Raw genomic sequence first — 101843 nt, 5'->3', positions numbered from 1 at the left:
TGCACTTGGTCAGGATGTTTTCTGAGATGATGGAGGGGAAGAGGTGAAACACAGTGATAGTCCCTGATGGCTCATTTCAGACATGTCACTCAGTAACTGTCATATTTACCTGAAACTCTCTCCAGAAAAAGTTTTCTTACCAAGAATTTTTTCTTTCCACAGGAGACAGAAGAGATTGTGGAAGCTGCAGGGAGATTTTGTACCTGCCTTGCCAGCAGAAAGGTTTTTCCATTAATAGTTACAGCATGGAAATTTTTAAAGCTGTGTTGCCAAAAGCAAATGGTTTGAATTTAAATGTGTGGCATTGAGTTCAACTTTTTCTCCTTTCTCAGTTCATTAATTTCTTCTTATATTCCTAAGGAGCTACCAAGTATTACAGTACTTTTCACAGGAATTCAGGTAATGTGATTTTAAGCTTTATGTGGATTCTTTTTCTGCTCAATTCATTAACACTTAAAAGTTTCTGCAGTTTGAAATACAGGAGCAAGAAAGTCCTTAGTCAGGCTGACTAAACCTGGCAATACATGGCTCAAATTTAAAAAACCTGGCAAGAATGACAACCTTTCTTCATCCACCCTTGATTAGAATCATCCTATTCTGAGTTTTCTGCAAGTGCTTTCTGCCACACTGGTCTAACTGTGAAGTTTGCAAACTTCATACCATACCTAACATACCACACACTGCTGTCTATCTGTGTGATAACCATGGCTTTCTGCTGTTTTCATCCACAAAGGCTGCATCTGGGCATGCAAAAGCTCCTTTGTGGGTACAGTAAAATGTAACCTTTGGAAAAAGCTGATGGGCTGATACTGTGCAATGCAGTCTGAATTGTATTGACAGAGTTTGTTTCATTTGAACAAAAGAAAATAGTTAATTTTACAAATCATCAAGGGTTTTAAATCCTGGTGATAATCCCTTCAGACACCACCCGTAAGTGTTAAAAGAAGGAGAAAAAATAGCTAAGTGCCAGCTTAGTGACTGCATTCCAGTTAATCCATCCTTAAAGTAAGTTAATCAATCACATTAAAATTTTTTTAAAAGGAGAAAAGGATTAACTTCCTAAGGAATTAAATTGTTGCAATTCAAACTGTCCCAAACCAGAGATACAGACTCCAACTGTGAACTATGGAAACAAGAAGAAAGCTTTAATTTTGAGCATAAAAACAAGTTAATCTGTGAAGTTGCACCAAACACAGTTCTGTACTATTCAGCTTGCCATATGATCTACTACCTTGTAAAGAAAACCCGTAGCCTCTTTTAATTGATCTCCTCAGATTGGCCAGATCCAGCTAATATATTCTTCACTTCAAATAATCCTACCATTGGTGGCAGGTTTCGATAGACTAGTTAGTGTATGCAACAGCCATACACTGAGTTTGGTAAGAACCAAGTCTTGGAGATGCATAGCTGTGACCCGTTTGCCGGTTTGCCAAACCAACCAAGACAAAAATGGCAAAGTTCCATGTTTTAACCCACAAATTCACAACTCCATGACTCAGCTCTCCAGACAAACCTCAGTTGTGTCTAAATGTGGCTAGAGGAAGGCTCGCTTGGCAGTCTTTGTGAGTACCACAATTCCTGTATTTGTGACTGTCTCCATTTTTAATACTGATGTTTTCCTGTGTGGAGATTTCTTGTCATAGTCGTGATTTTTTTCTCAACATCCACAGCTAAAGCTCCTGTTTCCTGCCCCAGTCCTGATCTGCAGATGCTGCTGGTGTCCCATCATTCAGATGTTGTTTGGACAGGGCACTGCTGTTACGGTTTTACAGAGGACTGTCATGATTTATTCCTGCTTGGCATCTCAGCACCACATAGCCACTCACTGACTTCCTAGTCCTGGGGGACAGAATCAGAAAGGTAAAAACACTGGTGGGTTGATATAAAAGCAGTTTAACTAAATTAAAACAAAACAAAACCAAACAAACAAAAAAACCAACCAAACAAACAAAAACACAAGAGGGACAAAAAAACCTTGAAACCCAAGAATAACAACAAACTGATGCCCAGCCAGTTTCTGAGCCAAGGGAGCCCCTGCCAACCTCCATCCCCATGGCTTGATTGCTGAGCATGGATTTCCATGCTGTGGGAAATTCCTCTGGTCACTGGGGATCAGTTGCTCCGCTGTGTCCCCTCACAGCCTCCTGTGCACCCCCAGCTCACTGGGGCATGCTGGCAGGGCAGTGTGCAGAGGAGAGAAGACTTTGGTTCACATTTCCAGCTGCCCAAGGCCTCATTGTCCATCTCATGGCCTTTTCCCCAAAGCCATGAGCAGGCAGCTGGTGGACACAGCTTTGGCCAGCAGTGGCTGTGTCTCGGGGCTGGCTGGAACAGGCTCTGGCCAAAATGAGGATAGCTGCTGCTCACAGAAGATGCCTTCCCACTTCAAATCCTTGCCACAAAAACCCAGCCCACGACCCCGGAGAAACCCCACGGAGATGTAGACAGTTTCTTCTTCCCAAAGGGCAGATGTCCTGGAGAGGCTGTCAGGCCCTGGGACAGAGCAGCTGGCTGGGACACAGGGCAAGAGATCTTCTCTGTCTGTCCGTGCTCCTGCTCCATGGCCTTGGCAATGAGCTCAGTGGAGAGGTAACTGTTCTCCTAGTCACAAGCATGCACAGGCTCCTGGATGCCCCCCTGTCATAATTACAGAGATGTTCCATGTGAAATGATGTAGAAGGTGTAACTTGCGACACCTCTTCCCATTTTAAAACTGCAGTACTTTCTTGAGTGCACACTGTCTCTGCTGGGCAGCTATGTGGAAAAACTGCAGGAAAACGTGAGGTCTTCTGCCCCTTGGTGGCCATCACTCCAGCAGGGTCCTGTGGGAATTTTTTATCCATTCGAGAGGGCTCTGTTGGTGCTGTTATGCACGTTTTGACAATGTTTGGGGACAAAGTATTAACTAAGTTGTGCTGGCAGAAACTGAGGAAGCACATCCAGCAGATGATAGGGTTCAGGTGTCACACAAGACAAGGTCCCTGACCCTGAGATTTGAGAGCAACTCAACAAAGCAAGGGCAGCCTTACATTCCAGGGGCCATCAACATGGAGATTGCAAACGAGTCCTTCTTTGGGAAAGCCAGACAGAAAGATTGGAGGTATGAAACAAAATTGTTAAAGACCACCACATGGCTCTGAGAGACAGCTGGCACTCCTGGAGACAGCAGCAGATGCATGTCTGGTTCAGACAGGGAAGACTGAGCCTGCTGTGCTAGAGAGGCTTCATCCAGAATATCAGAGAAGTTATTCCCAAAAAACGCCCTTGACATAGTATAACAGAACATCCCACAATGTCACACACCTTGGCAAGTATTGGGATTTTGGACAGCCATAAGAAAGTCTGCCTAATTACTTTCTTTTTTTCTAAACAAGAATTTGGAAAGCCCATCTCCTCTCTTCCTGCCTCAGGACTTCACATGCTTCATTGTAGCTACTACTTCCATAGACATCCAATTAATGGATCTTCCTTATTTAAGTCTTTCTATAAGCAAGGATTAAGTATTCTCTATAATAACAAAGTTGCATTAAATTGCAGAAAGTAATAATCAAGACATAGCCTTTTTCTTGCTACTCTATGTAAAATTTTAAATAACGAAATAAACATGATCTTTGAAGATTGTTTATTTTAAATGGCATTCTGAAACTCATGGCTATATACATTTTCCAACTATGAAACTTAAGATTGCACGGTGACTGTCTTCACAAAGTAAGGCTGCTCAGTCAGTGATCTCACAGCTGATTCCATTGAAGTGGGATTACCCAACACAGGATGGCTTCTGGAAGCTTGTAATCCATGAAGACATCAACATCAAACGAGGGAGACCTTCCATACATAAAAAGCAGATCAAGGATACCCTGGGTTGCCACAGGACCTTTGCTGAATTTGAGAGCATCACCAGCAGGGAAAGGCCTGAGACAAGCCAAGGGTCACTGTGGAAAGGCCTCTACACTGCACTCACAACTTGGAGACAGGTACATACTCCAGAGGCTTTTCCATGCCAGTCTTACTCACTGTGCTTTATTCGTCCCTCAACTGGGCCAGTGACAGGAAAAAAGAACACAGAAAAAGGAAAAGAAAAACCAGCTTATGCTACTATGGTAATTTAAGAGTGATCTTTATAGACAGAATCTTTTTTGGGATAATTAACAGGCATGAACAGGATTTATGTTAATGCTGAAACATCAGTTTAGATACCAGACACAGGGGTGGGATGAAATGTTTCACCTCGCAGCCAACAGACAGAAATTCACCTCCTGGAATTACCATGGAAGACAGATGAGCTACTGCTTCCTCTCATGCTCCCCAATACTAAAGGCAAAGATATGCTTCATGAGTTTGAAGCACACACAGACAATTAAAAATACATTTTAGTAATGTTTCACATTAAAACCTTACCCATAGCACAGTACTAAAATGTGCAACAAAATGACAGGAGTATTTACAAGCATATTGTATTGTACCAAATTTACAAGACAAGAAAATTTTAAAGTGCAAAGTTGTCTCTATTCTACTATTCTATTCCAAACAGACACAGGGATCCATTTTCCTGCTCGTTGTACAAATGACTACCATTGTTACAGACACAGCACGGCTCCATGCTGAACATCCAAGTGACTAAACACCATCCCTAGGCTGACAGGCAAAACTCCTCTACCAAATCCAGTGAGAGGCAGACATTAGCATCCAAGGGCCAGGTTTAGTCCCTCAGCTGTGTGTCACATATGCTGGATGGAAAGTAACTACTGAAAACTCAGGAACATGAAACATGGAGGAAGTGTATTTAAATACATGGAGAAAGTATATTTAAATACATGAAGGAAGGTATTTAAGTGGAAATCCTACAAAAAGCTTGATGGTTTGGTTTACAGTAGATTAAAGACAATCACTGCTTTCCTTAAAGCACAAAACAGAGGGCCCAGCACTCCGTGTTTTATTCAGGTGCAGTTCTGTCCTGCTTCAGATGGGGCACAAATTTTTAAAGATTATTTACACTAACAAGATTTGCAGGCTTAGCCATGACAGCCTCTAAAACCAGAGAGAGGCCACAAAAACAGGCTATTGCAGCATGAGAATATTAAAAAGTCACCATTCAAAATACCTCACTCTTAAAAATTACTAGAGAGAGCTATAAGAGAAGGAACATTCCAGATTAACTCAAACTCCCAGTTCATTTACTCATATTCTTAAGCATATTGGACAGTTAATCTACATCTTATTTACAGTAATTCCTGCTACTACCCAAGAAAACCGGAAGAGAAAGCTGCTCATTGCCTCACAGCTCTACTTTGCAAACTAAACAGTCTCCAGCTTCTTATTTTTTGGCAAAACCATCCAATGTTTGCCACAGGATTTCAGCTACAAGTAAACAAAGTTTGTCTTGAAAAGCAGCACATGTTAAGTGAATTAATTTGTTCCATTATTCTATTTTTAAACTACTACATCATATTTACTGAAACAGCTATGGCACAAGAGGCTACACAGCTAGGCTTAAGTAATGTCATCATCTGACACAGTTCACTTGGTTATGCCCCAAACTATTTACAGTGAACTTGATTCAGACAAACAGCTCGGTTTGAGAAAGCGTGCAAAGAATTCCAAGTCCATAAAATAATCTTCCTACCAAGATGTTTAGGAATGATTTAGTCATGATTTAGTCATGATTTGTTAATTTGATTGTAAGATATTCCTCTAAAGGAACCCACCCATGGGTAAAAGCTGCATTGGAAATGAGTCCCAGGACCTACAAGTGCATTAGCAAATGAGGGTAAAACTGCACCACAGTTTGTAGCAGTGGAAGGGAAAATAAGGAGAGGAGGGAAAGCAGGATCTAGTCTGCACAGAAGGAAAACTACCTCAGTTGAGATGTGTATATATCGACAAAGAATTCTGAAAAACAACAAGTAGCTAAAAAAATTGTGATTATGAAACTGAGTTAACTATCTTGATCCTTAAAGGGGGCAGGCTGAACAAATGTTGATGACTACAGCTGGAATACAGTTATAGAATTAAAATGTATATAAGAAAACTAACTCCACACTCTACTCTGGCAAAACCTAAGCTGGTATTTTCACAATGCAAAAAGTCTAATGAGTCAGCTGATCAAGTTAGGAACAGATTTGAGTAACTCTTCATGAAATATACACCAGGTCCCCATGCATCACCAGAAGAAATGGAGCCATTTCAGGTATGTATTCTTCTTGAAACTCATTATCCTCTAGGCCCCTGCTGAACAATAACTTCTTCCAAAGAAATTCAGCTCACTTTACACTTAGTTTTATGTGCAGAACTGACAGAAAGAAAAATCATCATGGGAAGCAAGGAGGTTTGCATTTGATCAACCCATAATAGCCAGCATTAAAAGACTCTTTGCCTTTTGCATCAACAAATTTTGTAATTTGGTCCAGTATCTCAGGAAGAGTCTTGAGTTCCCTATTAACCTCCTTGGCAGCTTTTGTTCCACAGGCCTTCAAGGAGTTGCACACTTGCTCTCTAAGCTAATTGTCTCCAAGCCCCATTAAGGATTTTAGAAGCATTGAATCACAGCATGGTGTAAGGTGAACAAAGAGTACAAAGTGAGCAATGTGTTTACAGTTTACATCACGGTAAGTGCATTGGCCATCACGTTTGCTGGAAGGGTGAACATTGTCAGGCTGCTCAGTTTCCTTCTCAGGCCAAGAGAAGCGCAGCAACTGGTACCCAGGAATTGCAAGGCTCTAACTTCAACACATGCATCATATACCTTTGCATTTGCAACGAATCAGAAAGATGTTTTCGTTGTCAAGGGCGTTTTGCAGTGCTCAGCACTAAAGAATGCTGTCACATTTTCCACAGCAGGCAGAAATGGAAGCAAGTTCTACAAAATCCTTTCTTTCTCAGCCTTGACTGTGCTTGGCTTCTCACAAGTTTTCTTCAGAAAGAGCTGATTTTAGTGCAATACTGCAAAACCTGAGAAGCAGCACTGTTTATACAGGGCATAAAGGAAATCTAGAGCTTGGCTTCCCAGCTGTGCCATCAGGTCTTCAGCTCATCTTTCCTCCCTATTCTCCTGACAGCTTCTTATAGACACCACTTGGATGGAAACACAGTAACTTACTTCCAAATCCATTACCTTATCATGACAGTTTCAGGAATTACAGTGCCAGGAGATCAGAACTGTCTGCAGCCTTCGAACTTAACAAAGCTTTGAAGATTCAGAAATTCTGAATAAATGACACAGGGATGCTTTGCTTTTAAGCACTTCCATATTGCTTGCTGCATTACTTTCACATACACTTTGATACTAAAGGATTTGGATTAAAGGACAGACAAAGCTAAGGTACTTTACTACAAATTCTGATATAAACCCCCTAATCTATAGAGGAAAGAACAGAGACTAATAGTTTCAGAATATAAATTGTGCTCCTGTTATGTAGAACTTGAGGTTTCCCAAGTTCTGTGCAAGTCCTGTGAAATACCACATGACCGTTACGATTCAAACCCAGATTTTCTTCCCTCACTACAATTAGGTGAATTCAGACACAACAAAGTGCTAAGCCTGAATGACAAAAGTTGAATAAATATAACTGTTCATGCAAACTTCTGTTTGCAGAATTGGACATGATACAGCATATAAGGTAATGGAAAAACCCTCAAGCATTACATCATGATACTTCCTTTGCTATTTGTGGGTAAAACTAAACCCACAAAAAGAAACTCCCTAGAGGCACAATAGGAACATTTAAGCCCACTAATTCTATGATATCCCATTGAAACCAAAAATAAGTCAGATATAAATAACCACCTAGAAATCCACCACAATCTTAAGCAAGATAGACACATATTAACAAAAGTAAATTATATTAGCCTTGTAAATGAAAAGAGGAGAATCAAAAAATGAAGATCAGAACAAAAGCCCAGAGTCCTATGAATAGAGTTTCAAAGTGAATTCAAAGCACTTATGGCATTTAAGAAATCTGGCATCCACTGTCTTTTTGAGGCTTTATATTTGGTTCCTTCAGAGGTTTTACTTCTTCATCTGGTTTTGGTTTAGCCTGCAAACAAGAAGAAAAAAAACCCCAACTAAATACCACAAGTACAAACCACTGTGTCTGCACAGTATTTATGCACAGCTAACTTTACATGTTATAATCTAATAGCCTCCTCTCTTTTCAAGGCTGAAGATTTTGAGTAAGCCCCAAGCAAGAGGGAAATGACAATTGTTCTCTGTTTCAGCATCTTTAAATGAATCCTTTTCTAAAAAATAATCTTTCTCTAGCATGCTGTAACATTACAGGACTTGGTAAAAAATGAGCTGATTTTCCAGATGCTGGCAGCGTGGCAGAGGTTAATTGACTTGCCCCTGCCACAAGAGAAGGATGAGTTTAGGTGGTAGCCTTATGGCTGCTTCCTACACTGAGCTGGAGAATGTTATGGAAGTGCCAAACTAACTCTGTATGATACACAGAATAAAGCCAGAGGGAAAGAACAGCACATGGGATTATCTTACAGTGTCCTCCTTTGGCCTCTTGGTGAGATCAAATGCTGCAACCGTTTCAGGGGTCCAGTGTGCGCTTAAAGCTGGAAACTCAAAAGGAAGAGGCTCTACTAAGCCATAGTTTGCTTTCAGTTCCAGCTGGGGAGCCTCTGCTGGCACCTTCTGGAAATAGCTAGAACAAATACAGAAATGTATTTAAAATACAGTGCACCATCTCTGCAAGTCCTGTTTGCAATTCTAAACAAAACAATTTGGGTTTTCACAGTGGCAAGCACTGCTGCTCTCTTCCATTTCATTAAGGCACTGCCTAACATGCATTCTGCCAGCAAGGTTCACAAGAACAAAAGCAACTCCTTGCTAGTATTGTTGTTTGTTCCCTAATTGTATGGTGGGTTTTCTCCAACTTATTAACCATTATTCCCAGTGCTTTTTAGAGAAAGCATCTTTTGTCCAAAAAAACGCTTCAAAATACAAATGAGGATTTAAAGTACTTTCCAAAGACGAAGAGGACACTTCTTTTCCTAAACAGTCCTAATGTGCCATAGTGGATGACGGCAACACAGCAGCCCCCCATAAAAGCCTGGCTACAGGGCAAAGCCTGACTCAGGGTGTCCCTCCGCCCTTGGCAGGGCAGCAGGAGCTCACACACTGACACACTCTACCTCACTTCCTGTGCTGCACAGAGCTCTTCCAAAACAGTCACTGCTTTCTCTTTCCAAGTTTTGTTCTAGAGAGACAGGAACATGCTGAAATCTCCAATATGCTTTTGTTGTAAGCTCTGACAAAAGCAGAGCGGAGCATTTGTATTTGAACAAAAGCAGAGCGGAGCATTTCTATTTCTATTTGCAGTTCACTTTGATGTATTTGACCATCCTTTTCCATTTAGTCAGTTGCCCTATTATGCAGGTCTTTAAATATCATAAAAATTAAAATAACACACCTATTATGAAAGGCTAAATCGTAATAGGACGGGAGGAATAAATGAGGAAAAGAACTCTAAAGACAAACTAATCTTGATTATTTTCAACTGAAATAAAAAATTGGTATTTCCAAACCCTTTTTGGAAGGACATTAATGAACAGAAAGCCCTATTCACAATATTAACTATACTTGGACTGGTAAAGCTCCTAGCACCCTAAGCATGATCTTCACTGAAGGCAGCACTGTGTTTTGACTTCCCTGCTTGCAAAGCAGAATTGCCTACTGGTCTTCTCTTCTTCCCCCTCTGTCCTCTTTTGCCTACTAGATCTCAGGAGACAGGAAGAGAGCATTAGAGCAACACAGCAACTTCTGCAGATTTCGTCCTGTGTAGAAGGAAAAGTAACCAGGTGCCTGAGGAATGAGGGAAGAAAACTGCTCCGCCTCTCCAGATGTCAGTCCAGCCCAACTTGCTGAACCGGCACAGGACACGCAGTGGGACAGCACAGACCCACTGCAAATCTGCCAAGAGAAAATTATAGAATTGCAAATTTATCTTTAACTTACATGCCATGCCCTAAAGGAATATAACAACAGCAGAGTAAAATTTACCATCCCATCCTGAAATTAAGGCAAATGAGGTAATAACACTTCATGTAAAGTGCTGTACCAACCACAAATTACTTACATAAATCCATTCTCTCTCTGGCATTTTTCTAATGTGTTCTTAATCAAACTTCCTAATTTCCTAAAGAAAAGATGTCCAGAAGGTTTGGCAGTAGTCCCAGGCCCTTTGGTTTCTCCATATTCTTTGCACAATGCTTCAGCCTTGGTAAAAACTTTGCAAGAAAGAAAGGAAATAAAAATTATTTACATGATCCTCTTAAATCATGGTTCTCCCCTACAGTGCTTCACTCTTAGAAGACACCAGAATCCAGTCAGGCTTCTTTCTTCTTAGAAACAAAACCAAACCAGTTCAAAGACAGCCAAGATTTCCTGCATCCAACAAGTGACTAGGAACAGGAAAAGAAAAAGCTAGCTTTTTGGGTGGGAAGATGCAGGAAAGCATTCTTGTGTGTGGGGCAAAATGCAACAATAAGCCTAAGAACTGTGCCACATGGTAGGGAAGAACAGAGGGCATGAAGGTATCCACACACAGCTGATGCCCCAAACCAAATATGAATAACTGATATGGAGTGGGAGAAGAAGCACTCTTCTCTGAACAGCCGAACAGCATTTGTTTTACTCCAAGAAATCCAACTTAGTTTGCTCTTAATAATTTTCCAATTTATTTTTAAAACTAATATTAAAGTTTCCACTTTGAAGATTTGAGCATTTTTTATACATTGCAGTAAAGTTATGCAGTGCAGGCCAATGGGGTACAAATAGCTTTGAAGAGAGAAGACTGAGCAGAAGACCTTGAAATACTGCAAACTTCCCTGAATATACCTTTCAAATGAATAGAAAAGAAGTAAGTTACTGAAATCTGTTTAAAAAGAAACAAACAAGATTTAGATTTACTATGTAACCTCCAAAGCAGAAATGGCTGCACTACTCTAACATACAGACCAGAAAACAGGATGACCAGACCCTTATGGGTCTTTATACTGTATACTGCAGGCAGCTCAAAGCCAGTCTTTAAGCCAGGCTAAGAACTGAAGATGAAAATTTTCTGCAGAAATGTTATGAAAGACAGTATTTGGTAAGACCATCAAAAAAAAGTAAAAATACACTGTCTTTATTCAAAGATGTGCTGGATTTCCATCAGGTGACAGATAAAATCTTTATGGGAGAGCAAATTAACACAATACAGCAAAACAGAACAGGCATGGCAACATCAGACCCTGTACTCCAGTCTCAATCACACTTACATTTTTCTGATTCCTGCAGAGATCTGATTGCTTCCCCACATTTATCACTTGCCAGCAAAGTCTGGCCATGGTAACAGTATGCCTAATGGAAGAGGACAAAATCATTACCAACATCCCTGGGCACTTCCTACACCAATCCCCTCCTCCTGGTCCCTACAGGAGCTGCAGCTCTTTGAAGCTGCCGTTCCCTGCAAATAGTTGACAGCTGGGGACTCCAAGTCAAAGCAGCATTCACTGAGCCATTAATGCAGTTCAACATGAACACTGTGAACCAGAACCACAAACACTTAGTATGAAAGGAGCTGTCTCAGCTCTAGCCAAGAGTAACTGAGCTGCACAGAGCTGTTTGACCTGAAGCACTGCTACACAGGCCATTCCAAGCTCTCACTGCAATAGTGTGCAGCATCAAGCCCCAGCACAGAAAGAGAATGAACCCCAGGCAAGTTTACAAAGCCAAGACTGAAAACTAGAACTACCTGAACACCGAAAAACTCCATCTGCAACAAACATCACTGAATCTGGATAAAATGAGGTGTTCTGCTATCTGAGATATTTTGTCATAGTCCAAATAACTTTTCCATCCCCAAAAAGTCGATTGTGCTTGAAGGTGGTATTGTATTCCAATGAAAACTGACTTGCCTGTTATCTATTATCAGGAGCTGAGTTTAACTAGTAAACACAACAGGAGAAGGAACAGTCCCATCAACGAATGCCCACCTTCCCCCCTTTTTTTAGTGTCTGTTCTCATAGTACAAATCTATGTAAATCTACCACTGCCCAGATCACTCAAATTTAAAAAAAGGAGAAGTACCACAACTCTTACCCTCCCTCACCTCTCAAACTTGCTAATAAGGCAAGCAGATTTTAGTTACAGTTTCAGCCTAAGAGAAAGACAATTATGTAAACTGCTTAGCTTGGGCCTTTTGTACAGTATAAAAAAGATTACACGCTGTGGCAGGCTACAAGACACGGCAAATTGAGCAGCTGAGGATCTCAAGGGCACTGCAGTACTTGCTAGAAGATCCATCAGGCAAATAGGGACAGCTCTTGGAATGGTACCTTTTGGTACTTGATGCAGTTTCATTCAGGGCCTTCATAAAGATTCTCAGCTCTGAACTGTGCCTAGGATCAGACTGTGATGTAGATAACAGAGAGCACCACTATGCTCAACCTGAATGGCTTCAATTAAAGATCTGTGATCACAACAAATCCATACTGCTGCAATTTCATTTGGCTCCACAAAAACAGTTCAAATGTCACTGACACTGCACAATTCCTCTTCACAGTGTGCAAAGAAAGTCAAGGCAATACTTAGCCCCCATTCCCTATGCAGCCCTTGGCAGACAGACAACAAGCTGTGACTGCTGCCACCCAAAGTACTTACGTAGGCCATATAGAAACAGCTCTTCAAGTTTAAGTACTTCCTCCATTTACCTGCATAGGCTGGATCCAAACTAGATAGTGTTTGATCTGTGAACACATAGGTAAATAATTCTTAAGACATTTCCTAAAAGAAAAATCCCAAACACATTAAAAGACCAGAATTCTTGAACTTAGCACTAAATCCTAACTCTAAAGTATCCAGAAACAAGGGACAAAAATTCCTCCTGCAAAAGCACAGAAAAACTCTGAGAAAACCACCAAAAATATATAGCTATCACGCAGTTGTCCATAGAATTCCTGAAACTGCTGTCCACTAAGTATGGATGGCTAAGTCTCTAAGTATATTTATGAAGCATTTCAAAACTTGTTCCTAGTTTAAGTTCCAGTAGTGACTCCCATACTTCTGCACTTCTACCACTTGCCTCAGTAAGCCCAGAGATCATCTCACTCATCTGGAAGGGGGCACATCATGAACTCACTCCACTCTCCATGCTCTACATCATGACATGTGGCCCAAAGGCAGCTGGAACATACTCCACTGACATCAGGCCATTAGTCTGCTGCTAGTCTGCTTTCCTTCACTAATGTTTCCTACCATCAGCTACCATTTCCTACCATAGAACAAGATTCCCACAAAACCAAAAAGGTTTATCATAATACATGCTGATAACTGAAGCCTTAAATGTGCTAAATAGAAACTAAATACACACTCCATATCCACCAAGAACAGCATTAATATTGCAAGTTATGGATAAGTGAAGTGTATCTGCTGGCAAGAGTGCGTAAATTTAGTCATTAAGGATACAAAACAAGACACTCACCAGCTTTTTGGTAGAAGTTGGCTGTTTCATAAGCAAGAGCAGCTATTAGGCCTGGATTATGTTTCAGCTCAATAGCCCGAGCAATTGTCACTGAAAAACAGTTCCACACCATGATTTAAGTTTAATTGAAATGTCCCATCACATCAAATCAGCAGAGGCATTTAGGGTTTTAAAACCCCTGCATGAACAGCAAATAGATGTTGTGCAGTCAAGCAAACAGCAGAATAAAGATATTGTTTCTTGGATAGAATGATTCCAGTTTAATAGAAAAACTGAAGGAATGTTAGCCTTAAGAGTAGCTAATAAACAGAAGCTGCACATGTTTTAAAGTAAAAGAGCTGGGAATGTCTGTTAGGCAAGCATGGTGGTGAAAGGGTTGCATGAAAGGAAGAAATAAGAAAAAGGAGTAGTGCCACACACAAGTTCTTCCTAAGTGAAAGATATTCCATATTACAATTCTAATATCAGACTGATTTTTGGCATTTCGCAACCTGCCCCACTATGCCACAGTACTTTAGGAGAATAAAAAACCCATGGCCTTGCTGCCAAGCAGAATTCATGAGACAGCTGTGACCCACAAAGAGTCATTTCCCACAGCCAACCAATGTATATTTGAAGATACCTTCTTGAGCTTCAGCTTGACACTGTACGATGTAGGACTCTGTAAGTCGAGCTTCTAAATCTCTTCCCTTTTCCACAGGTGTAATCAATTTTGGAATGTGACTTTCCTAAATACAAAGCAAGTCTCAGAGTTAGTTTGGGCCCAAAACCAGTGCAAAACAAGTGCTTTGTGCCTAAATGGATAGGACACACTGAGTGAAGGTCCCAAGACAGCACATGATATGGGCTGACAGACAAACCACTCTTCCAGTGCCACTGGGAATGAGTTCCAGGGATTGAGGGGTACCACAACATATTAACACCCTTCTGTTTCCTGCATCATTCAGGTGCTCTCAGGTATGTGTGTATAGCAAAGGCCTCTCTAAGACAAAAAGTCAAGTATTTGGAGACACCTTGAAGAACAGACAGCAAAGAAAGCCCTTCTACCTTCAGGTGTTTAAAAATCCCAGCTGCTATCTTCAAGCTGCGGTGAACGTCTTTTGCTTCATCCTCTGTTATACTGAGAAAATAGAATGAATTGGTAAAAATATAGTTAGAAAGGGACTCTAAGTGTCATTTAGTGCAACCTCCTGGTTTGGGGCACCACATTTCGCAACAGCAGATCAGGTCAGTTATGGCTTTGTCTAGATGAACCTTAAATCCTTCAAGAATCAAGAGTTCCACTAAGTTCCCTAAGTGACCTATCCCATGGCTGTGCTACCCTCAGAATAAAAAAGTTTCTTACAGTGTCCAATCATGAAATAATCATATAGAGCTTGCTTGAAAGAAAATAAATGTAAGGTCCTGTGATGACTCTCAAGTAAAAGCCAACCTCAGTGTTAGAAGCCAAGGATTTAGAGGTCTGTAGGGTTAAATGTCAGCAGAGATGTGAAGTTAAGAATCTCAGTTTTCTACCTGGACATTTAGAGGGGGACTGATGAAGGGTTCATTCACAACTGACACTTTCTCTGTATCACAGTCATGTAGTGCTACTGTACTCAGTTTACAGAGGCAAGAAGGGATTGAAGTGCTTGTGTGTAAAGACCAACTGTCTCCTGGAACTCCTCTGCCTGAGCTGGACATTTCCTATAGCAGGCTACCCCCAGAACCTGCTAAATCTTTGGTGGAGTATTGCTACAGCAGAATTGTTAAAAGAAAACCACTTACTCTTCTTTTCCAGCAAGTCTTGATGCATATTTTGTGTACCATAGAGCTACATTAAATCCCATGGAAACCAGTTCAAACACTGCATCCTGCTGGGCACTAAAGAAAGACAGACAAAAACCCCCCAAAAACTTAACGCATTCAGTTTTGTTCTCACATCTCTCTCTGCTGATAGTTCATGTAGCAAAAGTTAACACTTCTCTCTATAAAACATTTTTCATTTACAATGTCAACAATTTCCAATTCTGAACCTCCTATTTTGCTGAACTGCTTAAGAGAGACATAATTTGTTTTAGTCATTCTCTTTAAGAACTCATAATTAGAAGCTACCACATTCAGATGCCCACCCTTCCCTTTTGACAACTTTTATTTTAAAACTGTAACTTGAGATTTGTTTAGCTTTGGGTGTGGCTGACATTTTGCTCTCTCTTTTTTTTCAGTCGCACACTTTTAGAAAGCCTTGCCCTGGAATGTCCACTTTAAAGTTGTACTGCTAAGTTAATAAGTCAGAGTCTATTACAACTCTCTCAAATGAATGTTATTGCAATTATTTATGTAACTGCAGACAAACAGCAGGATTTTTTCCTGCAAACAGCAGGAAATTTCAAAAGGTAAAAACAGAGTCTTTGGAAAGAGTGAACTTGCAATCACAAGCTCAGTTTAGCTTAGGAACTACCAAACTTTTTAAAAAGAAAGATGTGGGAGAGGGAAGAGTAATGTTGGCACAAGTACAAGTGTGCATGACCATGAGAAAATTAGAATGAAGTCCTAATCAACAAATTTTCTTCCATGGGGAATTAAAGCTTTGAGGAGGTCAAATACTTCCAGCTAAAGCTTGACAAATTTGTAGGCATGATTATACAACACAATTACCTCCAATAGCAAGAGAAAAGTGAGTAATTCAGAAGGTTACAGATCTGTATTCCTCCTTGAAACACAAGATTTGTTTGTTTGAAGCAAGAGGACATGTACTCACAGCTTCAGAGGACAAGAACAGAATCAGATCTTCAGCAACACTGGAATCTCCAAACACACAGAAGTTCCTGGTCAGGCAATAGTGCCAAATTGAGTTTTAAACTGCAGTGTGCTTTGTTACCATGCTCAACTCACCAATATCATCAAGGCTCTTCTTTATACTGCTCTAGCTAACTGCAGGTTCATTTTGTAGATCAACTAAGACCTAACGGATCCTTCTACCATTATTGTGCATTCTCACAGCTTAACATAAAGGCCACTAGGCACACTTCAGAATACCTAACACAGTACAGCAGTTACCAAAAACACAGCAACACCTTTTTAGAAACTACTTTGTGTTCAAGACTTTGCTGCATTTCTGTTTCCCTTCAGGCCTGTGCATGCGTGTAACAGAGCAGCAGAGAGCAGCATACCCTGCACCCAGAAAAGCACACGCACCTCGGGACTTGTCCTTGTAACGTGTCTGTCCACTTGAAATTCTGAATATATCTCAACTTGCACTCTTGGGAAGAGTCATCCAACGAAAGGATAAAACCTATGGAATAATAAAACAGGCAATCTCAAAGTAAGAAGCAGAAATTAGTAATGAAGGAGATGGATCAATATGAATATAGATATAGATAAAAGAATGTTTCTTGCTGAACCCCTCAAAACCCCATGTTACTTCCTGGGATTTTTATTCCTCAGTACCCTGAGAACAAAATGTGGAAAAAACTAACTGGCTACTCCAGGAAACTGCTTACCCAGCATGTTACCAACTCAATTCTGAGAATTTTCACTGCTCAAGGAAAACCTGGCAGATTTCTGCATGTCCCATATGGTGACAAGTTGGGAGTGGGACTAGCCCAGGTACAGGATGGCTGAGGGTGTTCAAGGTGAGTGAATGGCTGTCACTGCCACCATACTGCCAACCAAGAAATTCCAGGAAAGGCTGCCTAGTCAACAGGGAGAGGGAAAAGAGCTTCTATGCATGGGCTCACCTAGTCATCATCTATCTTCAGGGCTACAGGAAATTCATTCTTTATGTCCAGTAGCCCAGAAAACAGCAGTTAGTGAGATGAGGCTCATGCTATGGGATGTTCAAATCCTAGCATATGCAGGCCCAGGAAATTTTAGTGAAGCTGAAGAAGGGCCCTGGTCTGATCAGCTCTTACAGACTTTAAGAGGTCAAGAGCCTGCTATAGCAGCTACTGGGGCTATACCTGTCAGTGTGTCACATGTTTATAAAATCAGAAAATACTTGTTCCTTTCACATGCAGAAGATTTTAGTGGCCAAGCATGATATTTTCCTGAAAAAACTATCTAAATCTTGGCTGTTGCAACAGGGACTCTTATCTGACCTTTAGATGTGACATTAGTCTACACCCTCCCAGGAGCTCATTAAACCAATGTTTACTTCCCACAGACTGAAAGACCTCACTTTCCACAAATCAGCTGATTCCTGAAAACTCAGTCCTAAGAAACCTGGCTGAGCACCTGACTGCTAAGAGAGAGTTACCCAAGTATCAGCAGAAGGAAGGTTTCAAAGGAATGTGTCAGCACAGCTGAACCATCTGCTGAAAATGCAGATACCATGCTAATGAGCACCTACATATATATACACACCTAAGATAAGCAGCAGTAGAAGGTAAACTTGCAACAAGTCTATGGTCTAGTATTAGACAAACCAGCAGTTTACACTGAATACTAAATGGAACAAACTAATTAATAGACTCAATTTATACTTAGGGAGCAACTCACCACCACCTAAAAGACAAATACATGTTTTCTTCTCCAAGAGGAAGCAGAATTAGGTTAAAGGCAGGAGGGCAGGGCTGCCACCACTTAGTATTGGCAGGGTCACAAAGGATACTGAAACTTGGAGAAGGGGCCTGGTGAGCAGCCAGCACTGGTATCAAGCACAAAACCCATGAAGATACTCTCCTTTCCTGAGAAGCACAAAGCTTCCTTATGGGACATCAGCACAATTAACATTCTGAGAAGTGCCAATAAAATTGAACTGATACCTCTCTTTGATGAATTAGTAGTACTGCTAATAAATCTCCCTACCTTGCAGGAGTGAGAAGTAGAAGTCAGCTGCATTCTTCATCATTTCTGGATTACAACTTGAGTCTGTAAACAGCTCCAATAGCTGTGTTCGAGACAACCGCAAGTCACTAAATGAAAGGAGAAAAAAAAAACCCTAAGAAATCCTATTAAAAATGCACCAATACAGAAAAATCTTCCTGTCTACTCTGGATACATATGACTGGACCCACAGCAGTGGATAATCAGTACTCAATCTACTGTTCTATCACTAAATAAAATAACTGTGTATTTACCTACCAAGAGGTGGGGTGCACAGAGAGGAAAGGGAAGCAACAAGCAGGAACATTCTTTAACATTAGAATGGGATGAGGAGATGAAGAGATCAGAATAGATCTGCAAAATAGGCTGAGATCCCTTTTCATTACATTCCTATCCACAACAGAACAGTCAGGCCCTATCCACTTATGGAAATTAAGCAATCAGGAATGCACAGTCATCAGAAAGACAATGAAGTGTTTAGTCTTTTGCCTCTGCATTGCTGTAATTGGCCTTGCTGTGCACTCAGAGACTGGAGAATTCATTCTCTGTAAGCAAACGTTATGTGTTAGCAGTGTCTTACTGCCTCCCTGCCTATACATCTCTAGTCATCTTCAGCTCAAAAACTGAAGAGCAACCATTACTTTGAAGGATGTTCTCCAAAGTGTAAGAGGCAGAGTGAAGCAAGTCCCAAGTACACTTACTTGCAAATCTTTGTTGCAGCTGGAGTGGTGGCTACCCCATAAAAATTAAATGAAACGGGAGCTGTACCCTTCAGAGGGTTGCGATGGAACCAGTGGGTCATTTTCTTCCTGCAGTGTTGTTTACGCCAAATCTAAGGAGTGGAAAGGAAAGAACAGCTGCAGGAACAGGTACAACTGAGGTGCTGCCCATGTCCTGTCCTCTGCTCGCAAAAAGATATTCCAAATGTAAATAACTAATTTGAAATTAATTTCTTTTTTTTCCCATTTGAAATGCCAAGCTTCCATATGCCTCGTGCTGATTATCTATGTGCTTTGTGTGAGAATTACACTCTCTGGAAATACAAATGCTTTCTCATGCAAATATTTTAAGTTAGGCAAAAAGCTACCACCTACATTCCTCTATGTGAGCACACACATTGCTAGTAAAAAACCTCCACATTTGTTACCTCCTGCATAAAGCTGAACATATCTCTAAATTACATGAGAAATATCTCCGAATCACAGAATCAATTAGGTCGGAAAAGACCCTCAGATTACTGAGCCCAACCTTGGTGAGATCATTACCCTGTCAACTAGACCATGGCACTTCGTGACATGTCCAGCCTTTCCTTAAAGGCTTCCAGGGATGGAGGTGGCTGACTCCACCTCCCTAGGCAGCCCATTCCAATGTTTAACAACCCCTTCTGTGAAGAAATCCTTCCTAATGTAAAACCTGAACCTCCCTTGGCAGAGCCTGAGGCCCCTTCCTCTAATCCTGTCACTTGATACCTGGAAGAGGCTGATCCCCAACTTGCCACAACCTCCTTGCAGGCAGTTGTAGGGAGTGATAAGGTCACCTCTGAGACTCCTTCCTACTTTCCAGGCAAAATCTCAATTCATTGAGATCATTATACTGCGCCTGATCCATCTGCGAATAGTTCATTTGGGAGCCTTTGGTATACACGAACCTGCAACCACAAACCCTGACTAAAAACATGGATCTATTTACACACGTGTATCAGACCGGGAAGGTTGGGAGGACAGAGATAAAGCCGACTCTCTCTTTTCTTTCGCTTCAATTTCAACAGCCAAATATAACACAAGCATTGCAGTGAGTTTTACAACAGCAGTGCGGGGTGATGGAACATATTGGACACATCCTGAACGTGGGAGGTAAAATGTCACCATGAGGACAGAAAAACTGAGGAGCAAGTTGTGTACTCTCCATCTCAAAGGTTTTCCAGACCTCACGGGACAAAGTCCCGAGCTCCTGGTGTGAACTCGGAGCTGCATCTGCTCTGAGCAGGACGCTGGACCCGACGCCCCCTAGGACCTCCATCATCCCGCGGTCCTTTTGGAATCCCTTCAGTTCATCCCTATAAAAACACCCTACAGCTTTGCTGAGAAACAAACAAGCAAAACCAAAACAGAGCCAAGAAGATCTGCCAAGCACAGGTTCCCCGGCACGGCCCAGATCCCCCAGACCGAGCAGGGGGTTCGTTCATCGCGTCGGCACCTATCGCGCCACGCTTACCGCCGACACTGCTCCGGGTTTGTCCGTCAGGCCAGCGGCTGCCACGCCGTGCCCACCCCCCTGCGCGGCGCTGCTGTCCCCGCGGTGTCACGGCCCGGCCCGGAACGGCCCCTGCGAAGATCTCGCGGCCGCGGGACCCCGGCCCGGCCCCGCCGCTCCCAGCGGTGAGTCACGCGCACGCTGCCGCAGGCAGCGCCAGCCAAGAGCCGATGGCACCGCCCCATCGCGGCCGATCGCATCGACCCCGCCGCTCGCCCTCCTCCCCACCGGAGTCCCCGGGCCGCAGCCAACAACAGCCCTGGGGGTGTAGGGAGTCCCCCCGGGACAGCGGCCGCCGGCGTGGCCGGGGCCCACACTCCTCCCGCGGGAAGAGCCCTCGAACGCTACCAACACCGGCAGGAGCTGGGACGCCAGCAAACCAGCAACGGCACCAGCCCTCCCGAGGGGCGAAAGCCGCCTGCGGTGCTGCGGAGGGGCGCCGGGGCTTACCTAGGGGCGGGCCTGTGGCGGCGGCTCGGCCGGGAGCGGAGGGAGGAGCGAAGGGACGAACTGAGTGAGCCCGCCCGGGCCACGTTCCTGCGCACGTGACCGGCGCCATTACAGGTACCGGGGCGGAAGTAGCGCCCTCGCCTCGATAGCGATGGCGCGGCCGGGCGCGGCTGGCGCCGCCTCCGCGGCTGGGCGGTGCAGGCGGGAGGCGCCGCCGCGCTCGGGTGTCCCGGGGCGGCTCCGTGCCTTGCCGTGCCGTGGGCGCGGGACTGGCGGGAGCGGCTGTACGGCGCTGTAGGTACCCCTGCGCGGGGTGAGCATGGTGCCCTAGCACTGGGGCTATGTCGGAGGCGGCCCGCAGTCTCCTGCAGCGCTGGGGCGCCAGCTTCAGGAAGGGTACCGACTTCGACTCCTGGGGGCAGCTGGTGGAGGCGATCGACGAGTATCAGATGTGAGTGCGGGCTCGGCGCGGCCCCGGCGTCCCGGGCTCGGCGCCGGGGTGAGGGAGCGGCCCCAGCTGGGGCGGGGCGGGGCAGGACAGGACAGGGTGCCCCGCCGTACCCAGGCCGCGGCCCCCTCGCCCCTGGGGCCCCTCTGGCGGCTCTGGCCCTTCCCCAAGGCGCGGGGCTAGGAGCCGAGGAGTTCCCTCGGGGGGTGCCCGGCCGGGGGGCAAGGCGGGAGCCGGCCGTCCCGCTCTCTTGGGAGGTCAGCAGCGGCCGGCGTGGAGCTTAGAGCAACCTGCTTTGGTAGAAGGTGTGTCCCTGCCCATGGCAGTGGATGGAACAAGGTAATCTTTAGTGTCCCTTTTACCCCAAACCAGGTTGTGATTTTGAGAGCATGGGCTGCCGGAATGGTTTGTTGATGGAGCCCCCGATGCCCCACTGGACCGGGATGCTCCCATTCCATCATCCTGTTGCCTTGGCACCTTGCTTGTGGCAATGGAGTGACCTGGCAAATGGGCTGCCTAAGTATCAGCCTTAACAAAAAAAACTCCACACAACCCATCAGAATGAAAAGGGGTCCATTGCATGCATGTGTGTTGTGTCCCTGATGGTACCAGGGTGGGAGAGTGGGGAACCTGGCCCCAGTCAGGTTGGCTGGCACAGCCTGTGACTGCACCATCCATGACTCCTGTATAGCAGAGGAGTATTGGCTATGGGGCACTGATGATGGACTCCTTGGAAATGCACCTGGTACCTTTAGTCAGATGTTCTTCCCTACTACTCCATTTGCCACGACAATGAAAATTATTTCTTTGTGATTGCAGTATTTCAGGCCAGGCTTCTCATGGTGAATTTTCTGGAAGTTGACAAGAGGGTTCACACTTGTTTGCCAAGAGAAAGTCTGCTGAAGAGATGCTCGCTGAGGGATCTTCTAGCACTGTTCAGGACAAGTTGGGTTCTAACCACGGTTGCCAGTTCAGTTGTCATTCAGAGTAACTGGTCTGCTGGCCACGTACTGGTTGTTCAGGAGAGGCTGTAATCTCATCATTTCATTCACTCACCAGGAAGGATGAAGTGTTACTTGTCACTGCAAGTTCACTGATATGCAGTTTGCTGATGGCTTTTAGAGTAGAGCAGACTGTTACTCTACAAACCTTGGCAGAGAGATGAAAAGAAGTTCTCTTCCAGATCTGTATCTCAGCAGAAAAAAAGAATCATCAAAAGTAAAATAAGATATTTTTACTAACTGCCCTTATGTGGATGTCAATCATTTGGGTGATTATTCATGCAGGAACCCTTTGAGCTCTCAGCAGTGGCTTCCCTGTTAAATGTCCCCATCATGGAATTTGGTCTCATCTAACTTTGAATGAACTTCAAGGGGAATGCCAGATGCATTCTTTTGGATTAGGGTGGACAAATGGATTAGTGACAAATGGAAAGAGGATTGTGTTAGTGATGCTTGCAGAAATGTTAATGCTGTGATGCTGCCTGTTGTGGGTGGCATATTGCTGCTATGGTAATCTGTTTTCTTAAATCATTACAATGCTCTTTCTCTGTGTCCTGTGTATCATAGGGCAGGGCAGTAGGCAAGGAGTGTACTTTTGGGTTCGAGTATGTTTATGCTTTTTGTCTTTTCTCAGCCCCAATCTTTCTACATTTTTGAAGTGGGACAATACCACCAAGTTGTGCAGTTACCTCGTACTATTTGGCTGTGTTTTTCCTGGTAAGAGTTAAAAGCTACAGTGGCCTCAGTCAGTATGGGCATTTTTTGAGAGCTGATTTTGAGGAAGAGCAAAGAAATTGAATTCTGATTTTTGTTCCTGTAGCTTTGACAACAATTTGTTCTGCTGGATGCATCTTGGTGTGTATATTTTATAAAGCCCTCCTACATCTGGGCCAATGCCCACAGCAGCGGTGGAGGGAAGCAGAGTCTCTTTCACAGTGCAAACTTGTGAGGTTCCAAGAGGAAGCCTATTGTGATGTCCCTGGGTTTCCCCTCAACCCCTGTCCTCCCTCTCCCTCTGCTTGTAAAAAATTCTTTACAAGGAATGGCAACAATTGCCCAGAGGTTTTGCTTGTTTAATATTCTCCTTCCTCTCAGGATGGAAACTGTAACTCTTCCCATAGCTTCTCTCTAGCTTATTTTTGCTTTCTCGAGCTGTTTGCTTACTATTACTTTCCAAAACCCTTGGTATTCCTGCCTTGGTGATGACAAGGGGTGAGGTTTGTGCTCCGCCTGTGGTGCTGACGGGCACAAATGTGAGTGGATGCACCCCAGTAGCCCAGGCCAAGCCGCCCTGTGCCTGGCTTCCAGTGCTGGGAGAGTGTGTGCCATGGCTTAGGGTGTACTCACCTGAGCCCCCTGGCATCTCATTTGCCTCAGCCTCTCCCGGGAAATGTGCGTGGGATTGCACCACAGTGGATCTTCACAGGGGCTGTGGTTTGTCATTGTAAAAGAAGGCATTTGTGAGAGGAAAAAAGTCAGTGCTTGTAAAAGGGGCTGTTGGCTATAATGACCCTCTTACCTGTTCTCCTTTCATTATGCATTAGTCTTTCCTGCCTAATGTTGCACACTTTGTTTACCTTCTGGGTTTTTTTCTTAAGTATGAACTACCATAGCTACAGAAAATTTTGATTCAAAAGACAAAAACAAAGCAAAAACACAGCTGCAAAACCAACTCAAACCTCTTTGGAGTAGCAGTCTGTGAACCTTTTGGCTGACACATTTTCTGGAGCTGGTGTGTGTGTGTGTTTGGATTGTGTTCCCACTTTACAATTTTCTTTTCCCCCATCCAGATTAGCCAGGCACCTCCAGAAAGAGGCCCAGTCTCAGCACAACAACGTGGAATTCACAGAAGATCAGAAGGTGAGTACTGCTGTTTGTTCAGGCAAGGAGCTTGACTCATAGATGTTGATGTGTGTTATGTTTTTTTATCTTGCAGGCCGAAGCCTTATGAGACCTTTTTTCCTCCCTCAATGTACACAAACAGCAACAGAGCCCAGCGTGGCTAAAACGGTTGCTGTCATTAGATGTGAGGGATGCTCTGCTGTGCTGTTGAGTGTCAGGAATGCTGGCCAGTGTCTTTCATAACCTGGGTGTTTCTTTTTTTTCGGATTAATGTTTGATAACTTACTTTTTCAACATTAGCACAATTTATGTCAAATTCTGAATGGAAAACATCTTGAACTGCAGACACTGAGGGTGTGTGAGGGGGATGAAAGCTTAACATGTAACACCTGACAGGGAAGGGTCCTGGCAGAATACTCCCGAGCAGTCTCTTAGAATGTTATTTGTTTATAATCTTTCAAAATATTGAAATTGCTTTACTCCTCCCTCTCTCACCTCAGTTGAAAAGGCTGTTTCTTGTCTCAGAAACATACTACTGCAGTTCTGTGATGGGATTTAAGTGGACTCATGCACTCAAGCATTTACTGCAAAATAAAATCTTTTGAGATATGAGGCCCTACTAAAGTTCCTTGTCTTCTATAAAGGCATGCTTTTCTTAGGAATAAAAAACTAGAGATGTATATTTCCAGATTTTCATGTTAAAAAATCACTTGTTTGAGCAATGCTGTTACCTGAAAATTGACATTTGCTAGCTCAAAGTCTCACCAATGGTAATAGGATGCAAGAGCAATGGAAGCTGTGCTTAGGAATGTAAGTCCTGAAAACAGGTGCTGGCTACAGAAATTAGAGATGAACTTGATGTGTGTAAAGAAGCTCAAAGAAATGCACCTTTACATAGACTCTGAGAGAGGTTTGTAGCTGTTTCCTCTATGTGTGCCAACATGAAAAGCAAAGACCTGGTATTCCATGTTCTGCTTACCTTCTGCAAAGATGATAAAGGTCATGATTGCTTTAAACGGAGCCATAGTTTTGGAGAAGAATTTGGTCCACTTTTCCTGATTTGTAAGCCATGAGAGCCTTGTTAATGTTAGACAGCTGTTTATTCCTTGAATGCTTCTGCTCTCCCTCCCTTGCTGGTAGCTTTCTCCATCATTCTCAGCTAGAGTCATCTTTAGTGTTTCTTTAGTTTCCCCTCTGTGGAGACTTTTGAAAATGTAGTTACTTCATGAAGGTGAAGCTGTTAATCTCACTTCTGGAGATATCATCTCCTGTGAGTATGGGAACCATAACTCACAGGGCTTTGCCTCCAGATGTCCCCTGAGTCTTATGAAAAGGACCTGGAACCAGATTGTGGAAGTGAATGAGGTCAGCCATGAGGGAAGGCCTGGGGGGCTCAGGAAGTGGAGATGTTTCATGCACAAGTGCTGTCATGTCTTAAAGCAACAGTCTTCTGAAAAAAAAAAAAAAGTAATGGGTGGTGGTTTTACATCCTAGCAGAGTGATATCCGTTTCTAAAGCTGAAATCATGTATAAAAGAGGATGGCATTTTTATCACTTGCTGGTTTTTGCCGGTCATTATGTGGCTGCTGCACTGAATCTTTGAGTCTGTTTATCAAATAGCAGTGCCTGTTTCATTAGCCACATGCACAAACCAATTCCCCAACATTTTGTTGAAAGAACACTTTATCTCCTCTACCATGAGGAGTGCTAGTCACAAAAAAAAAAAGAAAATTGTAAGTAGAGTTTTGCTGTTGCTTAAAAAAAACACTTAAAACTCTGCACAGCAAAGTCTCTGATGTAAAGCTCCCTGCTGTGCTTGTCTTCCCTATTTCTGCAAGAGCTCGTCCAGTATGTCATCTAGTCAGTATGACTAATTACTGTCATCACTAATATCATTCACATGGCATGTGGCTGGAGGGCTTGGTGCATACTGGGTTTGTAAGCATTTTTATTAAATAGATGTATCTTCTTTCCCCCTGCCCTTCTAAAAATCAGCTACAAATCAGTAACTTTTGCTCAGCTGTTCTCCTGCCAGTACACCCACCAGCATGCTGAGGCTCTGTATGTTATACGAGACACTTTTTTTTTATTTTTAATTTTAATGTGGAAGACTCTGTAACCTTCAGGGTTTGCTTATCTGATGTAACTGGCCAAGGCTATGCGCAGAATTTTGTAGATTGAAAGGCCATGAAGCTGATTATGATTTCCACTTGCTTGATCTATCCTCAGTGCAGTTTTTTGTAGATTTTCAGTCAGCTGTTTTCCAAAGGACCATAAATACTGCCGAGAATTGTTGTGAGGCTGTAGTTTCTTACTTGACCTACCCTGGGGGGGGAAGGTGGGTTTCAGCAGTGATTCCTCTGTAGCAAGGGGGTGCTACTTTCTTTACAGCTGCAGGGAAAGGACAAGACTAGGTTCAAATCCTCATCCTTATCTGTCTGTATGAACTTTTACCACGTTTGGGTTTATTTCATGCATCACAGGTGGTGCTACAGTGCAGATATGGCCACACAAAAATTGATGGTGTGTTACTTACTAATGTAATCATACAATCTGTTAATCTAAGAATACTTGACAGATACCACCAGTTTCTTTCCTGGTTATCCTGTGAGCCAGTTATTATTTATCTTCTAATGCATGTATTGTTTATGGTAAGAATTCAGACTTTTAAATAGTTGCATCTCCCATTTTTGCTCCTAAAGAATCCATTTTGAAACACTATATGTTACTTGCCTTGAAAGAGCAGACTACAGATTTTGTTGTTCTTTCCTGTATTTTCAAATTGTGGTGGGTTGTCATCTTATAACTATTGCTGGACATAATTCCGTATTTTTCGTTCTCTGTCTTGACTTGGGTAATTGACAGTGCTGGACTCTTCATTAGTGATTGTGAATTTTATTGAAGCATTTCTCTGCAGATCCTGTAAACAGCAAATCATTTTGTTTTGTCTCCCTCCAACAGCTATAAAGAGGCTCTGCAACTGTTTTATCACTGAGAGGCAGCATGTATGGAATACTAAGAGATGCAGCTCCTGGTGAATTTACCTCAGTCATAACATTTTGAATACTGCTGTTCACTGTTTTACCTCCATTCTCTAAAATTCATGATTATTCATTATCAACCACTGTGTTTTGTGATAGGAATTGTTCCAGTTAGGTTTGCCTATGTCTATCAGCTTGCCTCCAGCTACAGTTACTCTCACCCAGTTCTCTGTGCAATAAATGTGACCTTTAAAGCCCTCTTCCAACAATAGTTGTTGCTTCTTGTGTAACTGTTTCTGTGCTAGGCTGATTTTTTGTCAGTGTTAGAAAATCTTGCTTTTGAAGCAACCATAACTTGCTGAAATGCAAGCGCTGTTGAACAGTCTTAGCATGATTCATTAAACTACTGGTCTTCTAACAGCCTAAACTCTGGTTAAAGCCAAGCTCTGCTCTGGCTCTGTGTTTATGCAAACATCTTTGCCTCCATTACAGTTAGCACAGTCCTTGTGCAACTCCTCTGAAGAAACCTTGACTATGAGATAACTGACTTTTCCCCGTTCTAATAATGAGTTTACAATAAACTGAATCTAAACTGTTTTAAACTAGCTAAGTTAATTATGGCTTCAGTCTTTCTAATGAGATGCAGAATGTTTTCTCTGCTGCAAAAAGGAGCATTTGCAGCAGGGATAGTTGCAGCTGAAAATGATAAGTGTTTAGCTGCATTTTTAACTTTTGGGTTGGGTGTGGTCCCTTAAAGAAATAGTTATGAATAATGCCTGCTGGGAGCTTGCCATATTTCAATAGATACCATATAAAACCTATTCTTTACTATTTAAGACTTCCAAACTCTCTTAAATTAATCTGTTTCTAGAGCCATTATTGCACTTCAGCTCCCAGGAGCCAGAGTACACACATTTTGTATTGCTCTTTGTTCTGTGAGGGGGCTGCTAGTTAGGCAAATTTCAGAACACAGAGTTATGAATCTGCAGGATAGAGAATAGTGGAGTTGTTGAATTTACTGGTGAATTGACATAGGAGATAGGGCTGAGCAGTGCTTCTGAGACCTCATTTATGGTGTGCGCTTAGCGAGATACCAGGAGGGGCAGAGCCAGGTGAAAATCTGTTTACATGTTCTGGTTCTGTGGTGGGGCATGGAGGCTGTGTGCTGTGCGCTGGTACCCTGCAAACTCATAGCCCTCTTTTCGTTGTGCAAGTGGAGGAGTTTTGATCTCACAGAGAATGACATGCTTTTTGCTCAGCAGTCAACACTCAAACTGTTGGAACAGCTGGACTTTTGCAGATGCTGGAGCTATAGTCAAACCTCAGAGATTCCCCTCCCTTCCCTAGGGAACCTGTGGACTCCTTTCTTTTACCCATTATTTCACACCTTCATCTTTAAGAATCTACCTTTGCAGATATATTTTTCCAGATGTTCACAAATGAAAAAAGGAGTTCCTTTTGTTTTACTGCAGCTGATGGCTGTTGTGTGTTCTCATTCTAGAGACTGAGAATCTACTTCTGCAGTACTACTTGATGTCTTCCCACCCAGCCTGGCAGTACATGTAAACAAATCCACAACACCCATGTATGCAGTGTGGATCTGAAAGTCTCAAAGTGAGCTCAGGACTCTATGTGCTCTTTTCTGTTTCCAAATACCTGTGTTTTTTCAAGCTGTGCTGGAGATCCAGTCATGGGTCTCTGTCGTATAGCAGAATTTATTTTGAGGAGGAGAGCGTTTGTTGACTGAACAATGTGTCCTGTGTTAATAGCATCACTCGCTGCTTTTTGGGAAGGTACTCAGAAGAACTAAAGTTTTGAAAGGCTGCCATACAATGGGCAGTAATAAAAAAATATGAAGATGAAAAGTCTGGCCTAGTGCCATGTTGTAACAATGTTAAGGGGAAATACCAGCTGGGGAGAAATGGCTTCAAAAACTTTGAGCCTGTGGTGGCAGATGAAAATCAGGTATCTGAGGCTTTTGCATGCTGCAGCTGTTGGGTCTGCCCTTGAGGTATTGATGTGTGACCTACTTAAGATTCAGCTCCTGAACTCTTTCAACTTCCAATGTGGCCTAAGGTGAACTGAAACTGCAGTCACTTAGTTTGTTGGAATTACTGGGGACACTTAGTTTGTTGGAATTAGTGGGGGCCTAGGAGCAGATTGAGAAGGATTCGTGACACCACTTTGCAGGAGAGTCAGAAAAGGTGTTGGGGGAGGCACCTTTGAAAGCATGCATAGTTTTTATCTGTTATTCCCAGCCTCTTGGAGTCCAAAAAATATAACCCTCCTTTTGGACTTCACTGACCCTGCATAGATTGTCAGGTGCCCATACTCTTGAAGTTCTTTGATGCTAGAATTGTGGTCTTGGAAATCTTTTCTTCCCCTTGCATCCAGCTTGTGGAGAAACTTTTTTATACTGCCTGATTTAAAAGGAGAGAATGAGTTACAGTTGTGTATTTCAACTGTAGTCTTCCTTCTGGGGGGAAATTTAATTTGAAAATAAGCCTCTTTTCTTTGTAGCTTCATTGTTGCTGGTTTTCTTGCCCTATAAATGTTCCATGGAGTATTTTGAATTTATATCTGGCACTTATTTTTCTGCACATCATCTGAGTTTTTCTTCTCAAAAAGGTTTTAGTCAATGAACAAACTTGTGATGGTCAGGAAAAATACACTGGGCAGTTGTGTCCTCTTCATGTCACTAATGGAAGTCTTAACTCCTCATTTCAGCTGGTAGTAATAGAAACAAATGTGACTTGCTGGAGCATCTTACTTTATGAGACATAAAAGCTTAAAACTGTCTTCAAAGCAAGACTCCTTGCAATGTGCTATTCTGAAGCCCTTCCCTCTCTTCTCTTCCAGTTTTAAATGAAAATGAGAAATTACTTCGCAGTTCTGCTTACAGATATTTTAGATTGCTGACAAGTTTGAATTCAGACATATATTCCATGATTCACTCACAGTTAAAATCTCTTAAAATCACAAAAATAGAGAGTTAGAAAAATAATCTACCTTTAGACTTCCTCTCCCAACAAAACCCACAGGAGTGGGCTGTGGTTTTTTTAGGGCTGAGATACTGGGTTGCTGTAATGTCTGATGTGGGTGGACTTGTTCTGCTGAGGTTGGGAGCTGTAGGCCTGGCTCCTAAAAGGGCAAATCAGCGCAAACCAGTCAGGTTCTCAGGAGGTAATAGGCTACTTGGCTTGGATTTTTTTTTTTTTTTATTTTATTTTTTTTTAGTTCTCTATCACCTGAGAGCAGTTGAGTTTATAAACACTTTATGATGTGGTAGGCATTACTACAGTTTCTGCAGAGTGAATGACCCCCCATCTGTGTTGTTGGGCTGTGGGAGGGGAGTTAAGTGGCAGAAGTCTTTCATCTATTGTGCTTTCAGTAAATCCAGCCTGTCTATAAAAAAAGCTTCTGATGCTCAGTGGTCTGGTACTGAACAATATACCTGAAACCTTTGCAAAAAAAAAAACCCAACTGTTTGTGTTTACATTCTTTAAAAGTGTCAATGTGGAGAAATACTATTTTCAGTACTAAATTTTTCTTTTTCCATTTCAGAAAACCATAGCTAAAATTGCAACATGCTTGGAACTGAGGAGTGCAGCTTTACAGGTATAGCTCTTTTTCCTATCTGACTTCATACTTTAGCAGTAAATTACCGTAGAGCTTTTTAAAATTTGTTTACTGTCTTCAGAAATACCCAAACTTCTGAAAATGGAGTAAAAACTTGAAATTTCCAGGCTGTCGTCATGATGGCCCAGGTGACTGCCTTAAGAAAGGCTGGAAGTGCTTATATGAGCATCTCTTGGTGCTTGTACAGGAATTTACCTCCACATTTTGTGTCTTTGGTTCTCTGCCTCATTTTCATCCTCCCGAACTGTTTCATTTCTCTTCCTAATCTGTGTGCAATGTTAAAAAGATCACCAGAATGACCCTTAGACTTATTCAGCTGCTTCACAAATCATAATAGACCACAAAGAAGAATGTGTGTGTAGAATAGAAGTTACATTTAGCAGTCATGAAAACCAGCAGTGCTCTAGGAAAATGTGGGAAAACAATAATTTGTAAATTTCTCTTTGGGCTTTTTTTCTGGACTGAAAGTAGATATCATGAGAGTGGATATCATTTTTTGTCAGCACATGCTTATCCCCAAAACAAAAAACAAGTGAGAGAAATTTCCAAAAGACCATGGATGGGGAAGGGGCAAATCAAAGGCTGAGTTAGTGGGTTACTTCTTTGCCAAGAAAGAGTGATGACAGGCAAATTTTGCATCAAGTTACTCCCAGCAGCACTACCAAGTACTACATGTTGCTGGACAGGGTGCTGCCTTCAATTGTCTGAAAGGCTGGGATACAGCATGCTGGACTCATGAGGTTGGGGCTGACTAGTCAAGGCTGTGTAGAATTTGAGGAATTATTTGGTTACCTCTACCTGTCATTCTATTTTGATCTAACGTGGGATGTTTGAAGAATGTTTCATTTGCTTGGAGTCACTGTGACTTTGAGGAGAGCCTGCATGTTCCACTATGGAATAGCTTTGTGGGTCAGGTCACATCTGGGAGCAGCAGCAGAAGCTGCAGCCATGTCATAACCTGTCATGCCAAGCTGGAGAGGTGGATGTTATGCAAGACCAGCCTTCCCTGCTGTTGATTCCCTAGCAATAAGTCGAGGATTTTGTAACCTTTTGAGAGGATACAAGAACTTCTTGCCCACTTCATTTTGGGGAGGTTATGGTTTCTTGGCAGAGGTTAAAGCAGTTGGTGAGTGTTCTCACCTTTTCCCACTCTCCTAACACTAAGGGTATAGCTGCTTTAGTGTCCTTACACAGTCTTGCAGAAGGTACCTATGCCCTCTTGGACAAAATCAAGAAAAAAAATCTCATCGGACCTTAAATGTTGTAAACAATGGGCAATCCTAAGAGATGGCAAGTGTACAATGACATAATAGGTAAGACCTGACCGTCCACTCAGAAGTGAATGTCCAGTGTAAGTCCTCTTATTTCCACTTCTTTTTATGCCTGCTCTGCCACTTGATTAGAAAAAACTAATCTTACCTAACTGTTGGTGAGCTGCCTCAGAATTAAAAATTAAGAACTTCTCTGTTGAGTTAGTAAGTCAGATAGGCTTACTGAGAACTGTACATGTATGTGCCACAGACAGAGGAGGAAACCATCATCAGAGCTGGAGAAAAGAAAGATGGGAATTCATCTTCTATTTTCAGTGAGTTCTTGGCTGAGTTTTTCAAACTCATCCTGTGTACTGTAATTTCTGCTAGTGTCACAATGTTGGACATGTGTCTTGAAATGTGAATGTTCCTGTGTACAATAAGGAAGAATTTACAACGAGTTGGTTTAAAGATATTTATCTTTCATTAGAGCTTGGAATATTGGATAGGTTTGTTCTTAATAAGTGAGAAGTAATGTAGTCTCTGCCTCACCTGTGAACCTGCCTTTTGTTGGGGAGATTTTCTGGGGGGAGGTAGCTTTGTAGTAACCTGGTGTGCTTGAACAAAGGAAGCACCTTGCATCTTATTCTGAGATGAGGAGGGTGCATCTGAAAATCTGACTCTTTCTTTGTACTGTCCTAGTCCACCCAGTCGCAGGATGAGTTTAAGCTTGAGGATCTGAAGAAGTTGGAACCAAGTAAGTGGTATCTTTGTATTTTGAGTGCCATTTATCATGACAGGGGAAAACATGACAGCAGCAGGAATACTGACTAACCAACACTGCAGTTCAACAGTGATGCTGGGTTTAGGTGCTTATTCCAAGTGTCTGTTACCACACAGAGAAAACTTGATGTGAATTAAGGAATGTAATGTGAGTAATTTAAAAGTACACTAACCCAAATGTTTCAGAAAATATATTCATCTTCATTTTCAAATAAGCAATTTGGACCTTGCTAATTTTTGCACAAAATTGTATTTTAATCTATCAGTAGTACATTGTATAATTTACCTGCACATTTCTTATTTGAACTGTATTTCACCACTTTGTGGTCTTCCTTCTTGCAGCATGACATTTATTTTTTTCTTCTGAAAATATTTAACTTGTGAAAATATTTAACTTGAAAATATTTAACTTCACCTATCACCTCCCACTGTAATGCTACCAGACCAGTGAAGGTGAGAGTCAAAGTGAGGATGTGAGTCAGTCTATGAAGGGTTTTGTGTAATGTTATTTTTTTCCAACTGATCCTGGGTCAGGTCTTGTTATGTCAATCCAGAAATAACTTCTTCACATGGGAAGTATCTATTTATCTGCTTCATTTTCCTTCCTGTAACACTGGCTGCTTTGTTCTCAGAGCATCCTTATGATTAGAGCTTACACAGCTAAGCAATATTATCCTGAATGTTAATGTTTCTGCATTTCTCAGGAAACAAGAAATGTGGAAGAACTACTTTCATGCTGATTGAAGTTGGTTTTATTTTGCTTATGACACAATTGTTACATTGAGCAATATGTTTGGGATAAATATGATGGGCAGGCAAATGTTTTCCCTTCATGAACAGGCTGAGCTTCTCTGCACAGGATCCTACAGAGGAGCTTGTTAAGAAGTGGCGCATTGAGCTAAGCTTCCTTATATCTTTACCAAAACATAGAGTCCAAATGCTTTTAAACTGTCCCTTGAAAGTGCAAAGTGATGGTGTGTTACAAAACTGCTTGGTCCTATGGGTGAAGACCATAACTGAGGAAGGGATTTAACTGTGTGTTGGAATATTCGGTCTTCCTCACACTACATGTTGCGTGTCTGGCCTCTGAATTCCGACTTGGGATTTTTCTCTGTAGATTTTGCTGCTCTCTGTTTACAAAGTATTTAAAATGTTGTAATCATTGAATGACTCTGGATTTCAGACTCCATTGTGCAAATGCCCTGTGAGTGACTGAATGATGGAAGAGTGATGGGAATCTTGTCCAAAATTTCAATTATGGTGCAACAGTTCTGTTGTTTATCTTGCCCTCCATCACAGAATTGATTTTTAGCTGTCAAAAAAACTGCTTAGCAGTGTGAAGTGCATTCAGCCCACACCTCATACAACAAGCAACTATATTAAAACTGAAGAAGAGTGTGTGGCCATTGGTTTTCAAATACACTGAGTTATTTTCCTTGGAAGAGAATGGGTGCTTCTACAACAACAATTGAACATTGATGTTCCTAATGCTGCTGTCTTACTTGGACGGTTCTGGCCTCTTTCTTTCTGAATTGTGCCTTTGTTTCGTGGTTTTTAAGTGTATCTCAAATAGAGTAAATCTTAATCAGGCCAATACCAACCATTTCATAAAATCCACTGTGAAGTGTTTTAATTCGCATGTTGTCAATTTTCTTTTGCATCCCACCAGAAAAAGCTAAAAAATCTGGCCTGGCAATATAAAGAAGTGATTCCTTTGTTAGGTCAAGCCATTCCATTAGGGTGGAACAAAACAGCTATTCATACAAAACAGCTGTTCGCACAATTTGGCTTGTTTTAATTACTTTTGTGCCTGAAGCTGTCAGAATGGTTTTGGTGTTGTTCTAACAACCAGGACCCTTAGAATTACTTTTTTATTTTCCCTTAATCTTGTGCTGTTGAGTTCTAGCTTTTCCTACTTGAGCTTCCATTTCATGCAGATTGGAAAGTGAAGCAGTTGGCTACTTCTGTTTGTTTATAGGATTTGTCACTGAATAATTTGTGCTGGAATAATGCTACAGGAGGCTCCATACATACAAATGGCTCTTTTGAGTTTGTGCTGTGTGAAGTCATTGTTAACACACTGGATTTCAAATCCATTTCTTTGTGGAAGCTTATACCAGTCTTAGAATGCACAGTACAAATGGATGGGCCGGGACATTCATTATGCCTGGATGATAATTATAAGACAAGTGGATACTGGGTTGTACTGGGGAGCGTGGTGTCTGAATTATTTTATGTTGTTTATTACAAAAAAGTATAAGTATCAGAAAAAATCACTGTCACAGAAAATCTAAATGGACAGTGGTCTTTACCAAGTTAATGTGTCCTGATCTTCTGACTTATGTTGATAATTTCCTTTGAAATATTTCAAGAAAGAGCCAGCTGCTGATAAAATCAGACTATGAGGATGGTGAAGGGCCTTGAGGGGTAGCCTTATGAGGAGTGGCTGCAGTCACTTGATCTGTTCAGGCTGGAGGAGACTGAGGGGGAGACATCACTGCTGTTACAACTTTCTCATGAGGGGCAGAGGGAGGGGCAGGCACTGATCTGTGCTCTGTGATGACAGTGACAGGACCTGAGGGAATGGCTTGGAGTTGTCAGGGGAGATTTAGGTTGGGGATCAGGAGAAGGTGCTACACCCAGAGGGTGGTTGAGCACTGGAAAAGGATCCCCAGGGAAGTGGTGACAGCACCCACCTGACAGAGTTCAAGAAGTGTTGGGACAATGCTCTCAGGCTCATGGTATGATCCTCAGGGTGTTCTGTGCAGAGCCAGGAGCTAGACTGTGATGATCCTTGAGGGTCCATTCCAGCTTAGGCGATTCTGTGATTCTAAGCAAATCAAAGTGACACTGTCCAAAGTCAGAAAAGAAAAGGCAACTTCTGTACAAGAGCCTGCAGAACACTATTTTAAAAAAGATTTCTATTGGAAACACAGCACAGATGGAGGCCATGATGCTGGGATCTACCCATTAGTTGCACTTGTGGAGAATTCTCTTGGACTTGTGTTCTCAAGCAGCAACATTACAGAGGGGAAAGGCTCTTCTTCCCAGAAGTGAATTGTGTTTTTGAAAATGAAACAGAGATCCAAAAAAGCCGAAACCAACCTTTTAAAGCTTGGATGTCTTAGACAGTATTACAAGGGAGATTCCTGTTCGTATTAACCTAATTTTTTTCCTGTGGTCTGGTATTTTTATTTGAATCAACTGAAGCTCATACTTGTGGCAGATGCAAAGAGGATTTTCCTTTTCCTCAAAGTTTTATTGCTTAGCTTTTTCTCTGTGGCTTTGAATAAGTATTTCACCCGGTTGAGTGCGGTGGACCTGTTGCTTATCCTGTTCATCTTTAAAGGAGCACTTACATTGCTGTGTTACAACTTCGCAAAATGATTTGCTATTGGTGGTGAGACAAGAATTGAAAGCTCTTTAAAAACTTGAGCCACAGCTTTGTGCAGCAAAAGGCAGGAAGTCTTGCTTCTGAGCTGAATATTCAGCACCACATTTGTTCCTGGCAGGTCAGGGGTGCTCAGCCTCTGGCAGCAGCAGCACGATTTTAGGTCCTGTAGAGCTGTTTGCCTCTTGCCTGGGCTCATGTCAGTAGAGCTCTTTGGGCCCTCTAGTGATGCCTGAAGTGAATTAGGAGGAGGGATTTTTTACTTTTAAGGGGACCTGGTTACTAAAAGCGGGGAGTCTAGCACTTATGAACCTTTGGAAAGAGGGAGGAGAGCTACTGTGACACCTGTCTCTTCTGTTTAATGTGCCTATGATCTGTAAAAGATCTCACTTCACTGAGGTTTTCCTCCTGGGAATACCCTTTCTGTTTCTGATGTAATGTATCTTTCTGAGAGCTGGGGAATTATGAGAGCAATAAAAATCCCCTTCTTTTCCTGAACCTCAGCAGCATTGGAAGATGACTGTCAGCTGATGATCAGCTGCTTTTCTGGTGGGAAGTGGCTGTGATTCTTCAGATGCATGTTGAGATCTGCATTACTGGTCCCTCAGAGCAGAAGTCTTTGGAGAGAGAGACATGGCATCAGTTTGTTCTCTCATCAAAGCTCTGACTGAAGGCACGTTAAACCTTTCTCTGTATTTATGTATTGTGACTGGCTGAGATTAGGCACTAATTAACCTCTCATGTTGTAGAACAAAAATAAAAAAAAAGTCAGTATGAGTAAAGACTGGAAAGACTTTTTGGTTTCTTTATAGTTTCCCAGAGGAATTATTTATTCTTAGAGCATTTGGATGGTGTCTGGTAAGCTAATACAGGAGCCCAGACTGGGTGATGGGAATGTGAAGGCAGTCAGGGAAGCTGTCCTGCACTGGCTGAGTTGCAGTGTGCTCAGAGGGGCCTGGCAATGGCTTCTTAAGCATAACGGGTATTTAAGTACCTCTTGATATTTGCGTAATCTGAACATTGTTTGAAAAGAGTTTTGTTTTTGAATATTCAGAAGTCTTCAGGGGAGAATTCCTCTGCTCTGAGAGTGCTTATGGTGAAGTGAAGCTCTCTGAGGAGAGTCAGGGGTTTTTCTCTCTGCTCCCCCTACCAGTGTGCGATATTCATTGTCTGGTAAGAGAGTGCTTCTCCCTGCAGGTGTCCTCTTGTAAATTTTTAGGCCCCTTAGCCATCATTAAGTACTTATTTCTTTCCCACGTCTTTGGAAGTTTCACTGGTAGTTGTGTTGGGAAATGGTAGCTAAAGTTGGGATTACTAAAATGTGAGCAAATTTCCAATATAAACAGCAAAGCCATTTTGCATAAAATTCTGAAAGTATACGTGATGTCTTTGGGGCTTGGTGCCCAGATATTGTACTTTATCTCTCCTGAATTTCACCAATCTGCCCAGACATATGAGGGCAGATGGAAGGAAAACACAAACAAACAAAGGCATCACCACCACCAAACAAAACCCCCAAAACACATGACTGAAGAAGTAGAAAATCTTACCAAAGCGTTGTGCTAGCAGCACACTTGCTCTTCCATGGTGGCTGCCCGAATGTGCACCCTCATGTGTCAGCTCTGGAGATCTCATCTGTTTGGAGCTGATGCCAGTAACACCACCACCCTGCTCTCAATAGCCACCAAAGATTGCTGCCCTCACCCCAGGGGCTGTAGCTTTTTCTCATGACGATTTTGGTTATTGCCACATTTATCTTCTCTGTCTGTCTGTGTGGGTGTGGTAGTAGTAATCTTATAGTTGCAGTTCACCTGTCTGAATGTTACAGTGATATAGGTTTGATCATAGCTGTGCTAGTGTTTAAAATATGAGAGAAGAGGGATGGTTTTTGTATGATCTGATTATTTTAAAAAAATTATTATTATTATTTGTATGTGAAGATGCTGTCAGAATGGACATAGCTGTGCAAAGTAATAGAATTAATGCTGGTTTATGAGTAGAGATTTTTATTTTTTCTCTTCTCTGTAGTCTTAAAGAATATCCTCACTTACAATAAGGAGTTCCCCTTTGATGTTCAGCCTGTCCCACTCAGGTAAGAGATAACTTCTTGCACATCACTTCATGTACAGATATGTACTTGAAAGGGAGTGCGGCCTGGGCCTGGTGTGTACCTAAAACACATTTCCGAGCCATCTGCTTGCCAGACTGCTTTGTATAAACTGGTTAATAAAAGAACTTTAAAACTCTGTTTGTCTAGGTACCACTAAAAATCAAGACCATCCTTTTGGTAAAATCAGTACTTGGTACATCCCTACATCTCTCTGAGATTTCCATTATCATGTCCTGGCTTTAGGCTCTGTGCTTTCTATTGGTCTGAACTCCTACAATCTCTGTCAAAGTCTGTAGGGTAGAGGTAGAAGTTAAGAAGTATGAAATGACATTAAAGAGTGTTGTCCATGCTCAGGTGCTGGCTTGTGAATTGCCTGCAGGTGATGAGTGAGCGTTGGTCTCATTTCTTCTTCCCTGTGTTTTACAGGAAGATTTTAGCACCTGGAGAAGAGGAACACTTGGAGTTTGAAGAGGATGACGAGGAAGGAGGAGCTGGAGCAGGGTCTCCAAACTCTTTTCCTGCTAGAGTTCCAGGTAGGGGCACTAGCCTTGCCATGCCAGCCTCTGTGGCATCTCTGAGCTCTGGCTCTAAAAAGCTTCTTTTTCCACCTGTGATTTGAAAAGTTTGGGTGGGAAGCTACAGGCTCATGTAAACAAACCCTAATGCTGTACTGGAGAACCACAAGGGTGGCCAGTGAATTTTTTTTCCAGCAAACAGTATCTTACTGTGAAACGGTTGTATGGAGAACCTGTGAGGCTGGTACCATCTACCTCAAATAATTAGCCTTAATACTGAGTCTGAGTCAGGATTATTCATCCTTCACACATAACTATGTGAAGCATTTCAAATGTGTTCAAATGTAAATTGTGGCAATGTTTCTCCTGCAAGGAGCAGCGCATGTTTCTAGAAATATGAGAAGTTGTTGCTGCTTATTTTTGCGTTGCATTGTTTGGTGAGATAGTGGCTTAGAGTGAAGCCAGGCTGTGAGAGGAGAAAGAGGGGGTTTTGATTTTCATAGCTGAAGTCCTTGTCCGTGCGAAAGTATTTTGTAGAACCGACAGATTCTAGAGAAGGTCTTCCTGAAGCTTCAGCTTTTGACAATTTAAATGTTGTGTCAGAGGTTCTTTAGTGTTCCTGGTTCCTTTAGTTCCTGGTGTAATTTCTTTGCAGAAGAAGCAAGTTTCTAGTTTCAGAGCTGGCTGGCAAACTTTGTATTTCACGAATGAGATAACAAGTACAGAATAATGGTCAAAAGAGCTGAGGTGTTGTATTACTTATGCCTGGAGAAAACAGATGATATTCAGATGCCATCCCAAGCACAGTGCTGAATATGGCCGCTGCAGGCTGACCTGATGTGGACATGCACAGTCTACAGCTATTCATGCCAAGCTCTCAAAAAGGCTATAATATATTGTGATATTGATGGCTAACATTTGCTGTCTTGATCCTTGTTATTCACCATGATAAATCCATTTATGGAGGTGCCTTCTGTCTGTCCCAAGTACAGCAGGAAGACTCAAACAAAAGCAGTTTGCAGCCCTGGGGTGAGCCTTATGAGTAAAGTGAATTTCCCTATCTGAAGCTGACAGAGTTGTGTTGCACTCCTTGCTTTGATGTGCCCTTAATCCATCCAGTACTGTCTAACTGACCATGGTCTTGTCTTCTCCATGCATGACTTCATCGTTATCACATTGCCCCATTTGTCTAACCCAGGAGCCAACAAAGGTATGAGAACCTTTTAGTATGTACAGTCATTTCTGTGCTCATGTTCATGTAGCTGTGGTCTTCTTCATCCAGCTCTTAGTGCCGATCCTCACAACACAATTTTTGGTTACAATCACACTACTGGGCACCTATCTGTTGGTCTTAGTTTGCCTTCAGTAAGGAGAAAAGGGAAGGTCATGTTGATTCAAACAGCTCTTTAGAGGTCCTGCTGTACTAATTAAGGTGTTCTGGGTTGTGGTGTAGCCAAGAGTAGGTGTAGCTGGATTTTATTTACTGGAATACACGTTTTATGGGAAATGTTACATAAAGAGTATTTGCATAGTTAGACTTCTGTGCTGTGTGGAGCTGAACTGACCAATGCTTGCTGCCTCTAACAGCAAAGGTTTCCTGCCTTTCTCCTGGTTATATATGATTTTATTCCAGTGCTGTGCTCTTTTATGAACCATTTCACTTTGTGAGCCTAGCAGGAGACTTAGCACTTTTTTCCCCTTTCTCTGAACTGGGATTTGGGAGTGGAGAGCCTGAGTGCCTGTGTCTTGGCAGCAGTGGGGTGCTGGGCTGGCTCGCTATCCCTGAAACCCACTTGGAGGAGGACATTTTTCATTTGCAGATGCTGCCATCCCCCTCTGGCAGAGATGCCCTGTGGTTGTGTCTTGTGTGGCTGCAGCTTTATCCTGAAAGGCCTCAGTGTGAGCCTGCTCAGGGGCCCAGGCCATGGTGGTTGACAAGGGGGATGGTGCCCAGCCCAGGAAAGCTGTACTGCAGAGAGGGCACTGTCACCTACTCTGGCTGCAGAGGCTCTGGCATAGGCCTGCCTGAAGCTGTGGCTCATGTGAAACAGGTTACAGTCAGCTGCTCTAGTCCACTGTTGGCTCCTGCTAGGGCAGGAAGGAAACAGTGTTCCTTGGATACTGTCTGTCCTACTGTTCTCTTGTCTCCTGGAAGTGACTTTGACCCTTCTGTCCATTGCAACTCTACAATTTCACACATTCTGGAAAGCATTCTTCAAGAACAGAATAATTTCTCTTATGCCAGAATTTTTATAACAAAAACCAGGCTGAGCCATCTTTCAGGTGATTTTTCTGTCAAGTGGATGGAGTGATGGACAGGAAAGCTGAAGGCTCCAGTTATTCCTGGCTCTTGGGGGCCATGCTGCTTTTAGGAGACAACTGACATATGATGGAGCAAAGGTTTGTGCCAAAAAGAAGACAGACTTGCTTCTTCCTTCACTTAGATTGAAATAAGAACTCTATATTCGAACATCTCTTTGGGGAAGAAACAGAAAGATTAACTAGAGCATGAGCTGCTTTGTAGAAATGAGGGCTCTCTACTAAGTTTGTTCTCTAACATTTCTCCCATTGCATGCAGAAGCCTTTTCTGTTGCTCCAAACCCTGGGCTGAGCTCTGCTGTGCTGTGTTGAGAGGTGTGGACACGGTGCTTTGGAGGCCCTGAGTCTCCTCAGGACAGGAAATACAGAAACACACAGCACCAGAGATGGAAATTCAAGTCTTGCACTTGATTCTGAGAGGGGGATTGGATGCAGGAATGGTCATGAAATCTTGCTGAAGTTGAGCCTGTAGTTCTCAGAGCAGAATGCAAGGTCCCTCTTGCAAAGCCAGTCTCTCATAAGACAAAATCTTTGTGGTTCTACAGCTCCTCAAGCAGATGAGAGGAAAAAATTGTGTCAAGAAAACACTCGTGTTGGACTTGTGAAAGGAAATTAATACATTGTTTAGATCTAAAGCCTTAGGATAACTTCTTTTTTTCATTAGAAAACCAAAACTGTATCTCAAACTTGCTTATGAGTCTTGAGTATTTTCTATCCTGGTGCTTCTTTATCCAGTAGGGAAGAGGGGCTTGAAGTGTGCCAGTTTTTGCTAAATTCAGCATGAAGTAACCTATGACAGAATATTATGACTTTTAGTGAGTTTGAACAGTCTGGACAGCTGCACTGTCTTCTTCAACACTGTGAGAATTCATTTATACTGACCACCAAGTTTTGATGGTAAATATTCTTAATGCGGAGCTGGGGACCCTTCCTTTAGCCTGAAGGGAACTTGGGGGATGCAAACACTTCCCCGCCCCATCCTTAAAGTAGAGGCCAGTAGCACTTACTTAAGAATTAATTTTCTGATTCCCTTATGTTCTGTGTGATTTGCAACAATGCCATTTTCCTCCTTAATCTCCCAGTCTAAATGTTCAGTGTGAAGCCAAGTCATGTTCAGTGGAGTTGGATTCTTGATCAAGTGTCTAAATCTCCTGCAACTGCAGATTGAATTCAGCCTCCCAAATTTAATCCTCAAAAATGCTATAAAGTGAGTTCCATGAATGGTTATTCTATGAAATAACTCTTGAAACAATGCTCCCCTCTATTTTTATGGCCATAGTTTTTTATCAGTTGATTTGACTTCAAGCAGTCCTGGATTTTTTCTGGGGGGCTATAAAATCTGTCAGAGGAGGTTGTGTGTTTGTGCACAGACATTCCCATAGTGGTGTGTACTGCTGGAATAGGAATCTTTGGAGTTTCAACCCCCTAAGAACAGCATCTTCCATGAGAGAAGATGGGACCAGTGAGACCTCTGCTGTGAGATGACACCATGGGTTAATAATATGCTTTACTCTTTCCAGGTACTTTATTGCCCAGATTGCCATCTGAACCCAGGATGACGTTACTCACCATCACCATAGAGAAAATTGGTCTGAAAGATGCTGGGCAGTGCATTGATCCTTACATCACAGTCAGTGTAAAGGGTAATGATTTCTGTTATGCCTCCTCCGTGCTGCTTTGGAGAGACTGCATTTTTTAAAAGCCCTATGGATTTTTCCGCCTGCTGGGAAAAACACTTGTTATCACTTCTGTTGTAGATGTAGGACTTCTGTTTTAATCAAGGGCAAAAAATTCTGTATTTGACAGCTACTGGGAGGTGAATATCTGCAAGATACACTTCTCTCTGTGCACTCAGGGGTGGCTTGTCCATGCTGAGAGCTGAGTGAATTTGCCCTACTTCTCCATCACAGCTTCTACAGTTGACTCCTAAGTACAGATCTGCTTGGACTGTGTGTACTCCCCACACTTATTGGTCTCTGGGCTTTCTGGAGGTGGGGAACCACAGCCCACTGACTCCATTCTTGCCCTCTCATTAAACTATTTTTGTAGTAATACAAATATAATCTTGCCAGGGCTTGAGATTTAGAGGGATGGGTGTGAAGCTGGGAAACAAAGCTTGCAAGTGAAATAAAATAAAAAATGTGTTAGCCTGGCTTGTGAAATGCTTCAGCCAAAACCTGATGGGCTGAAAGGCTCCATAAATCTGGAAGAACCTCTCTCTCTGTCAGTCCAGGATAGGCAACATGAGGATTTCTCTGTTTCAGATGGTAACATAATTGGTATCTTTTGAGGTGAAGATTTTTCATATTCACACTCTTTCTAATGGGAGTATCACTATCCCCCATTTTGCACTTAGCAGGAAGCCTCTGTAGTCAAACCTGCTTGCCCTTGCCTTGTGTTCTGCTTTACTTTGGGTTCTCTTTACAATTTTTAAATGTAGGCAGAGGATTTTTTTTTTTTGTTTATCATGTAAAAATCTGTAGCTGAGCCTCTTGTTATTTTTAGTTGTGATAATAACCTTGTATGTGTCCTCTTGAGATATGCTATTGAATACTAAATGTAGGATGAAACACTTGTTAGATGTGTGATCAGGGCTTCTTCCACAAGACATCCTCTGGCAGGAGGAAGGTTCACAGCATCAAATATCCCTTGAATACATACCAGGACTTGTAAAGCAAACATTCCTTGTTCATTGCCACTGAAGTGTTTGTCTCATTGTACATTGCTAAAACTGCTGCTGTAGTTCTCATTTCCCTTCCAGAGCTAAGGGAGACTCTCTATTGCTGGGCTTGCTTTCCCAACAAGTCTCTGTTAACATGATGCTCCCTGTTTCCAAACTCATTTACCTATAAGTGGTGGCTGCCAAGTAATGAGGTAGAAAATAGGATCAAAAAGTGAGAGTGTGGGCAGGGTATGGATGAGTCTGCTAATGGTGTCTTTTGATACTTTTATTTCCCAAGATTTTCGGTTAGGCAAAGTAACTCTGACTCAATTTTTTCACCTTTAGGAGTCTGAAGACACTTAGTAGCTGTTTTCCTTGGTTTTAAACCAAGCTGCTCTTCTGCAGGTTTGGAGTGAGGTTTGTTCCTGATGCAGCATTGGCAATCCCAGCTCATATCATGGATTAAGGGAATCACTGGTGCTCAAGGGCCTCAGCCGGAGCTCCAAGCACAACATGTGCACTCCGTACCTGTAATCTTGGCCACATCGTTAGCAACTTCCTCTGCCAGAGGGAAAGGGATCAGGAATGAGAGGAAAGACAGGACAAATATACCCCTGGAAACAGCAGAGGCTTAGTGAGAAACAATATTGGCTATGCCAGAGCAGCAAAACCAGGGGCTGGTGCTGAGAGCTAGAGTGCAACCCAGAGCCCTACAAAGCCTCTGTGGAAAACCCAAGAGGAATAGTCCTTGTGTCTAGGGACAAAGCAGGGCACACACAGGATGGGTGAGCTGTGCCAGTTGTGCCCTGCAGACACTGTGTGGAGGGCTGTCTTTGATGCGTATTCCCCTTGGCCTGGAGCTCTTCTGGAGTCCTTTGTGCACAGGAAATGGAATATTTTGCTGACAGCAGAAAGAAATGCACTCTTAAAAATAAAAAGAGGGATAACTACATTTTTTTATCTGAAATACTGCTAGAACTTTAGCTGCGTTCGTGTTGTACTCAAAAAGAAAATTAACTGATTGTGAAGGGCTATGATTGCCCCTTTTTTAGGTTTTGTGGAAACATCCAGGTGTGGATTAACTTTTTGTGGCAGGATTTGATGAGACTTTTAAGTCTCTTAAAGCTGAACCTTGAAGTCTGAGAAGCTTCTGCTATTCTCATGCTGTTTCTTTCCTGCAGATTTGAATGGGATAGATCTGACTCCTGTGCAGGATACGCCCGTGGCTTTGAGGAAGGAGGACACGTATGTCCATTTTAATGTGGACATTGAGATTCAGAAACACATTGAAAGACTAACAAAAGGTATGTGGTACCATGTCAGACAATGGAGAGAGAGGGAAGACTGACTCGGTGATCAGAATCTGATTTCATTTTGGGATACAAACGCTTATATACAATTTCAGAGACTAGTAATGTGTACTACAATGATTAGATTAAAATCACATACACAAATTTATGCATATAACAACATCTCTTGCTTGCAGAGTTTAATGGGATTTTCTTTTTCCAGTAAACCCATTTGATTTAATTTTCTTGCAGTCTAGGTCTAATTTTTAAAGTTCCTTTTGTTTTTGCTAAGGCATCCTGTTATCAAATCTCTTATGTTAACCAGGTCCAAAGTCCATCATCTTTCTTGTGTCCCCTAAGACAGATGTTTCCTTTTGACCAAAAATACTCTTTTAATGGCCTTATTAATTAATCTCTGCACACATCAAAAGGTATCATGATTAATACAATTATTATCCAAATTACCATATACATACCTATCCTAAAAAGAATATTTTAGTTAAAAACTCCAGCCACTAAAAGGCTCAGGCTTGATCTTTATAAAACGTTCCTGATGGCAGCCGCATTACTGGATTTAGAAAGGCTGCCGGAAGTGTAATTGTACCAAAAGGCTTGATTGTTATACATGGAGTGATAGGGAGAAACAGCCCAAGATTTAGACTGATTTCTTCCCATGTATTTAAAATTAACACAAAAATCCAATTTTAAAGAACGCAGCAGCTCTAATTCTTGGGGTTCCAAAGGTGTTTTAGGAAGGTATGGATTCAATTTGATATGATTTAATTTGCTTTCAAAAAAAAAAAAATTTAGTGTAAAGTTCTGGAGGAGCTATACTCCTTGCTAATTTTTTGTTTTTCAATAAGATGTGTGTTTCTTGTTATGAACATGAATGTAACATAAAAGCAAAACATAACAATAAACTTATACTAATTAAAAATAAATCAGATAATAGATACAATTAGTGGCATATGAAAAATAGAATGGTGATTTAAAGCAATGCCTTATAAATTTCTTTACTATTGTACTATTACTTAGAGTCTGTGGTAATTGGCAAGCTTTATTTTTTAAAGTGTGGACTTGGAAGATCATTCCCGGGTAAGACTTCCAAGTTCACCTTAAAAGGAGGTTTAGCTATTATAGGTCCAAATTTGGTAAGTCAGAATTACTTGAATATAATTTTGGTACAGAAAATTTTCTCTACTAGTTAAGGCCAGGACTTGGCCAGGATCCAGGCTCTTAACTGGTAGAGTCTTTTTAATATATTCTAGAAACCTCTTAGTAGTTAGAAAAAATTATTTTTCTATGTCTTATTTTTCATATGTCTTATGAATAGCTATACAACAATAAGTGAAGGTTTGTAAAGTAGCTGGCTTTCTCATTTATAGTTAGTCAATGGTACCATAGACAAAAGTAATGCTTGTTATAGTAAATTCCATGAATTCACATCATAAAATCAACAGCATAATCAGCGTCACTTAATATATCAGTAGAAATTGTCTTAAGAAATTGAGGTTATATTTTCCTAGACATATATGACATTAAAGCAAAAAAGCAGAAGAAAGCATTAAATAACTCAGAACTAATTACAGTCATAATATGGAGACTCATTCTTCAGTACTGAAGCGATAAGTGGAATAAATCGGCTCCACAACCTGATGTAGTTATGAAGTGGGTATGTATTGTCAGTGCCCAGCACAAGTGAGATAGCTCTTGTGAAAACTTGTGCCCTGGGCTCCGATCTGGGCCACATCTTTATTCACAAAGGTGTTCCATATACATTACATTGCACAAACTTTTCATGCATATTCACCTCCTGGCCCCGCCTGTCCTTGCCTCGTATGGTAATTGGATCCATGCCCTTCTTCACAGTGGTGGTTGCACAGGGGTCTTTCAGTGGTTTCTGAGGCTGAAGGCCGTGGTCTTCCTCACGGTTGAACTTTTGAACTTCTTTGGTCATGCACTGTGGTCCCTTGGTGCTTATCTGAGTATGTCTGTTGATTTTGAACAGCTTGGAGACAGAGGAGCTCCTTTATCTAGGTTTCTTGCATTCCTTGGTCTTCTCCCAGTATTGTTCTTCATCACAAGAAGCTTCAGAAATTTTCCTATGCCCTTTGTACCATGGCAGAGGTTTCTTAAGTAAAAGGTTAAAATTTAACACATCATTCTACAAGCTAAAATTTAAATGCTTAATTCATATTGCTAACTTAAGTGAACCTCCATTTCAGTACTACTTCTAAAAAATAAAATAGCAAAACCTGTTCTAATTTCTATAGCAGAATAGGTGTATCTTATAATTTAAATGAGGAAATTTTAACAAAAATTCACTCAATCTTTATGCCATGCACTTATATAGAAAAGGAATTATATTTTATACCTCACAGTCATACTTCAACAAAATTTAAAATCAACTTTACTAAAACTTAACCTTAATAAATATATCTAAAAGAACTTAAAGTTAACATCACCGAGACCAAACAAAAATCAGTCTTAACAAGAATTAACTTTTTAAAACTCTATTATTACAAAAAGGTTACTGAAAAATTGTCATATAATAGTTAACCATCAAAATAAACAACATGCAAGCAAACAACTGTACTGAAATCTTTTCAATATAATGATCTTGTTAGAACTATGGAGTAAAAAGCACTCAATAAAGCTGACATTGAGTTTATATATTAATTATAGTTAAATCTCAGATAATGACTGCAGATATAGTTCAAGGTTTGTCTTGAATGTAAGCTAAAGAGTCTTGAATTTATGACTTATGTAATTACTCTCAGTGAACTATGCAGTTTTGCTATGTTAATAATAGGTAAAAAGACACCACCTTGTTATAAATGATCAGCTAGAAATCCAAATTGATAAATGCGAAAGATTTTATTTTCACGACCAAGTTATGGTCCTCAAAAACCCACAGCCAAAGAGACAGCGTCCAGCCCAGGATCAGCTATGGGTGAACCTCAATCCCACCTCGATCTCATCAGATCTCCCTCTGTTCACAAATGCCCTCTCCAGCAAGGCTGTTTTATACAGTTTTTTATCCCTGAGGCAGAGGTGCCCCGATTTCTTTTGTAACCCTGCATATGTATGAACGTTTCTTTCACTGTGCAGGGCTGGACAATTGCTGTCTCCTGGATTATGGCAGGTGCTGATCATGTGGGGATGTCGAGTGTTCCCAATGACTCCTGTACAAAATATGAATGCATAAAAATTCTCGACTGTGTTAACACATCTCTCTCCCACAAAACTAGGGGACAGACATCACAGAAAGTTTAACTGTGGCGATCTGCCCATCAGGACCTGTTATTTGCAGGTAGTGTTGGCTTTGCAGGCTTTCACTCCTTCCACCCATGCCCAGGAGTACCTGAGGCACAGTCATTAGTGGCCACTCACTGGGCCTTTGGCTTTTTGAGATAATAGTCACATCAGCTCCTGTATCAATGAGTCCTGTTAGGAGTGCCTCTGCCTTTGAGAGTCACTTTGGCATGTAGGACGCTGAGATGTAATATGTTGTGTCCATAAAATCTGTGGGACCCCTGTGGAATCAAAACCCCCCCCCTCCCTCTTCTCAGTTATCAGGAATGCAGATAGGGGTGCTGCCGGGGAAGATATGAGTTGAGCTATATGGCTCCCCGCTGGGACTACACAGGGTGGCTGGGGGGTCCATGCCATGAGTCAGAGTCAATAGTTCCAGAAAGAACAAGCAAACAAAGTATGCATATGCTGTCCAGGTGGTCTGAAAACTCCTGTGGATGAATTAACGTTACTGCGGTATTGATTGATATGTCCAGTCCTGTGCTGCCTGGTGTGGCTGGGTCCTATGTCAGCCACAATGGTCTGGCCAGGGCTGCTTGGGGAGACTGGGCTGAGGCTTGCAGCAGTCCGCTCTGAGGCATCGGCTGGGGCATCTGTGTCTTTGCGTTGTGAGAGACAACTGCTCACTTTGAAAATTTAAAAATGCTTATTAAACTTTAACAAAAATACAATACTACATAAGGAAAAAGCTGCAGTACTGAGAACTGCCCCTCATGCATACCACGTGGCCAGTTCGTCTTCAAGATGGATGCTCAGTCTTTTATACCCCTGGGGGTGCATCAGCCAGCCCTGGCACCTCCCAAAGTCTGTCAGTTAGTTCTTCTTTGCCATTTATCAGTGGAGACTGCTTTCTTGTAACTTGATTGGAGGTCAGGTGTTGCCATGCTGCACCCCCTAAGCAAGAAGCTTTTCCATTCCCAACTGCCCCATGCAAGGGGCACATGTGCACACCTTTTTACCCATCCTAGACAATTTAGGCTGTCTGATGGCAACAATACAGGGGGTAAAAGGGAACTGTGGGGAAAACAGAGGACATCTAAACCACAATAACATAACTATACATCACTAAAGCTTTTGTTAATATTCACACGATAGTTATCCCTTAATTGCGAGAGCAAATCATCTCATTATCCATCTATAACAGAGTGGTGCCACTCCGTGCTTTGGCTCCGGTTTCCCAATATCAGACGCCCTTCAAAATCATACTTGGACCGACACTGATTACAGCACTGATGGCAAATTTTGGGAGTTTTGGATCTGGCCTCCCCCTTTTCAAAACAGTCCTTTTTCAAATGCTGAGATTTCCCGCAAGTTTGGGGGTCCCCCTCCTTAAGGGCCTTTTTCTTTAGTAGCATCCATTTTTCACAAGGGTCAGGAGGGAATGGATCAGTCTCATAATCTGAATCTATTGGCCCTGAATAGAAAGGCTCCCCCTCTTCCTTACTGCTAGAGCTGCAGTCAGCGATATAAACTGCTAACGACCATGAGAAAGGATGCCTCCCCCTCCTTTGTCTGGGCAGGGTTGATGACTGTGGCTGCTCTTCAGTCCGAGAGGTGCCAGCTTCAAGCAGGCAGGGAGAGTCAGAGTGAGAAGAGCCAGAGCGGGGTAGGGGGCTGGCAGCATCCAGCTGCTCTTGCTTTTTCAACATCTTAAAAAGTATTCTCCAGGACTGGAGTAAAAGTGACTTGAGGTCCTCCTTTAGGATGGGGGAGTCATGCTTGTCCAGAAGGGTGAGCACGGTTTCATAGATGTCTCTCTCTTTGGACATTTCCTTTCCCATTTTTAGTTCCTTTTTTAGTTCCCCTGGCTTACGTGTCAGTAACAGCAGATAGGCGATTCGGGGGCCCAGATGCGTCCTGGGCCCTGATTGTCACTGTCACCATCAGTTCCAGGGGCTTGCCCACTGCCGCCAGTCAGGCCAGTTCATTCTCCCGCACGGAGGCACCAATTGTTGGTGATGGAGAGAGAGGGAAGACTGACTCGGTGATTAGAATCTGATTTCATTGTGGGATACAAACGCTTATATACAATTTCAGGGAGACTTGTAATGTGTACTACAATGATTAGGTTAAAATCATATACACAAACTTGTGCATATAACAACATCTCTTGCTTGCAGAGTTTTATGGGATTTTCTTTTTCCAGTAAACATGTTTGATTTTATTTACTTGCAGCCTAGGTCTAATTTTCAAAGTTCCATTTGTTTTTGCCAAGGTATCCTGTTATCAAATCTCTTATGTTAACCAGGTCCAAAGTCCATCATCTGTCTTGTGTCCCCCAACATTCCAACAGTACCAGAGACCTGAAACAGGGCCCAGGAGCTTTGGGAGCACAGATACTGGGCTGCTCCTGAGCTGCTGCTGCAAGGCTCAAGATCCAGACAAGGATAAAAATAGACCTTTGCATCCTGTCCCTTTCAAATTGGTCACAGGGATGGCTTGCAGGCAAGGGAGAAATGAAAAGAGATAAAAACAGCAGTCTGCTCTGCCACACAGTATTGAGCTGCTTTATCACCTGATTAGTCATTGGTACCTGGGTGTGAGCAATGGAGTGAAGAGTTTGAATAGTGGAGTGTGATGAGCATTGTAAGAACGCAGTGTAGCTTTTGAGTAAATAACAGAAGTGTGGGAGATAATTCCCTTCAATTTAAGTAGAGCAGCTTAATGGCAGATAAATTTTTCAGGTAGCTCTTAGCCATAATTGCTAACTTTTCTATTCATTTTCCCTCCAGGTGCAGCTATTTTCTTTGAATTCAAACACTACAAGCCTAAGAAAAGGTTTACTAGCACCAAGTGCTTTGCTTTCATGGAGATGGATGAAATTAAACCTGGGGCAATTGTTATAGAACTGTAAGTGACTCACAATTATGGATGACAATGATAGAGGAAATGAACCAGCTTTCAGTTACAATGTGTGGCTTGTTGTATTAAGGAACGTTTCTTGGACTTATGAGATTTGCTTCCATGAAGAATATTTTATTTTCAGTGAAGGGGGCAAGACAAAATACTTTTAGGCAAGTAAGATGGTTAGAGACTCTTCTCAGAAACTAGACCAGCTTCCAAATAAAATACGGTGTTTGTAATTTAATTTTTTTAAATTTAATGACGTCTGTAGGGAAGATTTTAATTTGGAGCTTAGCCTGACTGTCAGATCGGCTATATTTAAAAAAAATAATCAACTCAGTCCTTTGGTACAGAACTTCTGCAAAGGAAATCTGATTTGAGGCATGAGATACCAATTTGCAATTAACTTTGTGAACATTTCAAAGCAGTATTGAGTGGTTATGGTGTGCATCTTCTCCTTGCTGAGTGGCTGAAGGTGTGAGGGAGGGGTTTGAGGATTGGGGTTTGGTTTTTTATTCAATAAGGAGGTGAATCTTGCAATTCTGGGAAGAGTACTTAGTCTGTGCTAGCTGGAGTACTTCTGAAGTACTCAGTTACTGATACTGGGTCTATCCTACAATCCAGAGTATAATGTTGGGAATCTCCTTACAAAAATACTATGTTCACTTAGATATTGAAATCTTACTTCTGTAAAATTAATCATTCAGAGAAAATACCGTTTCTTCCTGTAAACCTACTCATTACTGTTGCTTACAGCAAGCCTTGTCAGATCCATTTAAAAGGTGAGGATAACAACAGGTAGAGGATGAGCTTTCTAGTTTGCTTTCATCTTTCTGCACAGCCATTAGCACTTGGATTAATGCACTTTCTTGTGGTTACAGGTACAAAAAACCCACTGACTTTAAAAGGAAGAAATTGCAACTGTTGACCAAGAAACCACTTTACCTTCACCTCCATCAAACATTGCACAAGGAATGACCCCAGTTGTGAGACCTCTGTGAACTGAACCACAAATCCTGGTAGCTGTGTAGTAGCCTTAGGCTCCGAGGGGCAGAAAGATAACTCTGCTCATGCCAGTAGGTCACACGAGACCATCTCCCACTGCACAGCACTACTTCAGGGGCAGGAACAAGCCCACCATGCAAATGCAAGGTTTTTTTCAGTAACTTTCAGCTACAGGTTTCTCCAAGAGCCCTGATATAGGTTGACTGCTTTTCCTAAGTTTGCTGTTCATCACTTTTTATCTTTAACTATTCTTCTCCTTTTGCCTCAAGCTCCCCCTGAGGATGGAGAGTGCCCTTTGTCAAACCTGCAGCAATAAAGATGTGGCAGGTCTACTAACTTTTTACACTGCTGTGCTATTGTAGTTCCTCTCATCTGCATTTCAGAGTCCTCTGGAGTGGGCAGGGTGACAGAAGACTGAGAGAAGGACAAGGTGGGCTGGGAAGGAGCTTGAAGTACTGCAAGTGCTTTGAAGTGAGGGAGTGGAGGATGCAGGTCAGATGGGTGGCCAGTCCCTGTAGTCAGGTCAGGAAGAGGACAAGTGCAGATGAGAACACTGAACATGTTTTGAATACATGTTACAATCTTTTCAGTCACTGTTACTCCCTAATAGAGCTATTCTTTTTTGTATCTTGTCACAGAGTAGTTTGCAAAGGCGGATAGGGAATAGAGGCCTTCGTCCTGGTTGTAGTGGGTGTTTTGCCATTTCAGTGACAGCAGGACAGGCCCTCAGTGCTGAAGTTTCCATTTTCCAGAGCTTTATATAAAGTAGGTCTGGCTAGCAGGCTGACCCACCTTCTACATGAAACTGCTGTTCTTATGGAAACTGATTGTATGCAGTTTTCTGCATATTTTGAGCAAATCTGGAAACTTACTCAAAAAATTGCCTTTTTATGTAAGTCGGTAGGATTATCATTTATTTTCTGTATTTTTTATTCGGTGCATAATAAGGTGCAGGACATTGGCTTATTACGACACACTTGCATTCACCTTTTGACCTGAAAAAGGGAAAGAAGTAGAACCCAGTCAAATCTTTCATATATTTGCGTGGATATTTAATATGATACTTTATGGTTTGATAAACTTCTTGCATCTCTAACTAGTGCCTGAATACTCTGCTATGCTAACTACAGACCCAGCTCCCAAAATAGCATCAATTATTTTAAACAGCCTGGATGCAGGTGAATCATCCATTCCTTTTTTCTGTCACTTCACCCAAGACGTTCCATCATGTGTTAAGGGAAGGGATGTTACTTTTCTTCATGCTGTTTGTCTGTCTCTACTCAGCTGTTCGGCATTTTTGGCTCTATCATATTGATTAGGATGAAAAGCTGGTTTTGAATGTCCTAATCTTCTTGCCTTTCTTTGCTCTGGTATAACTAGGAATGACATTATTTAGGTGTTACAACAAAAGTCAGCAATACTTTCCCAAATGCCATTGCTGGTTGGAGGCGAAAAAGGGCAGTTGAATTGTCCTGTTTATGGATCTTTACAATATCCCACTGGTTTTAAAGCTGATGGGTGATGATCAAGATACCCCTGTGAGTTATGGAAACTCCTCCGAATGCAGCATTCTGGACACCAGACTAAAGGAGAATACCTACACTGCTAAAAACCAAATACAAATCATCCTCTGAACTCTGCAAAAGGACAAAGCAAAACATTAGTCTGTGGTTGCAAGTAATCTGAGCTTGGCCCATTTACCTGTCAGTGGTCCCTGGCTGGCTCAGCACTTGTTCTGACCAAGGAATTGCAGGATCCGAGTGTCCATAAAAGGTGGAAGGGCTGGTTCTGGAGTTTGGCCCGGCTGCCATCCAGGATAAGCACTGCAGTTAGGTGTGTGTGTCAAAGGTGAATGCTGTTGCATCCAGAGGGAGATTCCATCCAGCTTTTGTTACTGTTAGCTAGGATGGGCAAGGGGAGAGACACTGAGTATCACAAAGGTTTATATAGGGGAAGGAAAGATCCTGGACTTGGAGAACTTGACTTTTAATCACAGATGTTCATCAATGTGTGTATCATCAGCCAGCCACCCTGCAAACTGAAATACTGTCCCTTGAAGTACAAACCCATCGTTTCTACTGCTTACCTGGACCCTTCCCCAGCTTGCAGATGTCTGTATTAATGCCAGTTTTATGAAATGTCAACTTGGAAGTATTTTTGTTAAATACACAAGTAGAGCTTTGTATTTAACTGATTGTGAATTAATGTCTGTTGAATGTGAAATACCATTTTTAAAGTTGCTTCTATCCCTTGCCTTTTTTCTGTGAATTGTCTCAGTGCCAGGACTGCTGCTGCACACACCACAGGCTTGGGGATTGTTTTATGCTTCAGTGATGTTCCAGCTTGTCTTTCACCTGATATCTAAAGCTTTACACTTGTACTGTAAGAATGTAATACCTAGATGGCAACTTTAATGGCTGCTTGTACTCTGGCAGTAAAGCTGTAATGGCCTCCCAGTAGAGTTTTTTATTATTCTGTATTGTTTTCCTTTTTTCCTCCTTCAGGCTGCCTTTTGGACAGTGCATTTGTGAGAAACCTTACTCACTGAGACAGTCAAAAGCCTGCTGTTCCAAATGCTTGCACTAACACCTGACCTGCCAATGTATGGTGTCCTTTGAAAGTTGTTCAGTGGTGGGTAGCTGCAGTAGATGTTTACATACTCCCAACTCTGCTTTACAGAAAGCTACTTTCTTTTCTGATGGAAGTAAAAAAGGTTCTCCAAATCCAGCCTTCCTTTTAAAGAGGCTGAATTGCTCTTAACCCTGAGGAAGATGAAAACACGGTTCTCAAACTTCACTTGATGCTGCAAGGTGCTCTTGAAAGCAGAAAGCAATTAGGGAAATTCTAAGTTTCTCTACTGGAGAGGCACTGAGAAACACAGGTCAACTCCACAACCTCATTAAGGTTTCCAACTCTGGAAGCTGTAGCCCCCATGGTCCTGATTACATGAAGCAAGTCCATATTCTGTCAGAGTAGATCAGCGTGAGGGTAACATGGTCATTACCCTGAAGCAGCATTAATTTGGCCTTGATTCAATTCTTGTTCTCAGAACTGTAGCATTCTCTGTCACATTACTGAACCAATATCCTTTCTGAACAAAACATGGCACTGAAACAAAGCCTTTGGGGTTTAGCAAAAGGAATTTTGCTTTTTATTATAACTTTCCTTTGAATACAGTGTCATTTGTGCTTCTGATCTCTGACCAGACATCTTTTGAAAAAAACCCCAGAACCTCAGAGTCCTCATGTAAACCCCTGGCCTACAGTAACTGCAGCTCAATGATGGGATGGAGAAGGCAGGTTGGATAGCATTTTACTTAAAAAATTATTTCCACAGGAAATGAATTTATATACATTTTTAACAAAATTAGTTCATTCGCCAACTGGTTACAAAGGCTACATTGAATTAAAACTCTCCACACAGGTACTTCCTTCCTATTGCACTTTTAAAGTAGGTTCAAGTCCATCACAGAAAGGTTCTTGCAGCCCAAGTGGATGGATGAGTTTGTGATCATAAATGCATGTAAGACATCTGTAGCAACGGGATAAAAATTAATCCTGCAAAAGCTGAGATATACTGAAATGAAACCAATATCTTCAAACCAAGAGCCATTTCCTAGAGTTGTGCACACAGGAGCCGAGTCTGTGGGACCGGCCGGGTGCTGCAGGCATGGATTCTGCACTGGGGATGTGCGCAGTCCTTGGGGTCAGCTGCTCTCAGTCCCTGGGTGCCGGCGGAGGCAAGTCTCTGTTGGGAGAAGGAGCATAGTCCCTGGAAGCCTGTGGGGGTAGCTGAGGGCCTGGAGGATAATCCCGGGGGCCAGGAGGGCCGAGGGGGCGGAAGGGAGGGTGCCCACATGCGTAGCCTCTGGGATCAGGGGGAGGCGGGAGTGGGCCAGGAGGCAAACGTGAACTAGGTAAGAAATCTCTTCCAGCTGGAGGTGGCAAGGGAGGACCACAACCTAGAAGGAAAGGAAATCATGGAGTCAGATCTTGCTTTAACCTAAACAAAGAAGCTCCTGATTAGTTCCTCAGTTTGTCATTTTCTGGAGCAGCTCTGGAGTGGATCACTGTTGCATGCAGGAATTCAAAGCCCATAAATTATTCTAGGGACTTTTGGCTGCTGGTTTCCATTTCAGAGTAAACAAGGAAAAATACCTTGGCATTAAGGAGCCTTGAGAAAGCCCACCCAATCCAAGCTTACTGGGCCTAAAGCTAAAGCCCATGAAGCATGAGGAAGCCATGTGCTTAGGAAAAGCAGCTGTGGGTGCTGCAGTCAGGCTCCAGGAAGTGAAGTGTAAGCACAGGGCACTGCAGCCATACCTGGGGGCCCAGGGAGAGGCCGAGGCCCGAAGTGCCCCCGCAGAGGAGGAGGTGGTGGTCCGTAGCGAATGGGTGGCGGTGGCGGAGGCCCCATCACTGGGGAGCTCATCAGAGGTGTCCCAGGGAAAGGAGAGGGGCCTTTGGCACCAGCATTACCCTGGGCAAGATGAGGTTACACTTCAGTGAGTTACTGCAGCAGACAAGCACTGACATTGCTGAACAACCCAACCACTTACCCAGAGGCAAACAGGTACAAGGGGGAGAGGAAAGAAAGAAAGAAAAATTACCCCAACACACTCCAAACCACATTAACTAGGCAGAAAACAGGGACAGCTACTGCACCATCATCATCCCTTCTCCCAGAACACTGCTGGCACTACCCAGGAGTGAGTGATTTAGAGAGACAAGTTTGTTAAGATGAAGATATACTGAAGAAAAGTTCAAGCCCTGTTGAGGTGTCCTTGGTGGACACCCCTTTGGTAAAGGACCTGGAACTTGGAATGATATATGGAATTGTGCTTAAACACCACAAGTAAGTCAGGTATAGGATTATTGTTTTAGTCACTCCAAAGAGTTTGCCCACAGTCCTTAAGAAACATCTTACTGCCTCAATCCCACAAAAACCAGAGAGCAACTGCTTATCATTAGAGAAGCCCTTTGAGACAGAGGGGCCAGCCCTTGGTTAGTGCCATAGAGCAGCTGTTATTCAGCAGTTCGGAACACCAGGTTTATTACTCCTCTCCATCAAAGCAGCATCACCATGTCGAGCCTTGGAATACTCACTGCAGCTAGTTCCATGGAGGAAGGTGAATCTGTAGTTACACTGGGGGCTTCAGACTCTTTGGGAGAGGGTTGCTTTTGGGGTTTTTTTGAACAGCAAATAGGGTAGTGACAGGATACAGACAAGACAGAACATGATACAGTTAAAGAAGCAGTAGGAAGTAGAGTGAATCACATATTAAAAAGGTTTCCTGATGGCTGAGGTGTTCTCAACTCACCATTCCATCAATTGCTGTGGAAGGGGAAGAGGTTCTTGGCTCCCTGCTGATTATGGATGCCACAGCAGGCCCAATATCTAAAAAGAGAGCCATGAGTAAGTGTCCTAACATGCCAAGGGTAGGGAAGGTGGGCTTAAAATTGCCTTTTTGAAGGGAAAGAGTAATGAATAAGTTGCAGTTGGTTGCAGACCCCACAACTTACCAGGAACAGACATCCTTCCAGGCAGCTCTGGAGGCCTTCGTGGGGCAGGGGGGCCATCCACCATTGTACCTTAACGGAAACAAGAACCCAGAGACCCTAAATAACACAAGCCTGAGCTATTTCTTATGAATAAAACCTACCACCAACCACTCATTAGTATATTAATAAAGCAGATATCAATATCAACATTCCTAGAACCAATATCTGACCTTAGTGTTCCTGGGTTTGTAGCCTAAGAGGCAACTGTCAAAAAAGGGGAGTTTCACTGCTTACCAAATTCACCCCTCACACCTTCCCTTCGAGGAACAGGGAGGGGCCGGGCAGGGACATCAATCATCTGTGTAGGGGATGGATTTCCTCCACTCACAGGTGATGGCCCAGAAGAGCCATCTCTGCTTAATGGCCCTGTGCCAAAGAAATAAAACTTTACTTTTCTACAATTTAGCACAGCCCTAAGTTTTTATGATGTTCTGACTCCAAGACCAAAGGTTTTGGGAGAAACAGCAGCATTTACCTCGTCGTGGTGGGATTTGGCGGTCAGGTCTGCCTGGAGTCGGCTTTACAATGACTGGTCTTTGAAGCATGATGATTTTTTGGTTTACCTCTATTAATCTGATTTTGGAAAATAAAGGTCTCTTATTATTATTCAAACAACACATATGAGTTGTATCTATTATAATGTAACAAGACAAACTGCATTATAAAATGTTATAGCTTTCACCAAGAAATGTTATTTTAGCCATCAAAACAGTTTAACAGTAGTTAAAATTATTAACTTAAAAATGCACTGCACATTCTGAGCTTTCCCCCCAGGCAACTCCCACCATGTTCAAAGAGCAATAGAGTGGGCTGTTCTGTACTTACTTCTGTCTCAGGTTGGCTGCTTCTCTTTTCTCTTCAGCCAGAGCTCTCTCAGCAGAGCGGGCAATGAGCTGGTAGGGAAAATTTTGTCAACTGCATTAATGGCACCAATGTGACATCAAATATAAACTGTTGGCATCAGAAAAGGACAAACATTCTTACCCAGTTGTCATGTGCCTTTTTCTCATGAGCAGCAATCTGAGAAGGAAAGAAGCCATTTAGTTTTTATCCAACTACCAGTATTTCCAATAACTCACCACAGAGCACTGGAATGATGCAGAAAAAGATGGCACAACAATCAGCAAGCAAGAAGTTTACCTGGTTTTTGTAAGATCGCTCTGTTTTTTGCAATTCTTCTTCCATATCTTGGATCCTTTGCCTGTACAAAAGGAAAAAGAGGGGAAGAAAAGATGTTTGAATAAATTTTCCTCAGTAGCTGAAATAAATGGAAAATCATAATCTTCAGAAATTCAAGTTACTTGTAAACTTTCACTTCCTCAATGGCCAGCATGGCTTTTTCATCTGCAGCACACAATTTCTGCTCCTTCTCCTGACGCTCGTACTCTTCCTGGGTTAGTTTTCTGCATAGAGAAAAAATGCACCATATAGTCCAGCATTCTCTATCTATTACAACTCAAAATCCTGCCAATGACAGTAATATCAAAATAATGTGTGAAATCACACAGACAAAAAAGAGATTTTTTTAGAAAGAGGAACAGAAATCCTGACTTCTGAAACCAACAGACAAACCCTTTGTGTATAAAACCTTAAAATTACAGAGTTGACTAGAAAGATTTGTCAGCTTCTGAAGATCTGTCAGAATCTATCAACTGCAGACAGTTCATCCCTTCAGATCCTGTAGTTCTCCTAGCAATGCCACAGATTGCAATCCAGATTTACAAAGGAACAAATAAGGAAATCCACTGGACTGACACCAACCATGGGAAATGAAGAAATGGATGTGTGGTGAGAAGGGGCAAATTTAGAGCCCAGGTGACAAACACTTCAATAGTTATTAACCATGTGGGAAGTTTTTTCCGAGTATTCTCCATACCAATTCACTGCACAACCAATTTCCAGAGTCTTTTTATAACCTCATGGTTCATAACTTTTTTTGATTTTTGATATTTTTCTGGAAGTATTTAAGAAGTCTATAGTGTGTTCCTAACTTACAAGAGCTACCCCACAAAACTGCAAACATTTAACTAATAGCAAGTTAATTATTGCTAATAGCCAGTTCAACATAATCCATTTCCTTGGCTAAAAGTCAAAGCAGTTTTTCAGAAAAAAAAAAAAAAAAAGGGTGAGATTGCAAGAAGTTCCTCATTCTAATAAAGAAGTACTAACAGGCAGTGTAACAGTCTCCTGTATGTTTTGGGAAGAACAGAAATTCTTCACAGAGGTCAAGATGACGCTATCCCTGAAAGATGGGTTACCTTCCACCTCTCCATTCTAAGTTTATTACACATAGATCCATGGAAGTTACAAGGTCAGGCAGTTTCACTACAGCCTCACTTCCCACCCTGTGCTTCCCCCAGCCCACGCACTTAAACCATAGGAACTTCAACTGCTTCTCCATCAAAATTTCAGTTTTTCTACAGAATTTAGCTGAGAATCTCCCTGAATCCTATTTTCAAATTTTCCCCACAAAACTGAGATGGTATTACAGACATTTCAGTAAGTAAATAAATTAATGAGGAATGAACACACACAGAGCAGATCCTTACCAGTGGCAATTCATTCCTCTCAACTGCCATCACCAATTCAGCCTTCATTTAGCCCTTTGAGAATGCAAGAAGCTCACAAGGCTGAAATACTGAAGTTTCTACATTATGAGAATTAGACTCACTGAATCTTAACGGCCCCTATGTTCCCCTTGACACTTCTGGATGATGTAACAGAGCAACTGCAGAATTTGCTTGGCCACCCACCCATCCTCTCCAGAAGTTTAAAAGTAGAAGGCAATATGTTGTGTGCATACTGACAGTCTTTTTAGAATCTCTGGAACGGCAGCAAAAGTAAAGAAAGGATGCCAGTTTCAGCTGTATTGGAAGAGTTGCCATCACTCATTCCAACCACAACTTGCAAGTTCTTTGAGCCTTCTGAGCAAACAGCATTTGGGCAGTGCCCATGATACTACAGATAGAGTAAGGAAAGGCTTACTTCTGGAGTGCCATCTCCTTCTGCTGGTACAGTTCACCAAGTATCTCCACTTTCTGCTGAAGAGTTTTGCATTCATTTTCCAGTTGAGTTTTGGCTGTATGCAGTGAAGAGGAATCGTGTTCCAATGTTTTTATCTTCTCTGTTGGAGAAGCAGTTGCGGTAAGAACTATGATGGCCACTTACATGCTCTGTTTCTTTTTAAGCCACCAACAGCACTTCATCCTAAGCGGTTATTTTGCTAAACCTACCTTCCAGCTCATGCCTTGCTGTTACTTCATCATTCAGTTTGGACTGCAGAAGATTTCTGTCCTCTTCAACTATGGATAACATTGTTTTGAGCTGAAAACAGGAACAGAAAACTTATGATCATGGGAGTAGCAGTAATGTGACTGCAATAATTAGATACTTGTGCAACATACCCTGGAGACATCCATCATCTGCTTAATCTGAGTCCTCATCTTCTCACTCTCAGTATCTAGAAGAGGAAAAGATCTTTGTTTTCCCTGTTTTTTAATCATGAACAAGTCTGTGGACAACTGTTAAAAGTAACACTCCCTACACTTCAATCCCTACATCCTCATATGGTCAAAAGAAAAAAAAAATCAAAAATCAAGAAGTGGGAATTTCCAACCCACATACACTTTAAGTAGAAAAACAGACCAAAGGAAAAACAAAAAAAGAAAAAAACAAAAAAGGATTTCAATACTAGAGATGCAGCAAATACATGTGCAACATCACAAATAACAAACTGCCTCAGCTTTGAAAACATCTATTTTGGTCTTACAGATTTCAAAAATGTGATTACTTAAATTAGTTATTTATCTAGAGGCAAGCAGAAAGCTCATTAAAAATTTATCTCAAAAATAAATGTACCAGAACCACAAAACAGACTCTCAGCTTCAGGAATGCTCTTAATTACCAACCTTCATACAGAGTCTTTACAACAGTGTCATTACACTCATGGATTACCTAAAAGGTAATTTAAAAGCAATTATTGACCTTGTAGCCAGTTCCTCCCTTCAGTGAGGGATATTTTGTGTTTGACAATTCAAGCTGGCAGCTCTATATGCATGGATCCCTCTTGTTCCCTCTCTAATATGCCATGAGCACAGCACCACATGATCCTCAGGTGGGATAACTGTACCTGGCAACTCTCCATTGGCCAGATCATCCTCTGGGCTCCACTCATGCCCTCTGTCATCCTTCTTGGCCTCTGAATCCATGTCCAACTGCTTCAGCTGCATAATGCAATTGGTTAAAACCTAGTAAAGAAATCAAAGGTTCAAGAGCCCTGCATATTGTGAAGTATGACAGAGTATTCTATGATGCATAATACTGAAAGAAAGCTGATTATACAGAACCTACTTCAATTTCATTTTCTTTGTAGGCAAGTGTCTCTTCTATGTCCTTCTGAGATTTTTGATACAGTTGAATCTGCTCATGGAGCTCAGAATGCCTCTCACTCCAACCTTCAGCTTCTTTTAGCAGCTGTATGAAGCACCAAGGCAAGATGATTATTTGCTGTATTTTTAGTGCATGGTGTGTGCAATTAAAGTCTACTTTACTACCAGCTCTGGTGATAACTGATCACTATGGGTTTACCCTTTATCACAGATAAAGGGTAAATTTCAATTATCAGGCTCATTGGTGTTCCACTGGCAGAACTGGATGCTGGGAATCTTTCTGCAGTTTATTATTAGGTAGCTTTACAAATTTGGCATTTTCTCAGCTAACACCCCAACATCAAACTGCTCACACACCTCAAAATATGAGGAAATTAATTGCAGTCCAGAGGTAATCAAAACACATTCCTTAAAAAGCCACATACTTCACATAGGAAGAAAGAAAACAGATATTTACAATCATTTGGAAAAGAACTGTCCTGACATGCCAGGGCTAAAACTCCTCCCCATTATCTTTGCTTTCTGAAATACTTTCTTGTCTCAGACATCTTTTACAAAAAATCCTTTCCTTAGGACTTTTCCCCCTGAGAAACTGAGAAGCCTCAGGAACAAAATGTAAACATTGATTATCTGCTGCTGTGGATGGAATACAAATGGTGGATCTTTGATTGGCCCATGTTGGATGTTTGTAATTAATGGCCAATCACAGCCCAGATGGCTCGGACAGAGAGCCGAGCCACAAACCTTTATCATTCTTTGCTATTCTATTCTTAGCCAGCCTTCTGATGAAATCCTTTCTTCTATTCCTTTAGTACAGTTTTAATGTAATATATATCATAAAATAATAAATCAAGGCTTCTGAAACATGGAATCAGATCCTCATCTATTCATTCCCTCATCCTGGGACCCCTGTGAACACCGTCACACTTTCTGGCAATTCTTCACCGTTACCTCCTTGAGCCTGGATCCCAAGTGGCAATATTTCCATCATGCCTTGATAACCACCTCAGCACAGACTTTCTGTTACTTTGCTGACAAAAACTCCATCAAGGGAACCGGCAAAGCCTTCACACCAGAGATGTGGCTCAGCTGCACAAACAGCCTGTGCAAGCAGGCACAAAGCATTTGAATTTTATCATGGCAACAGAAAACATGGAATTCCGCCATGTTAAGAAAACAGAGACCTGCTGAGGCTACACTCAAGAAACTAGGAATAAAAGCCAGATATTTTGCTTGAAAGACAAGGTTGCCTGGCCTGGGCATAACTTACCTGCTCCTTGCTCTTTTTTAGTCTAGCATTCTCTTCCTGCACATGATGAAGCTCAGATTTCACCTTTTCTTCACTCAGTTTAGCTTCATTAAGGGCTATCTGCACCTACACACAAAACAAAAAGGAACAAGAAGACAAAGTCAAACTATAGTGGAGCAACAGCTACAAAAAACCTGGTTAAATGGAAAAGAAAAAGGTACATATGCACAAACAACCTGCAATCTGCCAAGCCAGCATTTTCTATTCCATGGATAAGAATTTTCCTGGTACAAAAACTTGTGACTCTTGAGGGTGTGTAAATAATTCTTTACCTCGGAAAGCTCTGCAGAATGCATAGTGATAGCTTCCTGAAGCTTCTCCAAGGACTTCTGGGTTTCAGAGAGCTAAGAAAAAGATGAACAGTGATTTAGTGTTATCCTGGCACAAACCTCAGCCTGAGTAATGATTTAACCTATGTCTTCTGGAAGCATAAAAGCAAAGTCAAAACATGAACAAACTTCCATTTCAAGCATCCATTTGCATAGCACTACCTTATCGACAAGGTAAGGAATAGAAACACTCAGCAAATTCAAATGAACTTCTTCCCCTGACTCTGCCTGTCTGTGGCCAGGAAGTTCCCTGTACACCTGTGCAGTCCACAACAAGAGGAACTGCTATCATTAGCAGCAACCTTTGACCAAAACAAGGCCAAAGAGCTTGTTGATACAGGAAATCAGGTTTTAAAATGAAGAAAGAGAAAATATCTCTGAACAACAAGAAAGAGAGACAGTTCAGAGATCTTCACACTTACTGTAGAACTAAATGCTGCTCTGAGTACAAGAAAATGTCTCTTCCCAAATCGAAGCCTTCAGCTTATATTGCCAAGGAACTTCCTGGCCAGCTAGGAAGTATTAGACTAGCCCATGACTTGAATGAATCTGTTTGTGTGCGAAAGCACATAACCACACAAGTCCATCGAGATCTTAAAAAAAAAAACCCACCAAACCTACAAAACCCAAAAAAACCCCAACCAAAATAAATCAACAGACTAATACTTTGATCTTGGGATAAACCTAAAATTTCATTTAATCTCTCTTTTTGTAGGTGGGTCACCTTGTTTGCTCTACCTCTATCTAACCCATCAGGTCATGACCAGCTTTTAGGGCGTGTCAAGCTAATGACAATATAAGACACAAGTGTAATGGTTCCAACCTTTTTCTGTTTCTTCTCATTCTTTCTTCTCTCTGTTTCAAGCATGGTGTGCAGATTTTTCACTTTGTTATCTAGCTGCTGATTTGCTTCTTCCAATTCTTTTACAGTGTCCTTAAAAAAAAAAAAAGGTGTAAAAGACCAACCTAAAGCAAACTATTTTTATTTGTATTGCTGCTTTCAGTTCAGAGACAGTTAACTTTCTCTTACCTTAAGCCCTGCAGTTTCATCTGAGAGAATGTCTTTTTGTTCTTGGGTCACTTTCACAGATTCCTTCGCTTCCTTTATCTAAACACAAACAACCACACACAACTGAGGAAACTGTCAACATAATATATTATAAGATGCTGCACTGACTGCGTAATTAAAGCAATAATAGAAAATTAACAAACAAATGACAACTTAGAGCAATACCTTTTGATCATATTCTGACAGCTTTTCTAAGATTTCTGTTTTTTCTTGCAGAAGGTTTTTAATCTTTTCAGCAAGTTGTTTTTCAGTCACTAGGAAGAAAAAGAAAGCTTACTGTAACTATACTTCATACACTGGGGAAAAAAACCCAGCTATCATTACTACCACTTCAAGGAATGTTTTCAAGTAATAACTAAAGAATAAATCAGGAGTATTAACTCCTTGGCAGTCAACCCTCTCTGCATCTCCAGCTTTTACTTGAAGTCAGAATTGAAAACAAGACAGCAAAGTTGACACAAAGCACAAAGTTCCTGCATCCACTTCACAGAGGCTGCTCCCAGAACCCAGGGCAAAGTAAGGCACTGGCTACACACACCTGAGGTGTGTTGACAGTGAGGATCTCAGAGCAGCCTCAAACACTCAGGGAGATCCAACACCTTCCCCTAACAACCACCTTTCTGCTCTATTGAAGCTGAATGTTTCATCAGCAACAGTAAGAGGATGAAAGCTCTGAAAGATCTACTGGGAACAGAACAGAGACAGCTGGGAGACAGCACCAGAAGGTCTTAAGGGGCTGCTCTGCTTGGACCTCAAAAGGACTGTGACCAAGCAGCAGCCTTCAGGCATGCATTAGCTTTTCACCCTAAACAAGCCACCAACCAACTCTTAGGATTAAATGAAAATCATGAACATACTTCAATTATTTTATTGCAAGTTTTTTAAATAACACCCAGTTGTTGTTGTTTTTCAAATCCTAAGCCACCTTGACCTGGATCTGACTGCCTCAAGCACCATTTGCTTCACAGCAAACTCTGCAGCACAACAAGGAGTACTGGTTGTTCCAACTGCATCCCACGGAGTGCAATGGCAACTGCTACTCCTCCTTTCCCTCCCACACGAGGGCTCCTGGGACAGTGAATTCCAGGCCTTTCCCACTCTGGGAAAAGAGAGACAGCAAGTGGCTGCCAAGGTTCAAGACAGCTCTCAGTAGTTTAAGGGAAGCAGCAATCCCTGCATTAGCTTGGCCTCCCAAATTTACTACTAAGAGAGCATAATACATTTTTTATCCTTGGGACTCCAAATGTAAGTCAGGAGTTTAAAAGCGTTTTGGCTCTGTTTTGTTTGTTTGGAGTTTTTGCTATGTTTGGAGTTTAAAAGCATTATGCTATGTTTTAAAGCATTTTTGTCACTGTTAGCAATCCTCTATTTGGGATAAAGATGTTAATAACAATGTGGCCTGTATCACACTTGAAGAATATCTACCAGTTCTGATCTTTAGTAGTTTCTATACAGCATCCAAGAGAAGAGTATTTGGGTGGTGGAATTAAATCCATGTTCCTTGATTTTTTAGGGAAGGCTGCTAAGTAATTTCTGCACCACCAATACCAATATTCTTCCTGCACTACAGAAATCACAGAGATCTAAGATGGGCCTTTTTCAGCTCACTAATTCTACGCTAACTGTGCAGAAGGAAACTGCAGTATAACCACAATGAAACTAGAGAGAAATGACTGGTAAGTAAAATGTGAGGGAGGAAGAAACAGACTATCTATGAAGACAACTCTTCCAATTTGCATTTTTTATTCAATTATGAATTCCAGCAATCACCCTACTTTGATTTTTTTTTTTCTATTCAGTACACTTAATTTTATAAACCTGAAGCCAGAAAAAAGCTCATGTAAAAAATGATGTGCTGGCCACAGGAATGCCTGCATATTTAGATCTACATTTAAGAGCATCTCTTTGCAAATGCACAGCAGCCAGTTTCAGGCTCCCCTCAATCCAAAAAACAAAAGGAACCAGCTCCTACTTTCTGAGTGAACAGCAAGCAAAGGCAGACCCACTTCTGGTCAGAAAACCAAAACAAATTCTGCCCCATGAACCAGTCGTTCACATTTATGTTGAGCAAAGTGGAGATTTTCATTGACCTTTATTTTACAGGTGCAAATTGCATTGTTTCTCCTGATCAAAGCATTATCAAAGGCAAAATTTAAACCCTCAGATTCAACAAAGGATCATCTACTGTCCAAGCTTACACTGTAACCTTGGACTGAGCATTCTCCTTGAAAGGGAGTGAAGATGGATACTTGGTCCTCTGAAACAGTATAAATATTCAAAACTAATGCCCAAGCATCAACTACACTGAAGAAACTTACCTTGATATATTCTACTCTTTACCTACAGAAGAGAACAAACAAAAAGATTAGCCATAAAAAGTGGTAAGTGAAAAATGTTATTAATATTCCCTATGGAAAAAAGTGACCACTTCCATGCAGGTTAAAGCAGCATATGGAAAACACATCTATCACTGCCAATGACTGTTGAGTAACACTACAAACGAGCTTAAGCTGCTTTCTAATAAAAGCTCCCAGGCTAAAGCCCTGCTCAGAGCCTTAGTAAAGGTCTGTTTACTCACTCACTAAAGGGACGCTGGTAACTGCCCACAGACAATTTGCACAGAAAATGAAGCCATTTTGTATTAAGCCATTTTGTATCAAACCACAAACTGGCAAGCAGGAAAAAAAACCCCTTGCAAACACAAAAAAAAACAACCTTGCATCCCAGTCGTGTACCCTCTAAAGCATGTGACAGGTGCTTGTTTCGAAATTAACTCCCATAAGAGATGACTTTCAGAAGCCTTTGTCTGCTGTTCTATTAACACTGGTTTTTTATTTGAAACTGACCCAGTGTACTCAATACCAAAACTAAGCAAGGGAAAAAAACTATCAGTATTGTTACAGAAAAAATGCAGTTTTAGTTTATTTTTGTCAGGCAAATATGAAGCATTCCACAGATTTCTAGAGCATATAATAACTAAACTGTACAGCTGTAAAATAAATTTGCCTATTTGATTCTCATCTCTCAGCTCCCAAGGAAAAGCACTGCTATAGTTGAGAATTGGTGATAGACTTTTTGTTCCACAGAAAATTATCCATGTAGGAATGAGGACAAATGGAAGAGGCTCTCCAATGAGAATTAATATAATGTTTTTAGGTTTCTAAATGCACTACTTGCAAGCAGCTGAACAACATGAAGTGTGGAGGATTAACTATTTGTTTTGTATATAGCCAACAACATGTTTATGCACATGGAAGGCTTCTCATTTCAAAGATTTGCTGACCCTTTCCACAGCATTCTTTATTTACATCATACTCTATGTTGCTTTTGAAATTACCTCTCACTAAGTAATCTTCAATTACCAGCTTATAGAAAATGCTTCTTAGTACTGCAACTTACTTAAGCTATTTAGCCCAGCATTTAGCTCCCATCAATGCTCTGAACAGAAAAAGTAAAACACAAAAGACTATATATTGCTTTGACTTCAGTAATGCTGAAACAGTTTAACCATACAAAGGACCATTCAGCTGGTGAAACATCAGCGGGCTTGCAAGCATGAAGTATACTCACTGAAAGGCAGGTTCTCCAGAAAAATATAGCAAGTGTGAAAATTCCCACTAAGGCAGTTATAATAACGGGCTCCCATGGAAATCCATGGAAATCAGGCCCAGGACGCATTTCCTCAGGCAGCGTGGCGACCAACTGCAAACCAACAGCAGTGACAGCTATGAGTGTGTCTTCATTAAATAGGGGGGTAAAACAAGCAGTCTGACAGGTGCTTTTATTCCCCTCATAAAACCAGAGAACTATCTGAAGGTTTCCTGCAATTTCTCTGCAAACTGAAAATTAAGAAAACCACAGAGCAGCTTAGTGCTCGTATTTCAGTGCAAAACTCTCGAGTACCAGGACACCTGATAGTGACAGTCTGCTGGCAAAAAAAAGCAACACCAAAATAAGTACACACTGATGTGCACAATTTGCGTTAGATAACACGACCTGTTTCCAAATAAAGCTATATGGATGGAAAACTATAGAAAACAAACCCAAACAGTTTTACATCTGGATGTCTGTACCAATGCAGTGCAAATGGCTCAGATCTCCCAGCTGCTGCCCCTGTCAGAGGGTCATATGCCGTGAGACTCCTCCTCTATCTGGAGGTCAGAGAGCACCTGGGGAAGGTGCGAATGGTTGCTACAGGTTAAGGGGCTCACAGTGACACGGCATGGCGCTCAGGAAACAAACTGTGCGAGCCACACGGAAGCCGCTGCCTTCTCCCTTCCTTTCTTCCTACTTACCCTCTCTCTCCCTACCTTTTCCACAGCCGGCAGAGGGGGGAACAGAAAGGAGAACGCACACCTGCCCCTGCAGAGTCCGGCCGGGGGGCGAGCTCTCCCCGCCATCCGGAGAGGCCGGCAGCGATCCCTGACGCCAGCGACCGCATCCGCTCCTGCGGGATTCCCTCACATTACGGGCTGGGGGCGCGAAACGCCAGCCGCCCTCACGGCGGGGTACGCCGGGGTGACCGCCTCAGGGACCCGCCTCGCTCGGGGTAAGTGTGTCACCGCCCGGGTCGGGGCGCCGAAACACCTCCGCCGCGCCCGCCTCCGTTTCCCTGCCCTCACCTGGAACAGCCTCCGCCGCCCCGAGGGCTCCTCCACCGGCCACCCGCTGCCGCCCGCGGGATCCATGGCGGCCCAGGAGCGCCAGCACACGTCAGCCCTCCCTCCCTCCCTCCCTCAGGCCCCACCTCGCGGCCTCCCCGCCCACGCCCGCGTCACACGGCGCGCGCCGCCGCCACTCACCCGCCGCAGCAGCTCCCGCGCCTCGCCCAGGGCCCCCCGCCAGGCGGCGCCCGCATCGGCACCTGCAGGGCGAGAGGGGAGTGGCGTCACCGCACGGGGCCACACGGGAGCCGCCGCGGCCACCACGCTGGAGGACGGCCCCCGGTGCGCCGGAGCACTGGGGAAAGAGGCAGCGAGCCCTTGGGAAGTGCGCTGATATTCCACAGGCGGCGTTAGGAGGGGTGCCGCAGGACAGGACAGGGCTGTGCGGTGACACGGTGCCGAGCCTGCCTCAGGCAGAGCACAACACGCAGCTCCTCCAGCCGTGAATCAGAGCAGCACACACTTAAATTCCTAACCGCGAATCCTTCCAATTAGTTCCCAGCAGTGTTCACAGAACCACAGAATATTCTAAGTTGGAAGGGACCCACAAAGGACTGTCAAATCCAGCTCCTGGCCGTGCACAGGACATCCCCAAGAATGACACCATGTCAAACACTCCTGATGTCAGTACTCTGTAAGTATAGCAAAAGCTTTAAACCATCTCCAGCTTTGCCCTGGCCTGAATACTGGCCTCTCCTCTTGCTCCTTCTTCTGCCGCACGTCTGGGCCAGCAGATTCCACAGCCACCTGCCCAGCCTGTTGTCACACCACGGAACAGCAACTGTGACCAGCCATTCTACCATCGTCCACCTTGTTACTTCTCAACACTTCTACCAACCCCACCTTGTTACTTCTCAACACTTCTACCAACCCTCCTAAGAATTCCTGCCAAGTAGCATTTAACCACATTTAAGGAAAAAAATGGAAAATGGTCTAAAATACACCTGGACATCTGAATACTTAACCAGTAGGTTATCCACTACCCATTTAAAATTTCTTCATTTTCTTGGCATTCAACCTAGAGCTTCCTTCAGATCTTAGAAGCTGCTCAAAAGCACTTGGCCCTGGAGATGGTACAGCACCTCAGCAATGTACAAAAGCTAAAGAAGATGTGCCTGGATTTTTCCTAAATGCTCAGTGGAGAGAGAATTATTAAGCATAATCAGAAGTGAAGGCAGAACAGCAAACTGAGAGTAGCACTGAGAATACAGTCAGATTGTTTCATACCAAAACAGAGCCAGGCAAGAAGACAGTAACAGGATCCCTCCTTGGCATAATGATGAGACAGCACTCTAGCTCCAGAGGGATAAGGCCTCATGCAGAGGGAGCCAAACATTTCTCCTACTCTAACACAGAGAGAAATTATTGAGCTCCCTGAGGGGGAAGCTACACACCACCTTTCCTGGAAAGTAATAGAGACATGGGCTAAAAAAGAGGGCACACTATTCTGTGGGCTGTCCTGTCTATAGAAAGTGACCTTTAGGCTGACAATCCCTGCAAAAGAGGATGAAACCTGGGCTGATAGTGTGCTTCCAGGGATTTCTGCTCTTTCTCCACAACCATCCTGAGACACAGTCCACAAGCCAGTCATCCTGAGACACAGTCCAAAGAGCTCTAACTCTGACACTCACAAGAGCACTTTCCTTTTTCCTACATTGCAAATCATAGTAGAAAAACTACTGTGCTAAATCTGTACAGCAATTGTAGATAATATTATACAGCAACATAGTACTGCCACTAGAGGGACTGTCACGAATCAGGGAAAGCCATGAGGATTACAGCAACATAAAATAAAAGTATCAATGAAAACTCCTGCTATTTGCCTAAAAATCCTTTAAACCACGCATGTCTTCAAGAGCAAAAGAATAAAACAAGCCAATCCCAAATGGTTACCTTCAGCAATGTGTTCGCTGGCATTCTCTCCTGATTCAACTGCCCCAAAGGAAGTATCTTCCAGGAGTGATCCTCTTTCACTATCATACCCTTCTTCAGCTTCTCTATTATCTGAGAAGTTGGCCTCTTCATGCTCAGGTGGAACACTGACAGCCCTCTCCTCCTCCTCCTCAGTAGGCTGCTCTGGCCTCTTATCTTCAGTGAGCTGTGGAAATTCCTGATTGCCCTCAACAATGGTATTCGGGTTTCTGGTGGAAACACTATCATATTCAGCCTCTTTTGCACCATCTGTGACAGGCAAGGAGATATGAATTAAGCACTGAGCTAATGTGTCTTACTTACTCACAGCTACCTTCAGTGAAATGCTGCATGTAACCAAGCTTTCTTGACACTTTTAAAAGTGTCAAGCTTGTGTATTGCTTCCAGTATATTCTCAATCAACTTTCAGTAACATCTGTATGAAATTCATGCAAGATATCAACCACTGATCTTGCAGTGAAACACTGCAAGGTGAAATATTTGCATCATTTGTGACCTTATCAAAAATCGCATACTTAACAGGTACTACTGTAAGAGGAGCCTGACTAAAAGTGTATCTTAACATCTTGCACACTAATAGAAAACCCAGTAAGTTTGCAAAAGACTCTACCTCTGGTTCTTGCCCAATCAAAAGATGTTTGTTCGTTATTGCTACTTATGCACTCTTTTATGAATGTGGGCAAAAATATGATTATAAGGACATATGAGACTTTAGGTGCCTGCATTTAGTACCTGCGTTAATCACCAGATCTCTCACAATCAGGTGATGCAGGGGAAAAAAAAGCCCTCCACAAAATTCTGCAGATTAGTGTATGTGAATCCCTGTTTCTTAAGGAGATACAGACTTGTCCTGAGTGGCTCCTTACGACCATATCCATGCATGAATCTCAATTATCTTACACAGAACTCAGTCCATAAGAACAGGTGGGATGAACTCAATATCTTCCCTTAGGATTTGTCCCTGAGCCACTCTCATCACAATGCTAAAAATATGCATTAAAAATAAGCAAAATCCCAGGTTATTGCACAAGACCTCTTTAGATTCTACTCGCTCACCCTCTTCTTAAAGTTTCTCTGTGTTAGTGTTGTTTGAGACAGGGTTTTACTTCCATTTCATCTATTTATTAACTGGTTTAACATCCTACCTTGAATGTGCAGCTGGTCATCTTCCTGTTCTGGAGGAGAAGCAAGTGGGACACTCTCACCAGCAGATGAATATTTACTTCTTAATGAATATATTAACTCTTGAATATCATCCATCAATGCACTCTCCTCATCATACAAATCCATCTCCTTCACCACCTCCTCCTTATTTTCTGCTGCCCTGGAATCCAGAACTTTTCCTACAACATCCATAATGCTCGATTCTGAAAACTCCAGTATCTCATCCAGAGCTTTCTCAATATCTTCGTTATTGTGGCTCGACTTCCGAGCAAGCTCCATCTCCACTTTCATGTCGTGGAACATGGCTTCAACCCTTACTACGTGCTGGAGCCCAAGGTACTTCTGTAGGCGCATCACACGCTTTTCATCCAGGAACTCTCTCATTATTGAGAGCCGCTTCACAGACTCACTGAAGTCTGTTACCATGTCACTGGTGGCTTCTGAGCTGTCTGCAGGGCTGGGGACAGATGCAGATTGCTGGTGGTCATTTCTTGTTTGCCCTAAATTTTGCACCTCCTTTGAGTCTTTCTGTAAAATGTCCTCTGGGAGACGATCTGTCCTTTGGTGAAGGTCATTGCTCTCTTCTGTGCAAGGAGATGGGAAATTATGTTCATCCACAGCTGATGGTTCCTCAGGTTCAGAAAACTCCTTGTCAGCTTCCGTGACATGTTGCATCTCATCCAATTTAGCATCTTTTCTTACTGATACGTCAACTTGTTTGTTCCAAATTGCGCTTGCATTTTGCATGCTGATTGTTTTATCCTCCTTAGGGAATGAGTTTGTTTCCTCTCCTGTTCTGTAAGTAGGATTTGGGGTTCCTGAAACAGCTTCACTGAGTCCTTCTAATTCAGGATTTGTATTTTCACCACCTAGTGTATTACCCTGGGCATTTGCAGCCCTTGCTTGTGACAACTTTGCACTTGCTGCATTCTCATCTTCCAGCAGCTCATCATCCACTTGTTTCAGGTCAGGGTCATCTTCAGCATGTGGCTCTTCAGACTGCAATTCTGCTCTTTGTGTTGTTTCTTTAGCTAAATCTTTGCCAAGATTTCTGTCTGATCCTGCACGCTCAGGATGAGCAGTTCCTTGACGAGTAAGATTATCTGTATTAGTGTTCTGTGTGGCGCTTTTTGATTTTTCTTCAGGGGAATTTTTCTTGGTGCTTTCTTTAAACACTGGCATCTTGCCAGGATTTCTTGACAGTTTTTCATTCTCATCTGCCTCTGAATACTCAGTCTCATTTTCCCATGGCCTAGGTTGCTCAACAGCTCCACTATAGCTTGGGTCTCCTTCCTCTGGAGGGGTTTCTTTCAGCTTTCTCTTTATTTCCAGTTCTTTGTTAGAAGAGGCAGGATTTTTATTTTCATGATCAATTTTCCCTAGTTGTTTTAAATCTTCTTCATGTTTGAGAAGTTGTTTTTCCACAACGGGCATTTCATGCTCCACTTTCTGTGTCAAGAGGTCAATATCCCCTAGGTCATCTTGAGATGCATTTTTTACTTCCTCCACTGGTTTGGCTGAAACATCAACTGGAGGCTTGTTCTCAGCTTCTCCCTTCTCCATTGTTTTCTCCCATGGTCTTTTGTACTTTAAATCACTTTCCAAGGACTCCTCCGAGGTATTGTCCTCAAACTGTTTCTCACTTTTCTCTATCGAAGCAAGTGGAACTCTTTCAGGACTTTTATTGATATCATCATCAAATGGTTCTGAAGCATCTTCCTTGTTTTTAAGAAATGAGTTGGACTCCGGAGCACCGCCTGGACTAGGCAAAGCGTGAGGATCAGGCACAGCTATCACTTTCAGTGCTGCAGAATGTGACCCTGTTCCATCAGTGAGCTGCTCTTCCAACTGTTCAGTTTTGTTGGTCTTTTCTTTTGAATCCATATCACCTGTACCCACAGGTTCCTTTCCAAGGAGTTGTTTGGAGAGATCCTCAGGCTGAGTTGTTGCTGGTGCTTCTCTTTTACTAATTAGCACAACCTCCTCCTGTTTCTCTTCTGTTTGTTTAGATTCAGACCTGTCTACACTGCCACCCGAGTTCCTGCTCCTACTGAAGACATCCTTAAGAATTAATGCATTTGAATCACATTCCTCCCCATTGTCTCTTTGGTTATTTAGCTTTGTAGCACCCTTTGCATCTTCATCGGGTTTGTGATATTGTGACTCCACGTCATTGTTTCCATCATCTTCTAAATCCACAGGGGATGTAATTTCATCCTCTGCCATAAAAGACAGCAAAGGGATTTCTGCAGACTGATCTGCAAACTCTGGCTCCTCCTCTTCATTGTGAGGATTAATGCTCAAATCTTCATTTAAATCATCTTCCAGTGACGTTACAAGGCGAGTCACTTCATCATCTGATACAATAGCATCAGCAGTTGAGCCAAATTTTGTTTTTAAGTTCACAGAGAGTTCTCTGTTTAAAAGTGTATAGGCATTAACTTCATTCTCTTGGTCAAGTTGGCTGGTTTCACCCTGAGGAATACTAGTGTTTTTGGTATTTTCACTTTCTAGCCCTTTTAATTTTCCATGTAGCATTCCTTTCAAGTGCTCATGTGCAATTTGATCTCCCTGAGAGTTTTCTTTGTGACTACTGACACTGGAGTCTCCCCCAGTATTTTCAGTTACTTCTGTATGAGAATTGTCAACTTTGTCTGTCAAGACAAGGTTTTCCTCTTCATCGCTTCGCTCAAGATTGTCTGTCTCCAAAGCGCCAAGGGACTTTCCTCTATCAGTCTGTTCTGCCTCCTTATCCTTCTCAATTCCTTCAGCTGGTTTTGTCTCTGGATCACTCAAATCAGTTTCCCCTTCGTTTGCTATTGTATCTTGCAATGACTTCAGAAGTTCATCCACATTATAATTATCAAAGTCATCCCTTCCTCCATCAAAGCAAACAAAGTCTGTTTCCTGAAATGAAAAACAACATGCAGTCAAAAAATATTATTTCCTTTATAGCAGTAATGAGACCAAAAACATTTACCTACTTAGAGAGATGCAGCAGCAAAGTAAATTATGTTTATCACATAGAATTAACCCTTTGACTCCTTAACCAAAGCTCCATTTGAAATCAGTGGAGGTTTTGCCCAAGGACTCATAAAAAAACCTAAATAAAGAGGTTTTGCAGGAACAAAGTGTAAGGCAGCAATGGAGGTGGCAGTTTTACACTACACTCATCACGATATGTACTGAATGAAGAACAAGCCTATTGCTGAATGCCAGTCAACAGAAGAACACAAATGTAGCTAAGCTCGTGTGTCACAACCTCTATTAACAGGTGTCCCCTTAAAGGACCAAGTCCTCCAAGCAGGAGCTCCCTGTCTGTCATGCAGTTTCTGAAAAATAAATAGAAGCAGTGTGAGACACAATTTCATAGAACCATAGAATGGCCTTGGGTTGAAAAGGGTTAAAAGGTCACCGACTCCCTGCCATGGGCAGGGACATCTTCCACTAGACCAGGTAGCTCAGAGCTCCATCCATCCTGCCCATGAACACTTCCAGGGATGGGGCATCCACAACTTCTCTGTTCAGTACCTCTAAAGAATTTCTTCCTAATATCTAATCCAAACCTGCTCTCTTTAAGTTTGAAGCCATTCCCCCTTGTAGTCCTGTCACTACATGCTCTTATAAGAAGTCCCTCTCCATCTTTCTTGTAGGCTCCCTTCAAATACTGGAAGACTGCAGTTAGGTCTCTCTGGAGCCTTCTCTTTTCCAGGCTAAACAATCCCACATCTCTCAGCCTTTCCTGATAGGAAAGGTGCTCCATCCTTCAAATCACCTTGGTGGCCTCCTCTGGACTCATTCCAAGAGGCTGATGTCCTTCCTGTGCTGGGGACCCCAGAGCTGGATGCAACACTGCAGGTGGTGTCTTACCAGAGCAGAGAGGCAGAATACCCTCCCTCGCCATGCTACCTTAGATGCAGGATTCACTCGGCTTTCTGTGCTGCAAGGACACCGAAAGCTACAGCCTCAAAAAGGCTTTACTGACACAACTCTGGAGTTGCTGCTATTAGTGCATGAAAGCCAGTCATGTGTGAAAGGGTTGCAGGACCAATTCCAGAATCAAAGGGCTGAGTGTACCCAGTTTTGTTTGCTTCTGACAGTACTTTAAACTTGGAAAGCTTGGGAAAAGAAGCCATTTTGATTACACACCAGAAGGCCTATGTACTAGCCAGCTATCAGGATGCATAGAGTTCAATGCAAACAGATTTCTTTAAAAGAAAACCATAACATTTGAGGAAAGAAAGGTCAACACCCACATTTTGGGCTGATGCTTTCACACCCATCCACATACAGAGCTGCACAATGATTCTACCCCCCATACATACATGTGTACCTCTGCAAGTATGTAGCTGCTTACTAACAAAAAGTTACTAAAAATCACTAGTATTCCAAATTTCTTTCTTGGGAATTTTACTGAATGCCGAGGTAAGAAACAGTAAAACCCCCAACTGAAGAAGAAAGACAGAACAAGTAAGACTTACATCTGTTGGTAATTCTAGCTCCTCACTGGAATAGTTATGATTTATTTCAAGTAAATCCTTTGGAAAATATCCAAAATCACTTCCAACCTGCAAAAGAACAAACACGAATGAAAAACAGTAAAGAAGGTTTAGAAATGACATGACTATGTAAAAAATTGCAGGCACCATTAGCAAATATGTTGAACTGACTCTCAAGTATTCTAAATGAAGTTTAACACAGTGAATAAAAGAAGACCAGTGATGCTTTGTTTATGCCAGAGTTTTCACTGAGGTTTCACATTTCACAACAGCCTTGTGAAGCTGGTTTAAGTTTCACGGTTCATGTTTTAAAGCCTGACTTATAACAAATTATTAGGAGAGTTGGGAATAAATCCCAGGGCTTCTGACTCAATTGCTTTAACTGGTATTGTGCAGGCACCAGAGGCACCACACACACCTCAAGGATTTTCTCAAGTAGCAAACAGAAGAGGATCTTTGACTAATAAGATTTACATCCACGCACAATATTATAGCCCAAAATACGCTCACCTTGTAACTTATGGAAAAAAATTCTTAAAGCAGATTTTAGGGAAATGCAAAATTGCATCATTTTAAAATGCAGAATTAATAATTTAAAAACCTTTCTGGAAAATATACCTCCGCCTCCTCTATGAAAGCATTGTTTCTCTTCAGTGCCTGACACAAGCAAAAAAATCAGTCACAGAATGGTGATTTTCAATGTGCTAAGGCAAGGCAAACAGTGGAAGACAAGAATCTCTTTTATCACTCACCAGATATGATCTACACAGAGTAATGTTCACACTTAAGAGTTCTGAGAACGGCTGTCAAGAAGCCAATATTAATAGCATGCAATCACTACCCTGATTAGATAATTGAGGTAATTAGAGTCTGGTGGAAACACCTAGAAAGGTACAAAGTTCCTAGACAACCAAAATATCTGGGAAATAAAAGTGGTATTAAAAAAAAAGAAAAATAAAAGAAGAAATTAGTACCTAGTAAATAATATGTACTTCTCATTCAGATCTTACCTTACATAGTTGATATCTCTGAAGTTAGTTACATATGTATTAAGAAATCCCACACTGTTCCCTCTCCACCTTTTGTAAATACATATTGCTCTCTTACTGAAAACAGATCATGTATGCATGATTATTATTGGGAATTATGTTTACTATTGAGAATTACCAGTGGGAATGGGAAATTAATTTAGACAAGTCACATCAAAAGCTTGTCTTTGTGTAGTACACTAGAGTTTAATTGTAAATTGGCTTATTTTTCTCTCTAAACTTCAACTCTAGTTTTTAATTATCTTACTGAAAACAAAAGTTAGAGCTTCAAAGCCTTCTTACAGACTAATATCTGTAACAACCATTATAATCAGGGATCACAATGTGAAACTCCTTTATTGCAATCCAAGCTGCTGACCATTCATGTTCTCTGTAGTGACCCAGTTTGCCACTTCTGTGGTTTATAAGCCATATGGGATCTGCCTGCCCAAAATTTCATCTGCTTCTCTCCTTACAAGTCCTCTCTTATAAGGGAAAAAAAAAATGCCTCATTGTGCAAATAAAACAAACATTCACTCTCTACAGACATGACAGAGGAAAGGGATTATCAATGCCAAGTGTATAAGGGAGAAATAACCACTCTCTTCCTGGCTAAAAAGTTGTGCGTGGACAAAACACGTGGCATGGCTGTGTGTACAATATCTGCCTCCCCTGGTGCCCACATGTCACAGGCAGCTGCAGATTCACTGACCAAGAAGCCACACTCTCACATCATCTATCAGAAAACAGACAGCTGTGGAAGATGATGTTCAAATCTTTTTAATTTTAAAGCCCACATCCCTAAAGCACAGGTAACTAAAACTTTGGAACACAGGGCAAAGAAGAGCTGGTTGGCACCTGCTGAGCATTGGCAGCGTTAAGAAAACACAGTATTGCCCTGACCCTCTGAGTTCTCCAGAAATATTGTCTTCCTGTTTTACTTAATTTTATCCATCCTGTCTTCTTTTCTACTAACCTATATACAAGATTTGAAAACAAACAAACAAAAACAAAACAAAAAACAACACAAAGAAGACACAATCTGCAGTTAAGTCTATTTCTTGTAATATGAGGCCAGAAATGGTTTTTTTCAACCTTGAATCAAAAGTATTAAGTTCATCCCTTTGCCATAAGATAAAATAACAACCTTAAAGTGTCTTTGACAAAATGTTTTGTGAAAAGGAGCAGGTTTTTCTTTTAATGATCTGAAGTACTTCTGGAGTTTTGAACCCTGCTAAAGTGAGGGCAGAACACAGGAAAAATGCACAGGAGTCTATACAACAACTTGATGGTGTAAGCAACACAACATTGATACTGAAGAGGAGACTGATTTACAGCAGAACACTGTGCAGAGGACAAGAGCACCTGATATGCTCTATCTTTTGGATTTGGGGAAAAAATCAAGCATTTTCCTGCAACTGATGTATTAATGAAATTCATAACATAAAATGACTAATAAATAATGGTCATAGAGTATCTTCCAAGCATTTGGCTTTGCTTTACTATTGAGGTTTAGAGAGCTCTGCTAAAAACTACAGGCCATATAATGCACAGTATACATATTACAGCTGAGTTCCAGAATTTTGTCACATGTAAAATATCCAGTGAACATAGTGTGTGCTCTGTAAGCAATTTAGTATTCATGACTGGCATCACAAAATAAAGGAACTATTCTGTCAAAATACAATGTGTTTGCTGGCACAAGGAAAAAAAAATCAGCAATGACTCGAAAAGGGCGGAGTGAATTAGAAAAGCAAAGGCAAATAAAGCCTAGTCCCAACTGCTATAGATTTTTCAGCCTTGGTGAAAGGCTCCTTTTCTTATCAGATCATCTCCCTTCAGGTCAGAAATACTATTGTATTTCTCATGGCTCCTTCACATTGATTTTGGAATTAGAATCTGTATTTACAACTTGTTTAAAATAAGCCCCAGGTTGCATTAGTTGAAGCTTCTCATACACATATTCCCCTGACCTCTGCTCACAACTGACAATAAGAACTCCAGTAAACCCTTGATTTCATAGCTTCTATTCTGCCCTAATAAATCCTCTCACAAAAAAACTTTGGGGAATGGAAAAAGGCAGCATGGTATATGGATGGGATCAAATAATGCACACAAAGCCCACATGAAGTCACGCAATGAGATCCCAAAAGGGCCATGACAGAAGGAAGTATGCCTTCCATGGCATTGGAATTCTTTTGATGGCAGACCTCACTGGGTAGCCTGGTTTTAATTAGCAAGCAGCAGCTTGCCCCTGGCTCCAAGACTTCACACAGCAGGCATGGCTGGCCTGCATAAATCAAGCTGCCCAGCCAAACCTGGCATGAGAAATCAGGCTGCCCAGCCAAATCTGACACAGAAAGTCACGGTACAGGAGAGACCCCAGTGCTGTATGTGAGTCAGGGGCACCTGTGCCAGTGCCCTACTCAAAATGGAAAGGCAGGCACCTCTGACCCCGCTGCAGTGCTTCCACGCTGGTTGTTGCAGTGTTATGATTAAAGCAGCAGCAGTCAATCCAAGAGGGATAAAAGAAAAAAAGGTTATAGCTACCAACCAAAAGGAATCAGTCTGGCAGCACTGCCCTAAAAGGAGCATGGAAAATTGTGCAACACAGTTGAAAAATTACAACAAATAAAATGGAGCTTGGGAATTCTTTCCAACCTGCCAACTGCAGCTTTTACTTTAAACTCAAAGCAAACATCCTTTTAACTTGGAGACACACCTAACTGTTGCATGAGCTGCCTATCAGTGAATAATTAAGCTGAATATTAACTCAGCAATTACCTTAACCTGCTGTCTGATCTTGCAGCCTACATTATGCCTTGTTAGAGGATGCAAAATTGGCCCCATGCTGCTACTCTGCATCTCAAGAACTGGCAGTCCTGGAAACCTGTACCAACTAATTACCCAGATTATTTATGGTACAGTACATGTCAGAAGGGAATTACCAGCATGATAGAATTATTAACTCTTCTTTAACCACGTGCTGCAGTTTTTCTGTTCACTTCTGTATCGTTTTAATTGGATTCAGCTCCTACTGAGAGCTTGGCTGTCCACGCCCAGCCTGAAGTGGTTACAGATACATCCCAATTTTCACTAAACCACTGGCCCCACAGTCAACACCCAGGTGTGGTTTCAAGCACCCCAGACCACTGTCAAAACTGTTTATCCATTGTAGAAAACTAGACTAAGAAAAGAGGTTGAAGTAAACAATTTAGACACTAAAAAGGATGTAAGGAAAACATGAGGAGGAAGCAACAGGGACTAGGTCTAAGCAACTTCTGGATTGCCAACACTTTCAAAGGAAGCCCAGAGAAACTGCTCTTCCTCCATGGTATCTCAGTTCTGCCTCTGCCAGGCAAATAAGGTGCCTATGAAAGTCGAGAGGAGCTTCCTATGAAGCAACTGCAAGTATGGTGATGTTCCTTCCCCATTAGCAGAAGCCCCTCAGATTGTCCAAGGACGATGACTCAGACAAGGCCACTACTCTGCAAGATACAGCAGAGCTAAGAGAGACAGACCTTTTAGAAATCAAATTTCCCCTAATCCTTTCTAGTTTTACTACTTATTTTTCCTCCAACTCTGCATGCAGCTTAGATAAAAAGGGGAAGAAGGCAGATGAATATTAGGATGAGAAGCACAATTAAATCATGCACATGCATTGATCTTTACCAGGATTACAGAGTGCAGTATGAGACCACATCACGGGAAAACACAAGCACACCTAAATGGGAAGGGAGGCTTAGCTTCCAGGTGGCCCTGTAGCCACCACCACTGACAGTGCTGCAATAGTAGGTTTTCAACACAAAGGCAGTTTTCTAACAGTTTTTAGACACATCAGAGTTGCCCATTTTTCATCGCACTCAGGTTTGATCACACCTCATCCTATTTCCCACCAGCCTCATGACAAACCAGCATTCTCTGTGTTATTTAGCCATGTTCAAAACTCCAAGCATTCTCTTACAAGGCAAAACAAATGAGAACCGATTACCAAGAAGAGCAAACAGAAGAAATGCTCTACAGTACTTACGCTTCCAGCCCAAAGCTCAGTGGATTCTCCTATTAGTTTATAATATACATACACTGCTTCTCCTTTCTTAAAATTTACAAAACGACAATCCGGACCTTTAAAATCCCGCACGGCCTTCCCTCGGCACATTAACACTGTCCAAAGAAAACAAAGAGAAGAGTATGACTTTAAAAATAATTTACATGAAAAACGTCTTTGCTAACTGGCAGTAAACAAGACCTCGCATGCATCACTTTGCTATTTTCCAGACTGGGTCAAGAGATAAGAAAGTAAATTGAAAGTATAACTAGGAAATTTTTAGCTGTAACTAACACAAACAAACAAGCCAAGTTATAACTAAAAAAAAGAAAAAAAAGGCAAGTTATAGCTAAAAAAGTTAAGCAAGCACTCTAGTCAAGACAAGGGTTTGACAAAGCGCGGGAGAACTACACTTCAGGGGTGAGCTATGAAGCTTATCATTAATGTTAAATCAGAAAGACGACATCTGTGTCCCAGCGAACCGGTCCTGAAATTATCCCAGAGAACACCCAGAGAATGGGTTTATCCTGAGAGGGCTCTGCGGGGGGGGAGGGGGGAACCACACAGGGAGCAGCGAGGATCTGAAAACTTGGCCGAGTAGAGAGAGACGGAGCGCGTGGGCGTCGCGTTCCCGTTTTTTCGATTCTCCCCAATTTCCGTGCCAGAGCCGGCGGAAGGAAGGAGCTTAGGGAAGAGCCTCCGGGAGGCATCTTCGCCCACAATTCCCTCGCCGGGGCCGTGCCCCCCGCCCCCACTCACTGCTGCACTCGAGGTCGGCGCAGCGCTTGCGCTCGGCGAAGCGGCGGCCCAGGTCGGCCGCGGCGGCGGCGCAGCGCGGGCTCGGAGGCGGCGGCGGCAGCAGCAGCAGCAGCAGCAGGGCGAGCAGCAGCCGGGGCTCCGGCGGCGAGGCTGCAGCCATGTCGGCGAGCGCCGCGGAGGGAGGGAGCCGGGTTGGGAAGGAGGGAATAGACACGTCAGCAGCGGCAGCGGGAGGGCGATGTGGCGGGGGAGGGACAAGCCCAGCCCCGCCGCCGCCGCCGCAGGAGGAGGGTAGCGCATGGACTCTTCCTCACTCCCCGCTGGCGGCAGGATCTCGATCCCGAGGAGGCAGCGCTCCTGACCGCTGCGCCGAGCAGGAGTCCGGCTACCTTTCCCGCTTCGCAGGCCAGAAAATAAGGAAGGTCCTGCCCCTTATTTGTGCGGGTTTCTCCAGATGAGGATCGCAGGAGTAACAAGAACATATAGAAAGGTTGTAGCTGCCGCCCTGTAAGGACACGACACATCCGAGCAAGCACTTACTTGACTGCTCCCCCTCCTGCCCCGCCGAGCAGTTCTTCTCTCTCCTGGGGAGAAGCAGCCGCCACTTTCCCGGTGACTTCCGACAGTTTGAGGTTACACCTGCGGTGCGGCGGACGGAGGAGCTCATTCAGCCGTGATCCCACTAGGGAAAGTGCGGGGTTTCACAGCGAGCAGACGAAAGCGCAACATTCCCTGACAGGCCTATCCTTGTCCTTCTGTAGCTGCAGCTTCCACTTAATGGTATATTTTAAGTGTTGAGTGTTTGCAAGCCGAGATATGTGCTGCTTACAAGTATGCCTGCATTTACCATTGCCTTTTCTTCACATCCATCACCTTAATATTGCCTTACAGATCGAAAATGGCAAAATGACAGCAGAAGTCTCAATGCAGATGAACAAAACTTCTCTCTTTTCCTTTTCAGACCCATGTTATTTGTTCAGCACAGTAGCTTGAGTAGACAAAAAGAATGAAAGATGCAGGTAAGAAAGGACAGGTGACATAAGGGAATCCTCTTGCTGGTGAATCAAATGACTACATTTTTTTGTATTTTTTTCTACTTCTCAGAGCAAATTCTGAATATGAATAGGCACTCACAGAACTGATAGTCAAGGTAAATTTTTTTTGTGCTAGTCAAAGCAGCTGAGGGTTTTTTCCAAGAGCTGTAAAGAGCCCTTTTAAATGCTACATCTCAAGACTTAGCAATTACTGTTGCTAATTGCATGTGTTCCTCTTGCATCCTCATGCCTATTGATTTTTGCTCCAGACTCTCATTCCCACAGTTGCAAGGCCTTAGATCCAGGCTTAGTTACTGCTGTGTAATCTCTGAAAAATATGTGTTTCATTTTCAGCCCCCACCTAGAGCAGTTTAATATTTTAATCACACTATGAAAAAGTGTCAAGGTAGAAACAGGTGTTGGTACCTCTTTGCCCAGCATCCCACAGACACCCTGGCATTTCTTACAGTCCTTTGTATCCCCAGAAACCACATGCTAGAGGAATGCAATGATTCATTCACCCAGTGCTCATTCTTCAGGCCTAGAGCAGTATAGCAGCTGTAGCCCTCCTGCAATTTTGTTGACATTTTTGTGTTTCACATTTTAGAGAATGATACTTATTTGCCATCACTGATGTTGGCTGATTAAAAGCTCTTAGGAAAGCCTAACTCAGAAAATCTAGAAGTTTGTCAACTCAGAAAATCTAGAAGTTTGTCACAATTTACAATATGGAAGCAAATTCAATCAAGTCACATTTTAGGATAATTGTATGAGTGAAAGATAAGCATTCTTTCCTCAACATTAATGTTTCCTGTTGTGTAATGCTCACAGTATTAGGTTCAATTTCTTGTGAAGAAAGAGCTGTTTGGTTATTTTCCAACAATATAATTTATCAAGCTTATCTTTATAAAAGACCAAGATAAAAGGTAGTGGTGTCCGTGGTTGTAAAGACAAGGGCAAGAAAGGGAAATGTGAAGAAAAAAAAAATCACATACTTCTTGTATAAGTCGCTGCCTTTATTGTACAATAATGAGCACCCTGAAGTTGATACATATACACAAGTTTACCAGTGCAACTGTCAAGTATTTCCTACAATTTCAAATATTTCAGGGTAATAAGGTAGCCACTTATTAACATACCTAGCTTTCCTCAAGGTGTGAAAGAAAATAAAAATACTTCAGTTAGTTCAATTAAGATATTTCAGGCAAAATTTTCTTCCAGTTTTCAACCCCAATCTTGGAAATACGTATTCAGCTATGAGTGTAGTCCCACTGTACATGAGGTATCTAACATTAACCTACTCTTAAAAAGCAGTTCTCCTATCTCTTCTGTGCTAAAATATCTACTAAAGTAGCTGATACCCATTGACAAGATCAGTTGGATAAGTTTACCTAAGGATCAGGAAACACTCTCTTATGTATGACAGAGCAAAATAAAAATAACAAGCCAAAAGTAAATGTTCTTGCGTGCAAATATGAGAACTTTTACCAAAAAATGAGAGCTAAGTTGGATTCTGAAATTTGAGTACTGAGCTAACAGAAGATCAGGAGTGTTGTAGGAAGTGACATCAAACTTGGGGAACACCAGTGATCAGAGAGGCACTCACACAAGGTACAAATTATAAAGGACAGTCAAAGAAAATAGCACTGATAAAGATGTGGTGTTATATAATATTTTATTGTCATCAATCAAGTAAGTTAATTATCCATTAATAAAAATACTTATGAACTGAAATGCTGGCCTTTATTGGAAGAACACAGGATTAAAAATAAAAAAAAGCTAAGGAAGACTTCTGTTTTCCCCACACTGATTTATTAAATACTATATTAAGATATGATATTGAGGTTTAAGTGTTTAAATGTTGTATACAACTGTTCTGCCTTGCACTATTCCCAACACTGCTTATTGATCACAGCTGAACCAAGACACTGCATCACAGGAACCTTTAATCTGAGCCAGTTTATTATTTACTCACTCTCCCATGCCAGGACAGTTCTGAAAAAAAAAACAACTCTGTGAGATCTTATGCAGTAAACTGGACTTTATACACATCAAAACAGTCCAGGACAAACTCAGTTCCAAAGCGGTTTAAAGAAACAAGTTCCAGCACAGATTTGTATAAACCAGATACTGTGGCTAAGGCAGACGAATTCCCAAAATCCAGCGGGAGTGCAGGCAACATCATTGCTCTACAATGCACAGGATTTTGATTCAGAATCTCTTCCTTCTGTAGAACGTTATGGGTTACAAAGGAACAGGAAAGTAGCAATATAGCTAAAGAAAGAAAGACAGGAAAGAGTGACAGGAAGAGCTCGCTAATTTATCTTTGGAATAAGCAGCGCATTAGCCGCTGTTCTAGTCATGGTCTGATTAAGGAATAAACACCTCTCTGCTACACCCCTACACATACCCAGCTATCCCCCGTGCTCCACCTCATCCCTCCCGCTTTACCCTTGGCCCGCATCCCTCATTTCCCCACCCGCAGGGGAAGCACAGAAACGCCGCGGAGGCACCGCTCCCCTCGACGCGCACGCGCAGGGGCCGCTCCCGCCCCGCGCTTCCCAGGACGCGGCGCCTGCCGGGATCTGCCGCCCCTGCTGCATGCGGGGAGGCGCCGGCCTGAGGGGGCGGCCCGGCCGCTGCCCGCCCGGCTCGGACTGAGCCCCCGCTTTCGGCTCGGCCGGCGGCTCCCGCCCCCTTGAGCTGCAAGGTGAGATCGGAGCCCGGCTGTCCGCGGCGCCATGGACAGCTTCCTGGAGGATTATGAGGAGGCGCCGGCGGTGGTAGTGGGGGGAAAGAGAAGGAGGAGGAAGAGGAGCCCCGCCACTCAGGCGGCCTTGCATCCGCTCCTGCACCTGCCCTTCCTGCCGCCGCAGCCGGGTAAGGGCTGAGCGTTTGTGCGTTCTCTTTGTGAACTCCTTCGTGCCGCCCTGGCAATGGTGGCAGAGTTTCAGCTTCTATCCGCCAAATCGTCTGCTAGCGCCGGGAAAGAGGTTTGAAATAACCGTAGTTGTTTTGTGAGCCGGCGGTGTGCCCTTGCGGGCCCATGGTATCATCGGGATGAGCAGTGCCAGCAGGTCCAGGGAGGTGATCGTGCCCCTCTACTTAGCCCTGGTGAGGCACATCTGGAGTGTTGTGCCCATTTCTGGGCTCCTCAAGGCAGGAGAAACATGGATGATTCGGGGTCTGGAGCACCTCTTAGGAGAGACTGAGGGAGCTGGGCCTCTCTAGTGTGAAGATCGAGAGGGGATTTCATTAATGCAGGTAAATATTTCAAAGAGAAGTGCTGAGGGGATGATGCCAGACTTTTCAGTGGTGCCCAGCAGCAGGACATGGTGCAGTGGCCATAAACTAAAGCACAAGAAGTTTCACCTCAGCATGAAGGAGATCTTTACATTGAGGGTGGCAGAGCACTGGAACAGCTGCCCATGGAGTTTGTGGAGTCTCCCTCTCTGGAGACTTTTTCACATCCCACCTGGACACCTTCCTATGTCACCTGCTCCAGGTGACTCTGCCTTGGCAGCTGGTTGGACTGGATAATTTCCAGAGGTCCCTTCTAACTCTGATGGTTCTGTGATTACCTGACTTAGCCATTGTTTGATGGCTAAGTCCTCTGCCTACAGCATCCAGATAGGAGATGTCTTGGTGAGCTCTTCATGTGCCTTGCAGGTGGCTTTTTCTGGATGAGAATTGTAGGGTCATACAGCTATGAGCTTTAAACACACTTCATAGGAATGAAGTTTCAGTTTCATGCTGGTTTTGGAATAAATTGAACTACTATTGATGTAAAAAGATCAAGAGGCCTCTTTGCAGCCTTGTACTCAAATGAGAATAGTTCTCTATGTTTATCTTTGTGGGAATTGTTTAGCCTTTGGTACTGGAACAGTCTGTTTGTTTGTGTGCATGCAAATATGGCAGCACTGTGGCATCACAGACTTGGGTGATGACTAATAAGTGAAGAGAGTAGTCCCCAAAACATGACAAAATGTACTGTGAAGTTATCAAAGCACCATGGCTCCCTGATTCTAGTAGGGCAGTAGTGTAACATAATTGGCTATTCAATGTTTCAAGTGAATGGAAATTTCAAGCACAGCTATGTGCTGCTTATGGAAAATGTCATTCCATATCACAGCTAGTCCCATAGTCTTGCTTCCCTGTTTATCTTCCAAACCACAGAGCTTAATATGACTTTCTGTAGTGTCCGTACAAGAAAGATGCTGAAAGGGAGAGCATGTGGCTATCTGAATAAGGGCTGTGACTGCTGTGGGCTCAGTTGATTATTTTTTGTTTATTTGGTTGGGGTTTTTTGTTGTTTACTTAGTATCTTCCAATGAACACAAGTTAAACTTCAAGAAGAGCAAGGAAGCATGTTTAAGTTACATTCAGGATGCCTTGCTCCAAAAGCAGTGGAAAAGGGCTGCAGAGTTCCTGACCTGCTATGTTGAGTCACTAGAGAAGGACTATTCCAGAGAACACATAGGTCCATCAGAGGTAAGCTCATCTTCCTTATCCGAGTTCTTTTGCTGTTGAAAAAATACTTGCAAAGCAGCATCCCTATACTTCAGGACCAACATCTGTCTTAATTAGCTGATCACAGGCTTGATTTTTTTTTTTTTAATAGATCCTTGTCACAACAGAAGAAGACTTGGCTTGGTATAAGTTCACTCCATCAGCAGTGTATCTATGAAAAATCAAAGTAGTCCTCTGAAATGGGAAAGCAATAAACGTGTTTAATTCTGGCATGTCGTCAGTCAGAATCTGTTTGCAAATTGGTGTCTTATTTAGGTTGTTACCAGCTTTTCCAGTAGCTGCAAAACTCCTTGTAGGTGTTTAGATGGAAGCAGGTGGAAAGAAAAGGATCAGAGTTTTAAATAAATGGAGTATTTGAGTATGGCTAGCTTGCAGACTTTGGAAACAAGGTGCATGCAGTTGGGGAGCTACATCAAATTAGAAATAATCTTTGCTATTAAGTTCAACGAGTTTTGTATACCTGATGTCTTAGTGGGATCATGTCAAAAAAGAACATAACTTTTCAGTGAGGAGAGGAGGAACCCTCTGGCATACAGTTTTCATAAACTCATCTTGAGTGTTGCATTTATATTGAGCAATTCTGAACCACTGAATGACTCTAAAAGTCCTACTGGATGAGTAGGTAGGTTACTATAGGAGTAGATAATGCTTTGTAGTATTTTTTATTTGCAGCTCAAATGTACATTTTTCATGTCCTACAGTAACTATAAGTTTAGTAAGACTGTATGTGATGTCTGTTGCCATTTTTGTACTAAGGTTGGTTTTGATTTTCTTTCTCCCTGATAACAGATGATTTGGAGAATAGGAACTGAAATTTTGTGGCGTCATTCCCAAAGCAGGATGAAAGAGTTCAACTGTTTCATGGAACAGATGAAAACTTTAGGAGTAAAAAGGTACTTGAAGGTGAGTGTACTTAAAGCAGCCCTGATGATTTTTCACAGTTGTCTGAACACTTACTTGAATATTAATTTCCAGATCTCTTTTGAAATATACTACTGACATTTAGTGTCAATAAAACTCAAACCCAACATTTGAATTACCAATTGCATGATATTTGGAGGTCATTTTATACCTAACCTTATCTCATTTGGTCTGTATATTTGATCACAGATGTATGTTCTCAGTCCTTAGAAGTGCTTAAAAATCCTTTAATTTTTAAATTTGAATTTGAACCAGTCAAATTCATTTTCATGCATGTCCTAATGACATGTAAATACAGGTAATTGCCTGCCAAGTTTTATTTTCAGTCTTTAATTTGACCACAGTGCTGCTGACTAAACATTTGTACTTAAATTTTGCCTCATTACCCTCTCACATTTTGAGTAGCTAATCTGATTATAAAACTGTATGTTGTGCACACCTGTGTCACACAGCTGTGGGGGTTTTTTAATGTTTTTTTTTTCCCTCTGGTGGCTCATTCAAACCTATATTGTTGGTTTCCTTGGCTGTTGCACACTTGGAATGGTGCTTCTTTTATTCTCTTTTTAAAGGTCTTCAAAAGAAGTTCCATACAAGGGTTTTCTGGAGCTAACTGTAGGTTTAGTCTTTTATCTTATTATGCCAAATCAACATGGTAGGGTGGAAGGACATTCCTCTTTCAGGTGCTCTGAATAATAAGCAAATGCAGCTCAGCTGGGTTTCCTCAGGTAATTTTTAGATTTTCTAAAATAGGTACAGCACATGTTAAAGACAAGCAGGTTTTTGAGACAACACAAATAATTTAAATTCTTCATTACTTATCTTGGCAATATTTTTTATGCATGTCAGCAAGTCTCCTCTTTCTCTGCACATGTGTGTAGAACTTTGCTGTATTGCTTAGAATCTTTACATTTGAGTGTGGAATGCTGTGTTTTGGACTGTTTGGGTTGTAGGTCTGCTTGGAGCATGTCTTCCATCTCCTCTGTAATGGGCAAATAGATGAAGCCTACCAGAACCTGTCCCTGGCAGAAAGCTGGAGGTTTGGAGAGCAAACAGCCATTCGGGATAAGGAAATTAAGCTGATTCAGGCTTACAGGGGACTCTTGGACTACTGTAGCTGGTCTAAGCAGAAGAAAATCCTGTTAGAACATGGTAAGTGCTTTTTGGATTGAACTGTAGCTTCAGCTTGCTCATGCAGATGCCATGGTTTGCAATGACGCCTTTTCCTTTACCAGACTTCAGTGTGTGATGGTGTGGCTGGTACAGAATTCTATATCAGCAGTGATGGTAGTGCCAAAATAGCACTTTCTGAAGTGCCCTGAATTGCTGTTCTGAAACTCTCTCCCCATGTCCAGCCAGCATCACCTAAAATAATGATCAAAGGAATGCATTCCCTTGATGCAGTGGTTTAATAAGTGTGCAAGTGCATGATTGCTGCTGGAATGTTGAGTGATAGCAAAACCCTTAACACTTGTGTTTGAATTTCAGTTTCCTTAAAGATGTGGAAGTTGCTACATGTGTCACATCTGGTTCTATATATACCTACTGGCAGTGTTTTATCACTTGCACTAGATCTTTGTTTCTCTGAAAACCAGATGTTGAATTTGGCTTATGCACCTTGTGCTGGTAGCATCTTCTCTTGGCGTCCTACTCATTGTGCTCCATAAGTTGAAATTGATTATAAATTTGAATGAGGAACAGTGAAAATGTCTTGTTTCAGTACTGAGGAGTCTTTTCTTAAAAGCTGTCTGGCTGAAGTCCTTGCTTAGCAAAATGTGATCACCCCTAAGGTGCAGCACTTCAAGATCCCTGTGCTTGGCAGTGTTAATAACTTTGTGACCTTCTTTTGTGTTTTGGTAGGTGAGGATGGATTTGCAGACTTGGCTGTTGAGCAGGAAATGCACAGTTACTTCCGGAAGGCAGCAGTGAACTTGAAGGAGATTATTAAAATACCTGGAATCTGGGATGTCTTTGTGAAATGCTATGTGGATGTAAGGGCATGTTTTACAGATGGCTTTCATTTGTGTTTCCCTGTCTAATTTTCATTAAGATGCCCATATGCAGATTATTTTCTCTGTGTGTGAGTGAAAACAAAGTATTTCAAACGCAACACATTTGTGTGTGCACATCACACGCTTTGATGTAGAGCACAGCGTACTCCTGGTAGAGCTGCAGAGACTGAGCACAGTACAAAATGAACTTTTATCGGTTCATTGTCAAGAAAAAGAAGTAGACAGACAGCTTACATGTTTTGTTTTTGTGGGGCTGCAAAAATTGGAGCATAACTGCTTTAGTTCAAATTCCTGAAAACACTGATTTTTGGCAGGGCAGTGTTTTCTCTGGATAGATGAAATGTAGAGATGCCAAATATGCATCCTCTCTGTTCTGGTTTAGGTTTTTAAATACCTGTTTAGGATTTGTAACCAAGAATTAGTAATTTTTAAGAGATCTTTTACTTTTTGTGAACACTGATAAGATCTGACTTCTCTAAGCATGTGTCTTGGTTTGGAAAGACAAGAGTCTGCTAAGGAAGGCAAGAGCCTCCGCTGAAATGGAAAGTGTAAACTCCTCTCTGAATTGTTATAAATTCAAAATTAAAGGGGGTTCTCAGGCAAAGATATGGGAGCAGGAATAACAGTTCTTTATTAGGGAAGATAATAAAAATAAAATAAACAATGTGGTAAATCAAAACAACACTGACAGAGTGAGAATACAACCTGACACCCTGTGGGTCAGGGTGTTGGTAGCAGTCCAGTTGGAATTGTGGCTGCAGTCCTGGAGTAGCAGATATGGTTCTGTTGGAGCAGTGATCCTGTAGCAGGGTGTAGTCTTCTTCTGAAGATTGGAAGTGGAAGAGGCAGCTGTTCCTCTGGGAATCCAGTGAAAGGCTGTTCTGCTGTCCCAGAATCTCAGGTTATATCTAGTTAGGAATGCTTGGCTCCTCCCTCTGGGCGGAGCATCTCACAATGCTGTAATTTTATCAGTCATGCAGTGACAGTCAATGGCCCATTAACAGATGATATCTCTCTGGAGGGAGGGTGGGTTGTGGAAGAGATAAGGAAAACTGCCTAATTAACAGAAGATAACTGCCACACCTTGAACACATGACAAATAGAATACACATTGCTTGGCAATCTAGGACGTTTTAAGAATTTTCCTTGGTGCTGGCATCTGCCAAGTTCTGTCTCTAGAGATATGGCAGGTGCCTTCAGCATCTCTTTCCAGTGAGCAAGGGATGATAATCCTTTGACAATTAAGTAGGTGTTAAGGCATTTTTTCCCAGAGTAGGTTCTATGTGTGAATTCTTGTCTCTCTGTCCCGAGAGTAGCCAGTAAAATTAAGATGGGCAGGTATGTAATTATCTAATATGCATTATCTAATACACTGCACTCTTATATACAGACTGTGCTACTGGATGGCTCTGTGGCAGTTTAGAATTAATTCTAAGAGTTTGGTTCCCTGTATCTGCCAAACTAATGACAGACTTAACTTCCAGTTGCTGGAGTTCTATGGAGAGCACAATGAGGCCCGCCAAGTGTTAAATGAATATGCCTACAACTCAAAGTTCCCTGCTAACCCCAATGCCCATGTCTACCTCTATCAGTTCCTCAAGAGGCAGGGTGAATCAAAGAAATCCCTCATATCTGCACTGAAGGTAGGTATCCCCTAGGAGATACAGTCTGTGTCAGTCATGGGGTGGTGTGACAGCTTGCTTGAGCTCTGTAACATTATTTATCGTATTGTATTCTTTGTGGGAAATAGAGGGTTAGAGGGAAGTTAGTGAGAGGGAGCAGAATCCTTAACTGTCCTTGAATTCCAGTTCTTGTTTTGCCTTTGACTGGTACATCATATCACTTAAAGGTGGTAAGCAAGCTCAGAGAACATGTTGACATGGTTCAGCAGTCTGTATCAGCAGACTTGTGCATAGCATGCATTGATTTCTCTTACAGTTTGATCTTGACAATATGTACAAATCATTAAATGCCTTCTCTTTCACCTATTGATCCTATCTAGCAATTAGTTTCTTTGCTTGTTTTCAATGAGCTGTGCATTAAAGCTAAAAGTTAATGTCTGCTGGTTGTTGGCAGACAAGACCTTGTTGGGTTAAGCTTTTAAATTCCTGCTTTCCTTGCCCTCAGTACTCCTTGCAAACCATGCTTTGCCACTTGATGGCACTAATGTGCTCTTGTTAGTGCAAGTGTTGTTTAAAAACAGGTTTGTAAGGCTGTTTTGTTTGTTTTAGACTTTGAAACTGTAGCAGATTTGCATGAAATTCTCCTCTGCATTTTAGCAGTCGCTTTAGGCATGAGTCTCTTAGAAAACAGATAAATCATAGAAATTGTTTGATAAGTCCAGAAACTGATCCAATGCACAGAGTAGTGTACAGGGAAGCTAGAACTGTCCTAGGGAGAAAATTACATTTTGCCTTCAAAAAAGGGGACACTGGATGTGGATTTGGGCTGCTCCTTCAGAACGTTGTATTTGCCACAAGCAGTGTTTGTCAGCAGCCATCAAGGTATTTCATCTATGGTGTCACAGAGCAGTGTCACAAATGTGCAAGAAGGACCTAGAGATCCATTCTTTATATTAAAGCACCAAAGTACCAGAATTGCTTAATTTTCTGAACTAAAAGCACCCAAAGCTCTGAAGCCTGTGCTTTTCTTGGTCAGGTAAAAGTCTTCAAAAGTTTTCACATTAAAATAACCTATCTGGGTTTTGTCTTTTATTTTTCAGATCTTGCATGATATTGTTCCTTCTCATGAACTAATGATAGATTTTAATACCATGCTTCAAAAATCAAGTAAGTCTTTACCTTTGTTCATTTCATTTATGGTAGTTTCAGAAAACTATTCTGGATTATCCTACAGCCTTCTTTCTGCTTTTGAAATTAGTTTTGTTTCTTAAGAAATAGTCCCAAGAAAAACCTCAAATCCCATCTTTTCAGTCACCATAACCTCTTAAGATGGATGTATGAGCAGTCATTTACAAACTTGTGTAAACAAATGCCTTTTTTTTATTTTAAAGGCTGAGCAAAGCAAGCAGTTTTAAGGCACAGGGAGAACCTCAAAAACAACTTAATATTTTTTTTAGGTACCCTACTCTGAATTACAAGGTCTTAATTCCATTTTTTTAATCTCTATTTTATTTATTCTTTTCTTTCTTGGAATGTATCTATTCTTTAGTTCATTGTTTATGTTCAAACAACAAAATTTTCCTTCTGTTTAAGGGAGCATTATCTTCAGGCTGGTAGAAGAGTCTTCTAATCTGAAGACTATTTTTTTTTCCATGCTGATCAGTTGTATTCCAAGCTGTCTGTCTTCTTGTGTCTTGGTATGTCTCAGCAGGCCAACAGATTGGTGAAATGTACATGAATAAAGATTGTTCACTCTTCTGATATGATGAGGGTTAATGGCTTCAAACTGACAGGGGGAGGTTTAGAAGAGATTTTGGGAATAAATTCTTGATTGTCAGGGTGGTGAGGTTGCCCAGGGAAGCTGTGGATGCCCCATCCCTGGAAGTGTTCAAGGCCAGGATGGCTGGGGCTCTGAGCAACCTGCTCTTGTGGAAAGTGTCCCTGCCCATGGCAGGGGGTTGTAACTTGATGATTTCTAAGGTTTTCTCCAACTCAAACTGCGATTCTTCTTTGGGAGTGGGAAAAGGAGACCTTTTATCTGAAACCTCCCTTTTTCAGTTCATGTGTGACACATTTGCCAACTTTTCGTAACTAATGAGAACAACCTGGAGTTTTTAGAGAAATTTATACCAATAAACATAACTTATGTTTAAAGTAGCAACGGGGGGGCGGGGGGGGGGAAGAGTGGAGAATTGTATTTCACTTATGCCTTACTAAGGAGTTCATACTGATCTGTGTAATTCATTAATCAGCTTCATCTTTTTCCAGAGAAAAGAAAAAAGTGTCAACTGGGACTAGAAGTTATTTTTGCAGCCTTGGATTATGCTGGCTGGAAAGAAAATGCAAAAGCATGGAGCTGTTTGGCAAGACAGGTGAAACAAATTGTAATGTAAGTAGCTCTGATGCAATGTGTTGAAACAAATGTGTCAAGTCTCCTCCACCTTTGGGCAGTGAACACAGTGACCCACTGTGCTCTAACTTTGCCTTTATTTTTGCCTTTCATACACAACTTCAGAGTATCTTGGAATATACTGGGCAGTTTGATCACTGTATGGCAATGTCACTTCCCTGTTGTGGATAGTTTTATAGAATCCTAGAATGGTTTGAGTAGGAAGGGATCTGAAAGATCACCTTGTTCCAGCCCCCCTGCCATGGGCAGGGACAGCTCCCACTAAAACAGTGTAGTGGGCTGATCATGGCTGGATGCCAGGCACCCACCAAAGCTGCTCTATCCCTCCACTCTGCAACTGGATGGGGAGAGAAAACATAAGTATTCATGGGTTGAGAGAAGGACAGGGAGAGACCACTCACCAAATACTATATTAGGCAAGAAAGACCCAGGGCCTCACCATCAGAGTGAAAAACTTCTTCCTAATATTTAATCTAAACCTGTCCTTTTCCAGTTTAAAGCTGTTCCTCCTTGTCCTGTCTCTACCTTCCCTTGCAAAAACTCCCTCTTTGTGTTTCTTGCAGGTTCCCTTGAGAGGCTGGAAGGAGTTTGTGTTGCTGAAATGCTTGGTTTAAGGGCATTATTGCCTAACAGTAATAACTGTTGGGGATGAGTTAGTCTTTGAGTATGCCTGGAGTAACACAAACCTTTCCTAAGGACAAAGCAACCTCTTCATACTACTCATTTGTTGACCAACCTGGAGTAACTTCCATATTGACAAGCTGGCAGACAAGTGAAAGGCTTGCTTAATTTCAAACCATAATCTGTGCTGTTGCTAAGGCTTAATAAAACTGCTAGAGTTCACTTCCAGCCTCACAAGTGTTGCCAGGGATTAAAAAAGAATTGTTAGTTTTATATAAAAATGCTTGTGTTAGTGTTTTGGTATAAAGTCAATGTGTCTGTGTTGGCAATTTAAGAGATTTGTAGCAAGCTGATAATAACATTCACTGTCTCCTAGTAATCTTTCCATTATATTTTAACCTCTTCTGTAATTTGTTTAACCTTTTTCCAGCACCGAGAAGCATCTTGACTGGATCCAGCAAGAGTGGAACTCCAGGAAGGACTGGTGGCCAGACTTCCATTTTAGCCATTACTTGGCAAAAAGGAATTGGCAGGAAAATAAAAGCCTTTCACATGAAAAAGCTCTGGTGGCTGGAATCCTGCTGGGAAAGGGTATAATTAATATTTTTTTTTTCACTTCATAGAACAGAAATAATGTCTAGTTCTAGCCCTAGTGACATGGGATGCAGCTGATCTGCTGCCTGGAAGAAATACAGTTTCTTTCTTTTAAAAAAGATTCTTGTCTTTGAAGCTGAACATGAAAGGTATTCAAGTTAGTTTGATATTTAACAGTGAGGCAGCTAGTCTTATTGTGGTTTAGAATTCAGTTTTATCTAGCTTTGTTGAGCAGCCACAATACTGTTTGTCTCGTTTGACCTTCAAACTGTAACTCCAAAAATGCACAACACCCTCCTTGGGAATATTGTGAGGACTGCCGGCAGTTTGCTTCCTAGATGCCAGCCTGGGCAGTGTCTCAGCAATACTGGGTGTCAGCTGGTCATTAAGGACCGTGGGTATGTTGTAATGCAGGAAGGAGGATGGAGAGTCTGAATGGAAAACATCATCAGTTTGGTAAGAATGTGAATATCATTACCTCCTTAGTAGCATTATTTGAAATGCTGCCAAAACAAGGGGAGGATCAGGCCAAGAATCAGCTGCTAAATTGAGAATGGGAATGTGGTGTGGAGACAATGGCTTGTAGACTGGTTTGAACTTCTGGTTGGTGGGCAACATGTACATTGTCAACTTTTCTATAACTTCTGCACTTCATAGAACAACTTCTCATAGAACAAACAGAGCTTCATGTTGGAAGCTCTTTAGATATTTTTTGTTTTGCTTTCAGTATGATCAGATATCTCCCTTTTATTTCCAGATGGCAAATAAAAGCATTCTAGTTCAGATTTTCTTGAATGAAGTTTCAGTACTTACTGACTTAATGTGAGCTTCTGTTTTCATTATCTAGCATAATAAATTAATGTATTATATCAGTGCTGCTTTACACTCTTGAAATTTTACTTTCTGATCTAATTTGCAGAGCAAAAATGAAAGAGAAAACAGTATTGTGCAAGATAACAGGCATTTAGATACATGTAGAATGTTTGCTGGGCTAAATGAGGATAGATTATTAAATGCTGCAGTTACGTCTGTAATGAGCATGTCTTGGATTTTAATACCTTTAATTACTGAAAAGTTTTGTAGCTGTTTGCGTATTATTTAAACAATAAAAGCATTTTGTATTTGCTTGTATCATGGTGTAACTTCGTGTTGTTTTTTTTCATCCTTAGATTGCAAATACTTCAAATATGTATCACACCAAGGCTGCAAAGCTCGGCTGAAAAGGTTTCGGATGCTGAAGAAGTTTGTGACTAGGCACAATCCTGTCTACCTGAGAATATCTGGTCCTCCAGATTGCTCTGTTCAGCCTTGATGAGAAGGTGTCCCTAAGGTTCTTGGTACTTTTTCCTCTCTGTAAAACTGACTTTTGTGTTGGTGGTACTCCAAAACCTTTAGGCAGACCCTATTGACTCAGTACTAGACTTTTTAAAAATATATTTATGTAAAACCACTTTGGTTGGTATTTATTTTATAATAAAATGAATATAAATCAAGTGATAATGTCTGAAGAAAGAATTACAGAAAGAATTTCTGTAATGTTACTCTAATATTTGTGTGAAATGCTAACAGTGTTGATTTCAAATACATCTTAAAAGAGCAGAGGCACAGAAATACTGAGAAATTCTCTACCTCCTGGAAGAAACTTTTTTTTGCAGTCATGCCCATGAGTTGAAATACGCAGTGTTGCCGTGTTTGGAAAGCAAATGTTCATGTGTTATCACAAACCAGAATTCCAGTTTCCTTGAAAACAACAACAAAATGGTTTCCAAATAATACTTCTGTTTTAATGCCGCATCTGTAGAATTCTGGAGGGTGAAGTGCTTGAACCTCCCTCTGGGATTTTGGTCTGGGTTCAGATAGGTCTTGTGAGAAGTGCCTTAAGTCAACGTATCTTAAACATTAAGTGAAATACTTGCTGTAAGTGTGTTTTGTTAAAAGCAATTACTCATCATTCCCAACCCTAGTGCTTGTTTACTTCTGACTCCCTAAGAATGCTGCTTCCTCACTGTGTAATAGTCAGGGTGTGTAAGGTTGCACATGGGGGGTGAGGGGCAAGGAGACAGACACACGACTCACTCCTGAAGTTCAATGTTCATATGGCACAGAGGAAGTTTATTTTCCCAGGCTACCCTTGATAAAGACTTTTAAAAGGCCCGGTCTGGATATTCTCGTTGGCCTGAACTCCATGCCCCCTCAGGATCTGGCCAGTGAAATGTTTGCAGCTTCATAAGAGATCTGATTGGGAGAAGCCCCTGTTAGTTAATCCTGGGACTTGGTAGCAAGCTCATATGTGCTATCCGGTAACATATCACTCTTCTTTGTTTAATAAATTTTGTAATTTGTTTTCTGTTACTCATCTGCAAAGGCCCTTTACAAACACAACAGCAACAGCATGGCCAAATTTGCATGGAAGCTGCAGCATTTCTGTTCAGAATGTGTTGAGGGAGAACTCAGGCCACGGGCACAATGCTTATGTGTTACAACTTATAAAAACAAAAACCCATTCAACCTTTAACCCATTTATAGAAAAGCCTGGCTATTAAAGACAACCTGTAACCCATTTATCTCTTGAAGAACCCAACACCCAGAAAACAATCCGTAAACAGAAAAACAGCTGTAAACAGGAAAATACTTAGTAAACAATTCAAGTCCTTATATTGACTATGTGGTAGGTAGTCATTTGTAATCCATGGTTCTGTTGAAGAGACTTCAGAATGCTGTCCAGTGTCCTTTACCTTGGATTTCTTAGGAATATTGTACTGTTACATGACTTATTATAAAACATAAGCACATAACATCACCCAAAACTCAAAAAGGGGAGGTGTACCTTTCCCCCAACTTTTTTTCCACTTTTTTCTTTGTATAATAAGTAGAAATAGAAATAAAGCATGCATTTCTTAACAGCATTAATAAGGTAGGGGGGTTGCTGAAAGGTCTCTTTCTCATTATGAGCAAACTTCTGGAAGGCTATTCCAGACAAAGCCTCTATGCCTCTCTCAAAAGTAAAAGAGTTAGCCTTTTTGCACAGAATATTCATCTACTTTTTCATAGATTGATCAGGCCAATGACTTGGTTGGGAGAGATTCCCTGCATAAAAACAAGTTTGTATTAATATCCAGTGCAAAATAAAACGAAAAAAATTTAACATGAATTACAGTGTAAGCAATACTCTCTTCTTGCCTTGTTAGAATTTTTATTAGTGATTTAATCATTGACTTTGAATTTTTTAGAATGATGGCAAGTGGCTAAATTTCAGTTAGAACTTTGCGACTGAAATTTGCCTATGACAAATTAATTTTGCTATGGGTATGTCAGTGGACAGTCCCTGGGTCTCAGCCATCCTTCTTGAAATACTGTGACAATAATTAGTAGGAGTATTAAAAAAATAATAATGCACACAGTAGTGGTTCCCAGATATACAGCTTAATAGAGGCAGTAATATAACAAGCTTACTGATCATGGGCTTGTTAATTTTGGTTCTAACAAATGCAAACATAATTAATATTGTACCATGAGTTCTAATGTATATTTTACAAACAGTTGTACCTTTTACTTTTGTATGACAACCTTTCAGTGTCTTTATTAGAGTTTTTGTTACATGAAAACCTCGATTTATCAGGAGGTAATGTGGTTGTAATGCTTGTAAGGAAGAAAACTTGGTGACTGCCTCTTCACCATCCATTTGCTAGCAGCTGCTGGCTTCTCGCTTGTTTGGGTGACAGTGTGTCTTGACCTCAGCTGCTGTGAGACCTGCAACCCGTGTGTTCGACTCCACCTCTTCGGGCAGACTTGACAGTCTCTGCCCCTGCGGTGCCACACTCCCGCCTGTCTCCCTGCACTGCCTTTTTCCGAGCGGCACCTTTGCAAAGGCTTCTCCCAGCTTTGCTTCTGAATTCTGCAGCCTTCTTTGGAGGCAGGCTCGGCGGGGGCGCTCCTCCCTCCCGAGGTGTGGCTGTGTTCCGCGGAGGCTGGAGCAGGGGCAGGTCCATTCCCTCAGGAGGCGCGGCCAGGCTCCATAACCTGGCAGTGTTCCGCAGCTGTGTCAGGGGCGGGGCCCTGTGTCAGGGCGATGCCTGGCTGGCCCCGGTCACCGCCTGGCGCGGAGTGATGGCCGCGGGGCTGCTCCTGCTCCCGGCAGGGCTTGGAGCGGCCGCATGGCACGCAGCCCTGGGCGGGGGCAGAAGTACCCACCATGTGGTCTGTTCTCCCAGAGCAGGGCGGTGTGGTAGCCCGAGGTGACTGCATAATAATTACTGCAGTCTGGGGAGGGCTCACAGCGTACCGGAGAAGCCGGGGCTGTGGTGGCTGCCATCTCTCTACGTGGTTGGATTTTTGGATTTCCCAATCCATCCTGCCGGCTCCCTGGATAATGCCGGCATCTGCCGAGGTTCCCCCACTCCCCATGGAAATAATCCCTCTTTTTTGAAAGAAGAAAATCAGTACCTTCATCATGGAGTTTTCTGGTCCTCATATCCTCATGGTCTCAGTTGTGATTTTAGTCCACAAAACAGGTTTTTAAACCTTCAAAGCACTTTCTGCTAACGGTTTTTTTTTACCACTATCTGACCAGTGACTCCCGCTTTTTCATTGAAAGTCTGGTTTTTACACCGTTCCAGCTTTTATGCCGTTCTCAGCTCTAAGACTGTATTACTCCAGGCTTTTATGCTTAATAATTCTGGCTATTATGCGTGATAATCTGGCTCTGAAGACTGTACCAGCTTTTTGCTGTCTGTCTCCTTTGCTCTGTGCCAGGCTATCGCTGAGTTCCGATTACTTCAAAGGTCACCACTGTTATAAACAAAGATCTGCCAATTTTTTCTTCTTCTTTTTTTTTTTTTTTTTTTTTTTTTTTTTTTTGTGAGAGAAGGGTTACAAAGATTAGCCAGACCGGAGTTGCTGTCGGGGTTGCAGACACCTTTTTGTTATGATAATTTCAAGTCGTTGTCATTCATAGTTGTTTTTGTATCAGTAAAAGCCCTG

At 42.2% G+C, this 101843-nt stretch overlaps 4 protein-coding genes across 10 annotated transcripts; 2 read left to right on the top strand and 2 right to left on the bottom strand.

Moving 5' to 3' along the window:
- Positions 1–3605: 3605 nt before the first annotated feature.
- Positions 3606–21093, bottom strand: BROX (BRO1 domain and CAAX motif containing). 3 transcript variants are annotated; one of them, XM_063152259.1, is made up of 13 exons: positions 20979–21093; positions 18977–19107; positions 18258–18364; positions 16647–16743; positions 15237–15332; positions 14517–14589; positions 14092–14197; positions 13470–13559; positions 12650–12735; positions 11266–11347; positions 10083–10233; positions 8489–8648; positions 3606–8033 (listed from the first exon to the last, which is right to left on the bottom strand). In XM_063152259.1, the coding sequence occupies exons 2-13, from the start codon at positions 19075–19077 to the stop codon at positions 7947–7949; spliced, it is 1236 nt and encodes a 411-aa protein (XP_063008329.1). In that variant the 5' UTR covers positions 19078–19107; positions 20979–21093; the 3' UTR covers positions 3606–7946. The 3 variants fall into 3 exon arrangements, with proteins under 3 accessions (XP_063008329.1, XP_063008328.1, XP_063008330.1); XM_063152258.1 differs by lacking the exon at positions 20979–21093 and adding an exon at positions 20490–20594; XM_063152260.1 differs by lacking the exons at positions 15237–15332; positions 20979–21093 and adding an exon at positions 20490–20594.
- A 134-nt stretch (positions 21094–21227) lies between these two features.
- AIDA (axin interactor, dorsalization associated) lies at positions 21228–54828 on the top strand. The gene is made up of 10 exons (XM_063152257.1): positions 21228–21429; positions 24218–24287; positions 30815–30868; positions 32842–32896; positions 38342–38405; positions 38850–38956; positions 42778–42900; positions 45101–45223; positions 51256–51373; positions 52249–54828. The coding sequence occupies exons 1-10, from the start codon at positions 21320–21322 to the stop codon at positions 52343–52345; spliced, it is 921 nt and encodes a 306-aa protein (XP_063008327.1). The 5' UTR covers positions 21228–21319; the 3' UTR covers positions 52346–54828.
- Positions 54829–55667: 839 nt separating this feature from the next.
- Positions 55668–83282, bottom strand: MIA3 (MIA SH3 domain ER export factor 3). 3 transcript variants are annotated; one of them, XM_063152254.1, is made up of 29 exons: positions 83123–83282; positions 82346–82479; positions 77270–77356; positions 72770–75695; positions 71586–71873; positions 69831–69892; positions 68599–68730; positions 67347–67368; positions 65194–65282; positions 64990–65067; positions 64783–64893; positions 63903–63974; positions 63592–63696; positions 62284–62406; positions 62063–62180; positions 61338–61393; positions 61167–61257; positions 60919–61057; positions 59235–59336; positions 59074–59134; positions 58918–58953; positions 58759–58826; positions 58409–58506; positions 58168–58299; positions 57895–57963; positions 57693–57769; positions 57478–57549; positions 56695–56851; positions 55668–56333 (listed from the first exon to the last, which is right to left on the bottom strand). In XM_063152254.1, exons 1-29 carry the CDS (start codon positions 83280–83282, stop codon positions 56089–56091), a joined length of 5910 nt encoding a protein of 1969 aa, XP_063008324.1. In that variant the 3' UTR covers positions 55668–56088. The 3 variants fall into 3 exon arrangements, with proteins under 3 accessions (XP_063008324.1, XP_063008326.1, XP_063008325.1); XM_063152256.1 differs by lacking the exon at positions 83123–83282 and adding an exon at positions 82927–83005; XM_063152255.1 differs by lacking the exon at positions 57478–57549.
- A 3536-nt stretch (positions 83283–86818) lies between these two features.
- Positions 86819–98774, top strand: TAF1A (TATA-box binding protein associated factor, RNA polymerase I subunit A). Of its 3 annotated transcripts, none has more exons than XM_063152251.1 (10): positions 86819–87036; positions 88478–88647; positions 89476–89589; positions 90558–90756; positions 91465–91595; positions 93101–93259; positions 94339–94405; positions 95507–95627; positions 96700–96860; positions 98033–98774. In XM_063152251.1, the coding sequence occupies exons 1-10, from the start codon at positions 86898–86900 to the stop codon at positions 98173–98175; spliced, it is 1404 nt and encodes a 467-aa protein (XP_063008321.1). In that variant the 5' UTR covers positions 86819–86897; the 3' UTR covers positions 98176–98774. The 3 variants fall into 3 exon arrangements, with proteins under 3 accessions (XP_063008321.1, XP_063008323.1, XP_063008322.1); XM_063152252.1 differs by lacking the exon at positions 86819–87036 and adding an exon at positions 87073–87420; XM_063152253.1 differs by lacking the exon at positions 88478–88647 and having other exon boundaries at positions 86896–87036.
- The last annotated feature ends 3069 nt before the right edge of the window (positions 98775–101843 follow it).

This window comes from Melospiza melodia, chromosome 3 (genome assembly GCF_035770615.1).
Source record: "Melospiza melodia melodia isolate bMelMel2 chromosome 3, bMelMel2.pri, whole genome shotgun sequence".
Lineage (NCBI taxonomy): Eukaryota > Metazoa > Chordata > Aves > Passeriformes > Passerellidae > Melospiza > Melospiza melodia.
This window is presented reverse-complemented; position numbering and strand designations above follow the sequence as displayed.

What these genes read in the sequence shown, in the direction of transcription:
- BROX (XM_063152259.1), bottom strand. Translation starts at nt 19,077, where the DNA reads ATGACCCACTGGTTCCATCGCAACCCTCTGAAGGGTACAGCTCCCGTT. An exon ending in CTACTTCTCACTCCTGCAAG is followed by an intron (nt 16,744 to 18,257) that starts GTAGGGAGATTT and finishes ATTATTCCATAG; the next exon opens with GTTTTATCCTTTCGTTGGAT. An exon ending in CAACTTCTACCAAAAAGCTG is followed by an intron (nt 12,736 to 13,469) that starts GTGAGTGTCTTG and finishes ATGTGTTCACAG; the next exon opens with ATCAAACACTATCTAGTTTG.
- AIDA (XM_063152257.1), top strand. Translation starts at nt 21,320, where the DNA reads ATGTCGGAGGCGGCCCGCAGTCTCCTGCAGCGCTGGGGCGCCAGCTTC. An exon ending in AATTCACAGAAGATCAGAAG is followed by an intron (nt 24,288 to 30,814) that starts GTGAGTACTGCT and finishes TTTCCATTTCAG; the next exon opens with AAAACCATAGCTAAAATTGC. An exon ending in GGGGCAATTGTTATAGAACT is followed by an intron (nt 51,374 to 52,248) that starts GTAAGTGACTCA and finishes TTGTGGTTACAG; the next exon opens with GTACAAAAAACCCACTGACT.
- MIA3 (XM_063152254.1), bottom strand. Translation starts at nt 83,282, where the DNA reads ATGGCTGCAGCCTCGCCGCCGGAGCCCCGGCTGCTGCTCGCCCTGCTG. An exon ending in CGCCGACCTCGAGTGCAGCA is followed by an intron (nt 82,480 to 83,122) that starts GTGAGTGGGGGC and finishes TTCTTTGGACAG; the next exon opens with TGTTAATGTGCCGAGGGAAG. An exon ending in TGACCAGCTGCACATTCAAG is followed by an intron (nt 71,874 to 72,769) that starts GTAGGATGTTAA and finishes TGCCTGTCACAG; the next exon opens with ATGGTGCAAAAGAGGCTGAA.
- TAF1A (XM_063152251.1), top strand. Translation starts at nt 86,898, where the DNA reads ATGGACAGCTTCCTGGAGGATTATGAGGAGGCGCCGGCGGTGGTAGTG. An exon ending in CTTCCTGCCGCCGCAGCCGG is followed by an intron (nt 87,037 to 88,477) that starts GTAAGGGCTGAG and finishes TTGTTTACTTAG; the next exon opens with TATCTTCCAATGAACACAAG. An exon ending in AACACATAGGTCCATCAGAG is followed by an intron (nt 88,648 to 89,475) that starts GTAAGCTCATCT and finishes CCCTGATAACAG; the next exon opens with ATGATTTGGAGAATAGGAAC.